The 124,135-nt window shown below is 38.7% G+C and overlaps 1 protein-coding gene and 1 pseudogene across 6 annotated transcripts; both read right to left on the bottom strand.

The window, feature by feature from the left end:
* Nucleotides 1-5,007: 5,007 nt before the first annotated feature.
* Nucleotides 5,008-78,362, bottom strand: LOC114026382 (SLAM family member 5-like). 6 transcript variants are annotated; one of them, XM_027840070.1, is made up of 11 exons: nucleotides 78,261-78,362; nucleotides 69,179-69,526; nucleotides 67,784-68,053; nucleotides 57,813-57,926; nucleotides 20,860-21,207; nucleotides 19,464-19,733; nucleotides 18,093-18,158; nucleotides 12,894-12,998; nucleotides 9,482-9,573; nucleotides 9,029-9,103; nucleotides 5,008-7,516 (listed from the first exon to the last, which is right to left on the bottom strand). In XM_027840070.1, exons 1-11 carry the CDS (start codon nucleotides 78,304-78,306, stop codon nucleotides 7,451-7,453), a joined length of 1,800 nt encoding a protein of 599 aa, XP_027695871.1. In that variant the 5' UTR covers nucleotides 78,307-78,362; the 3' UTR covers nucleotides 5,008-7,450. The 6 variants fall into 6 exon arrangements, with proteins under 6 accessions (XP_027695871.1, XP_027695873.1, XP_027695872.1 ...); XM_027840072.1 differs by lacking the exon at nucleotides 9,029-9,103; XM_027840071.1 differs by lacking the exon at nucleotides 18,093-18,158.
* A 25,408-nt stretch (nucleotides 78,363-103,770) lies between these two features.
* LOC114026360 lies at nucleotides 103,771-104,305 on the bottom strand (annotated as a pseudogene).
* Nucleotides 104,306-124,135: the final 19,830 nt, after the last annotated feature.

Raw genomic sequence — 124,135 nt, 5'->3', positions numbered from 1 at the left:
GTCTCTACTACCTGACCCAGGCCTATTGCCTAGTTCTCTAAACAATTAGACTCTGTGACTGTCAGATGGCTTTCACGTCTCTAGGCTATGGCTGCAATGGCCGTTTAATTAAGGAAACCTCTAAACTTAAACTTGGCCAATCCTGGAAGTTTTGACTTTCCACCAAGTTGAGCTCATCCTGGAAGCAAAAGGTCATCAGTGGCTGGCTAGCAGCAGGCTCACTAAATATCAGGCCTTGCTCTTAGATACCCCTGATCTAACTCTCCGGGTATGCCACACTCTCAACCTGTCAATTCTTCTCCCAGACAGCCACACTCAGATGCTCTGGTTCATGATTTCGAGGAGGCTTTGGACTTGGTCTATTTCAGTAGACCTGATCTTAAAGATCTCTCTCTCTAACCTGGAGGCAGAGTGGTATACGGATGGGTCCAGCTTTGTTGAACAAGAGATGAGGAGAGCTGGGTATGCAGTAGTCAGCCTCCACTGCACCATAGAGGCCAAACCCTTGCCTCCTGGGACCTCTGCCCAGAAAGCAGAGTTAATAGCACTCACAAGAACCCTAGAACTAGGGAAAAATAAAAGGGTGTATATTTTTACTAGCTCAAAATATGCCTTCTGTGTTCTACATGCCCATGGAGCAATTTGGAAAGAAAGGGAATATTTGACAGCAAGGAATTCCTCTATCAAACATGCATAGGAAATCTTACATCTCCTCCAAGCTGTTCAGAAACCATTTGAGATAGCTGTTATATTTTGCAAAGGTCACCAGAAAGGGGAAATGAACTAGGCCGTGGGAAATAGCCTGGGAGATATTGCTTCTTGACAGCTAACTGTACTGGTTCCTTTACTCCCATGACTCCCTGACTCCTTCATGCCTTCCTGCAGCCCCTAAGAACAGGCCCTTGCTAAAGAAAAGGGGTACTCTCTTTCCCCTCTGGATGGTTTCAGACACTTTCAGGTCAACTTCTTATCCCAGAAGAAAGCCAGTGGAAGTTTCCTTTTGGCTTACACCAGGCCATACACCTAGGGAAGAATGCCCTCCAGAATTTGCTTTCATATTGTGAGGATAAAGCCTATTTTTACTGGCAATAAGCCAGGAGAAACCATCTGGCAAGTCTGTCGGGCTTGCCCAACATGTGCCCAGGTAAATTCTGAAAGGACAGTCAGAACTCCCCCTCTTTTAAAACCTGTTCAGAGGAGGGGTACCTACCCAGGTGAAGACTGGCAGATAGACTTCACATATATGCCCCCATGCAGGAGTTTCAACTTGCTTTTGGTTTTTATTGACACCTTTACTAATTGGGTAGAAGCCTTTCCTTGCAGAACTGAAAAGGTTCAGGAGATATCAAAGTTCCTGTTAAAGGAAATTATACCTCACTTTGGCTTGCCTAGTTCCTTACAGAGGGACAATGACCTGGCTTTTATTTCACAGATAACTCAGGTTATGGCAGAAGCACTTAAAACCACTTATCACCTTCACTCTGCCTGGCATCCTCAATCCTCTGGAAAAATAGAGATCCACGCTGAATGTTATTTTAGAAGAGGCTAGTTGGATAGAAGAAATTAATGACAACTTCAGTGCCCCAAAACCATTTTCTTCATGGGGATCCTGGCTCCTTTCTCTACTAGTACTCATACTTATTGCACTCCTGATCATACTCTTCTTATTCCTATTTGGCCCTTGTTTGTTTAACCTCATTGTCAAATTTGTCTCCTCTAGGCTCCAGATTGTCAACTTCTAGATGATTGCTCTGGCTGTATACCAATTTTGTCTGAGTCAGTGGTCCCTAACCCACTGCAACAAAATAGACCTGACATTGGCCAGGTTCTGAAGTCTGACCTGTTAAATGGGACCCAGTAAGGCAGGGACAGCTCTATGCCCCTTGCCAGCAGGAAGCCGTTTCAGAAACCAATACCTTTGCCCCTTACCCCAAAAGATTTTGGGTCCCATTTGTCTGAGGGGTGAATGATGGGGTGCTGGGACCTGGACCCCTAAAGGAAAAAAAAGCACATTTCTGGAAGCAACCCAGTTCACCTAATTAGCCTACCTGATATTCCTTTCACTTTTGCACTGGTCCATCCCAAATGACATACCACTCCTTAATCCCACCCAGATCCTTTCACAGTCCCTTTTGTATATAAGCATCAACTTCATCCTCATTAGGAACTTCATGCTTCAATTGGCATTACAATAAACTTTGCCACTTGACTGGAAGATGGTTTGAATGTGTGAATTTGTTCTAGTCAACTCCTCCTTGTACCCTGACATTTTGGGGTTCCCAGCAACCATAAACCTCATCAATATAACATCAATTTAAAGGCAGTTAAACCTATTAAAAAACTTATCAATGCTTATGTTTATCTGGGAGTGATAGTTCTATGACAGTCACCTTGCACTACCCCTGTACTTCCAATGAAGGAAAGAAAAGGTGGATGACGAAGGCCTACCTGTATACCATTTTGTCCAGGATCTAAGGGCTATCAACAATTTTGTCATGCTAAGAGTCCCTGTGGTTCTGAATCTTGTTTCTATTGTCACCAACATTCCACACAATATGAAAGCAAATTCTGTTATTGTCTTGTGTGCTGCTTTTTTTTTCCAGTGGTGAACTGTAGATAGACCCAGATTCACAGAACTTTTACTGTCTTTAGTTGGAAGGATTGGATTGGCAATACACGTGGACTAGGCTGCCTCAGGGTCATGGTGAATCTCCCACTCTATTCACACAAGCTCTTGTCAAGGACCTATAAGATGTACATCCACCCAGGAGCCTGCCCTAATTCAATATGTTGATGCTTATTGCTTGCCTCCTTCTCACAAGGAGCCAGTGAGGAAGACAACATTTTCTTCCTATGCTGTCTTTATGGAAAGGGCAACTGAATCTCCCCTTAAAGTTACAGTTTGCCCTTCTCATAGTTTAGTACTTGGGGTATGAACCAGAACCAGGCACTAAGTCTTTGACAAATGTTAGGATACAGGTGAGAGAAAGGATAATTAAATAACAAATTATTGGGGAGATCTCTGACCTTTTCCAAAAATTTACCCCACCTAGACCATCTTATCTAGGTGGAATTGTCACTAGAAAACCTTGCAAAGAGATTCTAGCACTGTGAAATCCTGCATAGTGTATTTTAGTCAGTTAGGTCTGAGTAGAGGTGGACCCCCTTTTAGATTGTCCTAGGTGGGGTTAGTTTGGATTAGAGATAAATCTCTTTGTCCAATTACCTCTCCCAGCCCCTCAATAGAATCAGCCTGCCTCTCATTAGAATAAGCCCACCCCTCATTAGAATAATCATTCTTCTCATTGTTAACCAATCAGAGTTGATTGCCACCCTCAGGAATACCCACTCTTCCAAGGTCATATAAGTGTTAAGTGGATTCCAACAGAGATCTTTGGCATTTGAGAGTGCCACGGACCTCTTTTATTAATTGTCTGCTAACATAATCAATAAAATAATTACCCAGAAATTATGTCTCTTGAACTTTTTATATGTCACATAGGGTATCCTTCAAATGCTAATACCAAAAACAAAACACCAGGTACATGTCCTGTTGGAGACTGTGGGATACTGCCACCATTAGATTCTAGCACTGAGGAAACTCTCTAAGGAACTAGTTGCTTATGTGGCTAAAGAGACCCTGAGTCCCTCACATCCTCAGATGCCTTGAAGGAAATGGTTAAGCAAGTGAAGTGGGTGATGGCCTCCCCACCATCTCTGAAACTCCCTGCTTATGATAAACCTTTTTTTCTTTTTTGTACATGAACAGAGAGATGTTGCACAGGAAGTCCTCACCTAGAGGTTGGAGCTCCATCATAGTCCCCTTAGTGATTACTCTTGCTAACTTGATCCAATGGTGCAAGATGCTGCAGGGTGCTGTGGGCTCTCATGACCACTGTTGAACTTGCAGAAAGGACCCAACTTCTTGTTTCAGCCAGTCTTTGACTGTCTATATGCCTCATAGTGTTGTTGCCATTTTATTCCAATCCAAGACTTAAGCTTCTCCCCACCGGCTAGTGGTTGCATATGAGGTAAGCCTTCTGTCTTATCCCCACCTTTCCCTGCAGCACTATAATGTCTTCAAGCCAGTTACTCTTTTTCCTGAACCCCTGAAAGACCATGAAGTGCTACATGATTATCTTGAGGTGACTGAAGCCATAGGGAGACCATGGCCTGACCCCTCAGATGGCCCCTTGGAGGAACTTGATCTCACATTGTTCACAGAGGGCTCCTCCTTTTATGAAAATGGTGTATGAGTGACTCAGGAAGTGATTGTGTCCCCCTAGTTGTTGGTAGGAAGCTACATTATATAATGTACTTGAGGCACAGGGAGTTGAGTTGATGGTGTTGAGTAGGGCATGCCAGCTGACCCTGGGACTCTGAGTGAACATTTACACTGATTCCAAATACACCTTTGGGGACTGTAACACCACTGGTGCCTTGTGGAAGCAGCATGGATTCATCACTGCAAATAATAAACCAATAGTGCATGCCTCTCTAATTGACCAACTCATTTAAGCCATCTTGCTCCCAGAGGCCATCTCTGTGATGCATTTCCTGGCCCATACCAGAGGACGTTCATTTTTACAAGGTGGCAACTGGTTTGCAGATGAGATGTCCAAATGGTCTAGGGTCCTCAAGAGCTGCCCAAAACACTGCTTATGCTATCTGCTAGCACAACAAATTGCTATTCTTCCTTAGTCACGGAAGCTGACATTGACATCTTGGTGACCAGACAGAAAACCATTCTACAAGACAGAATGTGGGTCATGCCAGATTGGGGCCCCATTGCACCTAAATGATTAGTGTGCCTCCTGTGTCTGCAACTCCATGTCCTGGGACATACAGGAACTGAGGCCCTTTTACACAAATTTGCTGATCATGGTTTGCCCCTGGTGTATATGCAGAGGTCCATCGTGTGGTCTCTAGCTGCCTTTCTTGTCAACTATTCAACTCCTAGAGGAAGAAAACTGTGTCAAAAGGGGGAGAAAGTGGGTGACTCTACCATTTGAACACCTGCAGACTGACTTTATTGAATTGCCAAAGTCTATGGGTTACAGTTACGTGTTGGTATGCAGAGAACAATCGAGCCATTGAGTAGAGGCCTTTCCAGTGACAACATGCTGCAGCAAACACATTGGCAAGGTGTCTGATCAAGGACATAATAATATAATAATAATCTGGCCTGCCATGTACTATTGACTCCAATCAGGGGCCACACTTTTCTGCAGAAATAACTAAGCAACTCTCCAAGTGTTTTGGGAACCTGTGTACCCCTTATCACTCACACAATCATCAGGGAGAGTTGAGTGGTTAAATGGACGCTTTTTGGAAAATTATGCCAGAAAACACAGTTAAAATGTCCTCAGGTGCTTCCCCTTGTGTTGTTCCAGTAGGCAGGATTGTGGATTGTCACCTTTTGAAATTCTGTTCAGTAGATCACCTACTGCTACTTGGAGGTTGGACCCTCAGAGCCTGAGTCTGGCCACAGGGGATGAAAGCCTGATAAGGTATATGATCTCTGTCCAGTTCTCTTTCACAGGTCTGGAAGGAGGCAGCCTTGACACAAATTCTACCTTTGGAAAAGGAGATGTATTCATTTGAGTGAGGAGGCTAAGTGTGGACCCACAACTTCAGGAAGACATCTAGTCTCCAGCCCTCTTGGAATGGGCCTTTCCAGATCCTGCTGACCAGACATACTGCCATCAAGGGTGCCAAGCGGATAGCCTGGATACATCACTCCCATGTGAAGCCTGCTGTGATTGACCCCAGCTTAACAGAAGCAGCAAACTCTGATCAGCCACTGGACCCAGGTAAACTGGGAAGAAACCCCAACAGCAATCAATGGTCCTTGGTCATCTGTTTGACTCTGATAATTAGGACCTAATATTTCATCTGCAATCTACCATGTATTTGTCTTCTTCACTTTATGCCTTGCTTTGTGCCCTTGGGGATGGAACAGGAGACCCAACACTTATGTGTGTCTGATCCAAAATGCCCTCCATGCCTTTAGCTGGATCAACTGCTGGATACATGCACATGCCCCTTTGGCCTTGGGGAAAGGGATACCCTTGGTAGGCATGGGTTCAGATGTCCAGGACTTGCATGACTATTCTTTTGCAATCATTAAGGAAAACTTAAACAAAATGTTAAATTGTATTGTTATAGACTGGAAAAATTATTTCTCTCACTCATTTACCTTTAGTTGGAATAAGATCGCTAACCTTTCCCAATTCTGGCCTCCCTTGAGCTTGGGCTATGTTATTAGGCCATTGATACTGTGCTATGAGCAAAATGAGACACAAGGGCAAAAAATGGGATCCCAAATAAGATGTAATTATACCTATCCCTGAAACAGAATGTGATTATTTGGGAATAGAATGATCTTCTGAGAAAGTCTTAAGTTAGGAGGCCAGGCACACACAAGGAGATTTTTTAGGAGAGCCCCACAAGGACTTCATTTCTTGTGTCACAACACAACTTATTATTAGCTTCCCCAAAATTGGCAGAGACAGCGAGGGATGGAAAGAGATCTTCTTGGTTTTCAAGCATCTACCCTGCCTCTTAGCACCTACTTGCAGAACAAACATGCAGCTATCCAAGTTTCTGCCACATTTTCTCCTCTAGTGGGAGAATCACTCTAGTGGGTGCCTTTTCCACCGTATTGCCCATGTATAGGGTCAGACACAGTTTAGCACTCTTCAACAGAATGAATGAATTTTTACAGATTTGTGTTAATGAATCCATAGATGCTGTGGACGAACCTAGTGCAGAGATCTATACCCTTGGAGATGTGGTCTTACAGAACAGACTCCTCTGGATTACCTCCTGGCAAAGTGGGGAGGGCGATGTGTCCTCATAGGTCAGGAGAGCTGCATACAGGTTGCTGATAATTCTGATAACATTCATGTCCATCTGGTCTCAATACAAAAATGAGTTCTAGGAGGATGAGAAAGAATGCTGGTCCCCCATGGCAATGGTTAACTTCTTGGCTTCCTGATCTCTCATGGCTGGAATATCTGTTTGTGGACCCTCTCAGGTGTTTTGTCATGGGGATTATATGTTGCTTATGTTTACAGTGTTTCCCCCAGTGTAAGGCACTATTCCCAAGGCCTACCTTGTATTACAGGCAGTCCAGATTAAGATGATGCAGTTAAAGATAGAGGAATGATATAAGTCCAGTTTGGTGTTGCACCACCAATCAGCATACTTTTGTTCTTATGTGGAAGTTGTTTACTCCAGTCTATAAAAACTGGCTCAGTTTGTAATGGGTCTGGCTGCATTCTAACTGCTTGCTGCCTTGGTGTGCTAATAAAATACTTTCTCCTTTCTTTTCCTGAGTTTGCCTCATTGACCAGGATGAGGCCTGAACCCATATTTCTTTTAACAGGCTGAAGTCTTCCTGCCATCAAATGTCCTTTCCTGGGAAGAGGATAAACTTCGCTGTCATTTAGATCACAGAATCATTGGTAGAGGTCCCAAGAAGTTTGGTAGCAGATGAACAAGAATTTTTAATCTGTACAAGAGGAGAGGACAAAAGGTGTGTTAATATTATGCTGGAGTCAGGAAACTGCAAAATCATAGAAAGCAGGCCAGAGCTGGCTAGGTATCAGTTTTAGCCTTAGGGCTTTTCTCCCTCCAAAAAGGGGACCTAATATCACCCATCCTTAGGATTTGCAAATCCTAAGATAATAAGGATTTGTGAAGTCCCCCTTCTGGATCCCATATGATTTCTTGGTTACTCAAGGCCACTAAAAGGACTTGTAGGGATTAACCCTTAAAACACAACAGGAGAAATAAGGTAGGGGGCAGCTAGGTGGCGCAGTGGATAGAGCATGGCCCTGGAGTCAGGAGGACCTGAGTTCAAATCTGACCTCAGACACTTGACACTTATTAGTTGTGTGATCCTAGGCAAGTCACTTAACCCCATTGCCAACCCCCCCAAAAAAAAGAAAAATAAAGAAATAAGGTGGGGTGTTGTAGGTGATCTTGCACCTGAGATGAAGTGTCAGGTTCAAGATTCCTTCATTCCTGCTCTCTCCTATTGCCACTATCTTGACACAGTGGGGGGGGGGAGGGGATTCTCTTTGTCCTCCTCTTATAAATTTCAAGTGTGGTCCCACTGGGAAACTTTCAAGTGATCAGTAGTAGCAGCAACACGTTCATACTCATCATTTAGTGGGTAACAAACTATAAGCATAATTGATAACTGTGTGCCTAAATGCTAGGCATTTTAAAAAAGGCCAAAACAAATCCCTGTTCTCAAGGAGCTCACAATCTAATGTGAAGAAGGACAATTGCAAATGACTATGTACAAACAAGATATGGACAAGATAAGCTGGAAGTGATTTCTGAGGGAAGGGACTAGTATTAAGGAGGAATGGGAAAGATTATTTGTAGAAGAGGAGTTTTAGCAGAGACTTGAAGGAAGCCTGCGAAGCCAGGAGATAGAGATGAGATGGGAGCACATTCCACACATAGAGGATAGCCTGTGAGAATGCATGAATTCAGGAAATGGAGTGTTGTGTGAGGGAGGTCAGTGTCACTGGATTGTAGAGCACAATGGTGGAAACTAAGATTTAAGACCAGAAAGGTAGGAAAGGGCCAACTTACGAAGGTGTTTAAAAGCCAGAGGATTTTATATTGAGCCACTGGAGTTTATTGAATAGGGAAGTGACATAAGATTTCACCCCATGTGATAGTAGGGAACAGAATCTCAGGTATGGATGTGTAGCTGGCTGGGGGTGGGTATGTGTTTGTGGGGTTGTTTGTGTCTACAGGGTTTCTCGTCAGGGTTACTGAAGCAGCTTTTAGAGCAGAGGAGAAGTCACAGTTACATTCAAGATCTGGCCTATGGGGACTAAACTGGAGTTGCCCCTGTGGATGCACTGAGAGAAGACCCAGGTGGAACCAGCTACATTCCTCTTGTTTGATGGAAGACCACAGACAGAAGGACCTTAGAACCCTCTGGGTCAACTTGAGAGGAGGCAAGAAATGCCAGTTGAAATCAAACTGGAAAGATAGTTACCTTTTGGGGCTTCTGTACTGTGTAATAAATAGTATTCAGGGCTTCTTCTTCTTTTGGAGGATTGGAGACAATTGCCTATAAAAGATTATTATGATGACACTAGCTGTGTGACCCTGGGCAAGTCATTTATCTCCAATTGCCTCACCAAAAAAAAAAAAAAGATTATCATGAGTCCTAGTCCTCAGACTAGCCAGGAATATCAGCCCATACTTTCCCCTTATCTCTTTCCTTGGCCCTTCCCAGGCCTCACTTTCATCAAGAAGACCCTCCAGACCTCAGATCAAGGCTCAGTTCTACCCAATGCATTGCCTCAGTGTAGGAGCAAGGATTGGAGCAGGGGAAGGGCAAGATTTTTTTTTTTTACCATATAAAAGTACCACTACATGGTCAAACCCTCCAGCTCACATCTTCCTCATCCTGGTCCCCAACAGAGAGAGATCAAACTAAGCTTACCTTGGGCATGCTGATTTCATCATAGAGTTGGTTTTCTGAAAGTGGGAGGTCTTTTAGGGCCATGACCTTGGAAGTGGACGGTGAATCAGCATCTGCAATATACCAGATTCACAGATTCATAGCATGTTAGAGCTTGGTAGGAACCTTAGAGATAGTCCCATGTCCCCTCACTTTTTACAGGGGAGGGAATGGATACCCAGTAAAGGAAGATGATTTCTCCAAGGAAGAGGGTTGAGTTTCCTAGTGAGTAGAGAGATATTGAACAGCGAGTCTAATTGGATTAAGCCATTTCCCACAACCCTACACTAACAGAGGGACCCTTGACCCTCACAAAAGAAATGAAGCTAGGGGATAGAGAGTCCTGGGAGCTATAGAGATCTTATTTATTTATTTTTTGGGGGGAATTGGAGTTACGTGACTTGCCCAGGGTCACACAAGTGTTTGGTCTGAGGCCAGATTTGAACTCAGATCCTCCTGAATTCAGGGCTGGTGCTCTATCTACTGTGCCACCTAGTTGCCCCAAGCTAAAGAGATCTTAATGTATACCCCAGAGTGACCTCTTGTTTTAAGAGAAGCACAGAATCATTGTGGTGATTGTGGGACCATCATTTTCCGACTTTTATCACCAGTAAAGTCAGACACTTAGCCAACAAAAGTACCCCCAGTGGTCAAATTAATAACACTTATTAATTAAAATAATACTTAGAAAGCACTTTATTACTAGTATCTTGTGAGTTAGGCAGCATATTAATGTCCACATTTTAGAAATGAGAAAATTGAGGCCTAGAGAAGTAAAGTAACTTGCCTATGGTCAGTTATTAAATACCTGAGTTGAAATTCAAACCCATGATTCTTAACTTGAAGTCCAGAAATCTTTCCACTACAGTATGCTATACTACATTGACCTTTGTGAATCTTTTTTCTTGTTGTTGTGTTTTTGATTGCTCATGTCCAACTCTCCTTAACCCATTTGGGGTTTTCTTGGCAAAGATACTGACCATTTCCTTCTCCAGCTCATTTTACAGATGAGAAAAGTGAGGCAAACAGCGTTAAGTGACTTTCCCAGGGCCACACAACTAGCACGTATCTGAGGCCACATTTAAACTTGGGTCTTCCTAACTTCAGGGCTAGTGCTTTATCTACTGTGCCACCTACCTGTCCTCTTTTTTCTTAGGGAAGGTCATATGGGATATTTTTAGAGTTCATTTTGATTAGAGTTGGTAGTGCTATAGGATCTATCACATATAATAGTGACATCTTAATAATCAAAATAACTTATATTTTTGCAATACTTTAAGATTTAGCGAAAATTTCCTTACCACATCCCTATTAGTCAGGTTGTACTAGCATTATTATCCTTATTTCATGTAGAAGAAATCTGAGGTTAGAGGTCTTAACACAGGGAAGCAAATCTGGCCTCATAGGTATCAGGGTCTGACCTCTAACATAAAGGACTAGGTTCAATATTTTTGGGGGGCATGGGTCATTTATCTACCTGATAACAGATAAGGCTTATTTTTGCCCCCATCCTCTTTCTCCTTCATAATTTGACTCATTTCTCTCAAAAACCTTCAGTCCCACTGCCAATACCAGACTAAACACAAACATTAAACACAGAATGGATTTGAGTCAATTAGGAAAACTGTAAACATTTGTATTTGAATTCTTGGCATAGAAATTGGTAAGAATCTTTCAAGAAGTTCTATTTTTCTCCCCAGAAGTTTGGCCACAGTTCTTGCAAACTTGTAGCACTAGTCAGGGAAGACCTTTTCTTTTGTAATACAATTTTGGGTCACAAGGTTGGATAATAATAAAAACATTAATATAGCACTTACTATGTTCCAGGCACTGTGCTGAATGCTTTACAATTATTATCTCATTATTATTATCTCATTCAATCCTCACAACAACCCTGAGACGTAAGTGCTATTATTTCTCCATTTTATAGATGAGAAAACTGAGGCAAAGAGGTTAAGTGACTTGCCCAGGATCATACAGCTAGTAAGCATCTGAGGCTGGATTTGAACTCAGACTTTCTTGACTCCAGGCCCTATGCTCTAACCCAGGTGTGGAGAACCTGAGGCCTTGAGGCCACCTGGGGCCCTCTAGGTCCTCAAGTGTGGCTCTTTTGACTGAATCCAAACTTCTGTTCTGTGAAGACCCTCAGTTGCCTCTCCCCTTGGAGATTGGAGGGCTGGGAGGTATAGAGCAATAAATGATTTCCAAAGCTTCCCTTTTTAGAAAGGGCTCAGAATTTTCCAGCTAACTCCATTTCCCATCACCTGCTCTGCTTGGCCTTAACTCCATGAATATCATCATGCACGGCATTGTGTTACTTTACCCCAATCCTTTACCCCAAAGCAGCCTCTCTCCTTTTCAGCTTCCTTTCACATATTGTCTTTCTCCATTAGATTATAAGCTCCTTATGGGCAGGGACTGACTTTTTTTTTCTTATTTGTATCCCCAGCTTTTAGCAAAAAGCCTGTGGGCAGCTAGGTAGCACAGTAGATAGAGCACTAGACTTGGAATCAGGAAGACTTATCTTCCTGAGTTCAAATCCAGCCTCAGACATTTGCTAGCTGTGAAACTCTGGAAAAGTCATTTAACCCTGTTTGCCCCAATTTTCTCATCTATAAAATGAGCTAGAGAAGAAAATGGCAAACAATTCCAGTATCTTTGCCAAGAAAACCCCAAATGGGGTTACAAAGAGTCAGACGTGACTGAATAACAACAACACAACACCCAGAGAGGACCCCACTCTCTTTCCACCAACATTTAAATAATTGAAGTTAAAGGCTGGCATTATAAGGATATAATACTAATATGAGCATACTGGCTGCCTAAATCCAAACCAGTGAGCTAACACTTTGATAATATCTTATCATTTCCAGTGTCCTCAAAGAGATAAGAATGTTGCTAGATGTTGCAAACCCATATCTCAGTTGCATCTCTCTATCTCTCTCCTTGCATGAAACAGTTACCTTGTACTAAGTAACAAGTTGCTATCTCACGTAAGTTTTTTCACTTAAATTTATTCTACAGCTTAGTTGGAAATTGTTTGTAAAGAGAACCCACTTGGCTGCTAGTGGAAATGTCAGTCAACTCATTTTTCCCTAACATGACTTGTAATAGCAATGAAGTTTCTTCCTGACTTTTACCTTAAATTGTGTTGGGAGCTGTAGGTTTTCCCCATGACATTAGTAAATGCTTTCCAGCTCAGTGTTAATGTATGTGATAATGCAAAATGAGATGAACATAAGATGCTCTTATTAGAAAGCCCATGGAAAGGAAAGGGAATGTGGGACGGCATGATTCCCCAGGGCCTGAGGGGCCTCTTTGTGCTCAAGGAAACCAAAATCTAAACTAAGGAAGAAGAGAATACGTTTCTTCCTATCTCCCCAGAACCCCATACCTTTTTTTTTCTTGTGTTGTAGATAAAACAATATCCCAGCTGAAGGCACTAATACCAGGACAGGCACCAGTATAAACCAGAGTGACCTAGAGGACATTGGCATTCCTGAAAGGAGAAGAGGAAACAAGTGGCAGGGGAACTTCCTGAACAACAACAACAACAACAACAACAACAACAACAACAACAAAACAAAACAAAACAAAACAGAACAAAACCAGACTTTTCACTGAACAGACCCAGAGGGTAAGTGGGCTCACTTGAATCCAGGTTCTTTGCTAGGATCATGTCCTACCCTGGAGTCCAGGAAAGATCCACTCCAGGGAGATTGGGAATGTAATCTCTTATGGAGATTGTGATTTTGCTTTCCTGGGAATCTAGATTGCAAATTCTTCATCTTTATTCATAATGCTAGTCATGTCACTCCCTTGTTCAAAAATCTTCAGTGGCTCCCTATTACCTACTAAGTAAAATCCAAACTCCTTTACTGGCATTCAAGATCCTCTACAATCTACCCCATCTCTCTACTTTGCAGGATTTACCTCATATTCCTCCCCTCTATGCATTCTACTCTCAACCAAATGGGGCAACTATTCTGTCTCTTGAATATTCCTTGTACTTTCATGACTTTTTCCTCCCACTGTTCTTTATGCCTATAAAGTTTTCCCTCTCTCTCCTGACAAGCAGCATGATGTAGTAGTGGATAGAGTATTGTTTTTGGAATCATTAGGACCTGGGTTCAAATTCTGTCTTCGTATTTTATCAGTCACCAAAACTTTCCCCCTATGGCCACTGGGACCTAGCTTATCTACTTTCAAGGTGGGAAAAATCAAAGCACTATTCAAGCCTGTGCCATTGCTTACTAGAAAGGGTGTGACAATCTACTGGCTATTAAACTTCTCTCTGTACGCTTGCATTTTTCCATTTCTCACTCCTTTGTCCCCATCTACCTCAGCCAAATCTCCCCTGAATTCCTTTATTACTTTGTCTTTGTCCTTTGTTAAGCCCTCTGGGATCTCTGTTGTCAATAAACTTCTCTTCTAATTAGACCTCTTCCTCTTACAATTTCATTTTGTTTTCACTCATCGAGGCATCTAGGTAGTGGAGTGGATAGAATGCTCAGCCTGGGAGTCAGGAAGACCTGAGTTCAAATTTTGCCTCAGATACATACTACTTGTGTACTAGTATCAGTCACTTCACCTTTCTTTGTCTGCTTCCTCAACTATGAAATATGGATAATAACAGCATCTACTTTCCAGGGTAGTTGTGAGGATTAAAGAAGTTGTGTGCGTGTGTGTGTGTGTGTGTGTGTGTCTATTGGAGTCAACTGACTTGCCCAGAGTCACACAGCTAGTTAAGTGTAAAGTGTCTGAGGCCACATTTGAACTCAGGTCCTCCTGACTCCAAGGCCAGTGCTCTATCTACTGCGCCATCTAGCTGCCCCCAAAAAAGATGTTTTTAAGATGCTTAGTACAGTGCCCAGCAAAGAGCAGAAATTTCCCTCCCCTTTATAGAAACCTGGCTCCAGGAAACTGCTGCATTCCTGGTCACCCTTTTAGGTACTTAAACATCGTCCCTCATTCAATTCAATTCAGCAAGCATTGATCAAGTACTTACTCTGCTAACTTTATGCCAGGCACTGGGTCAGTGCTAGGGATACAAAGTGCTGGAACATCCTGTTCACAAAGAACATACATTCCACTGGGGGAAACAACATATAAATACATAACAATTTCAGAAAATAACCCCTGGCCAGTACCACGTTCTCTTTGATTTTTTGGTGAGGCAATCGGGGTTAAGTGACTTGCCCAGGGTCACACAGCTAGTTAAGTGTCAAGCGCTTGGTCTGAGGCCACATTTGAACTCAGGTCCTCCTGACTTCAAGGCCAGAGCTTTATCCACTGCGCCACCTAGCTGCCCCAGTACCATGTTCTCTGAACTCACATAGGCTGAATTCAATTTTGGTGCTATCCTAAAAAGATCATTATCTTTCTTATCCTAATTATGCCCCTACCCAGAATTTACTCAGAGGAATCACAAAATATAACTTACATAGTAATATAGAGCATAAATATAGATACTGAATAGAGTTGTTTAGCTTCTCGTCTCAGAGAAGTAGCGTGGTGTAGTAGATAAAGAGCCACTGTTGAAGATATGAAGACCAGGGTTTAAGTCCTTTATCTGACATGCAGTAATTTCTACACGTAGTCTCCCCCATTACAATATAAATTCCTTAAAGTCAGGAAATATTTTTTCCTTTTTCTTTGTATCCCCAGTACTTAGCATAGTGCCCAGCATATAGTATGTGCTTAATAAATGCTTGATGGTTGATTGATTGGCTGTGTGACCTGTGCAAGTCACTTGGCTTTGCAGTGTTCTAGGCAATTCTCTAAGATTAAGTTTCAGAGAAGGTTGCAACCTGCATTGATAGAGGAAGGATTACTCACCTGGGACTCCTTTGTACCTATGCAATGTACCTTTTCTCTATAACTCACATTAAGGTTTCCATAAATGTGGGTAACAGGGTCCCCAGTTCATGTATGAGTATAGAAGGTAACAAATACTGTTGGGTATTTGTTGTTCATTTGTTCAGTTGTGTCCAACTCTATGTGACCCCTTGTACTTCTGTCCATGGGGTTTTCTTGGAAATGATAGTGGAGTGGTTTGCCATTTCTTTCTCCAATATGTGTCCTATTTTATAGATGAGAAACTAGGGCAAATAGAGGCTAAGTGACTTGCCCAGCATCACACAGCTAGTAAGTGTTTGAGGCCGGATTGGAACTCAGATCTTCCTGGCTCCAAGCCCAGTGCTCTATCCACTATACCACCTAGCTGTCCCGGTATTGGGTAGACTTAATTTCACCCCACAGAAAATGCAGAAGGAACAAAGAACTCAGGAGCCCATAAACAAATGCAAAAAAATATTATGGAAGCCCATAAACAATTAGTATAATTTTCCACAGTGAATCCTACTTTTTAACCTAAGTCTTAAGGTTCTTTTAATCTGTAACTACTTTATAGCTTGTACTCCTCTCAAAAGAGAACAGAAAAAAGGAAGGGAAGGAGTTTGCATGCTTCTTGGTTCTCTGAGCCATTTTTGTAGCTTCTTTCTGCTTTCATTGCTCAGCAACCTTTCCATTCAGCTTCATTCAGTCTGGATATTTCACCTTATCTAGATCCTGGTTGCTGTCATCTAATGGCCACCAAGGCATTCTCCATCATCATTCAAGGAGTTAACAGCTCTCTTTGCTTGTGCTTGGAGACTTCACCACTGTATTCCTATCACTTCAAACAGACAAGCATCCCAGTTCTTTGACCTCCCCATCTTCTATGATCTCCCCCTTTATTCTATCTCAGCTACTCATTCCTTGATGTCATCATCACTTACAGATTCTCCATCTTCATGACCCAGAGTACTGAAATTCTTCTCTCAGATCATAAGCTCTCATCCTTCCATCTCTCCTTCTACTTCATTCATTTTACAAGTGTTATTGATCCTTGTTGTGGACTCCTGTCATTTTGCCTGTCTTTGATTTTCTAGCTCACCACTCTTACTCTGGCCAAATTTTCCTACCTTCACAACCTTGACCAAATAATGAATCTTATCAGACCTACACTGTTCTTTACCCTTTAATCCCATGCTACCTTGTCTTATTTACCACTTATTGCTTTTCCAAAACCTGACTCTGGGTTAATTCCATCATCTGCTTTGCTCCCCCCCCCCCCCCACTCCTAGTGCTGCAAAATATTGCTGGAAGAAGTCACACATCTGTGCTGAGTGCATCCACTACATATTTATGTTATCTAAGCTCAATTGGGCTCTAATTGTAGATCACTAAGCTTTTTGCTCTTATCTTAGTGAATCTCTATTTAATTCCCCACAAGGTTGTTCCAAACCTTTTCTTCCCTCAGTCCACCTAAATGATTCTCCCTTGCTCACTCCCAGGAAGGGTCTTTGTCTCATACTTTACTGAAAAATAGGGGCTATCTATAATGAGTTTCCTCTTTTTCTAACTCTACACCTCAATATCCTCAACATCATCCTCCATTCTCTCCTCTTTTGTTTCAATATTAGAGTATAACTTGGCCCTTCTCTTTGCCTTGGTCAACCAGGCTACTTGGGTCCTTGAGCTTTTCCCCTCTGGTCTCTTTCAGGAGTTTGCCCCATCATCACCTTTTCTCTTTTTCTAATCTTCAGTCTCTAACTCCTTCCTTGCTGCCTATAAACTTATGAAGCTCCTTCCCATAACTATAAAATCTTCATTCAAACCTGCCACCCCCTCTAGCTATCATCCTATATTTTTACTCCCTTTTACCACTAAAAAATAGCATTCTCTCTTTGTATTTACTCATCAGTTATTCACTATATAAACTCTTGCAGTTTGGTTTCTGACTCAACCACTCAGTAAAGGCTGCTCGCCCCAAGATTACCAATGACTTCTTAGTTGCTAAACAAAATGGGCTTTTTTCAGTCTTCATTATGTTTGATCTCTCTGCAGAGGTTGACACTGTTGAGCATCCCTTCTTCCTAGATTCTCTCTCCTACTTGAGTTTCACTAGTTCTCCCCCACCCCAACAAAGTTTTTCCTCTTTTCTGCATGACTATTCCTCATTATCAATGTTCCATCCCCTAAGCATGGATGTACCCCAGGACTCTGACACAGGTCCTATTATCTTTCCCTTATATGTGCTCTATCTTGGTGATATCAGCTTCCATGAGTTTAATTATAATTTTTATGCAGATGATCAAGTCTTTATCTTATAAAGATCTAGCCTTTATCTTATAAAGAAGGTGGTTTCTTTATAGACTCACTCTTAAGCCTTGTATTGTTCCATCCTATAGCTCCATTGACTCACCTAATCTTTATCTCTTTCCTAAATTCTAGATCCATATCATCAACTGCTGTTGAACATCACCTGTATTACCCCTAGGCAGATATTTCCCAAACAGAAATTATTATTATTATCTCTAAATCCATGCCTCATCCTGACATCTCTATTTTTGTTGAGGGCACCATCAATCTAACATCTACTCAGGTTTCCAAATTGAGAGGAATTTTTGCCTCGTTCTTCTCTCTCACTCCTCCATATCCAATCATTTGAAAAGTCTTGTAGAGTCCATCTTCACAACATCTCTCATATTTTTCTTTTTCTTTGGACTCAAATGGCCACCCTCCCATTCAGGATCTTATTACCTCTTACCTGGACTTTTGTAAGAGTTTTTAAAATCGTCTCCCTCCTTCCAATTTCTCTCCTCTCCAATTCGTCCTAAACACAGTCAACAAAGTGATATTTCTATACCCTGGCTCTGACCATGTCACACCACCCTCACCCCCTTCAGTGGCTCTCAGTAGACCCTCCCTAGGATAAAATGCAAAATTTTTAGTCTAACATTTAAAGTCCCTCATTATTTGACTCAGTTTACCTTATATAGACTTATATTACTGCCTCTCATATACATTTCAGCCCCAAAATGACTTATTTGCTATTTCCCAAACTTGAGATTTCCATCTCTGTGCCTTTGTATAAGCTGTCCTCTATGCTTGGGATGCTTTCCCTCTTCTCCTAGCCATCTCGGATTTCCTAGTTTCTTTGAAGGCTTACATTGGGTGCTGTTGCCCATGGGAGTTCTTTCCGAATCCTTGATTCTCCCAGTTGTTAGTGCTTTCTCCCTACCACTACTTTACACTTACCTTTATATATTCTCTATTTACTTATTTGCATATGTTATATCTCCCCCAAAGAAAGTAAACTTTTTGAGGCCAGGAACAACTTTTCTATTTCTTTGTATGTGCATAACACAGTGCCTTGCATATTGTATTCACTGAAAATATACTGCTTGGTTAATTACTCATTATGTGATTTGAGCAAGTCTGTTAGCCTTACTTTCCTCAGTCTTTATCCTCTTATGTTGTGAGGATCAAATGTGATAACATATGCAAAGTATTATTTTGCAAGCTTTAAAGAACTGTAATAAATCAGCTCTGTAATAAATTCATTCCTTACTTGCATTCTTTTTTTTTTTGGCAATTGGGGTTAAGTGACTTGCCCAAGGTCACACAGTTAGTAAGTGTTAAGTGTTTGGTCTGAGGCTGGATTTGAACTCAGGTCCTCCTGACTTCAGGGTCGGTGCTTCTTACTTCCATTCTTTAAAGACTAGTTCAAATTCTGTCTCTTTAATGGAGTCTTCCCCAACCCAGCTATAAAAAATAGCCTTCCCACTCAGACTTTAGGGAGCAATTTTCTTTATACCTCTTTAATGTACTTGTAATAAAATATTATTATAATTATACATATTAGTATCACCCCTACTAGAATGTATGTTTCATGAGGGTGAGACTGTGCCTTCATTTTTTCAGCACGTAACACAACACAGTCTTTAGTAGGCCTTAATAAATTTGTTGAATAAAATTGAGCTGAAAAGTGCTTGTGACCTTGCCTGATTTTGATTTCTATCTTCATTGGGTTCTATCTTGAAACTGCCCATGTAAAGACCAGACCTTCTGGGGCCTATTTCCTACAGCTGCTCAGGGTGTTTCCTGAGGCTTTTGGGAAGAAGGGACAGATGATTACCTGCACAAGGATATTGAACAAGTTTGGATTGAGAATTGTTGGTGACAGGGTTTATGGCTGTGCAGATGTAATTTATGGGAGCATCCTCAGGTCTTTGGAAGATGAAAAGACTAGATTTCCCATTGGATTCAACAGCTTGTTCTCCCAGAGGAGTCCACTGGTACTTCACAGCTTCTCCTTTCTCCTCCATGAAACATGTCAGAGTGATGTTACAGGTATTGTTCTCAGAGGCTACAAAAGTCAAAGTAATTTTTGGTGGTGCCAGTCGTCCTAAAGGATGGAACAATATAAGGCATAAGAATGAGTCTATAATGAAACCACCTTCTTTATAAACTTTCTTAATTTTTCCAATTTTGATCTCTTTAGGAGTCAGTTTTGAGAAGCATTCTTGCCAAAGTAACCTTTACACAAGGCAAGCAGATGAAGACTTTGGAGTCATTTTCGTCAAAGTGGTAATTCCAAGTGGGAAAAGTACAGGAACAGAAGAGAACCAAGGACACAACCTTGAAGAACACCCACATTAAAAGGTGAAGAATAATAAGGAGAGTTACTGAAGGCGACAGAAAAGGAACATTTAGAGAAGTAAGAGGAAAACTGAGAAAATATGCAGATTTTTAAATCAAGGGAAAAGAAAGTATTCAGTGAGAGGAAATTTTAGGATCATAGAAATGATCAACAACATGATATGTTGCAGAGATTTCAAGGAGGAAGAAGACTGAAAAAAAACCCCATGGAATTTGGCATTTATAAGGTCCTTGAAAACTTTAGAGAGGACAGTTTCCATAGAGTCATTGGAGCTTGGGCTATTTTATAAAGGATTGAGAAGGTGAGTAGTATGGAAGAAGAGCCATTGGGTATAGGCAGCATTTTTCAAGAGTTTAGCAGTGGATGGTAGGAAACTAATGGGAAGGTAGCTGGATGAATGACAAGGGTTAAGGAAAGGTTTGTTTTTTTGTTTTTTTTTTTTAAGGATTAGGGAGACACAAGCATGTTTGTAGGCAAATGGGAAAGAGCCTATAGTGAGAGATACAAGGGCAAAATCTGGACCTGCCAAAGGCAAGATCCATGTCCTTCCCAGCCCTCTTTTCCCCTCAGACTTTCTAGTATAGTGCTGAGGTTTTTGACTAATAGTCACTGAAAGGTCCAGGGAATACTTGATTGAAAACTTTAGTATTCTTTTGAAAAATAAGTTGGAAAATAACCCAGTGGAACAAGACAAAACTAAATCAGGAAATCCCATTTCTTTTCTAGTTTTGGTACTATGCATGTGACCTTAGGCAAATCACCTCACTTCTCTGGGCCTCAGTTTCCTTGGATGAAAAATGAGGGTTTGGACTAGAGGACCTCTTTGGTCTCTCAGCCCAAATATTGTAAGAGTCCACTACTATAGTCTTACTGTAGACATGCAGGGTATAGTTCTTGGTGACGGTGAAGGTGGTAGAAGTTGTAGGATTCTGAAGATTTATGTCAGCTCTGTAGGATCCAGCATCCTCCATCTTCAGGGGGCTAATCTTCAAGTTATATGTATTGGGTGGGACATTCAGTCGATCCCTATAATTTTGATGGGTTGTAATGATCTTGACAGATTGTCCTTCTGGTTGCACAAGAGCAACAGATGTACGGGAGGCCCAGTTAATGTTCTCAAGTTTATATCCATTTGGTATTTCTGTGGGTAGAATAGCTGACTCTCCCAGAATCCCTGTCACCATTACTGGGGCATCATTCTCTCTGGAAGCTCTTGGCTCTGTAGAAGCAAAAGGGAAACTGTAAAAGCAATTAAACTTGATTCCTATTCCATAGCATTCCCTTAGCACCACAGCCCAGGATTTGGGATAAGTCCTATAGACACCATTATAAAAGTAAATGAGGAGCCTTGGAAGACAATGAGTCCCCCAATCATTGGAGCTCTTCAAATAGAGATTTGATAAGAACTTTTGGGGAGAGTTGTACTAGGAATTTATTTGGGTATAGGTTTTATTATATGAACTCTGATATTTGTGATTTTTCTTAGTCCAACCTCATTTAATTCCTTGAGGAGGCACCCTTTTGTGGAATCACGCTCTAACCTCCCTTCTCCAAGAATACTTTCAGTGTAGGGGATTCTAAGGATTTTCTATGTGAAAATTTACATGGTATCAGTATATCAAACACAGTGCATATTTGTTGGTGTGGGAATTCCTTCTATCAACTCGGGCACAGGCTATCTATAATTGAATAGATAAATCCTGGGGAGTGGTTGAAATTCAGAGTCATTAAGTGGATTGTTCAGTTTACTACAGGTAGTAAGCTTCAAAAGTAGACTTTGAATTCCCACTTTCCTGATTCCCCTTCCAGTACTCTCTCTCTATATTTGCCACACAAATTTGGGTGTTATTGCTCACTTTATAGATACGTCCACAATTGGATTCATCCAACTGCCCAGCTATCTGAGACAGTAGACCTATTTCAGGATTTTGGGTTTATGTCCCCATCAGGCAGTTGGTAAGTTTTGAGAGTCATGAAGAGTGGAAGGAAGATAGATTCTGGAGTCAGAGGACTTAGGTTCAAATTCCACTTCTGATCCCTACTGCTTCTATGATATTGGGCAAGTCACTTAACCTCCTTGAGCTTAAGTTTCTTCATTTGTAAAATGAGGGTCTGTGTTAAAATTGTTTCTTGTTATGCCCACCCTGACCACCCTTTCTTTTTAGCTAGTACTGTAACATTATAGGTAGTATAAGTTGACAATAGTAGGATGTAAGATTGCAAAAGGAAACTACAAGTCACTTACAGGCTGTCCCATTAATTAAGGGAACATAACAGTTACTTGCAAACTGTCTCATAAATTAAGAAGTATAGGAACCACTGGAATCTGTCTTGTAATTTAACTAAGGCCACATCCCAAGATGTTGTGCTAAATTAGGGGAAAACAGCTAGGTCTTAGTAAGTGACTCTTGGTTTTGCTAACTGCTTATCATCTGTAAGCCTCAGCCAAGCTCCAAATATGTGCAGTAAGATTAGCACAACACCAGCAAAGTGTTATACCAATGAACTAATCCTCAAGTGTTGCTAATAACTTTGAGATGATGTGTATATGTTAATGAACTAACCATAAGGTGACCGGGATAAGAGTTAATCCATCTTCTACCACCAAATTCCTATTAAAATGAGACCATAAACTCTTACACCATCCCTCCACCCTAGGTACTTCTCTGTCTGCTATGGGTCCATGCTGCCTTAGTGCTTCCAACTCTGATGTGTGGTTGTGTAACTGACTCTCTATACCTCTCTTCCTCACCATTTTCTTCCCTACATTGCCTTCTTCCCTCCACCATCTCATTCTGCATGCCTATACCATCTGTCTCTACTTTCTGTGCTATTTCTTTCTGTTCTCTCTGTGCCTTACTAAAGTATGATTGAAGCATTACTTCCTGCTTGCTGCCATTGTGGTCTTTCCTTGTGAGTATCCAGAAAAATAACCAACCAGATGTACCTACCCCAACCTTGACCCAGAGGGACCCTCTGAGAGTCCCATTCCCTTGCTCATAAATCGGGAATACCAGGACTGAAACTATAAACTATTCATAGCTGCCCTTACCTGAAAGAGCTAGGTGTAGTAAATTCCTGGGTAGAAAGCAAGGGGGGATAGCTGAATCTCATGTTCTCTTCTAGGAGATTTCCTCCCTTTTTATCTGGGTCATAATAAATCAATTTAATAATTCCATAAGTTAATTGCTAATTCAGATGTGTTGAGTAGATGGCCTCTGAGATCTTTTTTTGGCTCCAGTTCTACGTACTTATAAAGACTTAACCCTCTAGTTATGAGAGACACAGCCTGATACAATGAAAAGAAGGCTAGCCTTGGGGTCAGGAGAACCTGGATTCACCATCTACCTCTGATACTTCATGTATGATCCTGGGTAAGCCACTTAAACACTTTGTGCCTCATACAACTCACTTCAATTTTAGTTCTCAGAATAATTGCTTCTCTGCATTGGTTGATGGAGTTTCCTTACTGGAGTGGGGAAGAATCCTTACAGGGAATACATATCAAGGAGAGTTTTATGGAGAGGATAGAATTTAATGGAGATAGAAAAGAATTCCAAGGAATAGAGAATTATATAAAGAAAGTCATTGAGATGGCAGAGTATGGGATCTATGTGGACAACAGCAAATAGTCTATTTTGATTGGAATTTATATTAGGTAGAGGGGAATGATATGAAATGAGACTGGACATATAAAGTGGTACCAAACTATGGATGTCTTAAATGCCACCCAGAGGAGACAGACCTTTACTTTGAAGGCAATAGGGAACCACTGCAGATTTTGTGGTAGAGGAATGAATAGATTTATATAGAAGGAAGATTAATCTGGCAGTGGCGTGAAAGAAGAGGAGAGACAGGAGGTTACAAAGCCTGTCTGGAGTCTACCTAGTATTTGCTTTGCTGCCTTCTTTGCATCCTTGCCTTAAGTCTCCATTTGCAGCTCACAGACACCTACAGGCCTAGCACTGACGACTGGCCTTATTATCTAGGGATCTTCCAGATGAGGGATCCCCTGGTGAAGTACTCTACCTCAGGAGGATGGAAAGTGACAAATAAGAACGTTTCAAAAAGAGATGAAAAGCCCAGGACCCTCCCTAGGAGAGCTGAAACTTAGTATTCATTTTTCTTATACTACTTTTTTATTCAAGGGCTCTGCCCCTGGTTGTGCAAACCTAGGATAACTTTCTGAATGTCTGAACTTCCATTTCAGTGAGTCAGCAGACATTTATTAAATGCTTATACTGTACTAAGTCCTTACACTGTAAGGATGCAAAGAAAGGCAACCATAGCTCCTGTTTGTTTAGCTTTAATCTTTACAAAGCACTTTTCCCATAATAACTCTGTACAGGAAACAGTATAAGTAGTATTAGCCCCATTTGACAGATTAGGAAATTGAACCTCTGGGAGGTAAGAGGCTTGCTTAAGATTATACAATAAATAAGTGATAAAATCAGGACTCAGAGGATTATAGATTGAGAGCTAAAACCAGTAGCCTTAGAGATCATCTCATCCCAACACTTCAAATCCAGCGTCCTTTCTATTATGTCAGATCACCTCATCTTCTGCTAGAGGATCCTCATGCCCTTCATTGTGATGTCTCTTGTCTGATCCCTATATTTCCTCACTTAAATCTTATAGAGGAGACAAAAAAGGAGTGTGTGTGTATGTGTGTGTCTGTCCATCTGTCTGTCTGTCTGTCTGTCTGTCTGTCTGCATGTGAAAATTCCAGCTATGGATAATAGGTATCCTAGTAGCCGTCCAAAAATCCACTGGACAAGATTATTAGATGATTCCCATTCATATTCCATGACAATGATTACTATCAATTAGTATTCTACCTTGATATTTTTTATAGTATACCACAATTAACATGTCCTTCTAATGTTTCTGCAGCACAGAATTATTATTCTACAGTGTTACATTCCCTTAGTGTAAAAATGCACATTTCATTCCAAAATACTATGTTGTTTCCATATGTTCATGGCAAATCAGTATTTTTACTGCATATCCAAAAATAAATCCAACTCAATTCCTTTATCTCATTCAGGCCAGTAATGGCTTTTGATTTACTTTTCTCTTCTTTCCACACTTTCATTAATGCTTGGTAAAGGGCAAACTGAATGCAAAAGGAAAACGAAGTAGAAAATTCCAAGATGCCACAAGATGGTACCCAGTACTCCAAGGCAACTAGGTGAATCAGTGGATAGAATAATGGGCCTGGAGTCAGGAAGACCTGAGTTCAAATCTAACCTCAGACTTGCTAGCTGTGTGACCTGGGCAAGTCACAACCCCTGACTGCCTCAGTTTACTCAATTGTAAAATGGAGATAATTACAGTGCCTACCTCCCAGGGATGTTTTGAGGATCAAATAAGGTAATATTTGCAGAGTACTTAATGCAATTCCTGGCACATAGTGGATGTTTAACAAATGAATGTTTTCTTTCTTTCTTTTAGAACTTCCTAATTATCTCCCACATGGCAGCAGACTTAATTTTGGAGAAATTCAGGTTCAGAGATTGAACCAAGTGAAAGGAGAAGAAATTCACCTGGGGCAATACTTGTAGCATCTTCAGAATTAATGCTATCCCTTTGATTAATACACAGGTATCCTGACTTGTTTGGGTCTGCACCTCACTGGCCAGGCAAAGAGAAGTGATTCCAAGGCTGAGGTTCAAAGCTTCTCAAAGGGAATGGTGGCCCCAGTATTGGTGGTTCAGAGGAGATGGTACCACAGCTCCCTGATTTTGTAGATCTGGAGAACATAGAGACAAAAAGCATGCTGTGGCCAGTCAATATAAAAAGTCCAGATGTCTTTATTTGGGCAGTTTGGTAGCTAAAAGGAATTGGTTGGAATCTACATCCTTAAGGACTCTTATGTCAACTTGAATGGCTTGGATTCTTAGCTACTAGAGGTATTTGAGATATATGGCATGATAGAACTTAACATAGGGGAAAGAAGAAGCTAGGTCCATCAAGGCATTGTAAGCACAGGGCTGTTTCTCTTCATGTTATTCGTTCAACTGGTACCATCATTAAGGGTGCCAGATGACATTAACACTGATATATAGATGGCTTTCTTTGTCCACAGTCAAGAACTAGAATAAAAAGGTTTTGTATTTCTATAGGTGATTGACTCCAGAGAGCAAAGGAGAGAAATGAAAACACCAGGTATGGAAGGGGCTCTTCCTAAGGAGTAGAGGTATATAGGGATATCCATAGTTTTAGTGCTACAGAGTATATTGCAATATGTCAGAGTATTTTTGAACAAGTTCTGGGAGTGGTCTGACAGCCAAAAGGCCATAGAATTAATGGCCAGCTGATAAAAGCACATGGATGAATATGAGTTGGTGAATCAAATATATGTCATTGGCTTGTGCATCTTTAAAGCTTGGAATGGAACTGTGGATTCTTGAGATTTGTGGTCTCTAGGACTTCCAAGGACAGAGACTGGAAATTTCAAGGAAAGTCTCTGAACAGTCACATGTATTTGGTTTTTCCATTATTCTTGGTGTGGGTCATAGTATAAAGGCAGTATGAATGAAGCCATTGGGGTCCCACAATCATGGTGGTGGAGACTTCCAACACTTATCAGACCTGTGAGTTACTTGTAGGATCATTGATAGCCTTCTATTGGAAATAAGATAAAACACATGGAGACCTTAACAATTCAGCATACAGGAGATGGGGAATAATATGGGAAAAGTGAAGGACATATCACTATAAACTTCCATGATTCTAATGGATAGGATGAGAATAGCAGATCATGAAAGTCAGACCTCTAGACTTGGATGATATTTAAAATGTTGGTAGAGAAACTGTAAACCAGGAAACCTGAACCATCCAAAAGGAAGATAGGATTCCTGCTTCTTCTTTTATTGCACCTTATTGCCCCATAACTCCAAAGAATATGAGTAGCATGTTTATCCCCCCCCCCACTGCTACATTAAAAGAAACATTAAGGTTAGACAGAGGCAGCAAAACAAGTCACAAATCCCTAATATATCCACATACTACTATGTATTAGAGCAGCTAGATGGCCTAGTACATAGAGTGTTGAACTTAGAGTAGGACAAACTTGAGTTCAAATCCAGTCTCAGGTACTTAGTGGCTGCATGACCCTAGGTAAATCACTTAACCTCTATCTCACTATCATTATCTAAAAAGGGGATAGTAATAGCATCTACCTCTCAAGGTTATTATGAGGATCAAATAAAATAATATTTGTAAAGCACTTTGCATACTTTAAATCACTATATATTAGTTATTATTATTATTAATTATATGTATGGACCATGAGGATGGGGACAGGGAGCAACAAAGAATTAGCTGTTTTCTACTCATCAGGCAATAACCATTTATTAAGCACTTGCTATGTGCTAGACATTGTACTCTATTTTGGAGATACAAAGAAAGGAAAAAAGACCATGCCTGCCCACAAGGAGTTCACAATCTAATGGAAGATACAACATGTGAACAACTACATACAAATGAACTAACTATATGCAGTATAAGTCAGAAATAAAAAGCAGAAGGGAGGCACTAAAATTAAAGAGAATTGGAACAGGCTTCTTGTAGAAGGTGGGATTTAGTTGGGACTTGAAGGAAACCGGGGAAGTCAAGAGGCCAAAATGAAGAGAGAGAGCATTACAAGTATGGAGGATAACCAAGAAGAAATGCACAGAGTTGGGAGATGGAGTGTCTTGCGCAAGGAATATCTTGTGCCATTTGAACTGGTTGAGAAGACTGGCTGAAACTTGAACATTCCTCACCTAACTTCCATTCTTGCCCTGTGGCTGCTGTATCATAGGCTAACACCGCAGAAGCTTTACATGCTGTCAATCTGTCCCTCTAGAATGCAAACTTCTTGAGAGCAAGGACTATTGGATCTGTTGGAAGATCCACTATCTGGTCTGCACTAAGATGGCCAATTTACTAGGCAACTGGGGCCTTGAGTGAGCAATTATTTAGAATGACTAAACTTGACCAAGGTTTGGAGAACTTTAACTGGCTTCTGCTCTGACCCTTGGTGCTAGGCATTTAGGATGTATACTGTTAGTCCCTGGACCTGGAAACTCCAAACAAAAAGCACAAGACATGTTGAAAACCCAGCAGGATGTGACTTCATAACCGGTAGACACCTCGAAGATTTCTACCAAGAAGGATTTCTCTCCACATGAGCCCTTCTCAGAGTTCCACTCATAAGTTGCTTGAATCTTGACCTTTTTAGCCTTACTATCTATATTACTAACTTTACCCCCAGTGACTCAGTCTCTTTATTGCAAAATTTCTTGGTCTCCATTGCCAGGGAAGGCATAATGACCAACCTATAGCAGTGATCCAGCAATAACTTACCATCACTCTCATGGCTGATCAGATCCTTTCCCTGCATACAGGAAGCTAAGTGGCACAGTAGAGAGAAGAAAACCCGAGTTTTAATCCTGTCCCAGACACTTGCTAACTGCATGTCCCTGCAAAAAATCACTTAATCACTTTCAGCCTCAGTTTTCTCATCTGTAGAAAAGTATAATATGGCACATACTTAACAAGTGCACCTAGGTGGTGCAGTGGATAGAGTGCCACAATCAGAAAGACTCATTTTCCTGAATTCAAATCTGGCTTCAGAGCCTTAGTAACTGTAAGACCCTGGGCATGTCACTTAACCCTGTTTGCTTTAGTTTCCTCACCTCTAAAACAAGCTAGAGAAGGAAATGGCAAATAATTCCAGTATCTGTGTCAAGAAAACCCTAAATTGGGTCACAGAGTCAGACATGACTGAAATAACTTGAACAACAACCTCACAAGGCTTCTGTGAAGATCAAATCAAATGAGATAATATATGCAAAGAACTTTGCAACCTATATGTTAGCTATTATAATGATAAGGTTATCAATGTGAGCTCTGTGACCCCTCCTTCCCAAGAATAGAACTTAGGAAAGAACAAAGCACTCCTTCCACTATTCATGTTGTCTCCTAAACAGTGTGAATCCCTTTGAATTAGGCTATTGTGAAGCCTACTTAGCCAAACTCATTTCCTTTTTTTTTAATGCCTTTGTATCCCCAGCATCTGTTTTAAAAATTGAACAGAATTTTTAGCCCTTGATTACTCTCCCAAGTCCCCACCCTAACACCTTTACCCCTATACTTTGTGTAGCTTTGGGATCAGGAGATAGAGAGGACGTGAGATTTATAGGTTGGCTGGTGGACCTCTGTGTTGCTAGTTGTTCTGGCCCCCTCCTTGAAAACACTGGGAGGATGTGTGTGTGTGTGTGTGTGTGTGTGTGTGTGTGTGTGTGTGTGACTCATCTGATAAAGTTGTGACCTGCTTTTGTGATAGGGCAGTAGCAGCAGTAGCAGCTGAGATAGTGGATTTCTGTACTCTGAAGTCTCCATTATCGCCTACATCTTGGGGACCTCAGCAAAAAATGAGAACAATTTAGCCAGGAAGTGATGCAGGTTTCTCTTTGAGTGGGAGGAGTGTGGGTAGAGGTGAGGAGGAGAGGAGGGCAGTGGCAGTACTGAAGTGGTAGGGAGAGGAAAACATTTGCTGCTGTGTCTACTACTGTGGCTCCAAGCGATGGCTGTGACTGCCTCTGGAGGTTATTGAAACAATATGGTCATAAACATTTATTAATTTTCTACAGTGTTTGTAGAACACCACACTAGGAATTTTGATAGAGCCTAAGTTTAGATACAAATGGAGATGGGATTATCAGGGTCACTTTGCATTCAGATGCTTTTAGGAGATTCCTGGGTGGAAATAACAAAGTGAAGAGGAGTAAGTACCAGTCTTGGACTCAGAAAAGTTGGGCTCCAGCACCCCAATAGTCCCTACCTTCACAGGGCTCACCATCTTTTGGGGGAGGGTAATGGTTAGAAACCAATTCAGATAACTATAATACATGGCATTACATGATAAAAACACTAGAGAGAGGCAAAACAAAGAATTTGGGGAGGGGAGTTCTAGGGATTAAAGTTATTACTAACTAGTGGGATCAAGGAAAATATTTGAGTTGGACTTTAAAGGATGGGTTATTATTCACCTGATGAAGAGGGAAAAGAAGATATTCTAGGCATTGGGAAGAGCCTGAGGGAAAGGTCAAGGAAAACTGGAGAGTTGAGGGCTCATTTTGGACAGTGGGGATGTTTTGTTATCCTCAAGACTCCAGTAGTAGAGTTGACTCAAGACTCTAGGTGTTGGGGCCATTTGACACATATTACCAGGGCCATTCTTGGCCTTCTCTTTGGGTTGGTTTTGGGGACTAGAATCCCCTCCCCCCACTAAAACATGATCACAGGAACACTTTGAAAGGTTGGCTCTTCATTCATTCAGTACATTCCCTGTCAAACCCTTTCCACGAGGTGATTGAATTGGTTTCAAGTACAATTTTGGGCTTTTCATGCTGTTTGTAGAAGGGACTATATCAATAAACAAGGACTCCAGATCAATGTGCCATCTAATAAGTAAATACTGATTAATTGAGGTACTATTAAGGTACTAAGTTTCAGGCAGACCACAGTGGCATGGTCCCTGTCCTTGAGGATTTGAGAGTCTAACTCAGGGGTTCTTAGCCTGAGGTCCATGAACTTGACTTTAAAAGTTTTGATAACTATATTTTGATATAATTGGCTTCAATTGTAATCCTATGTAATTTATTTAATGCACTCAAGAATATCATTCTGAGGAGTCCATTCTGAGACTGCCAAAGAGATCTATGACACAAGAAATATTAAGAACCTCTAATCTAGCCAGAGATGATCCAGAGACACAGAAGAGCACAATAAAACACTCTAATACAGCCAGAGAGGTGGGACAGTAAGTGCCCCATCACTTTTGAATAGGAAGGGAGCAATCTCTGTAGAGTGGGGTAGTCAAAGAATACTTCATGAAGGAAGTTGAACTTGAGTTGGACATTGCAGTAGGGGCAGGATTTGGAAAAACTGAGAGGATGAAGTTAATCATTGGAAGAGATTAGGTATACATCATATAGAAGCAAACAAACACAGTGGCATAGTGTTTGACAGACCTCAATATCCCAGTTCTTTGGGGGTGGGGGGAGGACTCCCTCTCTGATTAAGAAAAAAACTGGGAAAACTGGACAGAAGTCTGGCAGAAATTAGATGTGAACAAATACCTTACATTATATATCAAGATAAACTCCAAATGGATACATGACCTAGATATAAAAAGTCACATTGTAAACAAATTAAAGAACAAGTAAGAAATTACTTTTTGGATTTATGGGGAAAGAGTTCATGACTAAACAAGTTATAGAGAGGATCACACTAGATAAAACGGACGATTTTGGACAGTAGACAACAAAATTATAAACAATGATTATATAAAATTGAAGTGATTTTGCACAAACAAATTTAATGTAGTAAAAATTAGAAGGGAAACAGGTAAATGGGGAAAAAAGCTTTGTAGTAAATTTCTGATAAAAGCATTCTCTTATTGAGGAATGACTAAATAAACTGTGCTAAATTATTATACCATAACAGATGATGAAATGGAGAGTTTCTGAAGAAACTGGGACAAATGAACTGAAGCAAAGTAAAATAAGTAGAACTAGAACATTTTATACAACAACAACATTATAAAGAAAAACAATTTTTGAAAGCTTTAGAACCCTAATTGACACAAAGATAAATCATGAATCCAAAGAATTAAAATGAAACATGCCACTCATATCCTGAAAGAGAGGTGATGAATGCAGGAGACATACTTTTTTGGACATGGCTAACGTACGAATTTCTTTTGCTGGACTGTGTAGATTTGTATTGTGAGATTAAAAAAAAATAATTTGCTCAATCTGGGGGAAAGGAGGGATAGTGGGCAGGACAAATTAGCTTAAAATATCTGTTATTGAAAAATAAAAAACAAGTCATGAGGATATGGGAAGGGATATTTGGTAGAGAATGATTGGGACAAAAGAGATAGGAAAGCAGGAGGTGTGGTAACATGTCAGTGAGGAGACTAATGTGGCGTGAGTGGAGGAGACCTCATTGGCACAACTTAGAATCCTGGCCTTTGAGTGAACACACCAGAGTCTGAATTCTGACTCTGATGATTATTATCTGCATGACCTTAGGCAGGTCATTCAACCTCTCTGAGCCTTGGTTTCTTCTTTTTTTAAAACAAAGATAAAAATTAAGAATATCTGCCCCACAGGGTTGTAGGGAAGATGCTTAATTTAAAGTGATATATGTGAATTATTATTGTGCCAAGCAGAGGTGGCTGACAAGGCTAGGAAGGTAGGTACAGATAGTGGGGGAAGGAGAGACTTCAGGGCTAGGTTAAGCAATTTGGATATCATGACATAGTTGATAAAAAAACATCAAATATTTTCGAGCAGAGGAGTCAAAGCAGTAACTTTTGGAAGTTAGTCCAGCAGCCCCGAAGAATGGATTTGAGCTTGCAAAATGAGATGCAGGGAGATCAGTTTAGGACTCTGTTGGGGACTGCTTACTGGTTGGTGAATCTTTTCCTGGGATTGCTATGGCCTGAGGAGTCTTAGCTGTGTTGTGTACTTCACTTCTGGTTGACTGAAACTCTGCTTTTGTCCAAAAAGCAGTAGTGAAGTCAAGCCTGATTCTGCTGGCCACACAGAGTTTCTGAGGATTCATGGCTTCCTCCTTTCTCCATAGCCAGATGACCATTGGCTTTCCCACTAAACAAATAGAATTGGCATGTGATATTCTGATTTCAATTTTTCCCATTAAACAAATAGAATTGGCTTGTGATATTCTGATCTCAATTCCCTTAAACTTCCCTTTCCTCTTTCCGTTACCCCACAATTTCCCATTGTGGAATAGGATAGGGATTCACACATGCTTCCTTTACTATATCCTCTCCTTATCTGCCTACTGCCAGTGTCCCAGTCATTCAACTCATAATAGGTAGGGAAATGGTTGTCCCCCAAGTCCCTTAGTCACAACTTTTTTTTCACTCAAGTCCCAAGGTGGGTAGAGTAGGGCATAATTCTCTATGCCGATTGACCTTCCCGTTAGAATAGGTTAAAACTTCAAGGCTAGTTGCAATGATCAAATGAGATAATATTTGTAAAGCAATTAGTGTAGTATCTGGCACATAGTAAGTGCTATAGAAAGGCTAGTTATCATCACCATTATTATTACGTGTGGATTATTTACTTTGTAGATTATCCATAACATATTCAGTCCTACAATGGCTTTCCCTCACTAATCAGAAGCTCCATTCCTGTCTATAGTTTAGTTCATAGTTTTTTGTTTTTGTTTTGTGAACCCCTTTCAACAACAACAACAACAAAAATATGTTGTGTTAAATGTATTGTTATCCTGGGGCAATTTAATATACTGCTTAAATGTTATTTTAGATTTATTCATTAAGTGCTTATAGTAACTACAGTGATTAACTTTTACCCCCAAAAGATCCAAATTAAAATGTATATTGTATAATTATGTTAAAATCTAAAATTGTAACATCTAAAATTGTATCCTACCTATAATTACAAAAACTCTAGAAATAGAAAATTATAAAATATTATTTATAAAATAATTATAGATATTTTATGCGAGGCATTCTGTAAGAATTCAAAGAGGTAATCTGACAAGATCTCACATACTTACTATTGGAATTGCTGCAGAAACAAACATATAAAGCTTTGAATGTGCACGTGCATGTGGTTCCAGAGAAAAATATATATTTATGACAAAATCAAGCAATTATTTACTGCTTAACACACTATTAAATAATTTTTAGTGCAAACCTCTGGATTAGTTGGACTAGTTTCATGAGCTTCCAAGCTCTAACCACTAAATGGGAACCACTGGTCTAGATCATAAGTCTAGAGTTGGAAGGGGCCTTCAAGCCCTCGCTTTATAAAGGAGGAAACTCAGTCCCTGAGAGATTAAGTGAGTTATACAAGGTCTCACACTTACCACAAATGAAAGAAGCAGGATTTAAATCTTGGTCCTCTTACATTGTACCATACTGTACTGACTCTAATAACTTAGGGAATGGGAACCCATTTTGACCAAGGTAAGCATGGGAATAATAGTATTATAGGACTTTGAACTAGAGGAGATCTTAGAAATCGTATTGCCAATCTTCTCATTTTACAGATATAAATTCAATTCAAGAAATATCTATTAACCAGTGAGATTTGTGTTGACTGAAATGCAGCATACAAGTCACTGGCCTTTGTCATGAGAAATAAAGGAAGGAATGGGAAGCTGGCATAGGGACTAATGGCCTTGGTTCTTTCAATGAGCCTTTTCTTTTCTTTTCTTTTTTTACCTAAGCTTCATTTCCATACCAATCCCAAAGGATCTTGGTTAGGAAAGGAACCTTATCTCCCTAGTAATCACATGGCTCCTGCAAGTATTTAGGCTGGAGTCCCCAGGGAGTTTGGGGATATTGATTTGAAATCAGGGATTTTACAGGAGTTAAAATGATAATCTAACGCCAAGTCACATATGTGTCTGAGACCAAAGATCTCAAGTTAGCACTGGGAGGGAGGTTGACAAGAGAATGGATTTAGTTGGGTTTTGCTGTTGTTTTTGCTGCTGTTATTGTTGGCTGCCTGGCTAGATGGGGTAGTACATAGCTCTTGGTTATGCACCGAAAGAGGTATAGCTCTCCCTACTAGGGAAAGGCATTCTAACTATTATTCACCAATAGGTGATAGTAGAGGGCAATAGATGGGTCTTAAAGAAGCTAAATAGCTGAAGGCTAGCAGAGGGGAGCTGGATGCCTGCAAGACTGCAAGAGATGTCTAGCAGAGATAATCTGATGGAGAGCAAAAATGTTTCAGGAGAAACAACATGGCCAGTTGTAGGCATGTGATTTTCAGATGAGAGAGAAGCAAAGAACAGTGCAATTACATCACAGAAACACATCAGCAACTATGTAGTGTTGGAGATGGAATTGCTCTGACCACATATATTTCTATAATAATAGGTTTATTGATAGTCAGCATTTACATAGTGCTTTAGTTTTCAAAAGGCTTTACATATATTATTTCATTTGATTCTCATAACAATCTTGTGAAGTTGGTGAAATTATTCCCATTTTACATATGTGAAAACTGAGGCTGAAAATTTTAAGTGACTTGCCTATAAGCGTCAAACAGTCAGCAAATATTTGAGGTAGGAAATACTCATTTCTTTCTGATTCCAGTACACTATCCATCATGCCACCTTCATTTGTTTGCCTCAAGCACATGTCCACCTGTTGTGCACACCTTTATTCATGTTCACTGGCCATACATATTCCCTATGGTTGTGCCTTCCATGTGTGACCCCTGGAAGAATTTAAATAGAGTTTTAAAAGAATTTAAAACATCTAAACTCATTTTTTCCTTTAAAAAAGCAACAAAATGTTTCCTGAGACTGAATTGGTACAAAGGACTAAGGTGCAAATGGTTGATATAGCTTTTTTTTTTTAGGCAATTAGGGTTAAATGACTTGCTCAGGGTCACACAGCTAGTAAGTGTCAAGTGTTTGGTCTGAGTCTGGATTTGAACTCAGGTCCTCCTGACCTCAGGGCCAGTACTCTATCCACTGTGCCACCTACCTGCCTGTAGCTATAGCTTTGAAGTTGCTTATGGCATAAAACTCTAGGATACAAGTAGTTTGAGCTGTTCAGGATTGATGGATTTCACACTCCATTTTGAATGAACACACTTTTCTGACTGAGTGTGCCATTATAACAAATGCAGAATTGAAAGGCACTATGCCCAATAGAAAAACAACTATTTTTGCTGAATATCCTTACTATATTCTTGTTGAGTAAAAGTTCCTTTGTTAAATTTTATGGGGTCTCCAAGTGTCTCATTTCATTCCACTTCTGCAACTTAATCATTAGAATGTCTAGTCAGGTCTGTCCCTAGAACTTTTGATTATTATTAGTAGAATTGATTTAAAACCTCATGGTTGACCTTGTAGTAGAGGTGAGGAAAGGCCAATGCAGAGAGAAGGGAACCTTGGGAGATTTGGATGGCTTGATTTGGGACTCCGATACTCCATGGTCTTTTGACTGCATAGTTACCAGTCCTTTCAATAATAAGATCAGGAAGGTATTCCTTATGGCTCAGTGGAATTAGCTCATTGTATGTTTAAGGAGATTGCTAAGAAAAATGAAGGTATCACAAGAACAAGTATTCCTTGGTTGTTAATAATGGCCATCAGTAAAATGAAAATAATGGTTAGCATTTATATAGAGCTTTAAGGTTTACAAAGCACTTTTCATCTCTTCATTTGCACAATTCTGTGAAGTAGATACTATTATTATCACCATACAGATGAGAAAATGGAAACTTGAAAGAGGTTAAGTGGTTTGCCACAGGTCACACAGCTAATAAGTGGAGTTTCTCATTCTCTACTGCAGCCTTCATGTTGAGCACAAGATTCAAGATTCAGCTAAGTTCTTGGAAGACCCCTTGTTTCTCAGCTTCTTATTCTCAGCCTTGTATTTCTCAGTTCCTGGACCATATGTTCAATGTCTCATTCAATTCTTATGATAGCCTTGTGAAATGATTTATTACAGACAAAGGGTCTACGGTTCACAGAAGTGGTAGGCTGCCTAAAGTTATATGGGTAAAAAATATTCGAGATGAGACTTCAATCCAGGTGTTCCTAGACTAGTATTAAGGAATTTCTATCCTGAACTAAAGAGAATTAGAAAGGGAAGCCTCCTACTGTAGGGGGAAATCAAATAAGCTTCATCAAACCAGAAAATAGGACATGCAGTTATTCGCAGTTTGTTATTAGTTGTACACATGCTTCCCTGCGTTAGGGTGGCTAATAATGAGTTCAATGTAATCCTTAGTGTGTGGATACCTAGCATTTTTTTTCCTAAAATGAATTTATTTTCCATCTACTCCAAAAATTTGGGAGGAAGAATGGTGGAAATAGGGAAGATGATGAAGAAGAAGGGAAGATAGAGTTTCAGGAAGAGTGGTGGGAAGGTGAAAGAAGGGGAGAATGGATGAAGGATAGAGGAAGAAAGGATGAAGGAGAGGGAGAAGAAGGGAGAATAGAGGAGGGAGAAATTGGAAGGAGAATTGTAATAAATTAATAATAGAGACATAATGGAGGAGACGGTGGAGGGAGAAGAGTGGTGGGTAAGGAATGGAGTGGATAGGGAAGATGGAGGGGTGGTTCATATCACCCTGGGTCTGTGGGTGGAGAACTAAGCCATTTGATATTTCCAGTCTAGGAATTTTAAAACAGAGCACAAGACTGTGTCTTCATTATCAGGGATTACATTCCCTAATGCAAGAAAATCTTTGCTGTTCATGATTTAGAATTTTCTTATTCTAAGGGTTTCAAGGAGAATGAGGCTACTTACTCTGAATATTCTCCCTAAGGTTTTGGCAGTGCTCTGATGTCCAGGGAAGAAAAACACCAAATAGTGATTAGCACTAAGCCCAGCAAAAAGTGGTTAATTGAATGTTAGATGACCAGAATGAAAGGAATTGAAGCTGGCTGGAGTTAATTTAAAAAAATTAAATGATTCATGAATAAGTAAGTTAAACTATTGGCAAAACCAATAAAATATATTTTATAAGTATTTACATTTAAGTATGTCAATTTTAACCTAAATGTTATGAATTTATCAAGTAATCCCTCTGTGTTTCCTTTAATTTCCTTTTGCCCTTCTTTCTGAGATATATATATCCTTGTGTGTGTGTGTGTGTGTGTGTGTGTGTGTGTATACACACATACACATATATATATAGATATCCTTTTGTATAGTCATAGTCAATAGGTGCTCTGTCTCTCCTTTTTTTTGGCTTCACTTTAGTTTGAATCTCTCTGAATTTCTTTACATTCTTCATACTTATTAATCTTATTCATATTATAGTATCCTATTAATTTGATACACTGTAGTTTATTCAGAGAGCAACTAGGTGGTGCAGTGGATGGAGTGCTGGACCTGGAGTCCAGAAGACTTATGTTCCTGAGTTCAAATCTGTCCTCAGACACTTACTAGCTGTGTGACCCTGAGCAAGTCACTTAATCTTGTTTACCTCAGTTTCCTCCTCTGTAAAATGAGCTGGAGAAGGAAACGGCAAAACATTCCACTATCTTTGCCAAGAAAACCTCAAACAGGGTCACAGAGTCAGACACAACTGAACAACAAATTTATCCAACCATTCTATAATTGTTGCATGTTTTTGTGGCTTTTAGGTTTTTGGGGTTTTTGTTATGACAATGCTCCTACAAACGTCTTTAAGCCTAGTGCATTTTCTTTTATTTTAGTCAACCCTTTTGAGTTCTATTCCCAATAATGGGATGATTATTTTGCTAACTTTTGGAGTGTTCCATCAGAATGGTGTGCAAAGAGATTGTGGGACTTTACAAACCCACCAGGAGAATATAAATGTTCTTGTTTATTCTAGCCACACCAACAATGAGTTTTATTATTTTTAACTATCTGCTATTTTTATAGGTATAATCTTAAGTTTGCTTTAATTTACATTTCTCTGATTTCTAGTGGGGTTGAACATATCTTTTCAAGTAATAATTTATGTTTCCTTTCTGTAAATTTTCCATTCTTTTATTTATTAAGGGCTTGATTTTGTCATTGAATATTATTATCGGTTCCTTTATGTTTAATGTATATGACTTTTATCTGCTATATTTATCATCAATGCTTTCCCTATACTATTTTTCTTACCTTAAATATATATGTATATATGCATGTATGTGTGTGTATATACATATATATACACACACATATGTATGTATATCTATCTATCTATATATACATTTTTTTTTGCTTGACTGATATAAGTTATTTTTTGGCTCTCTCTCTTTCTACACCTGTAGACTGAATTCCACGGAAATAGCTACCCCAGGTTCAACATACTCTGTGGGTCCACACTTCTAAAACTAGAACCCATTAACCAGCAATAATTTGTTTGCTTTTTTAAAATCAGTCAGGGGCACAATTAATTCAATGCAAAGAAATTTACTGGAATAGCATGGTAAGAAAATTAGCAATGAAACCTGTCATAGACCTGGGCCACATTCTCCTGCAAATATACTCAACATTGCTGGAGAAAGTGGATATGCATAGAGGTCGTGAGCAGAAAGGTAAAAGCATAGTGAAGTTAGATATGAAGAAAGGTCTTTTATTCCCCTGATGCTGCAGGGCTGCAGGGACATGAAGTGTTTGCATTACTCCAGCTTACTTCACTTCAGTCTTCTCTAGATGCGACTTTACCAGCTGTTGGGCACTGCTTGTTTGTTGTCTCTGTTGCCTCTAGCTTTTTAATCTAGTGAAATCCTTAGTGACTGTGTGTGCTGAAATAGGACACTGTTTAGTAATCTTATGGACTGTCTTCCTTATCCAACAAGTAAGATGCATTAAGAAATCTTGTCTTTCTAGAAGATTCATTGTCTAGAACTATTGAACTCAGAAATCTGGACTCAGAGTTACCTAAGAGGCCACCCTCAAAGCTGGTGCTGCCCTCTAGAAATCTCCCTTCTTTGCTAAAAACCTAAATTCTAGAATTGTATTGTCCAGTTAATTCATAATCTTCCGCTTTTCCACAGAAACTTGGGATTCAGGAAGCAATAACTTTGAGTCCCCCCACCCTTAGGTTTTGTGCAAGAACATGTCCTAAATAGCCATGCACTTTTGCTACAAGGTACAACTGCTGATGGGAGGTGGAGGAAAGAGCCCCTTTCTTCCCTTATTCTGCTTGCTGCTCTCTGCTAGAAAAGATCAAGGAAAATGATAAGGAATGACTCTGTTATTCAGTGCCGCACCAATCAAACTACCAAAAATTATTTTATAGAACTAGAAAAAATAATAACAAAATTCATCTGGAAGAACAAAAGTTCCAGTATATCAAGGGAATTAATGAAAAGAAATGCAAAGGAAGGTGGCCTAACCATACCAGAGCTTAAATTGTATTATAAAGCAACAATCATCAAAACTCCTTGGTATGGGCTTAGAAATAGAGTGGTGGATCAGTGGAATAGGTTAGGTACACAAGACACAGTAGTCAATGACTATAGTGATCTACTGTTTGATAAACCCAAAGACTCCAGCTTCTGGGATAAGAGCTCACTATCTGACAAAAACTACTTGGAAAACTGGAAAATAGTATGTCAGAAACTAGGCACAGACCAACATCTTATACCATATACCAAAATAAAGTCAAAATGGGTACACAATTTAGATATAAACGCTGACATTATAAGCAAACTGGGAGAGCAAAGAATAGTTTACCTGTCAGATTTGTGGAGAACACTAGAATTTATGACCAAAAAGAGATAGAGAACATTATGAAATGTGAAATTGATAATTTCAATTACATTAAATTAAAAAGGTTTTACACATACAAAGCTAACTCAACCAAGATTAGAAAGGAAGCAGAAACCTGGGAAACAATTTTTACAACCAGTATCTCTGATAAGGGCCTCATTTCTAAAATATATACAGAGCTAAGTCAAATTTATAAGAATACAAGTTATTCTCCAACTGATAAATGGTCAAAGGATATAAACAGGCAGTTTTCAGATGAAGAAATTAAAGCTATCTATAGTCATATGAAAAAATGCTCTAAATCACTATTGATTAGAGAAATGCAAATTAAAACAACTCTGAGGTACCACATCACACTTATCAGATTGACTAACATGACAAAACAGGAAAATGATAAATACTGGAGAAGATGTGAGAAAATTGGAACACTAATGTATTGTTGGTGGATTTGTGAACTAATCTAACCCTTCTAAAGAGCAATTTGGAACTATGCCCAAAGGGCTATAAACTGTGCATACCTTTTGACCCAGCCATAGCACTTCTAGCTCTGTATCCTGAAGAGATCATACAAATGAGAAAAGGACCCACATGTACAAAAATATTTATAGCAACTCTTTTTGTGGTGGCAAAGAATTGGAAATTGAGGGGATGCCCATCAGTTGGGGAATGGCTGAACAAGTAGCGGCATATGAATGTAATGGAATACTATTGTGCTATAAAAAATGATGAGCAGGCTGACTTCAGAAAAACCTGGAAAGGCTTATATGAACTGATGCTGAGAGAAGTGACCAGAACCAGGTGAACATTGTACACAGTAATAGCTACATTGTGCGATGACTAACTTTGATAGACTTATCTCTTCTTAGCAATGCAAGGATCTGAGACAACTCCAAAAGACTCATGATGGAAAAAATGCTGTCCACATCTAGAGAAAGTACTAAGGAGTCTGAATGCAGATCAAAGCATATTATTTTCTCTCTCTCTCTCTCTCTCTCTCTCTCTCTCTCTGTCTTTCTCCCTCTCTCTTTTTTCTTCTTTCTCATGGTTTCTCCCATTGGTTTGATTCTTCTTTACATATTACATGCCATCTTGGGGTAGAGGGAGGGGAGAGATGGGGGAGAAAATTTGGAACTCTTAATCTTATGGAAATGGATGTTGAAAACTAAAACTAAAAACAAACAAACAAGTAAAAAACAAGAATGGCTCTGTAAGAGCTGAAAGCTTCCTCCAAGGTTGATTTTATCCTCAGAGTTGACTGACTTCAGACATGACTAGCTTCCTTTTTAAAAGACACAAAGATCATTACTGATCCTCAGCCATTTGTCTTTATCCAGTGGTCAAAGCCTTATAATGTTATTGGATTATTTGCATGCCATTGCCTGGTTGTTTAAATAATGACTTAATACTCAATTATCAGATTGTTTAGGAAAAGTCCTAAGCACCTTACCACTGAAATTTAAATCTTTATGTAATCAAGTAAAGCTACTTGTCTCCAATAATTTCTCCTATTTGTTCACTAGATAAAATTTTTATCTCCTTCCATACTTGAGATAACTATGTTGTTTTCTTCCATCTTTTTATTTTTTATGTTTGTCTCTAATTCAGATGGAATTTGATATGTTGTTATATGATGCAACATGCCAGTCAGTCAACAAGCATTTATTAAGCTCTTATTACATGCCAGGCACTGTGCTAAGTACTAAGAATACAGATACAAGTAAGGTGCACATCTAAAGTCTTTTTTCTTCTCTTTAGTATTGCTAGCCAGTTTTTTCCAATTATTATATAAAGAATTATCCTCCAGTTATCATTTTCTAAAAGTTTATTAAGCACTCTGAGAAGTAGTGGAGACAGCAAATGTAGATAGCTCTTTCCAGGCATTTGACCAAGAAAGTAAAGAGAGATGCAGAATAATAGATTGAAATGATAGTTGGCTCTAGGAAAGGTATTTCAATCCTCAAAAATACATTTGTTTGTAGGTACCACGGAAAGAAACAGTACAGTGAGAGATTAAAAATTAAAAGGGGGAATTGCTATGAAGGCAATCTGCTGGAGAAGATGGGAGTGGGTGAGATCATGGGCATTTGTAGAGGGAGTGGTCTTGGCAAGGAGAAGGGCAACATTTTTATTTTTTAAATCAGGAACTGGAGTAAAAGGAGGAGAAGGGGAAGATATCAAATGGTTTATAATTGAAGAGAAGGGGAGAAGAAGGAACTCAAAGTGAATGAGTACTCAGTAAATTGAAACTTCTCTTTGACTGAAAGGGTGAAGAAAGGTGGAGGTGTAGAAGATTTGAGGAGATGAAGTTTGGAACAGACTCAATGGGCAGTGGCAGTACAGGAGTGATTCTTATACTTTTTAGTTTCAAGACACCTTTATACTCTTAAAAATTATTGAAGAGCAAAAGTCCTTATTTATGTTGGTTATGTCCACTGATATTTACCATATCAGAAATTATTATGTGTTATTAAATATTATTATGAAAAAAGTTTGCCTTTACAGACCTACTAAAAGAGTTTTGGGGATCCCAGGGCTTCCTAGATCACATTTTGAGAAAAGCTGAAATGAAGGACTAAGGACTAAGACTAATAGCTAAGAAGGAGTGAAGTCACAGTGATGATCCAGCTAAGGTTAGATAACAGATCTGCAGTGAATGTAATAAGTTTGGTTGGGTGAATGAGCTACTATATATTCAATAACAATTCAACAGTTGTTATTTATTTATTCCATGTTGACTACATGTAAAGTAATGTACTCAGTGCTGGGGATTTTTTTGGGGGGGAGGGGGAGTACACATTTCTAATTTCATCAGAAGGGAAACTCCTAGCACAGAAATTTCTTCCACTGGTGCAGATCAGCAACTCATTTGGAACTTATAGTCTGAACAATTCCCTGGGGCACTGAGATGTTAAGTGACTTGCCCATGGTCACACAAGTGGCATGTGTCAGAAGTGACACTTGAACCCAGGTCTTTATGACTTGAGAAACAGTTCTGTTTTTGGCATACAAAGACAAAATAGAGCACAGTCCTTGATCTTAAGAATTTTAATGTTCTATGGGATATGTGATGTTTTAGATACCAAAAGCACTATATTAATATATATTTCTCTATAACCAGGAATAATTTATTTGAAAATGACATTATTTGTTCTTTGAAGTTTTGAAAATATGAATTTATGAAACCATATGAGTTTTAGGTTAAATTTCTAGAATTATGTAGTCCAAGTTAGCTAAAATAAATACCCAAAGTTCTTTCTAGTCTATGACTGATGTCTTACCATGTCAAATGTCATGCAGCAAACACCTCATCCCTGACCTTTCCTTTCACAGAAGCCTGTTTCTCACTCACCTAAGCCACCCTCTCAAATTTCCACTGTACCTAGCCCCCTATTTCCAGAGCCTTTATCATGAGAAAGGTCTTGTCTGACACCACTGAGTGAAAATGAGCCTACTCTGTCAAATGCCTTATAGCAAATAGCACATATATGACAATAAGTGTTTTTTGTATGAGCGAGAGTGTCAATGTAATGAAAAGTTCTAAATCTTAGTCATGGTTCTGTTACTTATTAGCTGTGTGAACATGGCAATGTCTCAGTTTATAATAATCCTTGTTCTGCCCACTTGAGAGATTTGTGAAAAATTGGTGGAATAATTTTTATGAAAACCATGAAGCATCAGACAAATATAAGGTATTATTAAATGGCATCCTTGGTCATATCTGTTGGTCTATCCAGCTTAGGACTACCTCTGAAGGTGACAGCACTATGAGATATTTCCCTAGTTTCTCTCCATGACATCAAATAAAAAGGCTAGGGATGGCAAATAAAAGAAAGATCATTCCAATTGAGGGAGAGAGGGAGAAAGAGAAGAGGGAAAAAGTGGAGTGAAAGGGAGGTAAAGAAAGGGAGAGGAGAGGAGAGGAGAGGAGAGGGGAGGAGAGGAGAGGGGAGGAGAGGAGAGGGGGGAGAGAGAGAGAGGGAGAGAGAGAGAGGACAGCAACAAAGTTATTAGAAAATCGTGGGCCATTGTCAGAAATAGAGAAGTTAAGAGGGACAGATTTGGGGGCAGTGAAAGACGACATGTTAGTTTTTTAACACATTGCATTTGAATTACAGGTAAGACATCCAAGTGGAGATACCTAGCTGATATTTGGAAATGCAGAATCATACTAAATGCTTGTTGAATTAAAATAAACAAGGTTCTCAAGAGAGGTTGAAGTGAAAATAGACACTTGGAAATCATCCTCATGAAGGTGATAATTGAAGCCATTGAAGAATATGAGATCAGCAGGGAGAGAATATGATGAACTAGAAGAGAAAGCATGATGGAATATTGGAGGAAACCAATAGTGGAGCCATAAGAGGAGGATGAAGAGCCTATAGAGAAGACAATCATTCTTGCTATACACTTTTTGTGAGAAGGTTAAAAGAATGGGTTAGAGAGGATAAAGAGTGATGCATGAAGGTCAGTTAGAAAACTATCCCAATAATCTAAGTGAGAAGAGATGAGAGATTGAACCAAGGTGGTGGGAATGTGAATGAAGAGGAGGGGAAAGAAGGGAAAAATATTACTTCCACACTCTGATCCATCTGTGATCTCATCGCCCCAATGATGTATATTGCAGCCCTTTCTTGCCTTCTCATCCTGGTTCACTTTGGTCAATTCCCTTTCCTAAATCCCATATAGATGGTTGGTACAATGGGCTAGGTAGGGGCTTTACTCTAGATCTCTTAACATTTTCACAGAGATCAATGGGGAACAAAGACTGTTCCTTGGTTATTTTTCAACTCTGGCTCTATGACTAACACATTTTCTATTCTAACCCTAATTTTTTTCCAGTATAGAGACAGAATTGACAGGACTTTGGAATTGGTTAGTTGTGGGAGTGAGGGAAAGGGAAGAGTTAAAGATGATTCTGTGGTTGTGAGATTAAGCGACTGAGAATATAGTTGTGAAAATAACTAAAATAGAGAAGAAAAAGGTAAGTTTTTCCCCTCCTTTGGGTGGGACGAAGGGAAGTGAACAAGTTCAGTTGAGCTTAATGTAATCAGCTTGGGTATTCAGCAGGTATTTAGAAATATGTGACTAGAGCTTTGGGGAGAGATTGGTGGCTATAGATAAAGAATCAAAAGTCTTGTGCATGGAGGTGATAACAAAACTCATGGGAGTGGATGAGATCATTTAAGGGAGAGAATACAGAGAGAAGAGTGCTTGGGACAAAGCCAAGTGGACACACCCCAGTTTAAGGAGTCAGAGGGGGACTAGGAGCTGGCAAAGAGCTTTCAACAGCTCAACCTAATTCCTTGTTGCATCTTTATACATTTCAGCCTGGACCATCCCATGGGGTCATGGGCTTTATGTTCCATGCTGTGGACTGGTTGAGTTTTCCCTAGAGAGAAGAGATTTGTTATAAATGGGAGTATGATTTAAATCCCCAGGTGGATTAATGAACTCTAGGCACATTGGTTCTATATTTTAAGGAAATCGTATTGTTCCTGACCTATTTTGTTCCAGCAGATTGCTAGAGTTTCTAACAGATACTGAAGATCAAAATTTGAAAATACTATCAGTCACCTCAAATATGAACCATCTATGGTATGAGTCTTTCACAGTCACAATAATATCTTTCTGCTGTCCAACACAGTCCTGGCAGTCTCTCTTCTTTCTAGTTGGTTTTAAGCAACTGGGGCCGGGGACTTACCCTTTACTATTTTTTTTTGTACAATACCCAAAACAGTGCCATGTGCTCAACAATGCTTAGTGATAATAATGATGATGAGAATGTTGATCACAATAGTTACATATAGAGAAAGCCATTGTCCTGGATTTATGGTGGCTTTGCTGCTTACTAGCCTTATGACCTAGGGAATGTCTCTTCATCTCTCTCAGCCTCTACTTGTGTTATGCATGTGAAGCTTAAATAATTGGACAAATTGTGGGTTTTTTGTTGTTATTGCTTACATTTCAAAAATTACACTCAGTTCTCTATTATCCATTTTAGTATAGATTGACAGTTGCATATCTAATAATAAACTGGATAATCCCAAACTCATTTCTCATAGGCTAAGAATTTAAAGTTAGAAGGGAACTTAGAAGTCTTAGAGTACAGTCTTCATTTTACAGATGAAGAAACTGAGGCCCAGATAAGTGAAAGGACTTTCCCAAGAACACATCATAAGTGACAGAACAAGATTTGAGTCTACGTCCTCTGACTCCAAATCCAGAATTCTTTCTAGCATATCATACAGTCTCATCTCATTGGTTTAAGAATATATGACAACTTTTTAGTGTAGTTTAGGGTAGACAGGAAGTATAGTATAGTGAAACCAGACTGGACAATTAAATTTTCAGTTCAAGTCAAAACAACAAACATTTATTATACATGTGAAATACATGGAAGGCCTCTGATGCTTTTTGTTTGGGTTCTGGTCCTGTCATTTACTAGCTTTGTGATTTATAAGGAAATTAGTTAATCCTTGGGAGCCCCTGCTATTTTTAAAAAATGTGCAAAAAATGTGTTTTGTCTCCTTCATAGGACTATTGTAAGGATCAAATGAGAATGTCTAAGGATTATTTTCTAGAATTAGAGATCCATAGAAGATTACAGCTGGAAGGAATCCTAGATCTATCCCTTTACATTAATAGGTGAGGAATCTGAGGCCCACTGAGGTCGAGTGAATTCTAAATACAAATAAATTTCAAGACTGTCCTCTTCAAAGTAGGAGAAGGAATTAGGCTGGCCTGGTTTGATGTTTGCATTCTCTTCTTGTGGCTAAGTTTTTGGCCAGTTCGGTTCCTTAGGATTTCGGTACAGACAGAAACTGTAGAGGTTAGCATTATCATTTAAAAGCACAAACTGAAAGGAAACTACCATCTTAGCCCTAAACCACCCAGAAGGTCTCAGCAATGTTCCTGCTCAAGCAGATGGCTGGCAGGTGGGCAATACAGAGGGATTGGCAACAGCCAGAACTTACCCATGAACAGAAAGAGGACCAAGTACCAGAGGTGGGGTTGGGCCATGTTCTTTCAGCTCTTAATCCTTGGGAGGCAACAGTGTCAGTGATAAATGAGTTGCAGTTTCTCTGTTTCCCTTCCTTTTTTCTTTAAGTGCCATGACGTTATACTGTGGTAAGTTTCACCAATAGCAGCATTGCTCTAAAACTATAGAGATAGTCAAAGAGCTGCTAAGAACATAGGATTTAAAGGGGAAAGGGGCCAAATGGATCAAGGAATAGGCCAAGATAGGCGAAATGAATTTTTCAAGGTCACAGAGCTAGTAACTGCCCAGGGATTTGAATCAGCATTCTCTAACTCCAGATCCAGTCCCTAGATTGCTGCTTATTTCCTTTCCATAATATCTCTGATAAGTGTTCATCATATCTCTTCATGAATACCATTAGAAATGAGGAACACGCTACCTGTTAAGTCAGCTTGTTCATTATTTGCACAGTTATAGTGGTGAAAGTGTCCTTTTTTTATTAATTGATCTGAATGCTGACTACTTGTAACATCCACTCATTGATATTAGTTCTGTTCCTTGGAGCCATAGAGAATGTCTAATTTCTCCTGAATGGAATGCCATTGATTTAGAGCTGGAAAGGGCTTTAGAGACTACATAGTCTAATATCATCATTTTGTAGATGAGGAGCAGAGACTCACAGGAGTGAGGTTACATAGAATTATTCTTTTTATTTAGTGATAATAATTGTGTATGCTATTTTCCTGACTCTGTATCCTTTGTTTTCATAACTTTGCATTTTTCTAAATCCCTTAAGTTCTCATTCACCATTATTAATGATGTCCAATATCATATAATTTAATTAATGAGAAATACAAATAGGTATATAAAGTATATGAAGTATACCTCATGAAATAAGTAAAAAGTTATATGAAGTAACACAAAGGAGGTTTAACCAATCTAAATTGTCATAACAAGAAGGTCAAAATATCCTTAACAGCTCCCTGGTCAACAATTAAACAATCAACAAACATTTATTAAGCATCTACTATGTGCTAAGCACTATGCTAGATGCCAAATACTCGACCTATGTCAACTTGATAGAAATTGTAGCCTAATGCAATAATAGTTTAAATTGTAAATTTCTTTGTAAAATCTTAACAAAAAATATAATGGAAGATTATGAGTAGCATCACCCAATAAATCAGAAAGAAGCAATAGAAGATAAAATCACTTTAAAGAAGACTTGGAGAGAGTCAATTAAGCAAAGTAAGTCTGAGTGCTCTTAATGATTGTTTTTTTTTGTTTGTTGAGCAGGCAAAAACCTGGAAAGACTTATATGAACTGATGCTAAATGAAATGAGCAGAATCAGGAGAACATTATACACAGTAACAGCCACATTGTGTGATGACTGACTTTGATAGACTTGACTCTTCTCAGCAATGCAAGGATCTAAGACAACTCCAAAAGACTCCTGATGGAAAATGCAATCCACATCCAGAGAAAGAACTATGGAGTCTGCATACATATGGAAGCATACTATTTGCTCTCCTTTTCATTTGTTGTTTTGTTTTACTGCTTCATTTTCATGGTTCCTCCCATCAATTCTAGTTCTTCTTTACATCATGACTAATGGGAAATATGCTTAATATGAATGTATAAGTAGAGCCTATATCAGATTGCATGCCATCTTGGGGAGAAAGGAGGAGAAGGAGGAGGAGAAAATTTAAAACTCAAAATCTATGGAAATGAATGTTGAAAACTAAAAATAAATTAATTATTTTAAAAAATGATTGTTTTTTAAATTCAGTGATAATAATCATGTATACCTTTCTTCTGACTCTGTTTCCTTTGTTTCATCTTTCTAAATCTCTTTATGTTCTCATTCACTAGTATTAATGATGTATATCATACAATATCATTAAAATGATAAATGAAAAATATAAAGAAAATGGAAGGACAACAAATAGAAGAAAGGTATAAAAGATCCATGAAGATTTTTATAATAAAGTTTCTTACCATTAAGGAGACTAGAGCTATCATACTTGGACTCTAACATCAAAGTCCAGGGCATACTTATAGAAGACATAGAAATGGCAGTAGAAAGAACAAACGTGGAAAAAGCAATTGAACTAGACCAAGTATACATAGAGAAGATCCATACTAGAGATGATAAAATTGTGACAACATTGATGGATTGATTCATAAGGTACCTGAAGGAAGGGAAGATATCGGGGTTCAGAAAAAAAAAAACACCTTAGACCTTATTAGTACTGAAAAAAGTGACTGAGAGAGTAACAACTGCAGAATGAAATGCTTATGTTCCTTTCTGCAATTTTTTATGAGAATTATCTAAACTGATTAAGGTGATCCATAATGAAAGTATTAATAGGTAGCAGGTAAGTTTTCCCAGGCAGTTTTCCACAGTAGATGGCATCTTTACCATCATATAATTGACTGAAAGATGTAGAGAATGCAAAATCCCACTGTGCTTATTATTGATTGATAACAAAAAAGTGTTTGCTTCAGTGAAGTAAAATGTCACCTTAAAGGGTCTTTTCCAAGAATGTATCTCCCATTCATACATAAAAATAATTTAAGATTTCTTAAACAAATGAATAACAGAAATAATCTTATTAAAATTCCCCTAATCATAAACATCAAATTAGGCATAAAACTAGGTGGCATATATTTGCAAAAAGGTGTTTTCCACTGGGATAGAGGAGATTCAGCACAATACGAAAGTTGAAGAGGGATTGACTAGGTGGTATCACAGTGGATACAGAATTGAACTTGGAGTCAGAGTTTGAGTCCTACTTTAGATACTTACTAGCTGCATAACCCTGGGCAAGTCAACTTAGGCCCTCTCAGCCTCAGTTTTTTATTGAGTAAAATGGGGATAATATTTGTATTCACCTTACAGATTTGTTGTGAGGATCAAATGAAATAACATACACAATGTGTTTGCAAAACTTAAAGCACTATATAAATGTTAATTATTGTTGTTGTTGTTGTTATTATTATTACTATTACCATGTCTAATGAAGTTTCCCAGATACTCCTTGTTTGCTGATGAAATTGTGCTTGTTGCTTCAATACTTGGATCACTGAAGAGCCTCCTGGAAGAGATCTGTGAGCACTCAAAAGAGTTTGGGTTAACCATCCACTCAAAGGAAAACAAATGGCTGAGGAATGAATGTTGTCCAAATTATTGTGTACTTTTGGGTGGATAATTAATAGTGCTTATGCATCAATATACATACATACCTACATATCTATATCTATATATATCTATATATCTATATATCTATAAAATATGTATATTTAGGACAGTCAGTACAAATGGATGATGAGATGGGCCTAGAATTAAAGAAGAGGAGGAAAGAAGGCCAGAGTGCCTTCAGAAAATTACAAAGTTCTTTTAATGATCCCCAGTTTTCCCCAGGAACAAAGACTCATCTTTCTAATACTAATGTTCTACTGGTGTCAAGTTACTCTAAGGCGTGGAACACAACAATCTCTAAAGAAATGAAAATGATTATCATACAGAAGGTAATAGAAAGGTCTCCCTGTTCCTTTCTTTGCCTGTCCCTGCATATTTCCCTTTTTATTTTAATGTATTTATACTCTAAACTCTATTTCCCTCACTTCCTCTGTCTCTCTCCTTCTCTCTCTCCCTCTCCCCTCTTTTAATGTACCTACATGTCAACCTTCTTTTGTAAGGTTCAGATAGGAGTCAGATTCATGTGATGTTTCTCCTTCCACTCCCATATCTGTATACATTTTCCTGATGTGCCTCCATTATTAGAAATAGTTCCTCCCTTTTTTCTCATTTATTCTAAAATATATTCCCCTTTCTTCTCCTTTATTTGCTGTCTTAAAACCACAAAACAAAACCATACCTAAGTTCCGAGTTTATCTCTTTTCTCCTCTTTGATGCTTGAAGAAAGTGGGATTGTAATTTTTCCCCCTCTTAGGACATAAGTACTTGGTAATCATTTCTCTTTTGAAGAAGCTCAAATATACTTATCTTTCTAGGTGTCTTTTGTCTCTTGTGCTAGCATTTCAAAGATTTTACCCAGTTTTTGGTTATTTCTCAGATATCCAAGGAATTCTTTAAACTCATCTCTTCTGTAAAAAGCCTATCCACCACCAGCCCTATAGGAGTATACTAAGTTTTATAGGGTAAGATATTTTTTTGTTTTGCCGTTTGTTATTTCATATTCCAATATTTCCTTTTGTTTTGACAGTTGCTACTAAAACTTGTGAGATTCTGGTTGGTCTTTGTCTCTTTCTTCCTTGATGTTCACAATATATATTTTTTAATATAGAAATTCTTTAACATTTAGTGCTCTGTCATTCTGGAGGTGTTACATTTGTAGTTTCTTTATATTTTCACTTTGTGGTTTGAATAATCTTTTGTGATATCCATAGAAACAGACTTTTTGCTTAGTCTTGTTTCTAGGGAGTCCAGTGATTTTAATATCATTTCTTAGCCTAATTTCTAGGTCACCTGTTGTTGATAATAGTTACGGTAACTCTAATCAGTCACACACTAAGCTTCTGTCAGAGAATGCAGATCAATCAGTGAACCAGGGAAGTTTCTCAAGAGCCATGTCATCGTGGGTGAAGGGCCACTGAGCTAGCACAGGGGACAAAGCACTGGAGCTAGGACTGGAAGTCTCAGCTTCAAGCAAAGTCATAACCTGTTCATAACACTTATTTGTTGGGCAGCCATATTTTCCTAGACACGTATTGAGGTTGTCCCAATCTCCTGCTCAAATTGTCAAATGTGTCTTCCCAGCCCTATGTGACAGTGGCAGGTGAGGCCCAGAATGAAAGCCTGTCACCACATAGGCGGGGCTCTGAACAAAAAGTGAGATCCTCAAAAAGGTTGGTCGTAGGGAGTCAAAGGACATTGAGGTAGTGTAAATCAAATTCACCAAAGTATCCTACTTAATATATTTCTTCCCTTCCTTCACTGGCCCCTATTGGGGAACAGACTCTAGTGGCAATTAGAGAAACGTGATGTAGTTGCATGATTAAGGCACTCAACTTGGAGTCAGGATCTAGATTAAAATTCTCTCTTAGGTTTATTAGCTGTATGCTCTGGGTAAGTCAATTATCCTCTCTGTCCCTCAATTTCCTCACCTGCAAAATGAGTAGAGATAGACTTAATGGTGTCTAAGCCCTCTTCCAGTTCCAAATAGGATGTAATGTTATGAATTCATTTTATGTGGTCAGGTAGTCAGGATTCCCTATCCTAGCAACCAAAAAAGAGACAAACAATCCCCAGCCAGAACCTCAAACTCATTTACCTGACTTTGTGAAAGTGAATCTTCTATGAGTTCCTAAGTTGATAGAAGATTGCAGATGGCAGAAGTTCTGAGTTGTCCCCATTAGCCTAGATCACCATTAACTATTGTTCTAATGACTCATTAGTTTTCTATTTCAATTATTGGTACTTCAGAAGCTCCTTGGTGATGACCATCTAAATTCTGGCCCCTTTTTTGAAAGAAATCTCATTCTGAGGGTTAGTAATAGGATAAGACCAAGGCTTTCTTAGTGCTAGTGATGGTTCCCATTTTGCATCCTCATTCTGGCTCTCATTCTTTTTCTCTACAGCCCTAATATCAGTGAGATATAATACATTCTCCAGAGAGACTCTGGGTCAGAAGCCATGTTTTCCACATGGAATCTATTGATACTCAACCCCAACAACATTACACTTCTCACCTGAATTGTTACTAAGTCTATTATCTGTCCCTAGGATACAAGCTTTGACATCACCCTTTCCCCTCATTTAGACAACTTTTCGAACATACATGTCTTACTTAACAACAAATACATTGCATTTTAAAATTACTATCATAGCTCCCCTTCCAAAGTTGTCTAAATGAGGCTCACTAGGAGGTATGGATAGATATCTCTGTAACTTGGCCCACCATTCTCCAAAGCAGAATTTGATTTAATCCTAGAGAGAACAGGTGAAGGAGCTATAAGACTGGTTACTTAGTATTCTGAGAGAGAATACCAGATGAGAATTATATTTATCTGCCTTCATAAATATCTCTAGTAGGGGCATGATTTTTAGGTTGAAGACAATTTCCTGGTCACTATCCATAAAAGGGGAAAGGGTGATGTCAAAGCTTGTATCCTTAGGCTCGACTCCTTCCAACTAAGTGCTAGTTGTATAAAAAATCATAGATAGTAAATAGTGAGTAACCCATTTATCTAAATACATAACAAATAGAAATTAGAAAAGTCATACAAGTTAGAAAATACACAGAGGGAGCTCTCCCATTGAGACCAATATATGTCAATCCAATCAAGAGACACCCCAGTCTCACCAGAGGGGAAAATCTTTGATGCCTTCAGGGATGCAGGCTGTAAATCAGGGTTATATTGAGTTATCAGCTCCTCTACATGTCTGCTGTTTTCTGAAATCTCTTTCCTCTTTTCATAGGTTTCTCCTTGAAGAGAGTTTGGAACCACATAAATCTATATTGAAACAGAAATGCAGAATTTCCTTTCCAAAGCTCTCACACCAACTCTGGTTTTTAGGACTGTGATGTTGAGTCATCATTCTCTCCACCAATTAAGAATCACTTCTGAGCAGCAGTACATGAAATATTCCAGGCTTCAAACCTGGGTTACACAAGAATCTGAAGAGCTGTAATGTGGAAATATACTTAGATTTGTTCCGTTTGGCTATGGATGAAAGTACTAAGCTGATAGTTGAAAGTCAAAGAGGCAAATTTTTCAGTTAAAGCAAGACAATGTTTCCTACCAATTTGTACCATCCAGAAGTGGTATAGGTTTCTTCCAGATAGAGTGAGTTCCTCTGTCACCAAAAGTCAAGTAAAACCTGGATGACTACTTCTTGGGTTTGTTGTTGAGGGGATCCCTATTCATGTATAGATTGAACTAGATGACATTGGGGAAGTTATTTCCAATTCTGAGTTGGCTGTGGTTCATTTTAGACCATTCTGTGACAACTACCAAGTCAGGTCTAGACATGGACAAAGAACCCTACAACCTTAGAGATTTCTCTGGATTTTAGGCCCTCATTTAGTACAACATTCTTTTCACAAGACCAGAATTGCAGTGTAAGTTTATTAATTTTCAGTCCAGTTCTCTTTCTAGGATATCACAGAGCTGATCCATGCTCAGACTCTCATATCTTCCTGATCCAAGTCCCCTGAATAGAAGGACCACTCCTTGCTCCTCATGGTGAGACAACTTCTGGAAGACATCAAGTTCATAGAATCAGGGAATGTAACAGCCTGGCAATAACTTCAGAAATAATCTAGTCCAATGCCCTTCTATGTTACAGATCAGAAAGTTATGGTTCCAAAAAGGGGGAATCATTTGCCAAAAGTCATACAGCTAATTAGTGGCAGGTCTCCGAACTCCTAGTCTTCGTCCAGAAGTAGCTAGGTGGTAGAGTGGCTGTTGAACTTGGCGTCAGAATATTTGAGTTCAAATCCATCCTCAGATACCAGGGTGACCCTGGACAAGTCCCTTAACCAGTGTCTGCCTCAGTTTCCTCCACTGTAAAGTGAAAACAATAATTGAATCCATATTCCAGAGTTGTGAAGATCAAATGAGATTGGTAAAAGGCTTATCACAGTGCTTGGCATATAGTAAGTGCTTAATAAATGTTTCCTTTGTCTAGTGCTCTTTTCACTATCCCATACTTCTTTTCCTGCCCTGTCACTGTTGATGCCTAATCCAGCTTGGCAGTCTAACCCTATACCTCTCAAGTTGAGATCTGAAGATCCACAGAAGAGATTTTGCTCTTTTTGGATTGGGACTAGTGTTGTCCCTGAGGGGCCTTATCCTTCCTGAAGAGGATGCTCAGGTTTTCAGGAACTCCTCTGCCCTGAGGACTATCTTCTTTTAGAAAATGGTTTTTCCTCACTTTTTTTCCCATACCTGACAGGTGCCAAGAGAGGCTGGCACCTGATGTGATGGATGTGAGATTGCATATACTATTAGCATATACTGCAAGTTTAACTTAATGGGTGTAACTTGTGTAATAGGTCCTGACCTCTGACACGATAGACTAAATTCAATCTTGGAGAGTTTTCTCTCTGATAATAGCTTTGAATTATTTTGTTTCTATCTTCAACTTCTCTTGGGCACTGGAAATCTGTCTCCTTTCTCTCAAAAGTCCCCAGAAAGCAACAGAGTAAAAGGAGATTCAACTCAGAAAAGATTTATTTAGATAGTAAGGAACACTTCTCTTTCTGTCTCCTCAAGGTATGACTTAGTGTTCTTAAAATTAACAATATCAATTAATGAAATCTCTGCTTTGTGCATCAGTATTGAGTGTCTCACAAAATCATGGAGTCTCAGTCTTGGAAGGAATCTCAGAGGCTGACTCATCCAACCCTGAATTAAAATCTCCACCTCAACAGACTTGAAAATTGTTCATGCACCCTTTTCTTGTAGACCTCTGTTGAGGAAGACTCATGTCCTGAGGTAGCTCATTCCATATTAGGATAGTACTAGTTTTTATAAAATTACTTTATTTTGTTTTTATATTCCTCCACTTCCCAATATGTTCTTCCCTTCCTCTCCCATTCCAAAGATACATTCCTTAAGACAAAGTCCAAGTTCCACAAAAATTACCAAACAATAAACCAGTCTGATAGTATATGAAATTCATGGGAATTTTAAAGTTCTGCTTTATTTCTCATCTCCATCCCTCTGGGGTTTATGTGCTGTGGTCTCTATTCAGCATTTTATGGATCTCTGTGGGGATCAAGAATTTGGTAACAGCTTCCTGATCCATGATTTTCAGGGGAGCCCTGGCCCACCCTGTGGACAGCTCTCTCACACTGAGCCTGTATTTCTCAGTTTAGCTCTTTGCACTGCTGCTTGGTGCTCCACCTATTTTGCCTAGCATCCCAAGATGTTTCCATTCCACATGGCTGTTGGCCCATGTGCTTCCTGCACATGATTTCCAATGAATTCCATCCTGAGGTCTGTGGAGGCTGGGGAAGGAGGTCTTGGTTCCAATCCTCTCGGTATATTTCTACAATGTTGCTAATGCTCATATTAGTGGAATGGGACCCATGATTAGAAAATGGTACAGCTTATTCTTTTTTAAAAGAACAGACTAGATAATGTGGTGATAGGAAGGACAGAGTAGCAGTGTATTTAGCAAAGATTTAATCATGTGAAGAAATTTAGAAACTAGAATGTGAACATTTGGTGAAGATTGGTGTAGGTAGAAACAGAATCAGTATAGTAATTGAAGTATCCTACAGATGACCTGGATGGAAAGAGGGGATGGATAATTTTAGGAACATCTCAGATTTGGTATGGAAGCAAGAACGTGAATTATTAGATGTCTCCTAGATCTCTTTTTTCTTCACAAAGCATAACAGTTAATAATTTTTTGGCTTACCTTAATGATCCTTTCATCCTTCAAAAGGAGAAGGGGACAAATAATGAGGAACTTCCATTTTGCACCTGGTTCTCATTAACAAGGAGGAATTGATTACTGAAATAGATATTATGGGAATTTTGAGGAGAAGTGACTATTTCACTTCATAGAATTTGTGATACAGTAGAAGAAATCTTGGCATAGTCTGACATATAGTACAGCTATGTCAATATATGTGTATTTGTATATATTTGTACTCTATCCTATGTATATATATGTTAACACTCACATATACATGTATATATTGTATTGACATATATAGTATCTTTATTACATTTAGATGTATATGTATACATATACATCTGTGTTATATAGAAGTATATGTATATATCTATATATGTATACCCTGCCTTAATCAGGTCAAATCCGTATTGCTGTGTTCAGTCTGGGCATCTCATTTTTAGGAAGCAGATTAATTGGCTAAAGAACATCTGGGGTTGGGGTGGACATAGAGGGAGATTAGGATGATGAAGGGTTTCAAGATCATGTCATATGAAGACTGATTGAAAGAATGGAGATTGTTTAGCCTGGAAAATAGAAATCTTTGGAGGAATATGGCAGCTGTCCTAAATTATTTTAAGAACTTTTCATGCATAAGAGGCATTAGATATACTCTGACTCCAGAGGACAGAACTGATAGCAATGAATGGGTAGAAATTGCACAGAAGCAGATTTAATCTCCTTATAAGAAAAAAAATAACTTGCTAATAATAAGAATTCAAAAGTGAAATGATCTGCCTCTAAAAATCATGGGCTCTATCTCTCTGCAAATCTTCAAGCAGAGACTGGATGACCACAGGGTAGGTATGCTATAACTGGCATTTTAAATTCAGGTGTAGGTTGGCTCCCTCATTCGCAGTCCCTTCCAACTCAGAGATTCAGATTCTTTGACTTAGTGATTAGTAAGGTCTTTTCAGCTTTATGATGATGCATGTAAAAGGTCTCTGGAAATCATAAAATGTTATATTGCATGTCATATTGCATATCATAATATATAAATGTTAGGGAATGAGAGGAATGGGGAAGTGGGTGAGGAGATGTCCTTAAGACTCCTCTCCCTCTCCCCCTTCTATATTAAGACCTCAAGGAAATCAGAATTCAAACCCAGAGAAGGTGTGTTTTTTTCATTGCCTCCCAGAAAATCTTACCTTGTTTTTTCTTGTGCCTCAGGTAAAACCCCATGCCAGTCAGAATGATGACAATCACCATTTCCAAGACAGACAGAAGAGTATACCAGAAAGGATCAAAAATGACTAAAGTACCTGAAAGGAGAAGTCGCAAAGAGTGGTGAGGAGACTTCCTGGCCAAGTATGATTTTGTTTTGATCAGATTTCTCACTGGACAGACTTAGAAGGTGAGCGTACTCAGCCGAATCCTGGGTTCCTCCCAGAGCCAAACCTCACCCCAGTGTCCAAGAAAAACCGTTTCCAAAGAAATTGGGAGTATGGCCTTTAAGAGAGATTGTGGTTTTATTCTCCTGGAAGTCTGGATTATAGACTCAGAATCTTTATGCAAAGATTTAATTGTCTAACTCCTTTGCTTAAAAATCTTCTTTGGCTCCCCATTGCCGGATGAGTAAAACTCATTCACTTTCGTGATTTTGTTCACACTGTTAAACTTTGTTTTCCTTTTATCTCCTCCTGACTCTATACTGTCTTTTCCACTCCTCTTTGCTCTCCAGTCCTAGAATTTTGTCTCCCTTCTTCTTGAGAGCCAGCATGGTACATGTGGGTCCAAATTCTGCCTCCATCCTTACCTAGGCAATACCAGGCCACTTCCCATGGAGTCATTGGGACCTTCCCTCCTTGCTACCTTGACCAAAACAAATGAACACCTAAGCCTGTGTTGTTACTTATTTGGAAAGGTTTGACAATCTGCTTTCTTATGACAATAGAACTCTCTCCTCCTTCAAAATACCTGTGTTTCATAGTCAAAGGTCCAACAGGCTAAAATTCCCTTCCTCTGCTGCTATTACCTGCTCCTTCATCCCCATCCACCTTGACTTTGCCCTTCCCAAGTCTCAGCTCCTTCTGTTCTTTCCTTCCACTCTACCCTCTGAAAGTTTCAGTCTATTGTTAACAAACTATCTTTCATAGTCTCTTCCTCACACATTCCAATATTCTTGGTGTCCCTCTAGAAGACTATATTATTGGCCATCCTGTCACGTAAGAGTGTACCTTCTCTTCTTCTATTAATTTAAACCATGATTATACTACCTCCCCTAGCACTGAGTTAGTAACTATGTATACAAAGGAAAAAAAAAAGAATAGCCCCTGCCCTCAAGGAGCTAACATCATGCTGAATAAATATGTATACAGAAGAGTAAGGACAAAATGTGTCTACAAAACAAATACATAATATAATCAATGTTGTAGTACCATATATTCTTAGCTCAGATGAATTGGTTTCACTCCTGGGGCTCCTCTAAAAATCACTTGCTGTCTTTCTCTAATTATGCTTCAACTTAGAATATACTTGGGAAATCTCGGAACATACTTGTATCTAGGTCATTTTTGTTATTCAGTTGTGTCTAATTCTTCATGACCCCATTTGGGTTTTCTTGGCAAAGATAGTGGAGCAGTTTGCCATTTCCCTCTCCAGCTCGTTTTACAGATGAGGAACTGAGAAAAACAGGGTTAAGTGACTTTCCTGGGGTCACAGAACTAGTAAGTGTCTGAGACCAGATCTGAACTCAGGAAGATGACTCTTCTTGACTCTGAGACCAGCTCTCTATACAATGTGCCACCTAACTGCCCAGGTGATATATTTCTTGGCCAGATTCTGGCTGTAGCTACTGGTTACCATTTAATTCCCTGCCCTTTCTCAAGTTGTTTAGCACTGTCTCCACCCTAATCAGTGTCCCTATACTTGGGGGCTTCAAAATCCATTTTTATTTCCACTCAAGCACCTGGTCTTTCAATTTCTTAATCTTCTTCACTTTCTTGATCTAGATCTTTACTCAAGGATGTTCTGGTAGACAATTAACAACTGGCTCCCTGAAAAAATGCACCTACAATGTGCTTTTAAATTTAATGTATATAATTAACCTGTTCCTATATCTAGACCAGTGGTGTTAAACTCATTCAGAAAATGCATAAGGATCCAGGCAGCCAGCATATTAACTTAGAAAACCAAAGATTACCATTATGTCATTATCTAATCTTGTTCCTGCCTTCACTCTGCATGTCTGATACTTCTAGACAATCAACAAAACAATAGAGTATGCCCTCATTTTTTGCTAATGCTGATTTCTGAGGCTCATATTGAAAATTTAACAATTGACTCCCAGTGGAGCACACTGCCTCTCCCTCAGTCGTACAGGAATGGTTATACCACTTATCTCCCTACTGCCCATAAATATTTGACTTCCATGATGCAAGGACTTTGTAGTTCCTCTCTTAGACCATAGAGTCTTATCTTTCCATCTCTTCTTCTGCCTCATTCTTCTTCAACCTATTCTTCATCCTTCTTGTGGCCTCCAATTGCTCTACCCCTTTCCAGTACATTACCTCTTCTCCATTCATATTTTTGACCCAATTGATCAATTAATCAATCAATCAACAAGCATTCATTAAGTACCTACTCTGTGCCAGGCACTGCCCCTTGGTGGTAGGGTAATATAGACAAAAATGAAATAGCCTCTATTTTCAAGGAGCTCATACCCTATTTGAAGAAATAGTATACACACATTTCAGAATATCTAGAAGACAAATAGAGAATAATTTATGGACTACTATTAACTGGAGGAATTAGGAAAGACTTCATGTATGAGATCATATTTCTTTTAGGCATAGAAAGAAAAAAGGGATTCTAAGAGGTACAAGGAGGGAGGGCATTCCAGGCAAAGGGACCGATTATGCAAAGGTATAGATCAGAGACAGAGTGTCTTGCTTGAAGAAAAGCAAGAGGGACAGTTTGGCCCAAATACAGTGTTCATGAAAGAGGTTAATATATAATACAGTTAGAAAGATAGGCTGGAATCAGTTAGTGAAGGGTTCTAAATGCTAAGCAGAAGAGTTTGTATATGGATCCTAGAGGCAATGAGGAATCACTGGATCTTATTAAGCAAGGAAGTGACAGGCCCGTGTTTTAAGAATATCACTTTGTCAGCCATGAAGAGCACAGATTAGAGAGGGGAGAGATTGAAAGTTATGGGGAGAATGTAGGAAAGAAGGAAAAACAGCATTTGTTGAGTGCTTGCTCCGTGTAAAGTACTATGCTAACCTTTGTGAATACAAATAGAAAAGCAAGGCAATTCTTCCTGTCAAAATATATGGGAAATTTCAGCTATAAGGCAGGTAGAAAGGCCCCATGGTCCTTAGAGAACATTGGCAAAATAAATGGTAATGCATTTTCTTAAATATGTGGGGAGAAAGGAATAAGAAGACTGGAAAAGTAGGAGGAGGCTAGGATGTGAAGGCCTTTGAATGCCAGACAGAGCATTTTATATTTAATCCTGGAGGCAATGGGAAGCCACTGGAATTTCTTGATTAGGAGTGGGGGAGGGGCATGACATGATCAGATCTACATTTTAAGAAAATCACTTTAGTGGCATAATGGAAGATGGATTGGAGTGGGGAAAGACTTGAAGCAGACAGACCCACCAGCAGGCTACTACAAAAATCCAGGAAGAGGTGATGAGTGGTAGCAGTGCCAGAGGAAAGAAAAGGATGTAGTCAAGATATTTAAGAAATCCATAGGCCTTGGAAACAATTGGAGATGAAGGGGTAAAAGAGAGTGAGGAGTCCCTGATGACTCCTAGGTTGCAGGCCTGAGGTTCTGGGTCATAGCAGTGGGGAATCTGCACCCTAAAGGCCACATGTGGCCTTCTAGCTCTTTGGGTGATGCCTTTTGACTGAGTCCAAGTTTTACAGAACAAATCCTTTTACTAAGGGGATTTGTTCTATGGAGTTTGGATTTAGTCAAAGGGCCCTATTTGAAGACCTAGAGGGCCACATGTGGTCTCAAAGCCACAGGTTCCCTACCCCTGTGACTTAGAGATGGGTTTTTGGGACACTTCTTTCTGGATCTTTTCCTACATTTTGTTGGTTCTTCTCAGTAGCCTTTACATGGTCACCATCCATGCTTAACCCCATTGCTCCTTTTTGCCACCACCACCTTTCCCCCTCTCCCAGCAACTAGGTAGCACAGTGGATAAAGCATGGAATTTGGAGTCAGAAAGACCTGAGTTTGAATCCTGCCTCAGGAAATATGCTAGCTATGTAACTTTGGGCAAGTCATTACCCCCCTCTGTTTCAATTTTCTCATTTCTAAAATGGATATTGTAATAATAGCACCTTCTTCACAGAGTTCTGAATATCAAATAAGTGAACATATAAAATGCTTTGTAAACTTTAAATCACTGTATAACAGGGGTGGAGCCAAGATGGCAGAGTAAAAGCAAGGACTTGCCTGAGCTTTCCCCCAAACCTCTCCAAATACCTTTAAAAAATGACTCTAAATAAACTCCAGAGCAGTACAACCCACAAAAAGACAGAGTCAAACAAATTTCCAGCCCAAGACAACCTGGAAGGTTGACAGGAAAGGTCTGTTGCACCAAGCTGAGAGGGGAGCATAGTCCAGCACAGGCTGCACCAGCACAGGCTGGGCCCCAGCAAACCCAGAACAGGCCTCAGGGGACTAAATCACTGGCAGCAGTGGTGGTTTCCAGACTTCTCAGACCACAAATGCTGAAGACAAGTTAGAAGATCAGTAGGAAAGGTCTGTCAGACCTGGGTGAGAGAGGAGTACAGTCCAGCCCTGGCCCCAGCAAACAAAGAGCAGGCCTTCGCAGTGACTGAATCAGCAGAGGCAGCCACAGCTGCTTCTGGAGCTCTCAGCCCAAATGGTGAGGGGATTGAACAACTGGTCAGAAGGAGATTATAGGCATCTCTTTGCTAGCATTGAAGCAGGACTCTGTTGCTTTGCCGATAATTGGATCTGGGTCACAGTCCTGGGGCAAGGTGGAGCACTAACATAGCAGAACTTGTGGCAGCAGTGGAGAGGAGACCCTCCTCACAGCTCCAGGGCAGAAAAGACTGTTTGTGGTCACTCACAGACCAGAGCACAGGCCAAGAGATGAGTAAACACCCCTCCATAGATCATATCACCCTGGAATAATGGAAAACTTACAGGTCCCTTGAAGTATCTCTGAAAACAGCTGCACACAACCTCTGAAGCTTGGAACAGTTCACCCCACACACTGGAGGCAGAGTCCTACCTTAAAAAAGAGTTAAAAAGTCAAGTAATTGGCTGAGAAAATGAGCAAACAACAGAAAAATCTTCTGACTATAGAAACTTACTTTGATGACAAGGAAGATCAAAACATAGACTCAGAAGAAGACAACAAAGTCAAAGCTCCTACACCCAAAGCCTCCAAGAAAAACATGAATTGGTGTCAGGCCACAGAAGAGCTCAAAAAGGATTTTGAAAATCAAGTAGGAGAAATAGAGGAAAATGTGGGAAAAGAAATGAGAGTGATGCAAGAAAATCATGAAAAATGAGTCAACAGCTTGGTAAAAGAGACACAAAAAATATTGTAGAAAATAGCACCTTAAAAAATAGACTAGGCCAAATGGCAAAAGAGGTCCAAGAAACCAATGAGGAGAAGAATGCCTTAAAAAGCAGAATTGACCAAATGGAAAAGAAAGTCAAAAAGCTTACTGAAGAAAAGAATTCCTTAAAAATTAGAATAGAGGAAATGGAAGCCAGTGACTCTATGATAAATCAAGAAATTAAAAAAAAACCAAAAGAATGAAAAAATGGAAAACAATATGAAATACCTCATTAGAAAAACAACTGACCTGCAAAATGGATCCAGGAGAGATAATTTAAAAATTATTGAACTACCTGAAAGTCATGATCTAAAAAAGAGCCTAGAAGTCATCTTTCAAGAAATTATCAAGGAAAACTGCCCTGATATTCTAGAACCAGAGGGGAAAATAGAAATTGAAAGAATCCACCAATCACTTCCTCACCACCTGCCATAATGAAAACTCCCAGGAATATTTTAGCAAAATTCCAGAGTTCCCAGGTCAAACAGAAAATATTGCAAGCAGCCAGAGAGAAATAATTCAAGAATTGTGGAACCACAATCAGGATAACACAAGATTTAGAAGCTTCTATATTAAAGGATCTGAGGGCTTGGAATATAATATTCTGGAGGTCAAAGGAGCTAGGATTAAAAGCAAGAATCACCTACCCAGCAAAATTGAGTATAATCCATGAGGAGAAAAAATGGATATTCAATGAGATAGATTCTTGAGAAAAGACCAGAGCTAAATAGAAAATTTGACTTTCAAATATAAGATTCAAGAGAAGCATGAAAAGGAAAACAGAAAAGAAAAATCATAAGGGACTTATGATTTAACTTAAAGTTAAATTATCTACATTCCTACCTAGAAAGATGGTATTTGTAACTCATAAGACCTTTCTTATTATTAGGGTAGTTAGAAGGAATGTGTATAGACAGAGGGCACAGGTGTGAATTGAATATGAAGGGATGATATCTAAAAATGAAATTAAGGGATGAGACAGGAATGTACTTGGAGAAAGAGAAAGGGAGAGGTAGAATGGGGTAAGTTATCTCACATAAAAGAGGCAAGAAAAAGCTTTTACAGTGGAGGGGAAGAAGGGGGAGGTGGAAGGGAATGAGTGAGTCTTACTCTCATCAGAACTGGCTTAAAGAAGGAGTAACATAGACACTCAATTAGGTATGGAAATGTATCTTACCCTACAGGAGAGTAGAGGGGAAGGGGAGAAGATAAGAGGGGTGATAGAAAGGAGGGCAGATTGGGGGAGGGAGTAATCAGAAGCAAACACTTTTGAGGAGGGACAGGGTGAAATGAGAGAATAGAATAAATGGGGGACCGAATACGATGGAAAGAAATATAGTTAGTCTTTTACAACATGACTATTATGGAAGTGTTTTTCATGACTATACATCTATAACCTGTGTTGAATTGCTTGCCTTTTCAATGGGGGGGGGCTGGAAAGGGAGGAAGGGAGAGAATTTGGAACTCAAAGTTTTAAAAATGAATGTTTAAATTGTTTTTAAACGTAACAAGAAAAAAATACCAAGTAAAAATTAAAAAGAAGAAAACTCCCCCAAATAATCACTATATAACTGCTGCCTACTTATTAGACTTGAGTATCTGGTCCAGAACCATCTTCTCTTCTCTCTCTATACTCTCTGCTTGGTGATCTCAAGAACTTCTATTGGTTCAGTTATCATCTTTATACAAATGACTCTCCAAACCATTTATCCAGATGCCATCTCTCTCCTATGTCCCCAGCTGCCTGTTTCACATCTTCACTTGGGTAACTTAAAATTCAAAGTCAACAAGCTAAAAAATTCACTCTTTATTTTCCTTCCTCTAAACCAACTCCTCTCACAAAGTTCTCTATGTCTGTTGAGAGTATTAGGAATGTTCCAGTCACTCATATTGACAACCTTGGAGTTGTTCTGAATTTTTCCCTCTCCCTCTTCACCCATATAAGATTAGTATCTTAGTCTTGGATATTATATCTCCTCAACATCTTTCTAATCCTTGTCTTCTCTCCACACAAATAGGCACCATACCAGTACTAGCCCTCACAACCTTTCACCTGGACCACTGCTATAACCTCCTGATTGATCTCCCTGCTTCCATTCTGTCCTCTGATCAGTTCACAAAGAGCTACCAAATTGACTATGTAATTATCCCATTGAAGAACCTTGCCTAATATTTCTGGAATAACATACAATATTCTTAGAATGTCATTTAAACCTGTCACCTTTTGGTTTCATCCTGCTTGTCCAGGTTTATTTCACATTACTTGCCTCCACATACTACGCTCTAGTCAAACTGGCTTACTTGTACTCTGATAGTGAAGCCCTAACTTCTGCCTCTGTGCCTTTGCAAAGGCTGTCCTTGACCTTAGAATGCATTCAGGCCTCCTCTTTGCCTCTTGGAATCCTTAGCTCCTCTCAAGGATCAACTTAGGTGCCATCTCCTACAACAGTCCTTTCTAGATCTCCCCAGCAGTCTGCACTTCTACCCAAAACTATGATGTATTTACTTCTATTTACTCATCTTTTAATGTCCTTTGGGACATTAATGGTAGGATGTAAACTCCTCAAAGGCAGAGATTATTTCATTTTGTTTTTCTATCCTCCTTGCCTATGTCAGAGTCTTGCACATAGTAGATGCTTAACAAATTTTTGTTGATTGATCAATTGTTTACTAGCTATATGATTCTGGGGAAATCTCTGAGTCTTTATTTCCTCCTCTGTGAAAAGGAGATTATAATAATACCCACATTACCCACCTGATAGGGTTGGTGTGAGATTCAAGTGAAAGAATGTCTGTAAAACACTTTGCAAATTTTAAAGCACTAAATAAATGTCAGCTATATTCATCAGTTGAAATTTTAGCCATTCCTCAAAATCCACTTCAAATATCAATTCCTCTATGAAATTCCTTCCACTGTTCACATGTATATAACAACCTTCCTTGAACTTTATATGGTGCTTTGTTTTGCACTTTTACATATATTATTATTAATTAGAGCTGTGTTGGTTTCTTATCCCTTCAGTACATTGTAAGGTTCTTAAGGGCAAGATGTTTGTCTTAGCTCTTTGTATATAGCACCATGCTCATCTGAGCACAGGTCTTAATGAAGATTTCATTGAATTAAATTGAACTGAAAGGTATCTGTAGGCTCTACTGGATATGGGTTCTCTTCCTATTGTGCTTTAAATGGGCTCTGTTTCTTTGAAGACCAGACCCCCTTAAGCCTCCTTGCTATAGCTGCTGAGGTTTTAGCAAGGCAAGTATAGATGATTACTTACACAGAGATTACCTGCACACCATCCCCTTTCAGGATATTATCACCTCTTACCTGGACTTTTGTAAGAGCTTTTAAAATCATCTCCCTTCTTCCAATTTCTCTCCTCTCCAATCCATCTTAAACACAGTCAGCAAAGTGATATTTCTATAACCTGGCTCTGACCATGTCACACCACCCTCACCCCCTTCAGTGGCTCTTAGTCAACTAAAATTAAATGCAAAATCCTTAATCTGGCATTTAAAGTCCTTCATGATTTGACTCCAGTTTACCTTTCCAGACTTACCTTATATCACTGCCTCTCACATACACTACATTTCAGTCCCAAATTAACTTAATTGCTATTCCTTAAACTTGAGATTCCCATCTCTGTGCCTTTGTACAAGCTGTCCTCTATGCCTAGGATGCTTTCTCTCTTTACCTCCCCCTCTTGGATTTCCTAGTTTCCTTGAAGGTTCATATTGGGTTCTATTGCCTATGAGAGTCCTTTCCTCCTGATCCTCCCAGTTGTTAGTACTTCCTCCCTACTATTACCTTATACTTACATTTTTATATTCTCTATTTTCTTATTTACATGTGTTTTATCTCCCACAAAGAAAGTAAACTTCTTGAGGGCAGTAACAACTTTTCTTTTTCTATGTATGTGCTTAGCACAGTGCCTTGTGTATTATAAACACTTAAAATACACTGCTTAGCTAATTACTCATTAAGTAATTTGAACAAGTCTATTAGTCTTAATTTCCCAAGTCTTCAATCACTAGTATTGTGGAGATCAAATGTGACAACATATGCAAATACATTGCAAGCCTTAAAGCACTGTAATAAAATCAGTTCTGTAATAAATTCATCTCTAATTTGCATTCTTTAAAGGCTAGTTCAAGTTCTGTCTCCTCCATGAAGTCTTCCCCAACCCAACTATAAAAAAATAACCTTCCCACTCAGACTTTAAGGAGCACTTTTCTTTATACTTCTTTAATGTACTTGTAATATAATATTATTATAGTTATATGTATTAGTATCACCCCTACTAGAATGTATGTTTCATGAGGGTAAGGGACTGTACCTTCTTTTTTTCAGCATGTAACACAACACAGTCTTTAGTAAGCCTTAATAAATTTGTTGAATAAAATTGAACTGAAAAGTGCTTGTGACCTTGCCTGGATTTGATTTCTGTCTTCATTGGGTTCTATCTTGAAACTGCCCATGTAAAGACCAGACCTTCTGGGGCCTATTTCCTACAACTGCTCAGGGTGTTTCCTGAGGCTTTTGGGAAGAAGGGACAGATGATTACCTGCACAAGGATATTGAACAAATTTGGATTGAGAATTGTTGGTGACAGGGTTTATGGCTGTGCAGGTGTAATTTATGGGAGCATCCTTAGGTCTTTGGAAGATGAAAAGACTAGATTTCCCATTGGATTCAACAGCTTGTTCTCCCAGAGGAGTCCACTGGTACTTCACAGCTTCTCCTCCCTCCTCCATGAAGCATGTCAGAGAGATGTTACAGGTGTTGTTCTCAGAGGCTACAAAAGTCAAAGTAATTTTTGGTGGTGCCAGTTGTCCTAAAGGATGGAACAATATAAGGCATAAGAATGAGTCTATAATGAAACCACCTTCTTTATAAACTTTCTTAATTTGTCCAATTTTGAACTCTCTATAAATCAATTTTGAGAAACATTCTTGCTAAAATAGCCTATATACAAGGCAAGCAGATAAAGACTTTGGAGTCATTTTCATCAAAGTGGTAATGAATGAGATTGCCAAGTGGGAAAAGTATAAGAGCAGAAGAGGACCAAGGATAGAACCTTGAACAATACTCACATTAAAAGGTGAAGAATAACAAAGTGAGTACTGAAAGGGACAGAAAAGGAGCATTTAGAGAAGTAAGAGGAAAACTGAGAAAACTAAAAAAGTTTTTTAAATCAAGGGAAAAGAAGGTACCTAGTAAGAGGAAATTTTAGAATCATAGAAACGACCAACAACATGATATGTTGCAGAGATTTCAAGGAGGAAGAAGACTGAAAAAAAACCCCATGGAATTTGGCATTTATAAGGTCCTTGAAAACTTTAGAGAAGACAGTTTCCATAGAGTCATTGGAGCTTGGGCTATTTTATAAAGGGTTGAGAAGGTGAGTAGTATGGAAGAAGAGCCATTGGGTATAGGCAGCATTTTTCAAGAGTTTAGCAGTGGATGGTAGGAGACTAAAGGGATGGTAGCTGTATAAATGATAAGGGTTAAGAAAAGGTTTTTTTTTTTTAAGATTAGAGAGATCTGAACATTTTTTGTAGGCAAATGGAAAAGAGCCCATAGTGAGAGATATAAGGGCAAAATCTGGATCTGCCTGAAGACAAAACTCATGTCCTATCTAGCCCTCTTTTTCCTCAGACTTTCTAGAGTAATCCTAAGGTCTCGTACTGATAGCCACTGAATAGTCCAGGAAATATTTGATTGAAAACTTTAGTATTCCTTTGAAGAATAACTTGGAAAATAACCCAGTGGAACAAGACAAAACTAAATCAGGAAATCCCATTCCTTTTCTAGTTTTGGTGCTATGCATGTGACCTTAGGCAAATCACCTCACTTCTCTGGGCCTCAGTTTCCTTGGATGAAAAATGAGGGTTTGTACTAGAGGACCTCTTTGGTCTCTCAGCCCAAATATTGTAAGAGTCCACTACTATAGTCTTACTGTAGACATGCAGGGTATAGTTCTTGGTGATGGTGAAGGTGGTAGAAGTTGTAGGATTCTGAAGATTTATGTCAGCTCTGTAGGATCCAGCATCCTCCATCTTCAGGGGGCTAATCTTCAAGTTATATGTATTGGGTGGGACATTCAGTCGATCCCTATAATTTTGATGGGTTGTAATGATCTTGACAGATTGTCCTTCTGGTTGCACAAGAGCAACAGATGTACGGGAGGCCCAGTTAATGTTCTCAAGTTTATATCCATTTGGTATTTCTGTGGGTAGAATAGCTGACTCTCCCAGAATCCCTGTCACCATTACTGGGGCATCATTCTCTCTGGAAGCTCTTGGCTCTGTAGAAGCAAAAGGGAAACTGTAATAGCTATTAAACTTGATTTCTATTCCATAACATTTCCTTAAGCCATTTGAGATAAATCCTATAGCTGCCATTATAAAAGTAGGTTGGGGGGGGCAGCTAGGTGGCACAGAGGATAGAGCACTGGCTCTGAAGTCAGGAGGACCTGATTTCTAATCTGACCTCAGACCAGACACTTGACACTTACTAGCTGTGTGACCCTGAGCAAGTCACTAAAACCCAATTGCCTCAAAAAAAGTAGATGGAGAGAATGGGAAGTTAATAAGTTCTCAATAATTCTAGTTCTTAAAATTGAGTTGTGATGACTACTACTCTGTGGGGAACATGTACTGGCAATTTGTTTGGATATAGGTTTTCTTACATGAACTCTGATATTTTATCATTCTTCTTAATCCCACCTCGTTTAATTCTTTGAGGAGGCACCATATTATGGTATCTCCCTCTAGTCCCCTCTCCTCTAGAAATTTATGGGTGCAAGAGAAGGCTGTTGATTTTCTCTATGAAAATTTCCATTATATTAGTGCACCAAATAAATATATTGCATAATCAAGGATCTGCACATTTGTTGATGTGGAAATTCCTTCCACCAACTCAGACATAGGCCATCTGTGAGAAAGTAGATAAATCTCAGAGGTTAAGCAGCTTGTCCAGTGTCCTATAGGTAGCAAGGATCAGAGGTGAGTCCTGAATACAGGTCTTCCTGATTCCATTTCCAGCTTTTTATATTTGACATGCACAACAGCAACAGGCATGTGGAAGTCCAGGCAGTTTTCTCAATAATCATTCCAGCTAGCATCTCCAAGGATAGAATGACTGACTCTCTCAGAGTCCCTATCACCATCAGTAGGGCTGGGTTCTCTCTAGAAGTTCCTGGTGGAACTGGTGGCAGATGGAAATGAGAGACTGAAACAGTAGCCAAGTTCAACCCTTGGGCCCCTGACATTCCCTAAGCTTCAGAGTTTTATGATTTCAGATTCCATTCCAGAAATGTAATAGAATACCTTATATAGAGGAGACCTAAATTAGGTGATTCAGGTTCAGGATTCAAATGGAATGAAACTGGAAGGCCATTTAATAATCAAAAATAAGTTCACTTATACATAACATAGGAAGTGTATTCTGCAAGGATAAAGTACTGATTCAATCAGACAAAATTTTCTGCTCTTATTTTTGTACTTACACCAACAGGAATATCTGTCAATGACCTGAGCATTCATCCCCTGGAAGGTACTGAGTTCCCCATCACTGGAGATCTTCAAGTGAATGCTGAATGACAAGCTGCTAGAGAAGTTACAAGTTTCCTATTGAGTATAGTTTGAACTATATGTGCTCTATGGCTCCTTCGAGGATTCCAAGATTCTCTTTAGGTCCACCTTATTCAATTTCTTGAGGACAAATTATTATGGAAACTTCCTCTGTCCTCTTTCCCCAAGCATTACTTCAGGGTATGAAATTTACATTATTTTGATGGATCATGAGTATATTCTACATGGAAATCTGTTTTAATATATCAAGAATCTGTATTCTTTGGCTTGAGAAATCCCTCCACTAACTCATACATAAGCCATCTTTAGCTTATAATAGGTAAGATTCTTAGAGAGTTTCCTGAAACCTGGAGTGTTAAGGCAATTTGCCTGTGGACACATAGTTAATGAAAGCCACAGCAAGATTTTTTTTTTTAGTGGGAAGAGGCAATCTGGGTAAAGTGATTCGCCCAGGGTTACACAACTAGTAAGTGTGTAAGGCTGAATTTGAACTCAGGTCCTCCTGCCTCCAGGGCCAGTGCTCTATCCATTGTGCCACCCAATTGCCCCTTGGAGGAAGGAGCTGAACTTGGGTCTATCTGATTTCAAGTCCAGCCCTCTATTCATGATACCTTATTAACACATTAGGGTTTATTATTCACATTACAGAAGAATTCATAATAGTATTCTTTAAATGATTTACTCTCTAGTTTTGTTCTCCCAAGATAAGCAAAGTTGCGCAGTGGATGCAGAGATGGCCTCAGAGTTAGGATAACTTGGGTTTGACTCTGACATGAACTGTCTGTGTCACTGAACCTAAGTCACTTAACCTCTCAGGACCCCTAAGCCACTCTCTAAGACTATACTGTGTAGAACAGTAGATCTTCTTTGCCTACACTAATGAAATCACAGAACCCAAAATGCAATTATACAATTAGATTTACACATGACTCCATTGTATAAAGTGAATTTCAACTATATCCCTGTTTCATCAGGCTACAGATTGTGAGACATCTGGATTCTGAGACACAGGAAGAGATTTCTCTACTTCAATTTTGTCATCTGTGTTCAAATAGAATTTTGCCAAAGTCCTTGCATGAAGTATTTTTGGGGAAGGGGGAACAAAGTTTATAAGGGCAAGAGGAATCCAAGGAAATGCTTTTAGAAACTGATTATTTCCAGTCAAGACTCATTTGTAGGAAGAGGAAGGATGATTATGCCACTGGAGTTGGTTATAGGGGCAATATTTTGTTTTTTGCACCTCCGCTCTCCTCTTTTCCATGTCTTTTCTCCTTTGGAGGAGTCTTTTCTCTCAACCTAAACCCAGAGGTCTTACATTCTCATACTTTGTCATATTCTTTCCCCTCTCTGCTATGTTAAACCTTACTTTCCTGAAATTTCATTTCCACTAAAGTGTAATTTGCACAATTGATTTTGTGAACCCAAATATAGGGTACTGCATTTATTCCTACTAAATTTCACCTTTTTTGAGTCGACTCATCATTCTAGTCTACTCTGACCTTTTGAATATGGATTCTGCTATCCATTGTCCCTGTCATATTTGTACCATTCACAAGTTTGATAAGCGTGCTACTTATGGATTCAGACAAGTCACTGAAAAAATATTGCTCAGCACAGGGCCTGAGGTAGACAACTGTGACATGGTAATAGAAACTTTTCTTCATGTTGACATCAATTCATTTAATCACTACTTCTTGGGCTCAATCATTCAAATAGGACCAAATCCTAGAAAATTATTCTAGGATCTAGCTAGTTACATTTCTTCATCCAGTCAGCTAAATATTATTGAACAGGTTGTCACTCTTAATGTTTAATTGTTGGTCAGTGACAAGTAGATATCCCATAAGAGCAACTGGATTGCATCCAAAGTGATGTTCTCAGTGAAAACCTGTTTCAAAAGCATCTCTCACAGACTCCAAGTAGTGTTATTATAGCTTTAAGAGCAACAGGTGAATGGTTAGATTCATATAGAATGGTGAAAAGTGTTAAGACTGGAAAATTGAAGTTCACTTCAGAAATTAGCTATGGAGTAAGGGCAATGGGTTTATTTTATCTGTTGGCCATGGGAATTTATGAAAAGTAATTTGAGAAAATGGGTTAATGTTAAATGCCTTTTCCTATGGAGTCAGAAAAAAAGATATCTGTTTTTTCTGTAATCCTTGAGGATCTGTGAAAAGTCTATGGAGCCTATGGAGACAGAATGAATCCATTGAGAAAATGGCTGAATGTGCAATGCCTCTCTCTATGAAGGGAGGGAGGGGGGAATAGTTTGTCTGTGAGCCATAAGTGTCTGTAAAAATCTGTGGAGAACACACAGGAAGGTAGTGAGGAAAAACTTCTTCCTTGCTGGAACTATTTGAAATGTCTTGTTATAAAGACAATCTTATGAAGAACTTTAGAGAATCTCAAAAAAGTTTTCTACAGTTCCTGAAGTGAAGACAAAGAGAAAAGTTTAATTCTGTGGAGAAATAGGAATAATATGTTTAATAGACTTTCATTGTTTTCTGAAGTGAGTTGAATGATTTGAGACTGAATTTTCAAACAAGTGGAGTTAGTTACTGAAGCTTTGAGGTGACTTGGACTGTGACATTGGTCATAACCAAAATATTGTGAATTACTATGTCTTTATCTTTGTTATTAATTCAGTGTATTAAATTATCTATATAGTAATTTTAATAATTATTTATAAACAGAGTTAAATAAGAGTAAATAAGCTATGTGTTTCATTAAATAATTAAAATTTAATGAATTGGGGTGGGATCTCTTTCTAATCACTTACACAATAAGAAAGAAGTAAGTTCATGAACGAGAAATTAATTATCTAAACAGCCCCCTAAATCACTACAGAGCTTAGAAGGATAAAATTAAATATATAGTAATAGTGAGTAAAGTGGCCAGCTGGAGGTAACCGATCTAAAGTGTGTGTGGTCAGGCCTCAGAACTCATAATATGGATGGAGTAGATGTGTAGTTTCTTTCCATCCTGTTACAGGTTGGGGCTCATTCATGATTTTTGAGTTTTTTCCCATTTCCTATAAGTAGTTTCTTAAATAATTTAAATCTAAAGTGTTTGACAAAGAGAAGTTTTGACTAAATGCGAGGCTAACTCATTGATTCTTTCTCATTAGAGAGGTGAATGAAGGAGCTTGCAGAATAGGCTTCATAGTATGTTCAGAGGCAACAAGAAACATTTCATAGGATACATGATCTTCTCACCTAATAGTGCTGGTGATGAGCATTAGCTAATAGATCAACAGAAGACAACTGTAGTTTATGCATTAATATCTTTCTCAGAGGTTAAAGTCAAGAAACTCTCAAGTTTCTTCATTTGTAAAATAAGGAGAACTAGATTAGCTGACCTCTGAGGTCTTGTATATGAAATATGACATGACTTACAAGAAGCCTGAAAATTTTCTCCCTCTCTGAGTTACATATACACATATATGTATACATATATGTACATACATATGTACATATACACACATACATACATACATACATATATATATATATTAAACCAAGATGTGGCCACTGTGCATGCAACATGTAGCTTCTTGGAGCCACAGATGAGAACTGGGTGAAAGGTGGACACCAAAGGTAGATGAGCAGCCATGAAAAGGGCTCAGCAAGCCATCACACCAGAGATGCTAGTCCTCCCTGAACTCCCTATATAGCCAGTCTGAGCTAAACCAGGTTGAGGGTGACTGACAGGCCTCAAAAGTCAGTGAGTTAGGCTCATGTTTACCCCAAGCATGTGAAGACTTCCCCTGGTGTAATGGGTGGATGAGAACAATTTATCACAATGACCATGAAGGTGACTGAAGCTGGTGTAGTGGAGTGCTTAGAGGTTGGTCAGATATTCAAGATGCCAAGGTCATCTACCAACCTGTGCCTTATCCAATCATCCCGAGGTTTTTTTTTTGCCACTAGACTTCTATGACTCCAAGAGAGAGGGAGGCTGATGACTTTGAGCAAACTCTGCCTCACTTCAATCCAATTCACACACAAGTGAAGACACCAAAGCATGTTATCGTTGGTCCTCTTTGAAAATAAGATTAAATAACAACAATATTTTCATGTATATCAAATGCCAATTTAGCGTAAAAGAAAGGGCATAGAGTTGTAGTCAGACAGCTTGGGTTCCAATTCTTTCACTTACTGACTGGGTGGTTTTGGTCAAGTCATTTCACCTCAGTTTCCTCATTTGCATAATAGGGATAATAATTCTTGCATTGCCTATTTTTCCCCTGGTTGTTTGTAAACTATAAGGAACCTGATACATGTGAGCTATGATTATTTTTGGGAGCCACTTAGTACAGAATTTAAGTACTAAGAAATACCATGAGTCAAGGCTATTTGTTGTTCACACAGGGCCACATTCTGGTTCCCTTAAGGATCCTTCAGTATCCAGAACACTGAGAGCAAAATTATAGCTCTATAACACTGCAAGTCATTGTAGCTAGTGTCTAGCTAACATAGGTTCTAGATTATGAGAACAGGAAGGGACCTAAAAAGATCACCTTTTACAGCTGTCTTTTTTTTTTTTTCAGATGAGAAAAGTGTGGTCAAGACATGGGATATGAACAGTTCAAAGTCATGGAGCTGCTAGTCAATAGCACAGCCTGGATTGAAATCCTTTGACTCTAAATTCAGTGAACCTTCCATTTTACCCTCTACTTCTTTTCTGAAGATATTGCTATTATCTCACTGTAGCCTTTTTTGCCAGGAGTACTGCAGCTTAATCAAGAGCCAAGTGCTTCAAGATTTCCCTTCCTTTACTCTGCTCCCCAATCCAGGTTGCATTATATTTCTCAGGACTGTGGGGAAGGGTACAGGGAACAACAACAAGGGATTTGGGCATTGTCCACTCACCACTTTGATCTGAATGGGAAAACCAGCTCTTGAAATGCATGCAGTCTGAAATCTTAAGGGCCTGAGGTACTTCAGCCTATTACCTCCCTTCTTTTCAGGAACACTCCTTTTCTTTTATTTAAAATGTATTATTTATTTATTTATAACATTCATTTAAAATTTTTTTGTGAGGTCTGAATTCTCTCCCTTTCTCTTTTCCCTTCCACACCCATTGAGAAGGCAAACAATATGATATCAATTATGCAATATGCAGAATATTTCCATATTAGCTATGTTGCAAAATAAATAAGGCAAGAAAAAAATAAAGTGAAAAAATATACTTCAATTTGAATTCAGAGTTCATCAGTTCTCTCTCTGGAGGTGGATAGCATGTTTCATTGTGAGTCCTTTAGAATTGCATTGGAGCACTGCATTGATTAGAGTAGCCAAGTCTTTTCACAGTTCATCATTGTTACAATATTTTTACAACTATGTGCAATGATTTCCTGGTTTTACTCACTTCATTCTGTATCAATTCATAGACGTCTTCCCAGGTTTTTCTGAAACAATCTTATTGTCATTTCTTATAGGACAATAATATTCCATCATAATCACATATATCACAACTTGTTCAGCCATTCCCCAACGGATGGGCATTCCCTCATCTTCTAATTCATTACTACCACAAAAGGAGCTGCTATAAATATTTTTGTACATATAGGCCCTTTTCTTTTTTCTTTGATTTCTTTGGGATACAGACTTAGTAGTGGTATTGCTGGGTCAAGGGATATGTATAGTTTTACTGCCCCTTGAGCATAGTTCCAAATTGTTCTCCAGAAAGGCTGCACCAGTTCACAACTCCACTAAGATTGTGTTAGTGGTTGGAACACTCCTTTTCAAGGTCCAGTAGAATGAAAATTCTTTGAGATTAGGAATGATTTCATTTTTGTCTCTTGTTCAGCTCCTGGTGCACAGCCTACTATTAAGTGCCTACACATAATAAATATTTGTTGACTGACTATATCTTCAGCACTTAGCACAGAACCTTATACACAGTAGCTACTTAATTTATATTTATTGAAAGGAATTTAATTGAATTAGAATGTGATTCATCCCTTTACCACAATATATACACAGCTTTTGTGCATCAGGAGATCTTGAACAGTTGGGCTCAACAGTAGTCAGACAAACAGACCACTGTTACTCTGGGCCATGCCAAAGCTAGGGCTGTATAGTGATTCAGTCTCAGGAGTGAAAAATGCAAAGACCTTAATAAATTAAAATAATATAACTTCTAAAGTTAAAAGGATATAAAAATTTACTCCCCTCTGTCTCTATAGTTACCAAAACAAGTCACTAGGTCAGGAACTCAGTAAGCATTAATAAATGCTTATTAACTAATTGACAGACTGAGTATTCTCCATAGGCAGTAGGAGCCTAGGTATAATCCCTGACTTAATTCCTTCCCAGGCTTGGCCTACTAGACTTCAATTGGCAAAAAAGCAAATGGCTTCCTCACATCGTTAAAGGACCAGCTCAGTCTACGTTTTGCCAGAACCAAAACCCAGTATATTGGGTGCTGAGCATTGATCCAAAGAAGGGGAAGTAAACAGCAAGGGGATGGTAGCAAGGGTGAGAGGAGGAGAAAGAGATTCCAGGATTGTAAACATAACTTCCTTCAAGATCTATGACAGCCCCATTCATTACTGGAACAAAAGAAATATAGTCCTTCACACATCTATGTGGCTAATAATTCTGGCTATTTTCTTGAAAACACTGAGAGGATGTAGGACATAAATGTATGTGTGTTTGCATAGTGCTTTCCACTTAAGCATTTAATAAATGCTTATTAGTTAATCATTCTATAAAATGGAGATAATAACATGTGTTCTGCATACCCTTCAGGATTGTTGTTAAGGATCAGAACCCTAGCCAAGGGATATCTCCTAGAATTCTAACACCATACAATGTTAAAGCTGAAAGGGATACTACAACCTAATTGACTCATTTCACAAATGAGGAGCTTGAGGCCAAAAAAGAGAAGGGAATATGCATATATATAGTGTCAACTATGTGCCAGGCGCTGTGTTAAGGGATTTTTTATAAATATTATCTTATTTGATCCTCACAACAATGCTGTATAGGTGCTATTATTATCTCCATTTAAAAGTTAAGGAAACTGAAGTAGATAAATGACATACCCAGGGTCAAACAGCTAGCCAGTGTCTGAGGCTGGATTTGAACCCAGGTCTTTCTGCCAAGCCCAACTTTTCCAGTTGCATCACCAGTTGCCAAGAGATGAAGATAGTTTTGAATGCAAATGGATAAAAAAAGACCCCTTCAAAGTAGGAAAAGGCACAAGACTGTTTGCATTTTTTCCTCATAACTCACATTGGTGGCCAGCTCAGTCCCTTAATATTTCAGGAGGAAGGAAAACCATAATGGTAAGCATTTCAGTTAAAAAGCAAATTCTAAAAGGAAACTGTCAGCCCAGCTCGAAACCACTAGAGACTGCATGGGGCTCAGTTTCTGCCTCTGTATGGCAGCCTATCACATTTAGAAGCCAGAGAGGGGACTAATAACAGCTAAAACTTACCTGTGAACAGGTAGAAGAGCAAGAACCAGAGGTAGTATTTGGTCATGTTCTTTTCAGGTCCCAGTCCTCTGACAGGAAGCAATGAAAGAGCCAATTGGAGGCAGCTCCTTTATTTTTCTTCCCCCCCCCTTTTTTTAAAGTAATATGACGCATTATAGAAATGAAACTTAAGCAATAGCTACATGTGCTGAAGAACTTTTGTAAAAGTCACAGAGGTGATGGTAATGTAAGATACAGAGTAAGAGGCCTTGGAAGTTCTCTAAATATTATTTGCAGGTGATATTATGCTAATTTCATCAAGTCTTATTGAAAGGATCCACCAATCACCTCCTGAAAGAGATCCCAAAATGAAATATGTATCAAAGTTATCTACATCTATGTTTTATCCTTTTACTAGGTTGTAAGTTTTATAAGGTCAGGAACCATGTCTTAGTTAAACTTTGTATTTCTCCCAGAGGCTACTATAGAGCTCTACACACAATAGGTCCATAAAATGTTTTTTGATTGACAAAAAGAAAGGTTCCTAAGCTGATTCACAGAAGTCTGTTCAATTCTTAATAAAGTTGAACTAATTGTTCTCATTGTATGAATATCACTTTAAAACCCAATCCCCAGTTGTAACAACGTTTCTATGGAAAAATACATTCAGAGTTCCAGTTTAGGGTGCCAGGAACACAGCTACTTTGGGGGCCAACTCCATGCCCACTTCTCCCACTTCTTGTTTAGTTGGAGTGAGCACTTCTCTAGATCCAAGGCACAACTGTGTGGCCACTGGTAGTGACTTCCATGACTAAAGGAAAATCTCTACTGAGGGCCTGGGGTTGTTGAATGGGGAAGATAGAAGACTGGAGTGCAAGAGCTTGAGGGATAAATATTTCTTTGCAGCCAAGGCTTCCCAACTAATGTAAATCCTCGGTGAGATCTCTGGGAACTCCCTTTGGGCCTAAGAGAATGACCTATCTGCTTCCCTTCCCAGTGACACGATCTGTGGTTTTAAACTAGGGATTTTTTCCTGCCTTTGGCTTACTATAAAACAGAACAGTCCTGCACACAACCCTTTTCAGGTTTGGTCAATTGCCATTTACAGTGATCTTTGAGCCTTCTAGACTAAACATCCCCAAAGTGGAAGTTTTATCTTAGTGTAGTGTAGGAAGGATATTGATGAACTGAAGTGTTTAGAGACAAGAGCCACCAGGATAGTGAGAAGACTAGTGGCCACGATGCAGAAGGATATAAGAGGCCTATGGGGCAAGAAGTTTTTCAAACAAAAGTCAAACAAGGTCCCACAGTCCAGGCTTAGCAGGTCCATGGCACAACAGGCCAGCTGTGAGGCCTCCAGCCCCAGTACAGAAGGCAAACTATCAGCCCCAGAGGCCCTGACCCAGAATGCCAGTGACCAGGCCCCTGGTCTCCAGAGCAAGAAGCTTAAGACAGTGCCCCCTGTGCCATAAGAGCAGAGCTCAGCTTTAAAAGTCACAAAATAGACTGGAAAATGAGCAAAAAACAAAAAGAGCCCTCTCCATAGAAAGCTACTATGGCAACAGGGAAGATCAAAACACAAACTCAGAAGAAGACAACAATGTCAAAACACCTGCATATAAAGCCTCAAAGAGGAATATGAATTGGCATCAAGCCCCAAAAGTCCTCTTGGAAAAACTCAAAAAGGATTTTAAAAATTAAATAAAAGAGGTGGAAGAAAAATTGGGAAAAGAAATCAGAGTGATTCAAGAAAATTATGAAAAAGTCAATAGCTTGGAAAAAGAAAACAACTCCCTAAAAAGTGGAATTGGCCAAATGAAAAAGGAGGTATAAAAATCCACTGAAGAAAACAACTCCTTAAAAATTAGAATTGGGGGGAAGCTAGGTGGTGCAGTAGATAGAGCACCGGCCCTGAAGTCAGGAAGACCTGAGTTCAAATCTGGCCTCCGACCAAACACTTGACACTTACTAGCTGTGTGACCTTGAGCAAGTCACTTAACCCCAATTGCCTAAAAAAAAAAAAGTAGAATTGGTCAAGTAGAAAAAGAAGTACAAAAGCTAACTGAAGAAAATAATTGCCTAAAAATTAGAATTGAACAAGTGGAAGCTAATGACTCAATAAGACATCAAAGATCAATCAAACAAAATCAAAAGACTGAAAAAATAGAAGAAAATGTAAAATATCTCATTGGAAAAACAACTGACCTGGAAAATAGATCCAGGAGAGATAATTCAAGAATTACTGGACTACCCTAAAGCCATGATAAAAAAAAAGAGGGCCTGTACAACATTTTTCAAGAAATTATCAAGGAAAACTGCCCTGATATCCTAGAACTCAAGGGTAAAATAGTAATTGAAAGGATCCACTGATCACCTAGTGAAAGAGATCCCAAAACGAAAACTCTAAGGAATATTATAGATAAATTCCAAAACTCTCAAGTCAAGGAGAAAATACTGTGAGCAGTCAGAAAGAAACAATTCAAATATCAAGGAGCCACTGTCAGGATCACACAGGGCTTAGCAGCCTATATATTAAAGGATTTCAGGGCTTGGGCTATGATATTGTAGAAGGAAAAGGAGCTTAGATTATTACCAAGAATCAACTACCCAGCAAAATTGAATTTTCAAATTTCAAAGTTGAAATTTGAGGGGGCAGATGGATCCAAGACTTTTCTGTTATGTCAGGAATATGATGAGAGTCTATCACCTCTTTACCTTGTTTTCCAATGTTTCCAGTGCCTTTTAGAAGTTTCTCAAAGCTTATAGACAATTTGTTTAGACAAATCAGCTACAAATAGATGTGATGGAAACTGAAAGGACAAATGAAACAGAGTGAATATATTTATGCTCAGCATCAAAAAAGCTTGACAAGAGGAGCTGATTGGGTGCATCTTATCTGTAACCTGAGAGAGTAAAGAGATGACTGGCATGTAGTTGCTCTAACTCAGCAAAAAGTAAGGAATGGTGAATCTGCTGTTGGGAAAGGGGACTCTAGAATTCTTTTAAAATTTTATTTTATTTTTTTTTTTGTTCTTATTCTGAATTTAAGAAATAAAACAAGTATTTCCATAACAAAGTAAAATAGGAAAAAAAAACAGGATTGTACATGAAACTACAAATCTATTATGTACAACTTGCTTTTCTTTTTAAGTATATAATAAAATTATCATGTAACTTTCTTTTTCTTCCCCCTCCTTCCCACAAACCCTGTTGTAGAGAAGCCTATATCGTTAGACATAAATATGTATATATATGCATATATGTATGTATGTATAAATGTATGTATATATACATGTGTATGTATATCCATGCTATATATACTTCTATTTATCAGTTCTTTATCTGAATGAGATAGCATCTTCCTTCATAGGTCCTTTGTAGTTAATTTAGTTATAATATATATATAATTATAATAGTCAAAATGACTCGGCCACTCAAGGTGCTCTTTTTTTTCTTTTTTTAAAATTTTATTTCTTTATTTGTTTTTAGTTTTCAACATTCACTTCTATAAGATTTTGAGTTCTAACTTTTCTCCCCCTTCCTCTGGTCCCCCCTCCCTGAGATGGCATGCAATCTGATATAAGCTATACATGTATTAAACATATTTCCATATTAGTCATGTTGTAAAGAAGAATTAGAACCCCCCCCCAAAAAAAAACCATGAGAAAGAAGAAACACAAAAAAAAGAGAGAAAATAGTATGGTTTGATCTGCATTCAGACTCCATAGTTCTTTCTCTGGATGTGGATAGAATTTTCTATCACGAGTCTTTTGAAATTGTTTTAGATGCTTGTATTGCTGAGAAAAGTTAAGCCTATCAAAGCTGGTCATCGCACAATGTTGTTGTTACTATGTACAATGTTCTCCTGGTTCTGATTACTTTACTTAGCATAAGTTCATATAAGTCTTTCCAGGTTTTTCTGAAGTCCACCTGTTCATCATTTCTTATGGAATAATAGTATTCCATTGCATTCATATACCACAACTTGTTCAACCATTTCCCAATTGATGGACATTCCCTCAATTTCAAATTCTTGGCCACTGCAAAAAGAGCTATCATAAATATTTTTGTACATGCGGGTCCTTTTTCCATTTTTATGATCTCTTTGGGATACAAACATAGAAGTTTATTGCTGGATCAAAGGGCATGCACATTTTCATAGCCTTTTTGGGCATAGTTCCAAATTGCTCTCCAGAATGGTTGGATCAGTTCATAACTCCACCAACAACATTAGTGTTTCAAATTTTCCCACATCTTCTCCAACGTTTATCATTTGCCTGTTTTGTCAGGTTAGCAAATCTGATAGGTGTGATGTGGTGCCTCAGAGTTGTTTTAATTTGCATTTCTCTAATCAATAGTGATTTAGAGCATTTTTTTCATATGACCATAGATAGCTTTGATTTCTTTGTCTGAAAACTACCTGTTCATATCCTTTGACCATTCATCAATGGGGAAATGACTTTTATTCTTGTAAATTTGACTCAGTTCTCTATATATTTAAGAAATGAGGCCTTTATTAGAAACACTGACTGTAAAAACTATTTTCCAGCTTTCTGCTTACCTTCTAATCTTGGTTGCATTGGCTTTGTGCAAAACCTTTTTAATTTAATGTAATCAAAATTATCTATTTTGCATTTCATAATGTTCTCTATCTCTTGTTTGGTCATAAATTCTTCACTTCTCCATAGATCTGACAGGTAAACCATTCCTTGCTCTTCTAATTTGCTTGTAGTCTCACTCTTTATGTCTAAATCATGTACCCATTTTGACCTTATCTTGGCATATGGTATATGATGTTGGTCTGTCTAGTTTCTGCCATACTATTTTCCAGTTTTCCCAAGAGTTTTTGTTAAATAATGAGTTCTTATCCAAGAAGCTGGAACCCTTGGGCTTATCAAACTGTAGATTACTACAGTGATTGACTATTGTGTTTTGTGAATCTAACCTATTCCACTGATCCACCACTCTTTTTTTTTTAGCCAGTACCAAGTAGTTTTGATGACTGCTGCCTTATAATATAGTTTTAGATCTAGTAAGGCTAGGTCTCCTTCCCTTGCATTTCTTTTAATTATTTCCCTTGATATTCTAGAACTTTTGTTCTTACAGATGAATTTTGTTATTATTTTTTCTAATTCTATAAAATAATTTTTGGCAGTTTAATTTGTATGGCACTAAATAAGTAAGGTAATTTAGGTAGAATCGTCATTTTTGTTATATTAGCTCGGCCTACCTGTGAGCAAATGATATTTTTCCAGTTATTTAGATCTGACTTTCTTTGCATGAAAAGTGTTTTGTAATTGTGTTCATATGGTTCATATAATCTTGGCAAGTAGACTCCCAAATATTTTATGTTGTCTATAGTTCCTTTAAATGGAATTTCTCCTTCTATCTCTTGCTTCTGGGCTTTGTTAGTAATATATAGAAATGCTGATGATTTATGTGAGTTTATTTTATATTCTGCAACTTTGCTAAAGTTGTTAATTATTTCAAGTAGCTTTTAGTTAATTCTTTAGGATTCTCTAAGTATACCAACATATCAAAGAGTGATAGCTTTGTTTCTTCATTTCCTATTCTAATTCCTTCAATTTCTTTTTCTTTTCTTACTGCTAAAGCTAACATTTCTAGTACAATATTAAATAACAGTGGTGATAATGGGCATCCTTGTTTCACCCCTGATCTTACCAGAAATACTTCTAGCTTATCGCCATTAAATATAATGCTTGCTGATGGTTTTAGATAGATGCTACCTATCATTTTAAAGAAAACTCTCTATAAGAATGTTTCTATGCTCTCTAGTGTTTTTAATAGCAATGGGTGCTATATTTTGTCAGATTTTGTAATATTTTGTTTATGCTTTTCTCTCTCCTTTTTTCTCTTTCTTTCCTCACTAGTGTTTTGCTTCTGACCATTGCCTCCCTCAATCTGCCCTCCTATCAGCCCCACCTCCCCTTTCTTTCTTCTTGACCCTACTACTTCCTATACTTCCTATTTTGATAGTGTTTTATTTTTTCCCATGTCAAGACAATTTTTAGCACTCATTTTTACAAGATTTTTAGTTCCAAACTTTTCTCCCTCACTCCTCTTCTGAAATTGGTAGGCAATTTGATATAGGTTTTACCTATGCAATCATGTAGAATATATTTCCATATTAGTCACAGTTGTGAAAGAAGAATAGATCAAAAGGGGAAAAACATGAAAAAGAATAGAGTATGTGAAAAAAGTATGCTTTGATCTGCATTCAGAGTTCATCAGTTCTTTATCTGGATGTGGATAACATTTTCCTTTGTGAGTCCTTTGTGCTTTTCTTGCATCATTGCATTGCTGAGAAGAGCTGAGTCGTTCATAGTTGATCATCATACAATGTTGCTGACACTGTGTACAATTTTTTCCTGGTTCTGCTCATTTCACTTTGCATCAGTTCATACATATCTTTCCAGGTTTTTATGAAATATGCCTGTTAATCATTTTTTATTGCACAATAGTATTCCACTGCATTCATATACCAAAGCTTGTTCAACCATTCCCCAATTGATGGGCATCCTCTTAATTTCTAATATTTTGCCACCATGAAAAGGGCTACTATAAATATTTTTGCACATGTAAGTGATTTTCTCTTTTTCATGATCTCTTTGGGATTCAGACCTAGTAGAGGATGAAAGGGTATGCACAGTTTAGTTGCCCTTTAGGCATAGTTCCTAATTGCTCTCCAGAATGGTTGGATCAGTTCACGACTCCACCAACAATGCATTATTTTCCCAATTTTCCCACATCCTCTTCAACATTTATCATTTTCCTTTTTTTGTCATATTAGCCAGTTTGGTAGATTTGAGGTGGTACCTCACAGTTGTTTTAATATGCATTTGTGCAGTCAAAAGAGATTTAGGGCACTTCTTCATATGCCTATAGATAGCTTTGATTTCTTCATCTGAAAACTACCTGTTCATATCCTTTGACTATTTATCAATTGAGCAATGGCTTGTATTCTTATAAATTCAGATCTCTATATATTTGAGAAATGAAGCCTTTATTAGAAACGTTTTCTGTAAAGATTGTTTCCCAGCTTTCTGCTTTCCTTTCTTTTCCGGTTCCTTGGCTGCATTGGTTTTGTTTGTGCAAAAATGTTTTAGTTTAATATAATCAAAATGATCTATTTTACATTTCAGAATGCACTCTACCTAATATTTGGTCATGAACCTGCAATTCACTTAACTTTGCCTTTAAGAATTTGAATGTTAGGGGAAGCTAGGTGGCACAGTGGATAGAGCACTGGTCTTGGAGGCAGGAGGACCTGAGTTCAGATCTGGTCTCAGACTTGACACTTGCTAGCTGTGTGACCCTGGGCAAGTCACTTAACCCCAATTGCCTTCCCCCCCCCAAAAAGAATTTGAATGCTATACCACTTGGTGCATACATATTTAGCATTGGTATTACTTCATTATCTATGATAGTAAGATGTAGTTTCCTTCCTTATCTCTTTTAATTAGGCCTATTTTTGCTTTTCAAAAATCATGTTTTAATTTTTACCCCAGTTACATGTCAAGAAAATTTTTAGAGTTATTTGTCCAAGATTTTGAGTTCTGAACTTTTCTTCCTTCTTCTTCCCCTCCCCTCCTCTCACATCTTCTGAAAATGGTAGGTAGTTTGATACAGTTTATACATATGCTATCATGGAAAAAATATTTCCATATTAATCACAGTTGTGAAAGAAACAGATCAAAAGAAAAAACCACAAGAACTCTCTAATCTATTCTTTCTCCTGTTTGTCCTCTCTCTCCTTTCACCCTTTACCTTCTCACCAGTGTTTTGCCTCTCTCTACCATCTGCTCTCCCTTTTGTCAGTCTCTTCCCCTCATCCCCCATCTTGCTTGATTTCCTCCCCTCCTACTTCTCTGTTGGGTAAGATAGATTTTTATATTTAATTAATTGTGTATATTATTCCCTTTTTGAACCAATACTGATGACAGTAAGGTTCAAGTGATGCTCATCGCCCACCCTCCCATTTTCCCTTCCATTGTAATAGGTCTTTCATGCCTCTTCATGTGAAATAATTTATCCTATTTTACCTTCCCCTTCCTTCTGTACCCATTGTACTCCTCTTTCTCATTCCTTAGAATTTTTTTTGTTATTCCCTCAAATGTACCTTATGCCCGTACCCTCTCTCTATGTATATTCCTTCTAGCTGTACTATTAGTGATGCAGTTTTTAAGAATTACAAATATCATCTTCCCATGCAGGGATGTAAATCATTTAGCTCTATCGAATCTCTTATGTTTTCTTTCCTTTTCTCCCTATTATTCTTCTCTTGGGTCTTGATATTAAAGGTTAAATTTTTGGTTTAGCTCTGGTCTTCTCCTTATTGAAATCCATCTATTTCATTGAAAAGTCATTTTTTCCCTTGATGTATTATGCTTAACTTTGCTGGGTAACTGATTCTTGATTGTCGTCCTAGCTTTTTTGCCTTTTGGAATATCTCATTTCATGAACTCCATGCCTTTAATGTTGTAGCTGACAAGTCCTGTGTGATCCTGATTGTGACTCCTTGATATTTGAATTGTTTCTTTCTGACCAGTTGTAGTATTTTTTCCTTGACCTGACAGTTCTGAAATTTAGCTATAATGTTCCTTGTTTTTTTTTTTATTTTGAGATCTCTTTCCTGAGGTGATTACTGGATTCTGTCAATGCCTATTTTTTTTTTTTTGGTGGGGCAATTGAGATTAAGTGGCTTGCCCAGAGTCTCGTTATGTGTTATGTGTTATGTGTCTGAGGCTGGATTTGAACTCAGGTCCTCCTGACTTCAGGGCCAATGCATGTCCACTGTACCACCTAGCTGCCTTTAAATGTCTATTTTGCCCTCTAGTTTCAGGATATTAGGGCAATTTTTCTTGATAATTTCTTGAAAGATGCTATCCAAGTCCCCCATTTTATTATGGCTTTCAGGTAGTCCAATGATTCTGATATTGTCTCTCCTGGATCTATTTTCCATGTTTTTCCCATGAGGTATTTTACATTTTCTTTCATTTTTTCCATTTTTTGGGATTTTGTTTAATTGATTCTTATTGTTTCATAGAGTCAAGAGCTTCCACTTGCCCAATTCTAACTTTAAGGTGTTGTTTACAAGCTATTGACTCTTTTTTTCATAATTCTCTTGCATCATTCTCATTTCTTTTCCTAATTTTTCTTCTATCTTTCTTGTATGATTTTTAAGCTCCTTTTTGACTTCCTCCATAAGTTCTTTCTGGGTCTGAGACAACTTCTTGCTTTTCTTTTGGTTTTTGCCCATAGGTGTTTTAACATCACTGTTGTCTTCTGAGTTTGTGTCTTGGTCTTCTTTGTCACCGAAATAACTTTCTATGATTATATTCTTTTGTTGTTGTTGTTGTTGTTGTTTTGCTCATCATTTTTTGACCTTTTTCCTTTCTTTTAGATTTCAGCTCTGCTCCCAGAGTGGAAGGGCCACTGTCTTGGTCTTCTTGTGTCAGGGGCTGCAGACCCTGGCTGTTTACCTGGTGCTGCACTGATGTTGCCGTGAGGTCCCTGGGGGACCCTTGTGTCTGGTGCTACACTGCTGGGGTGGGGAGATGGCTGGCATTGCTGGAGGCCATAGGGGTCTGGTAGCTTATCTGGTGCTGAGCTGGAGTCCTAGTGGTGGTGTCTGACATGTATTGAGGCTCAGTGGGATTTTTCTGCATTTCTTCAGGGCTACACTGAAGCACCTGGTGGTTCTCAGAGTTTAAGTTTGCTGGTTCCACTGGTTATGCTAAGGCCCTTGGGGGGGGCGCAGTCCTTAGTGTTGGCAAATGTCTGCTCCACCACACTGGAACTGAGGATCTCTCTGGTTTGTTGAGGCGGGGCTTGCTGCTGGCTTGCTGAAATGTTTCTTGTTGTGGAATGTGCTGGCCTTTTACCCAAGTGAGATGGATCTTTGTTGCCGGTCATCCAAGTCTCCTGGGCTAAAAGACATCTCCACCCCATCTTTCCACTGGCTACATTGTTCCAGGATTTTTGGTACTGCTAAACCTCCTTCCTTCAATTTTTTTTATTAGTTCCTTTGATATTCTTGACCTTTTGTTCTTTCAAATTAATTGTTATTATTTTTCTAAATCATTTTTATATTGGCTCTGCCTACCCATGAACAATTAATATGTCTCCAATTATTTAGATCTGATTATATTTGTATAGAAATTTTTTAAATAATTTTTTCATATAGTTCCTGTCTTTGTTTTGTCAGATATACTCACAGGTATTTTATATTGTCTAGAGTTATTTTAAATGGGTTATCTTTTTTTTCATGGTTTTGTTGGTGATATATAGGAATGCTGATGATTTATATGGGTTTACTAATTTATATCTTTCTACTTTGCTAAAAATTATTGTTTCAACTAACTTTTTAGTGCAGTCTTTAGGATTTTCCAAGTGTATCATCATATCTTCTGCAAAAGGGATACTTTTATTACCTCATTCCCCATTCTGATTCCCTCTATTTAATTTTCTTCTCTTATTGCTAGGATTTCCAAAATAATATTGAATAATTATTGGTGACAGTAGGCATTCTTGTTTCACACCTGATCTTACTGGGAAGGCTTCTAGCATAACCCCATTTCAAATAATACTTGTTGATGGTTTTAGGAAAACAATTCTTATCATTTTAAAGAAAAATCCATTTATACCTATACTTTCAGGTTTTTTAATAGAAACGAGTGTTGTACTTTATCAAAAAGCTTTTTCTGCATCTATTGATATAATCATATGATTTTTGTTACTTTTATTATTGATATAATCAATTATATTAATAGTTTACTTTATTTTAAGCCATCCCTGCATTTTTGATATAAATCCCCCTTGGTTACAATGTATATATTTTGTGATATATTGTTGTAATAGCCTAGGTAGAATCCTATTTAGGATTTTTACATCTATATTTATTAACAAAATTGGTCTACACTTTTCTTTCTCTGTTTTTACTCTTCCTGGTTAGGTATCAAGATCATATTTGTTTCATAAAAGGAGTTTGGTAGGATCCCTTCTTTGCCTATTACTCTAAATAATTTATTTAGTATTGAAATTAGTTGGTTTTTAAGTATTTGATGGCATTCACTCGTAAGTCCATCTGGTCTTGGTGCTTTACTCTTAGGAAGCTGCTCAATTTATTGAATTATTTGAAATGGGGATAAGCTAGAAGCCTTCCCAGTAAGATCAGGTGTGAAACAAGGATGTCCACTGTCACTATTATCATTTAATATTATATTGGAAATATAGGATGGTCATTTTATTTTTCTAAAATAAGGCTATTTAGATATTCTATTTCCTCTTCTGCTAATCTAGGTAGTTTATATTTTTGTAAATATCCTTCAATTTCACTTATATTGTTAAATTTATTGGCATATTATTGGGCAAAATAACTCATAATAGCTTTGATTACATCTTCACTAGTGGTATATTAACCTTTTTCATTTTTAATACTCGTGATTTTGTTTTCTTCTCTTTTTAAAAATCATATTAACCAATGGTTTCTCTATTTTATATAAAACCAACTTGTAGTTTGGTTTATTTATTTATTAATTCAATTTTCTACACTCAATTTTATTAATCCCATCTTTATTTCTTAGGATTTTTAATTTAATGTTTAATTGGAGATTTTTAGTTTGTTCTTTTTTAAATTGCGCACTCAATTTATTGGTCTGCTCTTTCTGTATTTGACTTTTTTGCTTTTGCTATATCCCATAGGTTTTGATATGTTGTCTCATTATTGTCATTTTTTAAAATGAAATTATTGTTTCCATGATTTGTTTTTTAATCCACTCATTCTTTAATATTAGATTGTTTAGTCTCCAATGAGTTTTGTGTGTGTGTGTGTGTGTGTGTGTGTGGCAACTGGGGTTAAATGACTTGCCCAGAGTCACACAGCTAGTGAGTGCTATGTGTCTGGGACTGGATTTGAACTTAAGTCCTCCTCACTCCAGGGTTGGTGCTCTATCCACTGCATCACCTAGCTACCCCTCTCCAATTAGTTTTTATTCTGTGTTTCCATGGTCTGTGCACTGTGATCTGAGAAGGATGCAGTTAATATTTCTGCTTTTCTGCTTTTAAGTATAAAATTTTATGCCTGAATATATGGTCAATCTTTGTAAAGTCACCATGTACCACTGAGCAAAAGGCGTATTCCTTTCTATTCCCTTTTAATTCTCTCCAGATATCTATCATATATAGATTATCTAAAATTCGATTCACTTCCTTGACTTCTTTCTTATTTAGTTTTTGGTTAGATTTATCTGGTTCTTAGAGGAGAAGATTAAAGTCCCCCACTATTATAGTACTACTGTCTGTTTTCACTTGTAATTCATTTAACTTTTCTTATAAAAATTTGGATGCTATAGTAGTTGGTGTATATAGGTTTAGTATTGATATTGCTTCATTGTTTATGGTACCCTTTATCATAATGTAGTTTCTCTCTTTATCTCTTTTGATTAAATCTTTTTTAGCTTTAAACTTTGTCTGACATCATGATTGCTATCCCTGCTTTTATTTTTTACATCAACTGAAGCATAATAAATTCTACTCTGGCACTTTATTTTAACTCTGTGTGTATCTCTCATTTCTAAATGTGTTTCGTGTAAACCATATATTGTCAGATTCTGGTTTTTAATCCATTCTGCTATCTGGTTCCATTTTTATGGGTGAATTAATCCTATTCACATTCAAAGTTATAATGACTATTTTTTGTATTTCCTTTCATCCTATTTTCCCCCACTGTTATGCTTCTCAATCTCTCTTTTTACACTATCCCTCCTCACACATCTAGTTTAATTCTAATCACTACCTCTCATCCACACCCTTTTAAAGAATCCCTTCCTTGTCCTCTACCCTTAACTTCCTATTTCTTATTCTACCCACCCTTCTAAGAGTCCCTCCCTTATTCTATCCTCTCACACTCTTATGTCTTTATAAACATAGAAGACTTTATACCTTTCTAGATGTACATATTGTTCTCTCTTTACCCCAGATCCAGTGAGAGTAAGGTTCCAGCACTACCCTACCTGCTTCCTCTGTATCAGTTCTTCCTTTCACACCTCATTTGTGTGAGATGATTACTACCTTTTACCTTTTTCTACCCAATTTTGTTTTTTAGAATCACACCATCACACTCAGCTCAACCTTTCTTCCAAACTACCTAAGTAATAATGACAGTCTTAAGAATACTGATAATATTTTCACATATAAAAAGTAAACTGCTTGACCTTATTGAGTCTCTTATAATCAGTCTTTAATGTTTACCTTATATTTCTCTTAGATCTTATATGTTGAATTTTCCATTGAGTTCTGGTCTTTTTGTCATAAATATCTGAAAGTCTTTCAGTTCATTAAGTATCTATTTTTTTTCCCTTTTAGGATTATATTCAACTTTGCTAGGTAAGTTATTTTTGGTCTGAACCCCAGCTCTTTTGCTCTTTGAAAATAACATTCCAAGACTTACAGTCCTTTAGTGTGGATGCTGCTAGGTCTTGGGTAATTCTGATTGTAGCTCCACAGTATTTAAATTATTTTTTTCTTGTTGCTTGTAATATTTTCTCTTTAATCTGCAAGCTTTGAAACTTGGCTATAATATTCCTATAAGTTTTTCTCTTGCTATCTCTTTCAGATGGTGATGAGTGGATTTTTTCCATTTCTACTTTACCTTCTCATTCTAGAACATCAGGGCAATTTTCCTTAATAATTTCTTTTAATAGTGTATCAAGATTCTTTTTTCTTTTGGCTGTAATTTTCAGGTGGTCCAACAATTCATATGTTATCTCTCCTCAATATTTTCTCCAGAGCAATTGTTTTTCTAATGAGATATTTCACATTCTCTTCTAATTTTTCATTCTTTTGATTTTGTTTTAGTATTTCTTTGTGTCTTTTAATGTCATTTGTTTCCCTTTGCCCAATACTAATTTTCAAGGCATTATTTTCTACCTTAAGTTCTTGGATCTCTTTTTCCAATTGGTTGACTTGGTTTTCATAATTTTCTTGGATTACTCTTAATTTTTCCTAATTTTTCTCCAATCTCTCTTATTTGATTTTTAATTTTTTTCAAAGTTCTTCCAAGAACTCTTTTTCGACTTGTGACTATTTGGCATTTCTCTTTGAGGTAGGAGTGGCTTTTATTTTTTTACTTCCCTATCTTCCTCTGAATATGAACCTAGATCTTCTCTATCCCCATAGTAGCTATTTACGGTTGGGTTCTTTCTCATTTGTTTACTTGTTCCTATTTTGTTTTATTTTATTTTTAGCAGCTTATTATTATAACCAAGTTCTAGTCTCAAGGTGTGGGTAATGGTGTCTGGGCTTCAGGTCCTTCTTACTATTTTTTTTCCTGAACTTTGTCAGGGTCCAACCTTGAGCACTCCTCTTCAACCCTAAGCCACGGTTAGAGCATCCAGTCATGCTGTCCCACAAAAGCTCTTGTTCCCTGTGTTCCCTTCAAGGACTGCAAACTTCAGCTCTATTCTCTGCCCTGGAACAGAAACCAGGGACTCCACTCTTCTGCAAATGCCCATAGCCAGCAGGGTTCCCACCTTTATGCTCCCTCACTCACTAGGTATGTGCTTGTTCCTTCTTGCCCACGGCTACACACTGGGACTATATCTGATCAGCACAACTGGGTCTGGTGTCCCAAGACAGCAGGAGGTCTTTCAATTTTCCCCTACTCCACAGTCTGACCCTCACACTGTCCATGATATGAAAGCTCCTGAGGCTGAGGCTACTTCCCAACTCAGCTGCTCCCAGGGCTTGTTGTTTGTTGATTCAGAGGAGTTGACCTGGAGGTGTTTGCACTTCTGGGGCCACCACCACCCTTGGAGTTTGAGTCTTTCCTAAGGTCCTCTCACCTTGTCTTTGGAGGACAACTGCTTTACCCCAACTTTTGTTTATTTTTGTTGCTCTATATTCACTTTGAGACAATGTTCAGTCACATTTATTGAAAAAAATTTGGAGAGCTTGGAATTTTCTGACCTACTCTGCCATCTTCCTAGAATCCTTCTAGACTCTAGACTTCTTAAAGTTTCTATAGCCATACTTTTTTCAGCCAGTTAGGATGGAGATGAGAGGCTAACTATCGTTAATGCTGAAAACAGTTTGATTCATTCCCAGGTATATTGCTCTGGGTAGTCTCCCCCTAAAAGAAGGACACTTCCCTGAAGCAAGAACAGTAGCAACACAAGTGGGAAGGAAATTCAGGTAGCAGCAGCATCCTGGAAGAGAACCACTGAGTAGCAGCTTCAGAAGTAGAGAGCAGTGGCAATGGATATGACTTCAGCAAAAGACACTTCTGAAGACAAAGTGGAATGGCAGTTAGGAGAGCTCCAGCACTCTACTACAGTACTGTGGAAGGTGACACCAATAGTAGCAGTGATGTGCAGTGGGTTTCTGGCAGACAGAGGTATGAAAACTCAACTAGGAGAGATTTCTCCAGTTGTGAGGCAAGATAGAGACCAATCTTTTCTAACTGGTGCGTGAATCTGTGGGGTATTGTACTCATTTGCAAATGAATACACAGCATCATCTTAATGCATTATTTTCCCCTGCTATTTACTTTGCTATTTTGCTCCAACTAAATATGTTATTATTTCTGATTCCTGCCATGGTCATTGGTAGAGAAGTCATAGGATGGAATCTGAGACATATTTTTCTTCCATAGTGGACCCAAATAATACTTGATTGCAGAGTCAAATGGGTTACCTGTTATACTGGTAATCAACTGTACACATGAAAAAAATAACCAAGAGGCAGAGTAATATATGATAAAGGAGTGATATAGCCAATTGTGTTTATAGGAGTTCAAAGGAGCAAGGAGGGTGCTGAGAAAGATTGATGGAGGAACTAAGACTTAAATTAGACTTTGAATGTTGAGAAATATTTTTAGGCTATTAAAGATAGAAGGAACTTAAGCAATTGTCTAGGGCAACAGCCTTCCTTTTTGTAATGCCCGGAAGTGACAGTTGCAGTGGCAGTAGAGCAGAATGGGAAGATAGCACATGCTAAGTTGCAGAGGAGTGTCAAATGCTTCATAAACATCTACAGTGGGGCTTAGAAATATAAGAAAGATCATCTCTAGACTCCCTTACCTAATACAGAAACTATAGAGGGATCTCTAGAGTCCTGTGGAGCCCCTGGGATAAACAAGTTTGGGTAGACTCCAGGTTGGTCCATTGTGGCACTCCTTTCATGATCTTAGCAACAGGGGTATGGGGAGAATGGGAAGAAAGCCAGGCAGAGCCCGTAGCAGGAGAAAGTTCTGGAGCCCTGTGGCAAGAGAAAGCCATAGGCAGAGCCCATCATCAGAGCAACCCTGAAATTCCTTGAAGGAGGGCCTAGTCTGACCCAGGACCAAGCAGGTTCTGGTCACAACATTCAGTTGTTCAGCTTGACCTAAGTGCAAGGCTCTCAACCTAGATACTTAGATGAGTGACCCAAGGAAAATCCAAAATATGAAGAAATATCTTGGTTTGAAACATGCTTAGGGGGCAAACCTTGATGAGGATAATAACCTTACAACTTCAGGTAAAGACTCTGAGGGAAGAAAATGTTTTGGCCACAAGGACTGCAAAAATTTAAGGAGATTCAGAATGGAAAACTGACATCTTTGTAGTGAATGCCTTAAAAATTAGCATGGACAAGAAATAATAAAAACAAAATAAAAAAATTGACAAGAACAGAGAAAATGTTGGAAACATAATATAAAAAGTAAGTAACCTGAAAGATAGGTCGAAGAGAGATATTCTAAGAGGAGGGAGGGAAAAGAAAGAGAATAAACATTTAAATAGTGCTGATAAGTTTAAACTGTTTACTTTCCTACATGGGAAGATAATACACATCAATTCTAAGAACTTTATCATTATTAGGGCAATTAAAAGGAGTTTAGACAGAAGGCATGTGTTAGAGTCAGTTATGTTGGAATGATCTCCAAAAAAAATGAAGGGGTGAGAAAGAGGGAGAAGAGAAAAGATAGATGTACAAGGGGGAAAATTCTTTTGCACAAAAGAGGTGTGAAAAGAATAACTTTTATAGTAGAGGGGGAAATGGGGACTGGGCAATGCTTGAACCCCACTCTTATTGGAACTGGTTCAAAAAGGGAAGAAGATATATACCTACTTAGTTAGATATAGAAATCTATCTTACCCAATAGGGAAATGGGAGGGGAAGGAAATAAAAGAAAGGGAAGGGGGCTGATAAAAGGGAACATGGATTAAGAGAGCAGTTGTCAAAAGCAAAGTGGACTTTTGAGGAGGGACAGGATAAAATGAGAGAGATAGAGAGAGAGATAGAGAGAGAGAGAGAGAGAGAGAGAGAGAGAGAGAGAGAGAAGAAGAAGAAGAAGAAAAAGAAGACGTAGAAGTAGAAGAAGAAACAGAAGAAAATGGGATGAAGGGAAATACACAGTTAGTAATTGTAACCGTGAATGTGAATGGGATAAACTTACCCATAAAACAGAAGTGGAGAGCAGAATGGGTTAGAAACCAGAATCCAACAATATGTTGTGTACACTTGAAACAGACATACAGAATTAAAATAAAGGGTTGGAGCAGAATCTATTATGCTTTAGCTGAAGTTTAAAAAAAGGTAGGGGTAGCAATCATGATATCAGAAAAAGCAAATAGAAAAAGAGACCTAATTGAAAGATTTAATCAGGGAATCTATATTTTGCTAAAAGGTATCATAGACAATCAAGTAATATCAAAATATTGTATAGCAAGTTTCTCTGATAAAGATCTAATTTCTCAAATATGTAGAGAACTGAGTCAGATTAAAAAAAATTAGAGCCTTTCCTCAATTGAGATACAGTCAAAGGATATGAACACGCAGTTTTCAGAAGAGGAAATCAAAGCTATCTATAGTCATACAAAAAAGTACTTTAAATCACTACTGATTAGAGAAATACGAAATAAAACAACTTTGAGGTACCACCTCACACCTATTAGAAATGATTAATGCTGGTTGAGATGAGGGGAAATAGAAACACTGGTAAATTGTTGCTGGAGTAGTGAACTGGCCCAGCCTTTTTGGAGAACAATTTGGAAGTATGCCTAAAGGGCTATGAAACTATGCATACTCTTTGATCCAGCAACACCTCTAAGTCTAGATCACAAAGAGATCAAAGAAAAGGGAAAAGGACCCATAAGTAGAAAAATATTTCTAGCAACTATTCTTATGGTGGCAAAGAATTGGAAAGGGAGGGAATGCTCATCAACTGGGGAATGACTGAACAAGTGGCATATGATTTTGATGGAATTTTATTGTGCTATAAGAAATGATGAAGGGTGTGGTTTTAGAAAAACATGGCTAGACCTACATGAACTAATGCAAAGTGAAGTCAGAAGAATTGAGAGATAATTGTGCACAATAACAATAGTAATTTTTGTAATAATGATCAACTGTGAAAGACTTAGCTTTTCTAATCAATACAGTGATGCAAGACAATTCCAAAGGTCTCATGATGAAAAAATACATGCATAATGGATATATTGCTTGCTTTCTGAGTGGGTGGGGGAAGGATGGGAAAGAGAGAGAGAATTTGGACCTCAAAATTTAGATAGAAAAGAATGTCAAAAATAAATAATAATTTAAAAAAGTACTATCTATGTGATGTTAGACAAGTCATTCCCTTCCCTGGGCCTCAGCTTACTAAATTATAAAATGAGAAGTTTTGTTAATGTGACCTCTGAGATCCCTTCCAAAGGTGAAACTCTCTGTTTTGTTTTATCCTTTATTATTTTCAAACAGTTCCTTATTTCACTAGTGTGGGAACTGTAGACACAAATATTGATCAAAACCCTTCCATGCCTTGGTCAATGATTTCATGAGTATCTGTGCCATGCAAATTTGTCTCCTTATAATCAAATATGCTGAGCATCTCTGAATTAGAAGGAAGGTCCTTACATGGCAGATACACATGCCACCATCAGGTCCATACTTAAACCTTTTCCATCTTGGTAGCACTTTTCAGAGTTTATAATCTATTCTCTGGTCATGTAGGGTTACACCCTTGCTGTTGTGAGATACTAGAGGAAGGCTTCAGTAGAGACCTTTACATTCACACTTGTGAACTACCATAGCTACAGTAGCTTGGTAAATAACTGCTGCCTTAATAGGGAGGAAATGTCAATCTCAGAAGCCCATGGAAAACTAGAATGATAAACATCAAGATGAAAGAGATAATTTCTACAGTGATATAGATCACTTCAAAGCAATAGCAAACCTAACTTTGGTTGAATCAATAATTAATTGAGATGTAGGCAAAAGAAAGCATTGACTTTCTCAGAAGAAGTGACTAAGAAGTTAGTGTTTAATTCTTATTGCTCAGTGAATTCATGGTCCTTTAACTGGAGCCCACCCCTCCTGTATTCTTTCACAACCAAAACTATGTAGATAACAACTTCCTTATGCACACTCATGACATACACATGATAATCTAAAATGTGTAATAATCTAAAATCTACATTTAAGAAAAGCTGGTATGCTATGTTAAGTTGTTTATAGCCTTTCCTTAATTAATAGGTATTTTAATGATAGAGATTTACAGTCAATTTCTAGAAGAAGAAAATACATTAGTAGGGGTTTATGAACTGTGATTTGAGTGAATGAGATACTTTGCAGATCAGCAGCTACTGAAAACTATTGTCTGTCATTTCAGGACCATAAATTTAGAGTTAGAAGGGGTCCAAGAAGTCATCCAGTCTAACTCCTTCTTTTTATAGATGAGGAAACTGAGGTCCAGCAAACTAAGTAGCTTGCCTAAGATCATATAGTTTGTAAGTGGGATTAAATTCAATTTTATTTTATTTTCAGTTCCAACTTTTCTCCTTCCCTTCTCTACTCACACACATTGAGAGGGCAAGAAAAACAAAACCTATTACAAATATTTATAGTCATGAAAAACCAATTCCCACATTAGCCATGTCAAAAAGAAAGAAAAGAATATATGCTTCAATTTATATTCTGTGTCCTTCAGTTCTATCTCTAGAGGTGGATAACATGTTTCATCATGAGTTCTTTAGAGTTGTGGTCAGTCATTGTGCTGTTTAGAGCTACTGCATTTTTCAAAGTTTATTGTCTTTACAATGTTGTTGTTACTGTGTAAATTGCTCTCTGGGTTCTAGAGAACCTATATTCTATTAAAGTTTTTACAAAATATAGATATAAATTTTCTGTCATTTCAGTCAGATTCAACTCTTTGTGACCCCATTTGGGATTTTCTTGGCAGAGATACTAGAATGGTTTGCCGCTTCCTTCGGCTCATTTTTCAGATGAAGAATCAAGACAAACAGTTAAAGGACTTGTCTGGGGTCACACAGGTACTAAATATCTGAGACTGGATTTGAACTCATGAATTTGAGCCTTCCTGATGCTAAGTCCACTGCTCTATCCACTGTACTATCTAGCTACCTGGAGAGATAAATACTTTGAGAAGGGAAGGAATTCTCTGTCTCCAGTATTCTCTTCCTTCTTCCCCTCACCTTTAACCTAATCTCCCTCATCCGCACACATATAATGTCCCATTCTAAAGCTGCTCTTTCCTTCTACTGGACACTCTGGAATGCCTAGTCCATAGGTAACACAATTGCTCTTATCTTAAAACTTTTCCTTTCTTACTTTTTCCATCTTCTTAAAATCATTGAATCCTGGTTCCTTCCTGATGACATAACTTTCCTGGATACCTCTTCTAATACTGGTTGCCCTTTCACTTAGATCCCTGACTCGGTGGTCAAGATGGGGGAGTTAGAATATTCCTTTTTCCCCAATGCCACTTCAAGGATCTCTGCCTCTGTCATTCAATAACTTCTCCTCTTTTGAGGTTCACTCAATCCATACTTACCAGCCAATCAAGATTCTGGTGGCCACTGACTTCCGGGACACTCTCCTTTTCTCAAGGAGTTCAGTGTCTGGATCACATACTTTCTCTCCTCCCCAACTCCTGCTTTCATACTAAAGGACTTGGACATACATTTTAATACTTCTTCAAATACCCTAACCTCACAGTTGTTTGACATTCATTTCCCATCACCTACTCATCTATTCAACCTCAGCTGTACAGGTACTATTATGCCCTTGATGTTGCTGTCACCCCCAAATGTTCTATTTCCTTGTTCATGAATTCTGAAATTCCCTTACAGGATCACAATATATCATTGTTTTGCCACTCCCTCTGCTCTTATAATCCCAAATCCTGTTTTTCATCCTCACTGTGACCTCCATTTTTTTTTGACTCTTCAGTTCTTTCCCAGGATATTTACTTCTGCACTGACTGACTATTCTTTCTTCTTTTGCCTATCTTGACTCCTTAATGAACCAGTTCAATCTTACACTGCCATATTCTTTAGAGGTCCTTGCTCCCTTATCTTATCACCAATGCTGTCTTGCCAGTTCTCAGCCTTGGCTTACTCTCACCATATATTCATTGTCTTTGATACCACTCATGTGCTGCTGAATGAAGCTGGAGAAAAATGGTGAAATCATGCTAACTGGGTCTAATACAAATTTATGTTACATAATCTCAACTTGGCCCTCCCTTCTTAAGCATCCAATAGCTCCTCTTTCCACCACTCTCTAAGCTGAGAACTTTGCTTCACTTTTCACAGAAAAATTGAGGCCATTTGCCAAGAACTCCTTCTTCTCTTGTCTTCCTGATGTCAGATCACTCAGATAACGTCCATCACTAATTTCTCCTTCATTCTTGCTTCACATGAAGAGGTGGCCCTTCTCCTTGCAAAGGCTAACCTCCTACATGTACAAGTGATCCCATTCTCTCCCATCTTTTCCAGAAGATGGCCCTTTCCATCATCCCTAGTCTCTTGCTAATCTTCAGTCCTTCTACTTATACTGGCTGCTTTAAGGATTTGACCATCTCAGTGTATAGTTAAGGTGAGGTGAAGGAGTAGTTCATGGGAAATGAGTAAATCAAGAATCTATGAGGGCAGAGTGTTTGAAGGGGTGTCATTATGTATGGTCCAGTCCATTAGCATGAAGGCAGGATTTGGAGAGGAGAAAAGAATTGTGAGCCAAGTACAGAACTCATTGAAGAAAAAAGAAGAATGCTCTGGAAGCGAGTAGACACCAGCACCAGAATTTTGACTGGGTGGCAAATATGGACTGAGTGAACCTCAAATACACCCATGTCTCTGCCATACTACAGAACCCCTCAAATCTTCACCAGCTTGCCCCATATCTTTCCTACCCTGTGTGACTAAACTCCTTGAAAAGGCTGTCTCTAATCAGTGCCTCCAATTACTTTCTTCTCACTCTCCACTTAACTCTTAGTATCTGGCTTCTGGCCTCATCATTCAGTTGAAATTACTCTCTCCAAAGTTACCAATGATCTCTTAATTGACATATCTAATTGCTTTTACTCAATCTTCATCTTTGACCTCTAGGAAGCCTGTGATATTATTGCTTACCTTATTTTCCTCGATACTCTCTTTGCTCTGGGTTTTCGTGACACTACTCTTGTCAAGTTCTCCTATCTTTCCGACCACTTCAACTCAGTCTTTTTGCTAGATCTTCATCTAGGTCATGTTATCTAACCACAGTTGTCTCCCAAAGCTCTGCCCTGGGCCCTGTTCCCTTCTCCCTCCTTACTTCACTTGGTAATCTCATCAGCTCCCGTGGATTAGGTTACTATCTCTATGTTTAAGTTTTCCAGATGTACTTATCCAGCCCTAACTTCTCTGCTGACCTCCAATCTCACATGTCTAATTGCCTATTGGATATCTTGAACTAGATGTTCTGTTGACAGTTGAAACATACCATGTCCAAAACTGAACTCATCTTTCTCCCCAAGCCCTCCCCTCTTTAAAAATTTTCCATCTAAATCATTGAAGTAATATTTATTGTTCATGGGTAGATAAAACCAATATTAAAAAATGTCAATTTTACCTAACTAATCTATTTATTCAATGCCATCTGAATTGGATTACTTAAAATTATCTTACTGAGTTAGAAAAAATAATAACAAAGTTCATTTGGAAGAACAAAAGGTCAGGAGCTTCAATGAAGCTGGGGAAAAAAGATGTAAAGGTAGTAGATTCAAGAGTATCATATCTTAAACTCCATCATAAGGTGAGAGTATTGTTAAAGTGTAAAATGGCTAAGTTCGATTACTTTAAATTAATATTTTCTTGTATAAATAAAACCTATGTAGCCAAGAATAGAAGGAATGCAGAAAATTGGGGGAAAACTTTCATAGACAATCTCTTAGATTGGATGTGATTGGTTTAGTGTAGGAAATGATGAGCTAGTTGATTTAGAAAAATAAGGAAAGACTGGGACTTATAAAGGAAGATGCTATCCATCTTTGGAGAAACAGACAAGTGGAAATAAGCATAGTACAATCTTACATATATGTTTATGAATATACATGTGTATATTTGTGTATGTTTATAGATATCTATATATGTATATATGCATCTTCACTTAATTGTAGTCTTCTTTAGAGCAGGGGGAGGGGGAAGGGGAAAATGAAGCAAAAAGTATACAGCAGGGAACGAAAGAAAACCTACAAGGAAGCAAAGAAAAACTGGGAAGCTTCGAAAACAATATGTAGCATTTATTATGTAGATTTTCTTGAAATGGAAATTTATTATTTTATATTGAATCCTATCTTATGTTCTGTTGTGTACATGGCAATTATTTTTTCTTTTCTCATTTTGTATTTAAGTTTAAAATAACAAAAATAAAAATAAAATAAAATAAAATAAAGTTTTCCCATTACTATCAAGGACACCACCATCCTCCCAGTCCTCCAGACTTTCAATCTAAGTGTTCTTGGCTCCTCACTCTCCTTAACCCCTTCTATCTAACATGTTGCCAATTCTGTCAATTTTACCTTTGTAACATCTCTTCTTTAAGAACCCATGCTTCAAGGGGCAGCTAGGTGGCGCAGTGAATGGAGCTCTGGCCTTGGAGTCAGGAGGACCATTCAAACCCAGCCTCAGACACTTAACACTTAACTAGCAGTGTAACCTTGGGCAAGTCACTTAACCCTGATTGCCTCACCAAAAAAAAAGAAAAGAAAAGAAAAGAAAAGAACCCATGCTTCAGAAAATACAATTAAGCCAACAAAAATTTATTGAGTACCTACTCCATGCAATGCCTCCCCTTGGGGAATGCAGGGACTCACGTGAAAGAAACTTGGGTGAAGGGTTGATTTTTGAAGGGAAATCTTATGTATCTTAAAGACAACAGAAAAGTAACATACAGCCCTTAGGAAGACTGTCTGGATTTTATTTATGTCCAAGAGGTAGAAATAGTCATTTCAAAAGGTGAGGTAATTTACTCCCAACCAGAGTCTTTTCTCAGATAGTGGCTCCATTCCTCAATCTCAAAACAAAACCATAAGATCCAGTCAGCACAATATGTGGGTCCTGGGGAACACTAGGGCTCCCCTGGGCCTTGTCCTGGAACATCAATGATCTAAGACTGGGAATGGGTCTGTTCCTTTTCATTCAGTTAGAGTCAAAAGAAAACTTGACATTTGGGAAGAAACAAAGGGGGAAACCAATCTCCAAGGTTTCAGTTTTTTATCTGTATCATGAAAACCTGGTGGTAAAGCTTTTGGGTTACAGATATAAGTACAAAAGGACATAAAAGACAGGAGAATAGAAGTACAAAAGAATATCAAAGACAAGAGGACAGACTAATAATCTCAACCTTTGTTTCTCCCTTCTTTAGGAGCACATAGAGACCAAGGGTCCCAGCTCCTGCCAGACCCCTGGAGGAAGGGAATTCTACAAAGTTTCCCCTTTTCTCCATTTGTACACTTCAAATGGAGCCAATCTTCAGGGAAAAACCAGACTTCAGAAATTGAGCCTGGAGGGCCACAAGCCAGATGTAAACTGTGGTTAGGGAATATAGTGGACCAGGGGCTTCACAAGTTCTAGTCAGAATCTCCCCATTTCTGTGAAGCAGAGAGCCAAAGGGCCCATGGGATAGTGGTCAGGGATTTCAGCGAAAATTGTGGGCCTCCAATGTTTCAATAAGTGCCTATTTTTAAGGAGAGATTAAAGGAAGCTCCAAGTCTGACAGTAAAAAGCTGTCAATAAGGTACCGGGGATTTTGAAATTCATTCCAGAAACTGACAAAATAGCTTGTGGCCAGATTGGCCCTGAAGTTCACGCCCTTTGTTCTGTATGGCACTTAACCAGTGGAGTCCTCATCCTTCTATAAAAATTAATAAATTGTTGATAAATTACTAAATTATTGATCAATAAAAATTAATAAATGACTAAATTGATGATTGTATTGTAATTGATCACAGCTCCATGCGTCAAAGTCAATGTTCATGAATTAAGGGCCTATGACCTCAATGGGAAATAGGCTCCTGATTTCCACAAACTGACACTGACTCTTGAGGCTTAACACATGGAAGGATCTCAAGGTACTTCTTCTTTTTTTTAAATGACTCGCCATTTCCTTTATTTGTACAAAATAGTGAATGGTCATACCCTGCCTGGGAAAAAAAATGTTGGTTTAGGTTTAAACAAGTCCTTTTGTCCTGAAGCATTTATTTTGAAGTCTTGAGGCTAACAGCTTTAGCCCCAGCACCTTTGGGTTTGGATTTGGCAGGCCTGGGGTCAGTAGGCTGAGCGGCCTGGGAATCACTGGGCTTTGTGACCTTAGAATCAGACTTGGCTGCCTTGAAATCAGACTTGGTGACCTTGGGTTCAGTGGGCTTGGTAGCCTTGGGGGTCAGTGGTTTTGGCAACCTTAGAGTCAGGCGTTGTGATCCTGGGGCCGGCCATCTTAGCCAACATGCTGGCACTGGCCTTGGGGATCTTGGGCCTGAGGAGCCTTGCCTTGGAGGCCTTGGTACTCAAGGCCTTGAAGGCTTCTGCTCAGGCCTTGATGGCTTTAGCATTGTTGGCCTTCATCTTCCTCAGCCCCTTCTTATTATGTTTTTTGGCAAAGTGCATGTTTCCCAGAAACTTGGGGTTAACCCCTTTCAGAGACTCATATCTCTGTGACCTAGGTTTCTCGATGCCATTTCTATGCCATTTTCATGATTGCTTGTGGGTGGTATGGTTGTTAGGCTTAGCCATCTTTATGATACAGCCTACGCTAACAGGCACTCCACTGACCAGAAGAAGCCAAAGCAAGAGAGAGAAAGAAGGAAGAAGCATGCCTGAAGGTACTTTTAACAAACATGAATTCATGTTCCAGTTGCCACATGCCCAAGAGGGTTACAATAACACTACTATTTTACAAATAGGATAACTGAGTCATATAAAGAGGAAACCAGTTTGCTCAAACCAGCTACCTGGAGAAGTAGGAATGAGTTTTGGAACAAAATTCAAACTACCAAAACTTCAGATCTTTCTCCTGTTTTATTGATGAACAATTGGTTGCCTGCAGTTAAATCCAGACATCCTGACTTCCAGTCCCTGGACTTTATCCCTCAACCCTTGAAAAGAATAAAGCACTCTGAAGTTCAGGTTCTCATTTCTCTTTCCTCTGCAAGAGAAAACCAGGAAGAATGAATTTCTTCTCTGCATCTCAGCTTCCTACTCAGACCCCAATCTCTGCTGGAGAACAGGTGAAGACTCCTCAGTTATGGATCAATCCCCCCATTCACTGCCTTTGATATTACGCACATGCTGCTGAATGAAGTAGGAGAAAAATCACAAAACTATTCTGGGAGGTTCACTAGAAATTTATGTTACATAATCCGAACTGGGCCCTCACTGCTGCCAGGCAATCCTACTATACTTCCCTTATCAACTCACCATTCCACACTCTACAGCAGCTCTTCCAAGCCTTTTCATACATCCTCAAACCTTCCATGGCTCCTCCTACCCTTGTCCTTTCAACCAAGAACCCCGACTCATATTTTACTGAAAAAAATGAGGCTATTTGTCAAGAGCTCCCTTTTCTCCCTCTTCATTTCATGTCACTCTGATTCTTTCTGCTACTATCTCCTTCTTTACTCCATCTCAAGTGATGAGGTGGCCCTTCTCCTTACCAAGACAAACCCCTCTCTATGCAAACCAATTCTATTCCTTCCCACCTTCTCTAATGGATTTTTCCCTCAATCATCCTCATTCTCTCACTTATCTTTAATCTCTCCATGTCTATTGGCTGCTTTCCTGCTGCCTACAAACATAGGCTTTAGAGTCAAAAGGGATTTGGTTCAAATACTTCTTCAGACAATGGTTAGCTATGTAACTCTGGGCAAGTCACTTAACCTCTCTGATCCTCATTTTCTATTTCTTCCTTACCCTCACTTGATCCTTCTATCCCACCTGGGTAATATCTCATATCTCTTTTCCCTTTTATAGTTAAACTTGAAAATTCTGTCTATTAAATGTCGCACTGGAGCCAGCTTGTACTGACGTAGTTGCTACACTGTGCATGCCCTTTGACCCAGCTATGCATATTTGTAGCAGTTTTTTTCATTGTAGCCAAAATTGGAATCTACAGGGGTGTCCTTATTGAGAAATGGCTAAATCACTTGTGGCATATTAATGTAATGAACAATTATTAGGCCACAGGAAATTATGAGATGGACAATTTTAGGGGGAAAAACTGGGAAAGCCTCTATGAACTGATGCAGAGCAAAGGGAGCCAAAACAGAACAATTTTTATAATGATAATAACATTATAATTTTATGCAAATTTGGAATAGAGTTCAGATGAATGCCCTTTAGCAATACTAGGAAGGGTTAGAATGGTTGGCTAATACCTATAAATATGCACAGCATAGGAGAATATGGACAGATGCAACAGGGTTAAAGTTGCATTTGACATCCTCAACCTCCACATTCACACAGGACAGAATGCTGTAGGTGTCAGCCCAGATGAGTAGTGGGATGTGCTCTCCATAGCTCTGGGCCCAAACTTGCTGAGGGTCCAAGATTCCACAGGATTTTCAGACAAAGTTTCTGCTGAGGAAGCTGTCATACAGCTGGTGGGGATAATGGGGTCAGGCAGCATGAACCAGGACAAAACAAGGGTTTCTGAAAATTAACCAAAAAATCGACTCTGAGGAAGGTGGAATTATAACTATGCCTCATCAGCAAGAGAGTTTTGGCAGCTAGCTCTAATTAGAACTGGGTGCAGTTTTGTTAAGCTATCAGAGTTATGTAACAGGAAACATTAGTAAGAGAGTCAGACCCTAGTTTCCTTTAGCTTTTTAAAATAGAGATAAACAGCTTTGTAAGAATTTAGTACTCTGATCAACATAAAAATAAATCTCAAAGAAGGAAAATGAAAATACATGACCCAGATCCTGACAGGTAATCAACTTAAAATGCAGAAAGAGATAGGTAATTTCAGATATGGCTAACGTGAGAGTTTGTTTTGCTAGATCACACAGCTATTTATTAAGATTATATTGTTAAGGTTTGTTTTATTTGTTCATGGGAGGGGGTAGCGGGAGGAACAGATGGATTAAAATGCTTATTAACTGGAATAAATAAAAACTATTTGAAAATAAAATATGAATCAAGAAAAAAATAGAAAATGAGGATCAGAGAGGTTAAGTGACTTGCCCAGAGTTACATAGCTAGCCATTGTCTGAAGAAGTATTTGAACCAAATCCCTTTTGACTCTAAAGCCCAGAACTCTTACAAAGTACTTTTGTCACAGCAGCCCTTTAAGGTAGACAGTGCCAGTATTATTATACTCAGAGAGGCTCAGAGGGGTTGTGACTTACCCACAACCACACAAGTAGTTAGGTGTTGGAGGTGGGACTTGACTCAAAGCCAGCTCTGTAGTCTACCCAGTGCTTCTTAAACTTTTTCCACTAGCGACCCCTTTTCACCTGAGAAATTTTTTACGTGACCCTGGGTATGTAGGTATATAAAATAGGTACGTAAATCAAACATTTACTGTTAATAAATTATAAAGAAAATTATTTTAAAACAATTCTTTGGTATACATATAGTTTTATCATTTATTAAAGACAATAGTCTTGAATCTGAGCCAAAGTGTTTCTAGTAGCATTTGTTGGTGTTTCGTGGCAAGACAACATTCAAAGTACGCATGTTGTGTGTTCAGAACCAAGGCTGCAGTGAAGTTCCATGATGCAACATGGGCAAGTGCTGCTGGAAACACCTCGGATTCGTTATGTGTTTGATTTTGAATTAATTTTTGGTTGTTGTGTGTTCAGAAACCTTTTACTGTTGCCACATTTTTTGCAGCCCCCACATTCACTTACTCGACCCCATTTGAGGCTGCAACCCATGGTTTAATAAGTGCTGGACACCATGTTGGTTTATAAAGATAGATAGATAGATAGATAGATAGAAAGATAGATAGATAGATAGATAAGTAGACAGGTAAAAGATAATACATTTAACAGGGACTCATTACGTGCCAGTTATTGTGCTAAATTTTGGGGCTACAAACACAGAAAACAAAAATGATCCTGGCATAAGATAACACGTAAAGGGGAAGCTGGAAAGGGTAGTAACAGTGATAATACATATTGCAGGTTTCTGAGTCACCTCAACATCAGACTCTGTTCCTGGGACCCAGGGGTCTAATGCTTTTTACTCTATATTTCTAGGAACCAGGCCACCATACCACTTCCTGGCCATTTCCAAATCTCTGATAGTTGAATTTTTGCCTTATTTTGCCCAGACTCAGGCCAGACAGCTGCTTCCAGATTGTGTTGTTACTCATGAATCCCCCTCTTCTCTCCCCTTTCTAGCTCCCTTTTATGTGTCATCTTTCCCATTTAGAATATAAGCTCTTTGGGGGCAGGAATTGTCTTATTAGCTTTTTAGATGTATCCCCAGCATATAACGCAATGCTGGGCATATAATAAATGTTTAATAAATTCATTTTGTTTATTTTTTTCATTCATTAATTTTTTTCAAAGTCCTTTGCCCTCGTGGTAGATTTCTCATGGAAGCACTTCAGTTTACCAATATCCTTATTAAAAGGAAACATCCAGAAATAAATAAAATCTCTGACCAGGGTGAAGTACAGATATCACCTCCACCTTCCTGGGCATGATATCTCTCTCTAAATGTAACCTAGGATTATGTTAACTTTTTAATCTGCCATATCAGTGTTCACTCATCCTGGGCTTGAGATCACTCAAGCTCAAAACCTGGTAGTCTTATCTCCCACTTCCACTTCTCTCTCTATCCCTCATCTCCTATGTTCAATGTGTTACCACGTCCCACTCCACTGAAGTCCTCCTCCAATGTCATATAATGGAATGGAGGTGATCATGGATTCCCATGACCCATGACACTCCTATCTATCCTCTGCCAAAGTGATTTTCTTTTTTTTTTTCAGCCAAAGACAAGGTTTATTAGAATATCCATCATGTTGGGCAGACTCTTAAGGAGTCTGAACATTAGTAAGCAGTGGCTAGATTTTAAGAATCTGAGCCTCTTAATGGAGGCAAGATGGACCTTATACACAGAAAGACTATGGGAGGTATCTAGGATTGGCCAAGTAGTCTATGAGGTAATAGAAATCCAGGGACCTGGACCACATTGCCAAGGAAGAATGGAGAAATGGCCTGGGGCCATAGGGAGGTCCACAATGAAAGGCCAGTTGATGGGATTATATCCTCAGGGGATATGGAGATTTGGCCATGTGGGAAAGTCCAGGGTTTTTCCTTTCTGGGGCCCAGATCCCAACCCCATCATTCCCCCCTCAAACAAATGGGACCTAAACACTTTTGGAGTAAGGGGCAAAGGTCTCGGCTTCTGAAACTGCTTCGGGCTGGCAAGGGGTGTAGAGCTGTCCCTGCCTTGAGAGGGTCCCAAAGAGGAGGTTGACTGGATCTGAGCACAGGCTGCATCCAGGGAATGGTGGGGGACATTGGCTGGTATTTGCTGTTTGCTACCAACTGTAGGTGAATGGCCCATAGCCTGGAAGACACAAATCTGACAGAAAAGACTGCAGGGCCCAGATATAAAGCAGGGACTAGATTTAGGGCCCAACTTTGAGAAGATAAAACATCCTTCACTCTGGATTCAGATAATTCAGTTTTCCAACCATGCAGTATCAAATCCACCTCATAGCCAGACTCAGGAATAGCCAGGTAGGTAACATTCCCTTTCAAAGGAACATAATGGGGAAACTGATCCAGGAGGATCCCATCTTAGACTGAGGCTAAAATTGTCCTCTTAGCTTTTCTCAATGCTGACTTCCCACCAATATTACCTTCTCTGAATAGCTTGTGGCATTTCTCTCAGATGGTGGATTGTTGATTATCATCAGCAGCTCAAAATAAATCCTATGAGCTTTCATCTCAAACAGCAAGTTTTACTAATCACAGCTTAGGAAAAACTTGTCCAGTATTTACATCTCAAACTTAAATTTATCCTAATGTAAAAAGCCAATTTTTAGAGATTTCTATACACTTGCAAATTCTCAGCAAGCCATATATAACCCAAACAAGCTTTTTGGCTAGTTTACACATTAAAACAATAACCAACAATAACTAAATTATTTTAGCAGTAACCAAATTATGAAAAGTTGCTTGACATAACTGATACAGAAAGTTCACCAATTTGAAACTTGAAACAAACCCATTACCAATCAGGTGACTTCAGTTTTGTTAAATGCACTTCCAAATTACTTTACACAGAGAATCAACATCTCATCATTAACAATTAAAACTAAAACTTTAAGAAGAGCATGCTTACCCAAGTTCAGAGGCCAGATTCTTTACCTTGAGCAGGATGTGCTGAACCTGGGTGACGCTTCCAGGCAAAGGCTACCCTAGGGCCCAAGGTCATTGCCAGGGGGGCCCATGCCGTAGCTGCTGCCCCTCCCCCCTTCCCCCCAGGTGGGGGGAAGCGAAATCAAAGGTGAGGGGTAAAGGGTGAAACTCTCTTCTCCTATGAGAGGGGTTAACAGATACCCTCTTGACTCAAGGGAAGGGGGTGACCAGGGTTGTAAGGAGAAGTTTCAAAACTCCTTAATGATCAATCACAAAACCTCCAGAATATGCCCAGATATTTTTAGCTGTTCTAACTTTCCCTGTAAACTCCATGAAGGCAGATTCAGAGGTGCAGAGGGAAGGGAGTAAGTAAACCTCAGGGAACCAAAAAGCAACTGCAGGTTTCCCCAATTCCCTAGCACTGAGGGAATTCATACACTTCTGGAAAGGGCATCCATCCTTGTCCTCTATGCTGTGGAAGGTGTACCCTGGTTCATGGCCTTGAAACAACCCAGTGGACCGAGAACCTGAGAGTGTCAGGCCAAGTGTGAGACAGCCTCGTAACTGTCTGCCAGAAAAGCACCTCCAAGCCTTGATATTTGGAGAGTGACCCCAACTGCAGAGCAAGAAAGGAGGGGAGGGGGAAGGTTTACATACCTTCCAGTCTTGGCTGGAGAAGATCTTGGGGTTAGGCAGTTTCCCTGTACGGGCCACCAAAATGATGCGGTTTAGGGGTTCAGGGGTCCTGGGACCCTAAAATCACAACATGTGGGTCCTGCCCGAAATAATTTGACCCAAGCCTTCTTTCAGCCAAAAACAAGGTTTATTAGAACATCTATCACATTGGACAGACTCTTAAGAGTCTGGATTTCTATTACCTCATAGACTACTTGGTCAATCCTAGATACCTCCCATAGTCTTTCTGTATATGAAGTCCATCTTGCCTCCATTAAGAGGCTCAGATTCTTAAAGAATCCATGAACATTAGTAAGCAGTGTCTAGATTTTAAGAATCTGAGCCCAAAGTGATTTTCCATAAGTGCATATATGACTGTATCACTCCTGTACCCAATAAATTCTTCTGACTCCTTATTTTCTCTAGCATAAAAAAACTCCTCAGTTTAGTTTTTAAAGCTTTTTGCAACCTGACCCTAGCCTTTCTTTCTAGACTCATCGAATATTATTTTTTTTTAAGACAATTGGGGTTAAGTGACTTGCCCTGGGTCACACAGCTAGTGTCAAATGTTTGGTCTGAGGCCAGATTTGAACTTAGGTCTTCTTGACTTTAAGGCTGGTGCTCTATCCACTGCACCACCTAGCTGCCCCTGAACATTTTTATTTCTCCCTCACTCTGTGATCCAGCCACACCAGCTTTCTCTTTCTTCCTCATGTGCTTCTCAATCTCTCTTCTCTATACCTTTTCACTGGCTGTCCTCCTTGCCAAGAATGCACTCCTTCTTTACCTTTGTCTCAAAGAATCCTGTTTTTCCTTCAAGATATAACTTAGACATCATCTTCTACATGAAGCTTTTTTGTTCTCCTCCTTTCCCTGCCCCAACAGCCAGGACTATGTCTCCCAAAATACCTTGGATTTTGCATTTGTTTTTGCTCTCTTTGTATTTATCTTGTATATACTTACATATATGCTTTCTGTCTCCCTTGTTGGACTGTATGGTCTTGGAGACTAGAGATTGATTCATTCTTTGTGTTTGTATCCCCAGTGCCTGGCATAGTATCTGGCACATGGTAGCTGTTTAATAAATAAATAACATACATAATAAATAAATAATAAATTATTGATTGATTGTTTTATTCTTGAGGCTATGCCAATAGCATGCAAGCTCTGTCATTTCCTATCAAGCTGGAACAGACCCAGGAATAATCTGCGTGTCTCTTGTCTGAGCATCAGTTTAGCTAAATATGGAGAGGCTCAATAAGTAAATGAACATTTATTAAGCACTTATTGTGTGACTGGGTACTATACCAAAGTGCTGAGGATGCAAAAAGAGCAAAAGAAAATCCTTGCCCTCAAGGAGCTCACAATCTAATGCAGGAGACAACACACAAACAAATATAGCAAACATGCTACATACAGGATAAATAGGAAACAATTAATATAAGGAAAGCACAAGAATTCAGAATGTTGGGAAAGACTTTCATCAGAAGATGAGATTTAAATTGGTACTTACAGGAAGCCAAGGAAGCCAGTATGTGGAGATGAGGAGGGAGAATATTCTAGGCATGGAGGAAAGGTAGAGAAAATGTTCAGAGTTCAGAGATGGAGTGTCTTATTGGTGGAATAGCCAGACCAGTGTCCCTGGATCAAAGAGTATGTGTAGGGGAGTAAGGTGTAAGAAAACTGGAAAGGTAGAAGGAGAAGCTAAGTTACAAAAGCCTTTGATGGCCAAGCAGAACATTTTTTGTTTGATCTTAGATCTATGCTATAGAGAGACATTAGAATTTATTGAATAGGTGGTTGACATAGTCAAAGCCTGCAGGGATGTCAAGAAGAATGAGAGTAGAAAAAAGAATTTGGCAACTAAGTGATCATTGGTAATTTTAGAGTGAATAGTTTTGGTAGAATAATAACACTGGAAGCTGGATTGTAAGAAGTTGAGAAGAGAGTGAAAGGAAAGTGGATTCACCTATTGTAAATGGCCTTTTCAAGGAGTTTAACCACAAAGGACAGAAAATATATAGGATAATAATTAGCAGGGATGGAATGATTGAGTGAAGGTTTTTAATGATGGGAAAGACATGAACATGTTTGTAGGCGGTAGGAAATGAACCAGTAGACAGGAAGAGATTGAAAATAAGTGATAGAATGAGGATGATGGGGGTGGGGGGGATCTGTTGGAAGACAGGAAGCATTAAGATTGTTTGAGCAAGTGGATGGATTAGTTTTAGTAAGGAGTAAAGCCACCTCATCATGTGAGACAGAGATGAAGAGTTAGTGGCAGAAGACAAATGAGTGATACAAGATGGGGAAGAGGGAGCAAAAAGAGTTCACAGTGAATGACCTAAATTTTTCTGTAAAATATGAGGAAGTTTCTCAGTTGAGAGAGTGGGGGAAGGGTAGGGGAGCCATGGGAAGTTTGAGGAGGGATGAAAAGGTTTAAGAAAGCCTTTGTGGAGAGTAGGATAGTGAGTTGATAAGGCAGGTATAGAAGAATTATGTAGCAGCAGTGAGGGCTTAGTTGAGGTTGTATAATATAAGTTTGTATGGACCTAGTCAGCATGGTTGCATGATTTTCTCCATCTTTGTTCAGCAGCATGAGCATAGGAGTGAGAGTGGCAAATGGTGGGCATGATCCAAGGCTGAAGCTTGACAAGGCATAATTGGTTAGATGATAAGAAGGCTAGGGATTCAGGAGAGGAGGAGAGTGTAGTGTTGAATTAGTTTACCAAGGGATCAAGATGGGGATAAGAGGAAAGAGTGGTTAGTGTAAGGGAGATAGCCTGAAAGAAAATTTAGGGGTTAAAGGTTTGGCAGTCATGTAGTTGAAAAGTAAGATTTTGTCAGGGAAGACAGGGGAAGAGATGAAAAACCAAAAGATTATGGTCAGCAAGGGGATTTCAGAATTTTTGAATGTGGAGGTGTTATATTTTGTGGGCCATGGTAAGATCAAGGGTATGACTATCTTTGTGTGCACCTGAGATGGAGCAGAGTAGTAGGTCATGAGAAGTGAGTAGGTTGAGGAACTGAGTGGTTAAGGTGTTTGAGGGAGAATATATTGAAGTCGCCTAGTGTGAGGACAGGAGTTAGTGAGAAACAAATTGTGAACCATGTACCAAACTCATTGAAGGAGGCAGGAGAGTGAACTGAAGATCTTCAGGCAAGAGCTATCAGGATTTTGATTGGGAAGTATATATGAATAGCATGAACTTCGAAGGAGGAGAGGTTCCTGAGTGATAGAAGGAGAACCTGGAAATGCAATTGGGAGCAAGGAATATTCTAACTTACCTGTCTCAACCAGTGAGCTGAGGGGAATGAGTGAAGGTATAGCCAGGACTAAAAAGGATTGTCAAGGAGACTGTGTCATCAGGACAGAGCCAGGTCTTTTAGTAATAGCTAGTAAGTGGAAGAGTAGTAGAGGAAAATATTTAGAATGAAGGTAAGTTTGTTGCCTATGGAACAGGCATTCCACAGGGCACAGTGAAAGGGTTAGGTGGTATTTGATTGACTTTGGGATAGGAGAGTTGAGGGGAATAGGCATAAGGAATTGGGAAATGGGGGTGAGGAATGGGGTTTGGATGATGACCTGAGGTTCAAAATCACTGGGATGTAAACGGTATGACCAAGTGTGAGAATGTTCATCACTGAGTGGAGAATGTTACTTCACTTCCCAAAGGAGACTGGAGGAAAGTGTAGCATGAGATGAGAGGCACACAGTCAAATGATCAGATAGAAGGTCCCACTTTATTACTTCTCTTCCCTCCAAAGGATGGAGATTTGGCAAGAAAGGGTGCTGGAAGAGGTGGAAGTCAAACTTATACAGCAGAGGATAGAAGTCCCATTCCCCACCAACTTTTCTCTTTTTCTTCCCTCAAGAGTCAGGTTCATCATTAAAGGGTTCAACAAGAAGTGGTAATTTTTAGTTCAGAAAATTTTTTTGGCTTCAGAAACTCATGAAGTCTAAGTGCTAAAGCATGGTGGGATTGCTGATTTCCACTGTTAAGGAAAATATGCTCCTGCCCTGATGAATTCATGAATTCTTATAATTTGAAAGAAATGCCAAATCCTATTAAACCATGAGAAGAGGTTGGGGAAACAGTGATCACAACTTCTTTCAGTAAAAGTTAGAAAAAGGGTTTTAACTTGGGCTAAGAGTAAGGAAAAGGAGAAAATATGATGACAAATGTTTTAGAGAACTTGGTGGAGTTTCATGTATTCAATTTTGTGTGCCATACTCTAAGAAGGATGTTGAAAAGTTGGAAATGTCCAGAAGAAGTCAACAGCATGGTGAAAGGCCTGGAGATAATAATATGAATGGTCAGATGAAGGATTCGTTTTTTTTTTAATTTTATTTTTACTTAACGAAAATTTGTTTCTCTCCTCACACATCCCCTGTGACCCCATGGAAAAAAAAAAGAAAAACAAAACCTTTGTAACTAATGAGCATAGCAAAGTAAAACAAATTCCTACCAAAGTTGTACAGAGACAAATTTAAATTTGATGCATGGAAAAGCTTCTTAACACTTAGAACTATTCTAAATGGATTACTCTGGAGGTAGTAGATCCCCTTCCCCCCTCATTCTTTAAGTGAGGGGATCCTTGTTCAGTAGTGGGTTGGATAATCAAGTTGTCAAACTATGGCTCTTAGGTCAAATCGAGGCTCTACCTGTTTTTGAATAACCTTCAAGTAAAATAGTGTTTACATTTTAAAATAAAGTTATATTGTATTTAAAAACATAAAAAACCATTCTTTGCTCATACAGTACAAAAAGAGGCTGTGGGGCTGGCCACAGTTTTCTGACCCTTAGAATAAATAGTCTCTGAGGTCCCTTGCAACTCTGATATTCTGTAAGGAAGATTTGGGTTGGAAAGGGGTTAGATTCAAGGGAATGTACAGAAGTATTAAGACCAAGTAATATAATATATGGCATCTTTTAAACCAGAAATATGTGGTGTGCCCTAATCGTGTCTGAGGGACAAGAGTATCTACACTAAAGACGACTATGGGCACTTTACTTCTGAGGACAGAGAGCAAAGGAGAAAGGGTTATGGTTCCAAGGCCCTAATTTCCCAGAATAAATACTGCAAGTTCTTGGGTTGTGGCTTCAACCCAACTTCCTGTACTGAGCAGCATGGTGCAGAGTTAAAAAAAAAAAAAACTTGAATTTTGAGTTGGAAATTTGGGTCTACATTTGGACTCTGCAACTTATTAATCCAATGAGTTTTTTTAACCTGTATAACCTTGGACCAGATATTTAATTTTTGGGGGCCTCAGTTTCCTTGTTCGTCAAGTGAGGAGGTTGGATTCAATAACCTCAGAGGTCTTTTCCATTCTACCATTCTATAGTCCTATGACTTGTCCATTTAAAGTGGTACATCCAACTCACTTCCTATTTTGAGGCTGTTTCCTCTTTTTCCTGTCATGTGCGGGTTTGCATATGAATTTACACAACAGTGTCTATTTTTAAAATAGAACCCACAATTATTTATATAATTAACAGAGACAATACCCCTCAAATTTCAAGGGTTACACATAAAACTCCCCAAATAGCATACAAGTTTCCATTTTGAATACTTCTTATTTATAAGATGGTGCCATTAGGAACAGAAAATATCAGATAGGCAGTCAGACATACACCTAAACTAGTCCATAATATAAGCCAAGCCAGTATCTCTGTTCTTCAATACTACCGGGTCTCTGAAGAACCCTCACAGACCAGGAGAACTAACCAACTGGGATCTCAACTTTGCCACAGACTCACCCAAACCAGCGTTTGATTCTGGACATATTTCTTAAATTCTCCATCTCTGAAAGTGGCTCTTTTTGTAAAGTGGATATCTAAACCCAGCTAGTTCTCTATTCTTTACAGTGCAGTCAGGGTGGATGAGATTTGCTTTGCCTATTTGGAAAAAGAAGAAGAAGAAATAAGTAGTTGTGCTATTGTTATTCCACTATGTAAATGGCTACATTGTATTTGCTAGTCTAGAAAAATGAAAAACATGCAGTGACGTGTTGCAAGTGGGGCATCTTACAAACTCTGCTTCCCCTTTCAGTATCTGCGTGGTTGGATGGTTTAAGCAGTTTGTGCTAGCTGGGTTGAAGCGGTTTGTTTTAGGGAACGTGTCCTGTCTTGACCTTCTGCCTGTGCAAATTCTTCCTATCTTTTTAAGGCTCAGCTAAAGTCATGTCAATTTCATGAAGCCTTTCCTGACTTTTCTAGCCCTTATTGATCACTTTCATCACTGAACTCCTGGGATCTAGACCATACAACTGAGAACGCAATTATCTGTAGTCAAAATTTCCTGGTTTTATTTTATGTTTGTTTAGCTTTAGAGTAAGGAAACCTTGGGTTAAATTCCTTCATAATCACATAATCACTGTATGACTCTGAATAGGTTGCTTAAACTCAAAGTATCCCTATACAGCTCTGTAACGCTATAAGTTGCAGACCAGGGGCCAAGCTGAGTTGGTAGAGGGGATTACCGCTCTGGGAGTTCCATATGCCGATGAAATCACATGTCCAATTCCCCCTCCCCCAATCCTTGCCTCTGCATTTAAAAAGAGCAGGGAAAATGTCTTTTCTTATGTTTTTATCCTCCACTGTACCTGACAAAGTTTCTTGCATATTATAGAGACTCAGTAAGTACTTGTTAATAATTTATATAACACTAGTGTTCTACTGATAGATATTTAACAACTGGCTGTACCAAAAAACAAAGTGAGCAAGACACACTTTTAAGTTTAGTCTGCATTAACATTTTCTCCATCACTTCTTTAAGTCTAGAAATCAATAAAATGTTAAATCAAGCCCTGATTTGTAGCCTTTGTCAAATTTTGAGGTGTAAATGCTTAAATGCTTACACTGAAAATTTTAAAATCAGCTCTCTTGAGAAAGTTTGAGCTGGTTTGAATCAGCTCTATATTGCATCCTGAGGTTTACAAAGTTTGCTTTCAGTAATCCTGAGAGGTAGATAGTGAATTTTATAGTTGAAGAAATTGAGGTTCAGAAGGGTTAAGTGATTTATCCATTGTCATATAGCTGTTAAGTACCTGAGCTCTAACCCATGTCTTCTGACTCCAAGTTCAACACTCTTTCCACTACATTATACTGACCAAAATTATAAGCAGCAAAATTTGGAGGACTCTGCTCAAGTCTCAACTGGATGGGTCTTTATCTAGTCCCTTACACATTATAGGGTAGTCTGAGAGCCTGTTCCTGTTTTTGCCTTCATTTCTCCATTTCTAGAGGGAAGAGATGCCTTCACAGTATGATTTATGATCATAGGATAAAAGATTTTTAGTTCTATAGATTAGGAAACTGAGGCCCAGAAAAGTTAGGTGACTGAGTCAATATCTCACAAGTAATAGGAGCCAGGATTTAAACCAAGGTCCTAGGATCCCAGATCCAAAGATTGAATGGATATCAAATGTCATCTACTTCAACATCTTCCTTTTACAAGTGAGGAAACTAAGGTTCCAATAGGTAAAGTGACTTGTCCAAGGTCACACAGCAGAGGTGGGATGTGAACTCAGGTCTCTATCTCCAAAGCCAGTGCCTTAGACTCCTGATTCAATATACTTTGTATGAAAGTACTTTGCCTCCACTAACTTAAATACTGTTTTATCTGTCTCTAATTGTTTCACATGGGCAAGATATGTTTCCTTCACAATATGTTAGGTCATGCCTTTGGGCCAAGGGTCATGTCTTATTCTTTTGTATTCTCCTCCAGTACCAAGATAAGAATAGGTTCATTGTTGACTTAACCGGAACTGAACAAATTCCAATTGGACAGAATGAAAAGGATGAAGAGATTGTCAGGTCTCCTATTTTTTGAAGGGATATTGAAGTTTGAGGTGCTTGAATGGTGAGGCTCAGCACGGATGTGGTATGATACAGAGGAAGGAGCCCTGGGTTTAGATGTGGTAATGACATATTAGTGTTAGATTGGTGACTGGTTGCTTTAAAGCTCTTTACTTTCTAAAAAGCCCATGGTCAAACACATACACACACACACACACACACACACGCAGAGAAAAAACTTCTGTTTTCAATTAAAAACACTAGTAGAGACCACACCTCCTATTTTGAGGAAGAAGTGGAGTACTACACATCAAGGCAGAAGCTAGGGACAAAATGGAGCTCTGTAGCCTGGTGCCCAGTTAAACCACGGCTGGCAGTGAATAGCAGAAGCCACAGGACCAGTGGGACAATGATAAGCAAAATATGCTCCAACTGGTATAACATACAAATTTTTTAAGAAGTTAAATGATTTACAGGAGGAAATAGATAGTAAAACTATCCTAGTGGTAGATCTTAATTTCCCCCTATCAAAACTAGATAAATCTAACAAAAAATAAATAAGAAAGAAGTTAAGAAGGTGAATAGATTTAGAAAAGTTATATATGATAGACCTCTGGAAAAAATTGAATGGGGAATAGAAAGAAATATATCTTTTGCTCAGCAATACATGGCACCAACACAAAAATTGAACAAGTATTAGGGCATAAAGACAGTATGAGACTAGCAGGGAATAACATCACCTGTGTGAGAGAGAACATACCATCCCCATACTTGTGGTGGAGATTCTAGGAGCAGACCTAGTGGGAACAACACAACGTTATCACCAGAAGATATTAGTAGCCATACTGCGTTGAGGTGTGAATTGCCCTCCTCATGTATGCTCTGACTCAGTGTATTCTACACATGTGCACCTCTCAGTGCCTGTTCCTTGCATACGCTCTTTATTCTTACTGATGGAATTCTGTCTTGGATCCTCTTCTGTCACTGGATGGCTTCATTAACTCCCATAGGTTTTTCTAGGAGTCATTCTCAATTCCTCACATGACCATATGACCTTAGTTGAGGTACTCATCTCTTCTCACCTGGATTACTGCAAGGGCCTTATAATTTATCACACCATCCTAAGGCTTCCTCTACCCTAATTCATCCTCTACAAATCTGCCTGAATGATTGTCAATAAGCACAAGTATGAGCACATCACTTTCCTACTCAATAAACTCCACTGACTTGTTATTGCTTTTAGGTCAAAATATAAAATCTTCTTCATAACCTTGCCCCAATTTGACTTTCAAGCTTCATTTCACATTACTTTCCTTCCTATACCCTATGATCTAGTCAAACTGGTCTCCTTGCTGTTCTTCACACAAAACCCTACACCTACCAATTCCATGTCCTTATATGATCATCACTCATGACTAGAATGCATTCCTCTCTCATCTCACCCTTATGGAATCCCTGACTTATTTCAAGACTCACCCAAAACCTCACTTTCTTTGTGAAGTCTTTCCTGATCCCCCCAATTGCCAATATTCCTTCCCTCCTTAAATTTTCTCATATTTATTTCTTCTATATACTTATATGTACATATGTGTATATGTATATATGCATATATGTGTATATATATATACACATATGTTGTCTCCACAGATAGAATTTTAGCTCCTTGAGAGCAGGGACCATTTCATTTTTGTTTTATATCCCCAGCACCTAGCATAATACCTGGCATATATTGTTGATTGATATATCGTATGATATTTCTGGGAAAATGTGCCCCAAGTTTTGAGGGAATTGCCATTGTTTTTACTGTGCTAATTCCTTAAATTCCTTTGCTTTGAACTAGTTATGTCACCTGGCTTACTAATAAAGGTAAATACATTGGTAGGGGTTTTAAGCAATGATTTTGAGAAGATGTAGCCCCATGGACTACCATGAATCTAAGATAGTTTTATTTCTGGTGGGGAGGTGGGACTCACTTTGCAAGTTATATGGAATCCTCAGGTGCTATATCTGTAACAAAAATCAGGCAGAAGTTAAAAGCAACACTGAACCCTCAGCACATCACCTGTGTTCCCATTTTCAAACCACTACTTCCTGTCAAAACACGAGTTCTCTCCCACTTCTGCTCAGTCATGCAGTGGAGCCTGGGAGACATTGAAAGCTAACACTCAGAAATCACATGTAACCTCTTGGGTTTCAGTATAGACACGGAAAAGCTTGTTCATTTTCTTTCTTTTTCTTTTTTTTTTTTTGAGCTTTGTTCATTTTCAAAGAAATCTAAGTCAGATCATCTTTCTTATCCTGTCAATCACAGTTTACTCATTTACAAAATGAAGGTGTTGAACTGGATGGTCTTTAAGATCCCTGTTAGCTCTAAATCCACGATTCTGTTATCTCTGTTGTGGATTATGGGCTGCCATTTCTCTTGAATTTGTTTGAGGATAGTAATCTAGCTGTTAGGGAAACTGCATAGGGACTGATACTCTTAATGGAAGACCCTCTGACTAAATCCCTGCCCTTTTTTTCCCCATTTCACCATCTGCAAAATGGAGAGCCTAAATTCAGCTGGTATACAACTTTGGTATACAAATTTGGGGTGCGTATGTCAACAATAATAATAATAATAATAATAATAATAATAATAAATTTCCTATAACACTCTAAGATTTATGGAACATTGTCCTTACAATACTTTGAAGTAGAGAATACAATATTGTCATTCTCATTCTTCAAATGGGTAAATAGCTCCTGAAAAAGAGGTTTAGGGTCCTGGATTAAGACCTAGTAGAGACAGAGAATGTTAGGGTAAGGTCTTTGATCCTCAGGATTCCAATGCTACAGAAATGCCAAAGATCTTTTTATTTCTTTCATATCCACCAATTTAGATGTTTAGGTCCAGGAAGAGGGGTCACACAGTAAGTGTCAAGTGTCTGAGGCCAGATTTGAACTCAGGTCCTCCTGACTCCAGGGCCAGTGCTCTATCCACTGTGCCACCTACCTACCCCCAAAACATGTATCTTAATATGAATTTTTACATTTAACTTTTAAAAGCTATTGTCCATTGAATAAGATGGAACAATACCTCCCAGCTGTTTGTTTTTCTGTGGCTCTCTAACACAGTGCTTTGAGCATAGCGTGTAATAAATGCTTGATTCATTCACTAATATGAACCCAAGCAAGTCACTTGACCTCTCAGTTCTCAAGGCAATCATTCCATAAACTCTAGAGAATGTACTGACCTCCATTAGTAAAGGAAGTTTCCTTATCTGAGAGTTTCCTAGACCAATGACATTAGGATTCCAGCCATTATCTTATTTTATAAATACTGTGGCTGGCCCCTGTCAGTTTTACAACCCGTTTCTGAAAAAAAAATCAGTAGTCTGCCTGCCAGTGATCCATGCTAATATGGTTTTTCATAATTTATGACATATTTTTGCTTATTTTCTAATATCATTAATTTCACTTTCTTGATTTGTTTTTGTACTAGACCTATCTTCATTGGTATAGGAACCTCTTGGTCCATTACGCTGATAAAGGAACTTTATTTTTAGAGGAGTCCTTAATTGACACCATCCAGCTTTCAGAGTCATAACCATGGTAAGGTGACTAGGTTTTTATCCTAGGGTCACAACTTCAGTTCAGGCTATAATCACCTCTTAACTTACTACAGCCTTAACTACAGTGACAGCTTTCTAATAACTCTCCCTCTTCTTGTCTCCCCATACCAAACCATCTTGCACTTAGTTGCCAAGGTGATTTTTCAAAAACTTAAGTGTGACAACATCAACCCCCTGCTCAAAGAGTTCCAGTGGCTCACTATTACCTTAAGGATCAGATATAAACTCCTCTGTTTGGCATTGAAAGCTCTAGCCCCCTCTTACCTTTCCAGCCTTCTAATACCTTAGTTTCCTTTTACACAATCTACCATTCAGTCACATGGTCTTACTTTCTGTTTCTTACAGATAACATTTCAACTTCTGACTTGTCACTGGCTGTCCTCAATGCTTGGAATACTCTTCTCCTTTACTTCTAGCACATAGTTCCCCTGGTTTCATTTAAGACTCTCATCTCTTCAGGAAGTCTTTGGTTTCCCCCATCCCCCTGCTGCCAATACCTTCTCTTTTCAGGTTATCTCTCTATACTCTTCTTACATCTTATATCTACCTAGATATTGACTTGTTTTCTCCTTCAATAAATGTGAGCTCCTTGAGGTCAGGGACTGGGTATTTTTGGTTGTTGTTGGTTTTCCTTTCTTTGTATCCCCAGGATTAGGACAATGCCTGGCACAGTAAGCTCTTTTAAGACCTTGGTGACTGACTTTTCTCTGATTGACTAGGGAGATAAACTTCATAAGGTACAGACAACATTTGCAACCAGGAAACACCTGAACTTAGGACTTAGTTTATAGAAATAACTAGTTAAAATAGAAGAGTAGTATATTATCTCTCAGTAGTCCCAGCCCAAGCAAACTCTTGCTTGGTCTAAAGCAAGTTGCAACTGCCCCACCTGCCAACAGCATTTGAGGACATCTTTCATGCTGCTAATTCTGGGTATAAAAATTGTTAGCTATGGTGCCACCAACAATGAAGATTTTAAGTTAACATAATGAAAACAGCATGCCTGGAAGTCAGATTAGAATCTAAGATAGGAGTAGCAAGGTGGAGCAGTAGATAGAGCACCAGCCCTGGAGTCAGGAGGACCTGAGTTCAAATCTGGTCTCAGACTTGACACTTACTAGCTGTGTGACCCTGGGCAAGTCACTCAACCCCAACTGCCTCTTCTGCCCCCCCCAAAAGGAATCTAAGACAAACTTTTAATGGAGATTGTGGAATTCCCACCTGGTCTGTGGCACAGTTTAGGTATGATATTGATTTAAAGAAAGTAAGTCTGGGCCATGTTACACAATGGAAGGAGCATAAAATTTAGGATCACAGTCTAGGGTTTGAGTTGGACAAGTCACTTAGCTTCTCTAGGCCTTAGTTTCTTAACTTGTGAAAGGGGGAAAAATAATACCTATACTGCATAGTTATGGAGGCTCAAATAAGATAATGTGCACAAAATATTATTTGGCAAGTGAATAGAGGTCGGGAATTGGAGTCAGGAAGACAGGTGTTCAAATCTGCCCTCAGACACTTACTAGGTGTACGACCCTGGGCAAGTCACTATTTGCCTCAGTTTCCTCATCTGTGAAATAAGGATAATAATAGCACCTAATTCCCAAGGTTGTTGGGAGGATAAAACTAGAAAATATTTGTAAAGTGCATTGCAAAACTTAAAGTGCTATATAAAGGCTAGTTATTATTAGTAATAAGTAGTAATAGTCATAGTAGTAATCTTAGTCATAATAGCAATAGTAGAAGTAGTACTACTACTACTATTATTACCTGTTATAGTTCAGTTGTTTTTAACTCTTTGTGATTCCATTTGGGGTTTTCTTGACAAATAAACTAGAATGGTTTGCCACTTCTTTCTCTAGCTCATTTGACACATAAGGAAACTAAGGCAAATAGGGTTAAATAACTTGCCTAGGGTCACACAGCTAGTAAATATCTGAAGCCGGATTTGAACTCTGGAAGATAGTCTTTCTGACTCCAGGCCTGGCACTATCCACTGCACCACCCAACTACCCAAACCACCACTGCTATTACTACTTCTATTACTATTACATGACTTCCTGAGGTTCCTGCCTGTGGACTTCTGTGTAATCTGTGAATCTGTAGACATAGGATGGCAGATATTATATTGTACTGAGACTCTTATATCAGTGG

This window comes from Vombatus ursinus, unplaced genomic scaffold, assembly GCF_900497805.2.
Source record: "Vombatus ursinus unplaced genomic scaffold, bare-nosed wombat genome assembly UNPS02014838.1, whole genome shotgun sequence".
Taxonomy (NCBI): Eukaryota; Metazoa; Chordata; class Mammalia; order Diprotodontia; family Vombatidae; genus Vombatus; species Vombatus ursinus.
The sequence above is the reverse complement of the archived record's forward strand: the minus strand, read 5'-3'. Positions and strand labels throughout refer to the sequence as shown.

Coding starts and splice junctions, on each gene's coding strand:
- LOC114026382 (XM_027840070.1), bottom strand. CDS start 78,306: ATGACCAAATACTACCTCTGGTTCTTGCTCTTCTACCTGTTCACAG. Junction 69,527..78,260: donor GCTCTTCTACCTGTTCACAG/GTAAGTTTTAGC, acceptor TTGCTTCTACAG/AGCCAAGAGCTTCCAGAGAG. Junction 68,054..69,178: donor CTATACCCTGCATGTCTACA/GTAAGACTATAG, acceptor TCCATCCTTTAG/GACAACTGGCACCACCAAAA.